The 105,000-nt window shown below is 46.8% G+C and overlaps 4 protein-coding genes across 7 annotated transcripts; 2 read left to right on the forward strand and 2 right to left on the reverse strand.

Annotated features, from left to right (window-relative positions):
* Positions 1–11,771: 11,771 nt before the first annotated feature.
* FOXE3 (forkhead box E3) lies at positions 11,772–12,947 on the reverse strand. Its single transcript, XM_074833211.1, has one exon. It carries the CDS (start codon positions 12,945–12,947, stop codon positions 11,772–11,774), a length of 1,176 nt encoding a protein of 391 aa, XP_074689312.1.
* Positions 12,948–47,380: 34,433 nt separating this feature from the next.
* On the reverse strand, positions 47,381–63,168 carry CMPK1 (cytidine/uridine monophosphate kinase 1). The gene is made up of 6 exons (XM_074832097.1): positions 62,926–63,168; positions 54,240–54,386; positions 53,225–53,377; positions 50,377–50,453; positions 50,200–50,296; positions 47,381–49,737 (listed from the first exon to the last, which is right to left on the reverse strand). Exons 1-6 carry the CDS (start codon positions 62,998–63,000, stop codon positions 49,696–49,698), a joined length of 591 nt encoding a protein of 196 aa, XP_074688198.1. The 5' UTR covers positions 63,001–63,168; the 3' UTR covers positions 47,381–49,695.
* An 8-nt stretch (positions 63,169–63,176) lies between these two features.
* Positions 63,177–84,333, forward strand: STIL (STIL centriolar assembly protein). Of its 3 annotated transcripts, XM_074832095.1 has the most exons (17): positions 63,177–64,238; positions 65,321–65,428; positions 67,089–67,204; positions 67,315–67,502; positions 68,493–68,740; positions 69,227–69,310; positions 69,435–69,521; positions 71,172–71,319; positions 72,519–72,628; positions 73,447–73,561; positions 74,378–75,436; positions 76,801–76,966; positions 77,742–77,967; positions 79,912–80,104; positions 80,707–80,960; positions 82,834–83,341; positions 84,004–84,333. In XM_074832095.1, the coding sequence occupies exons 1-17, from the start codon at positions 64,207–64,209 to the stop codon at positions 84,154–84,156; spliced, it is 3,795 nt and encodes a 1,264-aa protein (XP_074688196.1). In that variant the 5' UTR covers positions 63,177–64,206; the 3' UTR covers positions 84,157–84,333. The 3 variants fall into 3 exon arrangements, with proteins under 3 accessions (XP_074688196.1, XP_074688195.1, XP_074688197.1); XM_074832094.1 differs by having other exon boundaries at positions 63,180–64,238; positions 82,834–84,122; XM_074832096.1 differs by lacking the exon at positions 67,089–67,204 and having other exon boundaries at positions 63,181–64,238; positions 82,834–84,122.
* Positions 84,334–88,194: 3,861 nt separating this feature from the next.
* On the forward strand, positions 88,195–97,688 carry TAL1 (TAL bHLH transcription factor 1, erythroid differentiation factor). Of its 2 annotated transcripts, XM_074832099.1 has the most exons (5): positions 88,195–88,321; positions 89,699–89,848; positions 91,073–91,501; positions 92,258–92,349; positions 96,670–97,688. In XM_074832099.1, coding segments are annotated over exons 2-5 (942 nt in total). In that variant the 5' UTR covers positions 88,195–88,321; positions 89,699–89,846; the 3' UTR covers positions 97,089–97,688. The 2 variants fall into 2 exon arrangements, with proteins under 2 accessions (XP_074688200.1, XP_074688199.1); XM_074832098.1 differs by lacking the exon at positions 89,699–89,848 and having other exon boundaries at positions 88,202–88,321.
* The last annotated feature ends 7,312 nt before the right edge of the window (positions 97,689–105,000 follow it).

The raw sequence follows: 105,000 nt of genomic DNA on the forward strand, positions 1-105,000 counted from the left end.
TGGGGAGACTCTTCAAAAAATCTCAAAAATGGGGGAGCGAAGGCCATCAACCGATCAGGATTTTTTTTTTTTTTCTTCTTCAAACTGGCTTTCATTGTCTGTCCTGCCTGTCTTAACGAGGCGTTTGGTCCAGCCGTGCTGGGTCGGCGTTTCGACGCCCTGCAAACCGCTTGAGCAGGTGGATCCCCCCGGCCGAGGTTTCCCACCCCCCCGGGGCTCCCGGTGCCCCCCCCCGGGCAGCTCCGTGGGAGCGGGTCGGAGCCCCTGCAAGCCGCAAAACGGCAACAACGACCAGGCACAATTTTTTTCCACGGGGAAAAGCTCGCTCCCTGCCTGTCCGCCGGGACCGTTATTTGCCGGGGGGGTGTAGGCAGGGAGACCAGCCCTGGAGCAGCGCGGGGTGCGATCGCTGCTCCTGCCCTGGCACTGGCCGTGCCCCCGCCTGAGGGAGCCGGTCCTGGCCGGGCATCCCCGGGCGCTGGGGTTTACCGAGGGGCAGAGCCCGGGGAAGGGCAGCATCGGGCCCTGCAGCGTCCCCGTGAGCTGCCTTGGGCAGTGCGGGGGGTTTAGCTCCAGCCCAGCCGACGTTGCTCCCAGATCCTTCCAGATGATCTGTTGGTTTTGCGGTACATAGTCGTTCTTGTTTCCTCTGCCGAGCAGCATCTAAATTCGTTTATTCTGATGAGAACCGCATCTACAAGTCCCCCAAGGCTCAGTGATGGATTTTTCTGTATTACCTCGTTATCAAGCTTGGCTGACCTCTAACTTCTCTGAAAACATGAACAAGACAGACCTGCTGCTGCCTGGGCTGCCCCAGGGGGCTCTTTTTCCACTTATGTGATTTCCTTTGATATTATTTCTCTTCTTTCCATATCCAAGGCTCAGACCTTCAGTGCTCCCTGCAGTTCAACCTTTTTTCCAGCCCCGTACCACCAGCTCCCAGCTTGTAAAGATCAGTTTGCAGCCTGCACACCAAGAGCTCCCAGCACAGGGAGGTAAGTGGGAATGGTGGTGCCAGATAGTGCAAGATGCATGAAATTCCCAGTTTGGAAACCACTGGATTCAAGTGCCTATATCCATCCCTGCAGCGCTCAGATGTTGGACAGCTCGGTTTTGTTGACTTGCATTTTCAAATGCAGGTGTCTCAAAATCCACACCAAAAAAGGCCTGGATTTCAAGGGAAGCTTTTCTCAGGCACCCCATCTGCAGGGCTGAACCCCCTTGAACCTCTGGAGATCAAGTGTCCCTGTCTTCAGACGAGTGGGAAAATTCTCTCCTCCCATACACACACATTTGGGTGCTGTGCTCTGACTTTAGGACCTTGGTTTTGGACTTGCAGTTCAAAAACTTTGTCCGCTGCTCTCTATTCATAACTGATCCCATCCCACATGGATTTGAAGCACACCAGGCAAGCTCATACGCAGCTTAACACTCAACTGATTAACTCTGGCTTGGTATAAGCTTTTTTTTGGTACTGTTCTTCAGCGATCTGACATGAAAAGAGATGGATACACACACACACTTACATGACTCAGAGGAACGCAGTAATTTCAAGCCATAAACCACCAGGTGCACTTTTGAGACTCACCAAAGCCAGCTCTCCTGCTTGCCATAAAAAACACATTAGCCAAAGGCTGATGCATGTGGAAGGCAATTATGCTCTGGCACATGGCAACATGTATAGAACAGCCTGGTAACTGTGCCTACCACACAGGGAAAAATATCCCTGTGAAAACAAGCCTGGTAAATCACTTCATTCTTCCCTGAATCCCCTGAAAATAAGGGAGAGATTGCGGGGGGGGGGGGGGGGGGGGAGGCTGGGCTGGATTTGTGGGAGGGAATCAGATTTTCCAAAAGTGGGTGCACCACTGCAAGAACCTAAATAAAAGGCCAGATTCACAAGGATGTAGAAACTCGTGCTGAGGTTTCCAGGTCCAGGTTTTCCATGTTAGCATCTGATCATGCCAAATGTGCCCAGGAAATCCCTGCTGCCGAGTTCTCTGCATTCTGTGGTTCAGCAGCCCAAGTGCCCACCTCACCCACTGAGTTTGCAAAAGTCCACTTCTGCCAGAAACACCAGCTGAGGACCTTCAGCTCGGGGGCCAGAAGCAATACAGAGAGAGGGCCTTCAAAGGGGGAAATTACAGAGAAGTTGGAAAATTACTGGAATACAGCTTGATTGGGACAAAAAGTATTTGACTCCTTTTTGTCTTTTTCTGCATGTAGTAAATGGTTGGGGATAGGAGTCTTTGCATCTGGAAGAATCCAGCAATCTCCAGCTGGGGATCAGGTTGGGGTGAATCTGCTGTCTCCTTGTAAAAAATCAGCCCTGCATATACATGCTGATATCTACAGATGTGCCTTGCAAACAGGTTTGTAGATATATTTTGCCTCTTGACCTCAAATAAGACTATGCTTTAGTCACCTGGAGGCTGTGATGTTGCTACTGCTCAGGGATATAAGACAGGGCTCCTTTTTTTCTGGTCCCATCTTGGGAAGGAGCTGAATAAACAGAGGGAAAAGTTTGCAACCTAAAGTATGGGGAGGGAGGTGAAGTATGTCACCCATGCAGAGAAGCAGAGGCAGAGCCAAACCCCCTAACTGTGTTCCCTTATCTAGTGAAGGACAGCCAGGTAGAAAAAATACCAAACGAGGCATCACTGTAACAGTCTGGGGCTGAATCTGCACAGAAGGGTGAATCTCAGCTCCATTGCCCCACCAGCGTACAGCTGTAGATGCCAATTCCTCCACTGCATCTCCACCAGGTCACAGCTTCACCCTACAGCCCAGCTCTGGCACTTCCACAGCCCAGCAGCTCCTTCCTTCAGGTCCAGGACACAAAGCTAATCCCTGCTTTGTACACTGGGATACACAGCCCTGGCACATCCCAGACTGACTTTGTGGCAGTGTGGCTGCAAGAACAGTTCTCCATCTCTATAAAATATACTTTATACTGTGCTCTGCAGTGCACAGTAGGTAAAAGGGACACACAAGAAACCCATCCCCAGCATCTTCAGACTGGTGTGAACTCCTGCCCCTTTCTTCAAACTACCAGAAGAAATTGCTGTCCCGAGCTGCACAGAGGTAAGAGAGGGAAAGCCTGTCAACACACAGATTAAATTTAATCCAGGCACTCTGGGGGTGTTGAAACTTCACGTACGTCCCTGCTTCTTCCATTTTCTGCAGGTGAGCCTCTGATTACTCTTGCCTGAAAGAGGAAGCTGCATCCCTCAGGTGGGAGAAATGGCACTGAGGGCTGCTGAAGGAAAGGCTGATGTTTCACATCTGGCTTTACATTTCTTGGAAAGACCTGATTTCTGCAGGAGGGATCCTCAGCATCGCTCAGCTAACTGGGTGCCACCAACGCTCATTATGAAATGCCTTTTTCTTATTACCATTTTCCAGGCTTTTGCATAGTCTAGTTGTTGAGCGCTAGAATTGTGTTGTAACAGAGCGTGAGGCGTTGGCATAAGTTATCGGCTCCCTGAAAATACATCGCTGGGGTCCTGCGAGGGAAGCAGGCTGGTGGGGCTTCCCTCCCAGCGCAGAGATAAGCGTGCCATCTAGAGGAAATCCCCTTTATTGCCAGGACTGGCAGCTGAAAATTATCCAATAAAACATAATTAACCTCTGGCTTCAGAGAAAATCCTCCTTCCTTGCCCTGCTGCTCCGGGCTGCTGTACAGGCACGTCGCAGCAGGCTGGCAATGCACCGAGGCATCAGGGCAGCTCGGGAAGGTCCCGAGCACTTGAGGGCCAGCCCAGCCCATGCTGGCACATGCTGGCCTGTCCCTTCCCCATAGGTGATGTCAACTGCCCAGCCCCCCTGGTATGGGCGTTTGGGTGTAAAGGAGGAGAAGGTTTCCATAGCACATGATCTCTACCATGTCTGCCTCTGAGAAAGGTAAGGAGGCTGTACATATCGCAGGATAAGAAGGCTGTATATAATGCTCGCCAGCGGCTGCTAGCAAAGCCCTGGACCTATGGGTGCCAATGCCTAAGCTGTAGGTGAGGGCCAAGGTACACTAACGGAGGCGGTGGCAGGGTCACCTCCTCCACCAGCAGCTGCCACCCTGTGGAGCACAGCCCTGCAGAGCCCCTGGGGGGCTGATAGGGGTGACTGGGGTACAGCCCAGAAGTGGGGATGGGGCTCTGGCCTCCCATGGAGCAGATCCACATGTCCACTTATTTTTCCTAAGTAGAATCTCCTTCATGGCTAACTTCCCAGGCTGGACTGCTCTCATACACTGCTGCTGTCATGGGCACTCTCATCCAAACCTTCAAGCGTGGTTGTAGGTCTGGGACATGCAATGTGGGAGCATGTGGGACAGCAGGTAGCATAGGTCTCGGACCCTCCTGTGGTCAGAGTCAGCCCACCGAAGCCCACAGCATCTGTTTCCCACACCTTCCGCTTTTCTCTTTCTACCACCACCACTACCAGTGAATATCTGCAGTCACCAGCACAAGGCTGTTGTCCCACCAATAAAACCAAATCCTTCCAGCCATAAAGATAATTGAAAAACAGTGATCTAGGTCCAAGCAGAGGCACAAGTGCTACTGCCCAGCAGGTAGCTGTCTTGTAAAAACAGGAAGCCTTGCAAGAAAACCTCTTCAGAGATGGAGAAAGAGGAGGAAGGATCTCACATGAGAAAAACCTTATTCTGCAGAAAAAGCAGGTGCATACTTAAGTGATGAATATTTGGAGAGGAGCTGTCATTGCATTGATTTGCTTATATTCTGCAGGATTTTTAAAATATTTTCTTCACTTTTTTTCAACAAAGATTATTCCTGCTTTTCCCACCACCTCAGAAGCTCCCCAAGATGCTGCTCTGTGGTGCTCCCAAGCAATTCTGAACCCCAGCAACATCCGCAGCACCTTTTTGCTTTTAACAGAGATCCTGTTTCCCTTTTGCACCCTCCTCACCTTCTGCTCCCCCACACCTGTGGGCTCTCAGGCCCAACTCCTAACCCATGTCTTGGAGATGCGGCTCTCACCACTCGCACAGTGGTTGTTCTCCCGCTCCATGGCAGGGAGGGAAGGCGTGGATGTCCCCATGGCTCATCGCAGGCGCTTGCCACTCATGTGGAGCAAAGGGCTTCATGCCATCGCCCTAGGAGCTTGTGTGCTTTATAGGTCTCTTATTTCCTGTCATTACCGAGAAGAGCCTAGTTGTAATAAAAATCTGGGCTCCGATCCTACAAACACTTATGCCTAAGCTTAACTCTAAGCACGTGAGCCGTCAAAGGGGACTATTCATGTGCTTAAAATTTAAGCATGTGCTTAAGCGTCTGTAGGCCTGGAGTCTGTCAGTGTGGGGATTTGTGCCTTAAGCCCATATTCTGGGTCATTATCCTTTTCATGTCTTCTCTGGCATCTCAGAAGATGCTTCAAAGGGGAATTTTCAAGTTCTTCAATAAACTTTGCCTTCCCGAGCAGCCTGGATTCTTGCCTATTCTATGGGGCAATTCTCCTCTGTTGCCTCCCCTCCCCCTGTTAGCGATAATCCTGTGCTATTTCATGCTTGGCCAGACAATTAAGCCCTCTTGCTGCTTGGCTCTGTCTTTGTTATGTATAATTGTTCCAAATAATTAGCCACTATTGCACGCTATTCTGAAACTACTTTGTATTGCAATTATACTTAGAGGGTGAGCATCAGCTTGGAGAGAATCCAAGCAGCAGACAGTCTGGAAAGAAAGGGCTTCGAGCCGAGGGAAGATGGATACATGCTTAAACTGTGGAAAACCTAACAATAAGTAACCAGCAAGGAGTAAATGTTGCTTGGAGAGGGTCTGCGGCTGATGGGGTCTGGGCAGGCGAGCGGAGGGTGGGCTGCAGGGTCTCGGCCAGGCTGTCACCTGGCTGCCACCTCGTGGGTGCTGGCTACGGTGCAGGAGCAAAACCATACTCCACTTCCAGCACTTTCATGCTGACTTGAAGGGAGCACCATGGCCAAGTGGCCAGTTTTGCCATCTCTGTACAATGTAGGAAACATGTAGCTGTGCTGGGAAGTGTTTGGGGTCTGGCAGGAAAAAGTTCCCTAATTGTGTCTTTGGAATGGCAAAACTTGTGATTTCTTAAGGATAAAGACTGCAAATGATGAGATCAGTTCAGCAGCCTCCTGTTTTCCCACTGGCAAACACATCTCTGTTGTGGACGAGTGCTGGATGGGATACTTGGAGGAGTTACAGCTCCATGTGAAGCACCTTTTTGAAACTGAAAATAATGTGGTGCAGCAGAGTCCCCTTAGCATTACTCAGTCTCTTGTCTTTTGAGCAGGGAACATCTGAAAAGGATATAACCAAGACCTGGGTTGGTCTGACCTGCCCTGGTGAATTAATTCCTCTGCTGAAACCCATGGCCTGCTCTGAGCAAAGAGCCAGGATGGCCAGTGACAGTGCGCTTGACAATTCCATGCTTTTTGAGATCCATTTTCTCCAGCCAGGTTGGGCTGCTTGAAGCCTCCTGACAATGGGTCTACAGGCTGGGTTTGGTTTCCAACACCTGGTTAGCAGAAGGAGTATTAAAACTGAGTCGAGATGTCTGTGGTGCAGATGAAAAGCACCCAAAATGTCTGAGACAGTCAGACCCATTCTCTGCAGACATCATACGCTGCTTCCTTTGACTCAGCAGAGTCGATGCAAATGAAAAATGAACTTTTCCCAGGTATGTGCATAACTGGCTCAGGTGCATCCTTCCTCCATGCAGCACCCCAAGGTGCCACAAGTCAGGGCTGCTTATTGGCACTGGGGTGGCACAGTTGATTCAATATATGCATAAACCCAACTGTTGCAGTGTAACCACTTCAGCAGTCCCACTATAAAGACCATGAAATGAATGGATCTTGGATGCTCTCCCAAGAGCTCGGTATTAGGCTGCCAATGCTCAGCCTCTGCAGCTTTGTTTCTTGGGGGCTGTAAGAGTCAGGGCAGCCCCCAGCTCTGCCGTTCCCATACACCGTGTAGCACATTTCAAACACAAAGTCAGGCTCCAAGGAGGATGGCTGCTGCAGGCAAGTGCTCCTTCATCACTGCCCCCTCACCTTCGATCAAGGGCCCAGATTCTTGCTGCGCTTCCACTTGTTTCCCTGTTTTCACTCTAGGAAGAAGAGCCGCAGGGGGGCAGCCAGCACCATCCAGCCCTGTACCCTGTCCCCAGCAATGGCCTAGATCAGATGTTTAGGAAAAGGGTAAAAGAGGGTATAGCCAGAGGAATCCTTCCTCTCTGAAACCTTCCCAGAGTCAGTAACTGGTGCTTTAGGGATTTCCCAGCCTGGAGGTTGCATCCAGCCCACTGTGCTTAATAATGACCCTCCCCAAACGAGCCTCACCCCATTCTAATCCTGACCGTACCCCAGACCTCCACGATGTCCTGCCCTTCCCCACGCAGCCGTGAGCAGGACAGACCCCAAAGGCCGAGATGCTGCCGGGACATGCCGAGCCCCCCCCCCCGGGTCCCTGGGCCCACAGCGGGGGCCGGGAGCGGCTTCCCAGGGCTTTCCACTGGAGGTCAGTGTTGGCCTGAGCACGGCGGCCGGCACCCCCGGGCCACCTCCCCCCGGTCACCCCCCCACGCCGGGGCGTTACACCCGTGGGGTAAAGCGGCGGAGGGTGGAGGGTAGTGTTGCTCTGGTCCTGTTCAAACATACCGGCTGCAACACCCCTCCTGCCCGAATAAGAAGGACGCAAATATAAAGGACCTAAATATAACGTAGCAGAGGTGGTGACAGAGCCCCAGCACCCCCAGATGTAGCTCTGAGCTTGGGCAGTGCTGACTCCCAGACACTAATTTGTTAAAAATTCATTATCAGCTGGCAAAGCCGATCTCAGCCAGTGCCACTGTACCCACTGCCCATCTCCCCGTTCCCGGCTGACTTTACCAACTCAATCTTGACCTCAGAGAGACACCGTTGACTGTCTTCAAGCCGTGTATTTGCAAAGGGCAAACCATCACATAGAATAAAAGCTAGTTATGGCATAAAATTTCCAACACTGGGACTGCCAGTGGGCAGCTGGCAGCATCCAGACAAAATCTAACACTACCAGAGGGACAGATAAGTTCTTCAGGAAATGTGCTTCAACTAAAATTTCAGCTAATCCTGTGTTTGCTTGCAACCAGATGGAAAACTATTTATAGTTTGGGAATATCAGCTGTAAAAAGCATTTCTTATTGCTTGTTTTAACCTGTGAGGAAAGTGGTACAAGCACGAAACACGCAGAATGCTGTTGTACGCAGACAGAGGTAGCAGCTCGGTTGGTCCTCCCTGGGCAGCCAGTATTTCCCAGAGGAAAACAAGCATCTTTTTTCAAAGTGGCAGCTCATTTTGGTTATTTGTTTCTGAATGTGGAGCCCTAGAGATCTGAATTCAGCCTGACTTGCGAAGGGCCGTTCCCTGAATAGTCAAACTGTCTTGGCAATAGCCCAGATCGCCACCCAAATCTCTTTGGTGCTCAGGATCAACTTCAACCCCTTCTCTGTGTCTCACAGGCTCAAGATGGGGCTCTCCCCATCGTGGGATGTCCAGAAGACCTCTTGCCATCACCTTGAAGGATGATGTTCATTCCACAATCTCAGAGAGCAAAGAAAGTTTTGCCTCTGGCTTTTGTGTGAGCAAGATCAAGATAGTTATGACTGTCATTATTTAATATTCCCTAAACTCCCTAAATAAAGAGGGGAGGATTTCAAAGGAGACTTGGTTTCACAACTGAAATCTGGGTGATAATTACTCCTGTTTCATTCAAATCCCTCTTATTCACTAAACAGGGACATCGAAAAGACACTAAAACAGATGAAGGGCTCAGGTATAAACTTTACAAAGCTTAAAACTACTCTGTCCCAGCAAGGCTCATGCTTTACATGACACTTTAATCCTAGTCATTTGCTAGATTCACCCTAACTGTAAACAAAGCTTTGAAATGAAAGCTTAAAAGCCTGGTTGGGATACATTAAGTTAACCAAGAAGACACTCTTAAGGCATTAGTTTAATGACAATCACAATACAAGTTGCCAGAGGTTTGTGCGTGTTAGCATTAGTATCTACAGGAAAAAGAAGAAAAGGGGTCTGTTCTCCATGTTTTCCAGCTTGTTTGGCAGCATAAGGCCCATGGTGACGGTGGTTTATTGTCGCTTGCAGGGGTCTCTAGGCTAGGGTTATCTGGCAGACGGGGATATATGGGGCCCTGGGAAGATGTGCAACCCAAGGCTGCACACCAGGGTTTGTCCTGACACACCGCGATAGGGTGTCCGCTCTCTCCGAGCCAGGTTTTCACGGATCCAGTCCACTGCAGTGACTCTTGCTTCACACCAGAGCCCCCTTAGCTCAAGGGACTCCTCTTGCACAGGCACAAGGGTGGGATGGGTCTCCTGTAGACCTGTCTCAGATCTGGAGCTGGGTGCTGCTCTCCAGAGAGCCCTGTGGCAGGAGGGTGCAGGTGGCTGAGGGACAAGAGCAAGCCACAGCCCAGCCCTTCAGGCACCCTGAGCCCCTCCTGGCTCCACCAGCACTCGAGTTAACACCTAAAGATGCCAGGAACTTGGAAAACCCTTTCCAACACTGGCTCCCTGCTCCTGCAGGGCTCCAGGGTGACTGGGGAGGAGCAGGGCCAGCCCAGTCTGAGATGTCCCAGCTGGGTCACCTCTTCCCAGTGCATCCCACCCAGGCAGAGTCACAGCATCTCTTGTCCACTTCCTTCATTCAACACTGTTTTCCTTTCATGCCGGTACTTGGTTCTCCCCTACCTCAGCAACTCTCCTGCTCATGGTGCAAACCCAGCAGAGTACCAGCCCGGTGCCCAGCAATGCTGGAGGGAAGCCGGCAGACCCAGCGCTTCAGGCACGTGTCTGGCTCTGACCCCAGGGATACTTAGGCAAGGCTTCAAAAGTGCTTTTGTTTGCAAAGCATTGCAGGATCAGGCCCTGGGAATGAATGTGAGCTATGACAAGTGTCTTTTCTACTGACTGTCCTTGCAAGCAATTATTTCAGCATCCCCCAGTCTATCTATACAGACAGTATGTTAGGGCCAGGAATGACACTTTGCAAACTTTCATTAGATAGAAGATCTCTGTCTAAATATCTTCTGTAGAGAGCCAAAGTATTTTAAGGGATACGTTTTTTTCACAATGCCCTTTCTGAGCAGGGCTATCACTGGGGGAGAAGACCAGTGTGAAAGCTGAAAAGGTGAAGCTGGAGGGACCAGAGAGGAGATGTAGAGCCCAGCAGCTCAGTCAAAGGCAGCAGACCAGAGCTAGGCTACTTTTTAGAGACAGATGAAGCCCCAATTTTAGGGAGGCCAAGAGGAAAAAAGCGTTTTCTTCCCTCCCCTCTCCTACTAACCCCACCCTCAGTTTCTACAGAACACATGGGATAAAAGAATGAAAAGTCGCAAGCTCCCAAGCTGTGGGCAAAAGCTGACTCCTTGGGCACCCGCCTGTACACTCAGCTTTTGATCATGACCAGCAGCCAGGGAATGAGATGCTCAGTTTTGCACCAGAGCTCAAATGACATCCAAATCCTCCTTAAGCAAGAGGAAGATGCAATAGGGACTACGAGAAACTGCTCTGCTTCAGAGGACACCCTTGAAAAACAGGAGAGAAATCCTAGCTTGTCACTTTTATATGGAGGATGTTTAATTTAAAAAAAAAGCTAAATCCAGGGATGGGAAATTCTGCCTTCAAACCTGATGAGACGGTCTGGCTGGCAGTCCTGTAAATAAAGAGCAGCAGTCTGGCCAGTGAACAGTTTGAAATTTTAATTGATTTTGTTGCTAGGAAGGAAACCTACAATCTCCTAATTTGATGTGTTAAATCAGAATTTCACCTGCAAGGGATTCCTCGGAGGGAAGACATATTCCCTGCTCTGCAAATTAAAACCATCGAGTCCAGTAAGAGCTGCCTGGGCAAACCTTGCAGGTGACGGAGAGCTTCTTGCAGCCTTCATGTGGCTCGGCAGTGGTTAGTTTCCATTCGCTTTTTTAAAAATCATAATAAAATAGACATCTTTAGAAAGCGTCACTAAAAATGTAAGACATGGCAGTGTCACAACAGCAGCACAAATCTGTCTCCCACCGGTTACAAGACTGATAATTTCCTCTCGCCAAGGTCCGGCCGGAGCCAGAGGAACAGCAGCACTGGACATATTGGAAGGAAAAGCTTTATTTTAAAAAAGTCCTTTCTAACAATAAAAGTTATTTTTAAAAATAGTAAAAAGAAGTAGTCAGGGTGGTTTTTTTTTCCTACAGGGGAAGGAAATGATAAACATCTTAAATATTTAAAATCCAGTGAATTGGTTTAGTGGGGTTTGTTTTTATAACTTTCATTCCAGTTACACAGGAGGCACCCAGGGAAGAGAGGAGAAAGCCCATTTGTGAGACAGTTCCTGCACGGTTACACCACGCACCCACCTCCTGGGTGTGCTCCTCCTTGCCCTGGGGGTGCCCTGGGTGCCCCAGGGTGCCTTGTTGAAGACGGCATCCCCAGAGTCAGGCTGTGCAAAGGGATAACCCCTGGGCGTGGGGAGCCCTGCCTGGCAGATGTAGCCAGAGAGCACCTTTTCCAGGAGGGGATGGGGCAGAAAAATAGATCACCTTGCCTCTGGTTAAAAATAAGCTGAGAAAGAGAGGAGTTAGGTCGCCCCGCAGGTGTGTGTCCACACACAGCCCAGAGGCTGGGGACCCCCGACCCCACCCCAGCCGATCCCCACAGCGGGGAGAAGTCCACGTGTCCAGAGATGCTCGTGGGAGCCTGGGGATATCCAGCCAAGGCCCCCCTCGACCCCATCACATGTACCGCTCCAGGCCGGCGGGGAAATTGGGCTGCCTCATGTAGGCGTTGCTGGAGCCGAACTGGCCGAGGGGCGACGCGGAGAGCCCCAGGAGCTGCTCGCTGTGCTCGGCGCAGGCCGGGGGCCGCATGGCCGGCAGGGCCAGTCTGTTGGGAGCCCCGTAGAGCTGCGGGCTGCCGGGCGAGTAGCTGCCCTGTGCCACGGGCAGGTGGGGTGGCGAGGCGGCGTAGGGGTAAGCCAGGGTGTTAGGGCCGGCCCGGCCCAACAAGCCAGGGCTGACGGGTTGTGCCTGGAAGCAGGGCGGCTCGGAGCTGCTGGCAGAGCAGGAGGGAGCCAGCTCGGCCCCGGGCAAGCCCAGCGATGGGTGGCCCAGCTCGGCGGGTGGCGAGGGCTGCAGGGCCTGCTGCCCGCTGATGAGGCTGTCGATGCTGAACATCCTGGGATGCTGCGCCGGCGGTGCTGCCCCGGCTGCGTAGGGGTGGAAGACGGTGCTGGAGAGCTGGGGGCCGTAGCTGGGTGAGCAGAGGGTGTTGGGGTAGGGTGCTGTTGGTGCCACGGGGCGGCCGGCGGGCGGGGGTGTGAAGGCGCTGGAGTTTTGCATGTAGCCGGGGTAGGTGGTGATGTCGGTGCGCTTGAAGCGCTTCCTCCGGCGCAGGAAGCTCCCGTTGTCGAACATGTCCTCTGCGGCCGGGTCCAGCGTCCAGTAGTTGCCCTTGCCGGGATGGCCGGGCTCCCGGGGGATCTTGACGAAGCAGTCGTTGAGGGTGAGGTTGTGGCGGATGCTGTTCTGCCACTTCTTGGGGTTCTCCCGGTAGAAGGGGAAGCGCTCGGTGATGAACTTGTAGATGCCCCCCAAAGTGAGCTTCCTCTCGGCGGCGTTGGCGATGGCCATGGCGATGAGGGCGATGTAGGAGTAGGGGGGTTTGCCTCTCTGCACCGGCCGCTTCCTCCGGCGGCCCCCGGCGGGGGGCGGCGGTTCCTCGGGGGGAGGCGGCGGCGGCGGGGGAGGGCTGCCCCCACCGCCCCGCGGCTCCGGCTTCACCGGCGGCGCCTGGCCGGCGGGCGGGGACCCCCGGGGAGGCCCGGGGGAGCCGGGGCTGGCCGCGGCGGCGGGGCTGGGCGCCGGCAGCGTGCACATGCCTCGCAGGCAGGGGAAACCGGCCGCGTTCATATACGGCCCTCGCCTCCCTCCTCCTCCTCGGAGGATGGCGGGGGGGGCGCGGCGGGAGAAAGACCCCCCCCGAGGGGAGGGGAAGGGGGGAGAGGGAGGGGAAGGGGAGGGGGGGCAGGCGCCGCGGCAGCTCCCGGCGATGGGGAGGTCGATCCCGAGCCGCTTTGCAATATATAGGGCGGCCGCCCCCCACCCCCGGAGGGGCGTGCGGTGCCCGGCCCGCCCCGGCCCCTCTCCCCCGGCGGGAGGAGGAGGAGGCCCCTGGGGAGGGGTCCTGACTCCCTCGGCTGAATCCCGCAGCCTCTCTCCAGGGTTTTATTTCGCAGCCATGCCCCCGGGCGGTCCCTCCCACGGGGGTCCCGGTGCCAGCGCGGCGGCCGGCTCCGCTCCCGGGCCGTGCTCCGTGGCGCTGTGCTTTAACTGATGTTTCCTCCCAGGAGAAAAATTAAACTAAACGAGTGCAGGCGGCCAGACCAGGGCGAGTCTGGTGCCGCAACCAGCCCCCAGCAGCAGAGCAGGTAACCTCCCGCCGGGACCCCCCCACTGCTTGGATTTCGTTGGTTTTGGTTTTTTTTTTTTTTTTTTTTTTTTTCCCTGGGAAAAGCGCTCAGAGGCGGCCCCAGCCGCAGAGGCGGCAACAGCCAGGGATTTCTCCCCGAAACCAAGCCCCTCGGTTTAGTTACTCTGCAGCCCGGTGAGACCTCCTTGGTAAGGAAATCCCGGGAAAAGTTTTTTTCTTTTCCCCTGTGAGAAAGGAAAATGGTCCACAGATCTCGGGACTGCCCGCAGGTACCTCCTGCGGGGTGGACAAGGGACGCAGGACAGGGATGGCATTTCAGGAGCAGACGGGGGAAGTAGGGGGTCTCTCTATCACTGCAGAGGTGCTGAGCCCACGGCTGAAGCTGAAGGAAGACATGGACTCAGAAAGCCCTGCTGACTTTCAGGGAAAATCTCTTCAGATCTCACCCTGCACTCCAAAGCCAGTTGGGCAGAACCGCAGTCCCCCAGTCCACGGCATATGCCAATACCAAAGCTGGGGGGCTGCTGGCTGCTTGATCAACACCAAAAAAGCTGTGGGCTTTCACACCATCCTCATCCCTTGGTGCTGAGCATCACCTCTAAGCCAGATGTCTGCCCATGGAGAGTCCGGCCCGGAGCAGGTAAGGGAGCCGCTGCATAAGGGTGGGCTGGACAAGCTGGGGGCATTTTTATAGCCAGATCACAGCTTTATATGTAGCTACATGTCTGTGTCCTGAGAAGACGGGTGGAAATGTGTACACCATTAGCACAGTGGAAGATCGCTCCATATGTCCCGCACCGAGTAAAAATCACAGCCTTCAACTTTGTAACTTACTTGGAAGTATTTCCAATAGCAGAGCAGGACGAAAGTCTTTTTCCACGGAGGCAAGTAGGTGACCTTGACCAAGTTGTATCATCCTCCTCCCTTCCTTTTTAAGCTAAAAAGCCACCCAGTCTTTTGGAAAAGATTTTTCAGCCCTTTTCTTTAAGCATTTCCTAGTGGTTTTAAATTCACTGACCAGGTTATTTCCCACCATCACGCATTCACCTGCTTGTGTCTGCATGTGGTTTTATTCTTGCTTTATTTTTCCTGCAGATATTCGTAGCTCTTCTTCTGCTCTCCGGGGCACAGGCAGGGAATTGTGTGTCTAACAGAGATGTGTCGGGTCCGGTCCTGGTCTGCTGCAGACCAGCTGCTGTTAGAGTAAACTGCCTCAGTTTCCCATCTGCCAAATGAGGATAACAACAGAAATGTAGGTGCTGGGTAGAAGACAGACAGCAGGTGAGAAAGGGTGAAATGCAGCCTTAGAGAAAGCTGCCTTTCTCCACAGAAGGCACAGATCTTCAGGGAGGAAAGCAAATCAAGGGCATGGCCGGAACCATTTGTTCACCTTGGGAGAGATGAGAGAAAAAGGATGGAAGATTCATATTTCTCCTGGAGCATGTATTTAAATCAAGCAAGTATCTCAATGAGGCCAGTTCATTTCAGTCAGAGGATCTGACTTTTCCAGTCACTGGAGAGGGCGGCAGGACAGATGCCCAAGAAGGGAGATCACTCCAGGGTGCACAAAGAAAATTACCCCCGTGGGGGGAGATGGAAACCTTCAGCTCTGCAGACATTAGCAGGTGATATTTTCATGTTCATGCAAAGATTTTAGTATATTTTGATCTAGCAAGAATGGGTTTGGGAGGGAAAAGGGTTATGGGATGCAAAGGACGAACGGCTTTTCTCATGCAATCATATCAAACAGCCCTTGCTTATCACTTGCTTTCTCATTTTTTTAATGGTCTAAACATCAGAAAAGAAGTGGGAAATGAAAACCCAACAGCATGGCTGGGTCTGGAGCTGCCTGCACCTGAGATCACATCTAGCAAAGGAAGAGACATCTCATCTGGGCAACAGGGTATGAAGACCCAACTGTGTGAAGTGTTTATAGTCCAAGTCCCTGATCTCATGTCATTTTACACATGATGGGAGAAGACCTGGCCCCGTCTCAGGCTGTGGGCTGGCTGAGACTCCAGCTGGTGAGTAGTTACTTTAAAGCTGATGGGACTGTTCAAATTGCTCTCAACTTCGCCGGGTTAGGACCCAGACGTCAAACTAGTTTTGACAGACGGATAAAACAGCAGGACGGAGGTGGGCAAGAGCACACAGACAGGAAACAAACTGTGTTTTACCATCGAATAAGGAAAGCCAAAACAGACAGACTCTGATTCCCACATATGCTTTATCACTCAGGGTGCTCTTCTTGGCCCAGATCTTTCATAAATAGGTGGAAGACAATAATAAAGACGGCTACCAAACAAATGCAGTCTGGATCTCTCTTTAAAATGAGGTGATGAGGAGGAAATAAATCACATTTACTAAGTATGTGTAAGTTTTGCCAGCATCTGCTGCCTTCGGCATCAGTTCATCCTGAGTACACAGAGCAATTTCAACTGCTCTTTTACCTCCAGCCCCAAAACCATTTTGCACTGGAGCTGCAGCTTCCTTTAGAAATGTCACACACTTGAATTGCTTTACAGCATGAATGAACTTCATGGCAGAGGAACAGGGCTGGGCACCCTCAGAGAGCTGCCATTTCAAGCACCCCATGTGCCCATGCAGGTATTGCATCAGTGCTACCCTGGCCACATTTCCAAGCTGTTCTTTGCAACCATGTGCGTTAGAAAAACAGGCATTTCCTTGCCCCAAAAGAAAGCAATCTTCTGCTAAACCATGTGCAATATGGGAGGTAACTGGGTGCGATATTCACTTTCCTTAATGTGGTCATGCTGGGAGACCAGTGTTTTTGTCCTATCTTGAGTGAAATGGTGGCCTAGATATCTGCACCAGGCAGAGTTGTGTTTGGAGCATCCCTGTTTGCAAAGCCCTCGTCTTAGTCATGAAGCAGAGTTATCTGTTTCTCAGCCACCCCCAGGATGTGCAAGGAAGAAGAGGAGGTGGGGGCCCTGGGAGCAAGGACCTCTCTGGTTCCTCTCCGGGACTGTCACCATGAGCAGTCCAAAGCATCCTCCAGGCTCAGAGCCAGCACATCCCTGTCTGAATCCATCCATGCTCCAAACTCCCAGATAGAGACCCCCAGAAGAAGCCTGAGATACCCTACCACCACAGCTACTCTGTGTGATGGGAAGGCTTTGCCACCAGAAGGTGAATCATGTTCACACAACAGCTCAGTACATTAGAATGAAGCAACTGCAGCTGGGGGGGGGGGGGAATTCCTTTCCTCCTGGGAGATTTCCCTCATGGGATACCACCTTTCAGAAACGTGTGATGGAGAACAGCAACAAAAGCAAAACAGGAGACCTGGAGGGTTGATCCTGTGGTTTATAACCACAACTAGCACATGTGCAGGAGCCAGGGCACCAGGCTGCTCGGCTGCAGGATCAGCATTTGTGCAAAAACCAGCCCAGGACACCAGGCAATGACAGCCTGGGGTCAAAGGAGCCACAATTAAACACCCTTCCTGAGCTATTCCATTTCTTCAAGATGCAGGAAGCGGATAACCAAAGCAAATAAATTCTTCCTGAGAACTGACTCGAACTAACTCTTGGAGTCACTAATGTATTTGTAGGTAATTGTGCAGCAAGATCCAGGCAAAATCATTTCTTCACAAAAAGTATAGGTAAAGCCTTTACCAAACTGGGGAATATCAGGGGAAAATTCCTCAAGTAAGAAACTTGCAAACTATTCTTCACTATCGTAGTGGGGAAGTTGTTGGGGCTTTTTCCCCACTACAACCAGTCCAGATTTTCTCCCCCAACTTCATTTTGATATAAAAATTGTGAAGTTTTCTTTTATTCCTGTGGAAATGAAGGGGATGGGAGAAAAAAACACTTTCTTTTTTGTTGTCTGTTTACTAAAAATAATATTAACAGAAGCATCTACTTCTTTAAACTTGTAAGAAAACAAGAAAGATTCTAAGGGACTTAAGTTATTGAAAACCATGATTCAGGGGCAAAATTTGGTTTGAAGTTTTGAAAACTTGGCTTCTTGTTTGATGCTTTTTTTGTTCAAGACAAACCCCACTATTTGGTGTGAATAAACATGTAATTTTCTCTTTTCCTGGAAAGCAAACAGAACAAACCCCAAATTCCTGCCCTAGGTCTGTACCTCATGGCCAAAACCCAAGCCTAAGGAAAGGCCAAGCACAAGGGCCAGGCTGAGCTGGTCCCTCTCCCTGGTGGCTCAGCTGTCCTGCCTCGTGGCTTCAACACACTGAGAAGAGCAAAGCATGGGTCATGCATGGGGTTAGTAAGGAACATTGAGATATTTGTTTTTATAAAGCGTTATTAAATACTCTAGAAACCCAAAGGGGCTGTTACGATCATTGTAATACAACCACAGCACAGGTCCAAAAAATTCCTCTTGGGCAATCTGCTCTACCAACAAGCTGCTCCAAGCAGGGCACAGCCTTGACTGTCCTCTGACCATCCCTCTATCCTGGAATGATTCAGGTTATGCAGCACTCAGAGGCAGTGGAGGAAACCATTACACAAAATTGCTGAGGACAACCCCTGCAAGAGCAAATCTTCACAAGAAACCTCGGTCTGCTTTCCATCTACCTCCAGTCCTCCTTAAAAAATTGCCTCTTCCCTCCAAAAAAGCTGATGCACACTGAGCAGGTTTTCCAGGTTTTGTTCGGAGGACGGGAGGTAGGGTGGTTAAAGCTCATGGCCCTGCAGGGCTGTTCTAAAAGCTCATTCATGGCCTCTCCCCAGAAATTTTGATGCTTTCACCATATATATAGCCATGGGAGAACCTGACCCATTGGGCCTGCCAAAAGCCTCTGCAAATCTATCTGAGGATCACAAGAACGCGACAGGAACATGCAGGGAAACAGCCTGGACATGGGCACTGCAGCAGAAGAGTTTCGTGCACTCCCACACTATTTCCCTCTCCCTGACCCCACATATTAGCCCAAGCCCTCCCCACACTGGGAAGCCCTGCCTCTGCCCCCATGCTCGCTAGCTGCCACGTGAGAGGCATTTCTGCCGCACAGACCCTGTCTACACTACAGCTCCAGCTAGCCGCCCCCAGACCTGCCAAGGCTTGCATTTTTCAATGAAATCAAGGAACTGATGCCCAAGCACCCCAGATGCTACACACCAGGGCTCCCAGGTGAGGACTTCACTGCAAAATTTTCCCTTTTCCTTGTCCATTTGTTACTCTCTTACAACTACCAGACCAATTAGCCACAAGCTCAGGCAGATGGTTAAAATCCCATCTTGCTAGCTCACTATCCACTCTCTCTTTCCTCTGTTTAATGGTCCTGCCAGCAGTGATTTCATTCACTCCAACCATAATAGCCTTTTCCTTCCCCTTAGGCCAGGAACACACCTCTGTCATGGAAAATTTCCCTTGTCTTGTACCTTCAGCCTGATCTGCCTGCAGCCAGGCTGGCAGGTTGTTTGTTTCTCAGCGCTTGAAATGCTTTTGAAATAAAGGCTCTTTAATCCTCCCAGTTTAGTCAGGCACCTCTGGCAATTCCCTTCTGGTAGTGCAGGGGGAGCACGAACATCAGCAGGAGGTATGGGACACCCCATGAGGTGGTGGGACCAGGTGGATGGAGGCTGGGTAGGACATAATGTCTCCTGAGATGTTGGGGATAGAGCAGGGTTGGGAGCAGGGAGAGCGTTCCAGCCAGGGCGCAGTGGTGAAGCCACAAGATGGTGATGGTGATCTGCGGGGGGAGGGAAGAAGAGCAAAGATCCTCCCACCCAGCCCACATGCTCACTTACTAGCCTGGAGAGGGGTCCCCAAGGCCACAGCACTGATGTGGAGCCAGGCACAATGCCTCTGCTGGGCATCCTAAAGCCTGGTAAGAGAAGAGTTAAGGCCAGGAGCAAGACACCTACCTTCATGTTCCCCAGGCATAGAGGGGGTGGCCTGGCCACTGCCCAGCCCCTTCTGCCCCAAATGGGGACATCCTGCCACATGCCTGTGTTGGTGGAGAAACTGGCTGTCTGGAGGGGAGACACCTTGGCTAAGGTTGTGAAGACCTCATTTGCCTTTGAGACCACTCCACAAATGACCAATAACTAAAATTTCATGCAATGACTTCAAAGTGTATGTGTTACAGGAAAAGGGTCTCCAGCCATGACAGGCCAGTGTTCATCACATCATTTCCTCGTGATAAGGCAAGAGAGATGATTCAGACTCAAATCAGACTGGACAAGTATGAATCACAGTGTTTGTCTGACATTCCTCCTAGCCAAAACCATCCCTGCCTGGTGCTACTTGGGTCTGGGGTAATCAACCCAGACATTTCTTTAATTTGGGGGTTCCAGAGATACAGTTAATTGATTTCCATATGTCACTTCGGAAGTGCTGTGGGCACCAGGGTCCTCCAGCTGAGATGGGAATCTCCATTTCACAGCAGTGTTTGATGCAGGTAGGCAGCTGGCACCAGCATCCAGGTCCTGGGCAGTTTCTGTCAGAACTGAGTGCCTGGGGAGTGTCTGTGGTTCATCCATCACCACTTGTTCTGGAGGACCACACCACATCACTTCTATTTCTGCAGTGGTACCCCAGCTGCATCCTGGCCAGTCAAGATGTGGGCTTTGGTGAATTGTTTCTGTTTGGATGAGAAACAGTTGATGCCAGTCAGCAGCATACTTGGGCCAGCTCTTTGACCAAGGTAGGCTGGTTCCCCAAAAGCAGCACTCGTACCTCCCCAGCTCCTCGAAGCAATGTGAGCTATGGGCACCCTGGCCTCTCTGCTGGGGCTCCAAGCCCCTCTCACCCCTTGTTCTGCCAGCTTTTTGTCTTCAGGCCTGCAGCTCCCAGGGCTCTCCTGCAACTCACTTTCCCTGCTCACAGTCCTCACCCCCGACAATATGACACAGGTTTGCTCATCTTACAGTGGGAAACCCCACTGGTCCACACAGGGGTGGACTTGAGAGACATCCAAAGCACCCCCAACTCCTGGCCCTGCCTCTTCTCTGCTCATGTTGCGAGCTCAAAGCCACATTGTAGCCTGGAGCAGAAGGGTCAATACGATGCTTGAGAAGAACTGCAGCTTTTGATAACATAGCAGGCTGAAGAGGTCTCAGTGTTCATCTAGAAAGTTGGCGATAAGGCCATCTCCATCTGGTAGTGTCAGCTTGAGTATAAACAATGGGGGAGATGGATTTGGACCTGAAACCTGTCTTGGATCTGGTTACCCAACAGGATAAGTGCAAAACAAGACACTGACCTTCCTTACCAGCTGAGCATGGAGGAGACCTCAGCCTGTACTACATCTCAGCCTCAAGGAAGGCCCATGAGCATGGATCAGAGACCACAATATCAACCTCAAACACCCTTCTTTAAAAACCTCCAATACAGTATGTCCTCGGGGAAAGGTCAGAAATTATTTTGACCATTTCTAAATGGAGATAGCAAGTAGAGCATAAAGAACTGACACATCAGGAGTAAAGCAGCAAGCCAGTGGCATAATCCACTCTGGTCCAAATACTCTCTGATGGAACCAAAAGTCTTACTCATGTTGACTTTGCAGATGCATCTAATTGACATCCCTGGAAGCTTTTCCCACATACATTGTGTTGTTTGAGACACACTGCATACAACGCATGCATTTTGTTTGCATGAAATACATTTTTACCATGACTGTAGGATGGAGCTGATAGCTTAACCATACACAGGTTAAGTTTCCTCTGAACCTTCATAATTTAGCTTTTGAATAGGAATGGGTGAATAATGGACTCTGGTGGAGTTTCCTGAATGAAAAACCTGTGGTAAAAGAGCACAAGATCCTTCTTTTTCCACTGCAGCCAGAACTTCAGTATTTGTCTCACCTTTTCCTCTGCCTGCTCCATATGATGGGCTTGAGAGGAAAAGGGTCAGTGGCAAGGAGGCCGTCTGTGACGCATGGCAGGCCTGCTGAGACCCGAGATGCTGAGATGCCAAGATGCCAGGGAAAGGGAGGGGTTTTTGTCCCAGGGATGACTAAGAGGATGCTTTGTTCTTGCAGAAGAAATGTTGAATGAAATACTTCAACAGAGCTTTACAATGGGAGCCAGGCTGGGAGGGAGGTGATGTCCCTTAGTGCTATGGGAAGAAAACCTCTTCAAAATGGCATGAAATCATCAACTAGAAAGTGAGAGTTGAATGTCTCCAGGAAGTAACGGGGGCAGGCCTGATACAGATTTCTGCAGGTCCAGGGAGAAGCCAGGAGACAAAACTGAGGATCAACTGCTCCCTTTCCCTTTCTCAGTCAGTTTGCTGTACTACATACTCTTCTTTGGAAGATGCTCAGATGATTGAATATTATTCATTTTCTTTCCACTGAAGTTGGGGTGCACAAACTTTGCACAAACTTTCCTGCCTTGTGTCAGTAGGCATGGCATATCTTCAAAGACCTAAAAGATCAAAAAAGATCCCACCACACAGGGAAGGAAACTGAGGCAGAGGGAGGCACACAGGAAACTTGGAACAAGCCTGGGAGTGGGTCAAAAAACAAAAATAATCAGGATCTGATCATCATTTTTCTATCATAAAGAGTCTGGGAGAGGTTTGTAAGAGCAATTTAGGAGCCTGCCTCCCGCCCAAACCAATGAGAACGAAGCACCTGCATTGTGCCATAAAGTTTTTAAAGAAAAAAAAAATTCAATAGCAGCAAAAAGCAGTCCTAAGAGGCACAAACATGTTCAGGCAGAGTGGAAGCCAAAAGAACTGTCTCAAGTTCCAGATGAACAACACATCGACACTGAGATATTTGAGATACATACTTAACTGCAGGGCTGAAGGGGTTAAGAGGAGCCCTGGCGAGCAGCCAGCAGCATGCCAGCACCCACCAGAGAGTTCAGCAGCTTCCACCACAGAATTGGCTGGTTGCAAACAGGTCCTAATGGCTTTACCTTGTAGAGCCACAAAATCCAGAGGCTGGCAGCTGCCAGAGGCTGGCAGCTGCCATGGGCTTGTTCTTCCACTGCTTAGTCTCTCCCTAAGGAAAAGGGGACTAGATGTAACTTCCAGCAGTCAACAAAATCCCAGAGGATAAAAGATGAGCAAAGGAGGATGGAAGACCTTTTCAGCAGTCAAGTGTCTGTGCTGTAAGCATCCTGTGGTACCAAGGTTGGCCTCCTTCCCAGGGCTGCCAACCCTTGTGTTTTCATCACAGGTTTCTCAGAGTGGGAAGGATTTATTCCCATTTAATTATTTTTTTTTTCCTTACACAACAGCTGAGGAGTCCCAATTACAAACGACAAGGTGTAAACTGTGATCCTTCATTCACACCCCCAGAGGGCAAAGAAAGATCCAGTGTTGCAGATGGTGGTGAAAGCAGGCAGATGGGGAAAAATGCTCTTTTTCTTTTTAAACCAGTCTCAAGAATTTGGCTGGCCTAAAAGCACCGAGCCCAAGGTGCTTCAGGTCCCCCATCACCTGCTGCCAGGAACACATCCCAGTGCTGGGTTCCACCAACCACGGAGAGGTTGTCAGCACCATCTGGACATTGGTCCAAGGCCTCTGGAGATAGGAAGTCACTTCTCCACCAAAGCCAAGACCAACCGAGAACCACCCCAGGGAGCAAATCACAGCATGTGCTCTCTGTCAGCAGGAGCCATTGCCAACTGCTCTCATGGGACCACCAGCCAAGAGCTGGGCTTGGGATAACTGTATCAAAATTCATTAACCTAATTATTGCTTGTGTTCCCGGGTGGGTGGAGAGGCACTCAGCAAGCACAATAAACATGCCACAATAGCAGGCGGTACCTCCGCACGGCCAGTGCCAGGACTTGCAAGGAGGCTCTGCCTCTTTCTTCACTATTTCCCCTACATACGCTCAAATTACAAACTTGGCAACCCCATGCTCAGCCAGTGCCTCATTCTGCAAACAGAGACTCGATGCCTCAGAGGGACTTATGGGCCTTGTTCGGGTTGATGCTTGTGAAGAAACACCCCCACTCCTACCCATTCTGGGGAAAAACAGTAACAACAATGGCCTCAGGCTAAGTCTACCATAGGATGCTCTACGCAGGATCCAAATCAGAGTCCTGCACACACCATGTATGCCACGAGGGCAGGAGCAGAGCAGCCCCATGCAACTTGGTGTCCTTGGACACCTTCAGAGCATCACTGCACAAATGTCCCTGCAAAGGAGGAGCTGATGGCAATTCCCCCCAACTTGTGTCTGCCTTTGCTGGATGTCCCCACAGCAGACACTGTGGTCATCACAGCCAGGGTGATTCCCATGAGCTTGATGAGAGCAGACTACGTTCCACCTCTTACCTGATCCAGACCAAATGTCCTCCAGATCCTCCACAGAGCAACTAAAATCCTGAACAGAAAGACAGGACATGCTGGAAAGACCCTAAACAAGAGTTTACCTGTATCAGCAAGGGTGGAACAGGCTTGTTTCATCTTTCTGGTTGGGGTGGGAAGATTTCAGGTGAATTTAACAAGTCTCAGCAGCGCTTTGATCTGTTGCCTTGGACGGGACCAGAATTAGACCAGTGCTGAGCATGACCAACACCCTTCTTCCCAAGGTAAGACCCAATCAGGACACAAAGTCATCATTCCCCTTATGTATCTGGGGAGCTCCCTCACAGACCATTTGGGGAACAGGACAGAAAAGATTCTTGGGATGCAGGAAACCAATGGAGGGTAATTTCTCAGGTGGAAATCTTTGCTCAGCTACAGAGAAAAAAAGCTTTACCAGCCTTGGAAATGAGCTGATAGCTGCGGACCATTGCTCAACAGAGTTACTTGGAGATGAAGTGTCAGAAACACAAGAGGAAAAGTTGGTTTTACACCTGGCGCTCTGGTGGTGTGGAGCAATGTGCCTGCTCTCACCATCCTACTGCAATCTCCCCATATTGAAAACAGAGATAATGTTCACCACCTGCCTCAGAGGTGTGTTGCAGGGGTTAACTCATGAACCTGTGCATTCAAAATGGCACACGGAGCATAGCATGAAGAGTATCCGTGCCTGATGTCAGCACCACTTACTGAATCACACCAAACTCCTGGACCAGGACTCTGGGAATCAACAGAAAAAGCACAACAAGGTACCACTGCCAGCCTACACCCACAGTGGCAGACCAGAGAGCACCACTGGCCTGGGCTTCACGTGTCACTGATTGACTCAAGTTTTAATTATGCCCCAATATCTCCACGTCTCCCAAAACACAAAGCTTTCAGCCAGGCAGTTCCTGCCAGCTGAAATTTCATAAAGAGCAGCTAGTGACTAAGACAGCCCAACCTTCAAGTCAGATGCTAACAGCTTTGGACAAGTGTGGGATTTTTACACCCCTATCTGCAGGAAAATCTGATGTTTAGTGCCCTGACTGTGAGCAGGTCACTCTTAAACCCCTGAACATCCCAGGCAAAAAAAAAAAAAAAGGCAAAAAAAAGAAAAAAAAAAGCGCCGGAGGGGAATTGTACTGGCTCTAATCCCTTCTGCCATTCTGCATATTCATGGAACATTGTCATAACACATCAGCGGGACAAAAGGTCTGTCGGCACCTCCTCCTCATTCCTTTGATAAACCACGAGACAAATGCTGAGTAAACACTTGGAATCCATTCACTGCACTATTCTCATCGGGATGAGAAAGGACTCCTCTTTCTTGCAGGCCCAGAGCTGCTCAGCCTAATAAAGTACGGCCCACGGCCCGTGAAAAGAGAGGCCTATGGATGATGAAAACATGGATTATCTCATTTCACCCTCCTTGTATCAGACCCTGCTCACATTCTGAGTGCACTTGGTCTGACACGCAATTACACACACAAAAAAATAATAATAATAAAATTAAAAAAAAAAAAAAGCCAGGGGAAGAGGGTGTTTAGCAAATGGGAGGACTGTCCGTGAAATTTCACAGATGACCTTTCCCTAGTGGGAAAGTAATTTGCTTCTAACCCAGCCATTGCCAGAAGTTTTCTCATCGATATCAGCATTCTCCTGAATATTGCAGTTGGTGGGAGAAGAGATAACACTTAAAACAAAGTTTTACAGGTGACTTTAATGACCTGATTCAAGCTGGCACCAAGCCCCTGAGAAGTTGATGGGATGTTACTGAGCACCCCATAAACAGCTCCCCGGGTGCGTGGCTGCCTTGGCTTTCTGTTTTCTGCTTGGCAGTGGATGTAGGCAAAGCCCCAATCTCCTCGCACTCGTATGGCTGTAAATCAAGAGTTCTGAGGTCAGCCAAGTGTCTGGAGAAGGAGGAGTGCCTTCTGCACCTGCGGAGAGATGCAAGCACCTTGGTAGTTTGGGACCTCCAGGTGAAAAGCACAATGCGAGCCAAGCAGGCTGGGACATGAGATCTCCTGGTCAGTGAGCTCCAGTATGGAGATAAAACCATCCAGTCCCTTTGGTCAGGCTTGGAGCTCACCAGAACACAGGGCAGACTGGTGGGGCTGGGAGCAACACAGCTCCTTCAGCCTTTATTCACACCCCATAGACAGGCAGAGACCAGAGACATGTTGTCAGATAACTAATAACCCCCAAAAAATCAGCATAGAGGGCCTCCTTACCGTTAGGTGTTCAATGACTTGGCCAAGGTTGCACAGGACATCAAAGTCACCCCCAAGTGTTTTCCAAGACCTACAGTGGCCTCCTGTGTTGCCCAGCTTTCTGGAGGCTGAGCTAAAAACACCTGCAATAAAACAAAAAAAACTTTAATAACCCAAAACAGGTCAAGGAAGTGGTTCTTTTGAAAACAATCATCTGAAAGAAGTATTTTTCATTTAAATATGACCCTTTATTTGGAAGGATATGAGCAGTTTTCAAAGTGAAAATGAATTTCAGAGATAGTAGATGGGGAACGAGCACAGTTAATGCAACTGTGCCCACAACAGAAAACAAGACACAGTTATGAATTCCAGTCAAATGATTAAGAAACAATAGACAGACTGCTGATTAACTAGGGTCTCTTCTCTTTTAAATAAATGGCTCATAAACCTGTCCACTAACTGAGGGATGAGCGTATTGGTTGTAAACAGTGCTTTTGTCTCTGGAAAATCCTTAAGTTCATCCTTAAATTTCAAAGAACCGTCAAAAAACATGAGCAGTTGTTCTTTGGCCTGGCACCTTACTTGTGAACGTTGCTATTCAAATATTTGCATTTTACAAGGTGTTTGTTACAAAACCTCCCAGAGGACTCAGCACAGTCTCATAGCAGCTCCAGTCGCTTGCTAGGCTCGAGTAAAACCCGTGTGAGCCCGCAGCCAAGCAGGCGATGCTGGCTGTTTGGCTGTTTGTTTTCCCCGAGAGGGTGACTCCTCTCCCTAAGCAACCAAGATACAAAAGGAAGTGTGAAACTTGCAGGGCTTCCAAGAGACTGTTTAGTTTGCTGCCCAAAAGCAATTTTCAGGCTAAACTGCATTTGCACCTGTAATGGCCACATTTCCCTGCCCCAGGACAGGCGAAAAGCAGGGTGCTGCCACCCATCTACAAACACCTACACCCAACCCACACAGCAATACAGCACAGCACTTTGTTAAGATATTAGACCAATGCGGTTATTTCCTTCCTTAGATGGTGTTTTTATTTCCCAGTTGATGCATTATAAAAAAAAAAAATTAAAAAAAATCAGCAATGCTGTTAAGCCCAGATCCTCCGAGATTACTTAGGCACATAACTCCCATTCATGTCCAAATGATCTCAACCGTCTTTGGGATACAAGCCTCAGAGAGCTCATCGCTCGATATTTCTCGCAGACATAGTCTCCATGCGGTTTTGCTGCCTGCCCAGTAGTGGCTCCAATCTGCAGGGTTTTGGACCTCTGAATTCAACCCCACGGCATAAACACTGGTTTTGAGCATGCAAAGATGCAGAGCAATTTCCCTTCTCTCTTGCAGTCACCACCAGCAGTCACTGGTACCAGACAGCTTCAGCTTCCTTCTCCACCCTCTGGGACGCACCTGGGGACAGATCAGTTTTGAAGGGGAGCAGGAACAACCCTCAGCCTGTTCAGGGCACTTCTCCAGGGACTCTCCCATGCTTTGCACCAGGTCCCGTGGCTCCTGCACCATTCCCCACTGTTGGGATGCAGGCTGCTGCCCTGCAAACAAGTCACCTCTGGGCTTTAAACTCAACACAGGGCTGCTCCAAGGATGCTCCGTGTTTTGCAGGGTAGGCAGCTTCATACATCTCATTCCAATCCATTGCTCTCTGGAGCTGACTCTGATACTCTCAAGAGCTGCCAGGCCCTGGGAAAGGGTCAGAACTTGGCCCTGAAGATTGATGGGGAGTTTTTCCATTGACTCCTGCAGAAGCAGCTTTGGTACCTGTCGCGTCCTGTCAGCAGTGCTCAGGTTAGAGCATCCAGCCTTAAATCGACAACGTTCCTCACAAAACCCGATAAGTAATTGGGGGATCTGCTAATAGGGCTTGTCAAAATCAATTGGGGTTAAACACCTTTAGCTACAATAACAGTCATCTGACCCCAGGCTCCAGAAACCGCCAGGCACAGAGGAACCCTGGGGGGTTATTCCTGGCTTCCCATTGCTTTGAGACAGATAAAAGAGCAGACGATGCAGAGCTGGGTAATCCGTTCAGCCTGTCCCAGCCATGCACTGAAGTGACAGGTCCCAGAGTTTCTGCAGAGCTGGCTCCTCCTGGGAATTGTGTGCAGAGGGGCCAATTTGTTCAACAAAACCTGGGCAACCAGAGTTTTCTTAAATTCAATTGCCTGAAGGAGAAGGCAAATAGCATTTAAGCGGAGGAAAGTGCATTAAAACCACATCTTTGATACAATGGCCGATACACCCCACGCTGCCAACGCCTGAAATGATAATATTTTTTTTCTTAAATAAATAGCTCAGCAGCAGGATCCCAGCCTCCCCCAGCACAGGGAGGCTTCACGCTGCAGCAGCTCCATTTCCAGCCCTCCAGGCCAAACTGCTTCAACACTTCCCCTCTTTACTTGGCTCATTACTGAGGGTGGACCAGCTCAGGAGGGACCGACAGCAGGGCCCACGCTGTGCTGAGGATCCATGCATCCAGAGGGCACTTTCAGCTTATGTTTCCCACCAGGTCCCAGGAGGGTGGTGTAGGAACGTCAGTTAGCACAGGCATCCTTCCAGAGTTGGTACGAAGGGCTTTTCCTGCCCTTGGGAACATACTGCCTTTAGATACCTGCCAGACCTTGACACAGAGGAAGGCAAAGCAGGGTGGATCAGGAAGAGAAACCAATATTCAGGATTTGGGGCACTTGCATAACCCTATGGGCCTCTTGCTGTTTCTCCAGTTGTGGGATGCACCACCACCTCCTCCTCCTCCTCCCTGGGAGCTTTTCATCTGTGCCTTCCTCCCTCCTCCACCTGGGCAGTGTCTGTGAACATGGGGGCATCAGGGACCTCAGGAGAGGGTGTTTGGGTATCCCAGGCGTGCTCCTCAGGGACCTGAGACCCTTAGCTAGACAGAAGTGATGCAGGGGAAAAGGATACAGCTCTCATGCTGCGCCCGAGGCAGGATACTCAGTGACTGGCTGTTGGTTGTCCCTTTGCAGAGCAGCAGCTAACTTTATCCTTAAGTACAACATGTGATATTTGAATGAAGTCACACCTATAATAAGGGATTTCATATTGTACCATCTGGTCTCAAAATTTCTGTGAAAGAATCAGACAGTCAAAGAAAAGCATCCTTTGCCATGCCTCCACAAACTGCAGAGAAAGCTGCTTTCAGGCTTCCCTCCCTGGAGATTTCAGCTTCTCCTGCTTCTGTGAGGATCCCAACAAGGTTGTCTTTCCCACAGCGGTCAGGCATTTCAACTTCTCACCTTGGCTGGGACCCAAAAATCCAGTGCCAAGGTGAAAACAAGCAATACAGAGCACAAACAATTACCCCAACGTTTCCGAACAGGCACATGCGAGGGGAGAGGGAGGGCAGTGACAAAACCTGAGCAAAAAAGGAGATGAAGGAGGTGATACCAGGGAATACCAGCAGGGAAAATGGGAAGGAATTAACTAAATAAGATCTGTCCTTCAACACCAGGGAAGAGCTTCCATCTGTGAGGGGTGTCACACCGTGGACATCTGCATTGTCACCAAGAATCAGCTCCAGGTTTTCCTCAAGCCACCCTCTGTCTCTCTCCCATGAGCCCAGCCCCATCCAGCAGAGACCAGACACCCACATGTGGGATCCCAGCACATGAAACCTTCACTCCTGAAAAGCGACCATGGTCCCAGTGGAGGAAAAGAAGCTTTTCAGACAAATCTGAAAAGGGAGGGATTGGTAGGAATTCAACACAGAAAGCTGGTGAGGAAAACCTGGGGAAGACCAATAGTGAAGGTGCCTGCCTGACCCCGGGGAACAGCAGTACCTGGTCCTCCCCAGGGATTGGATGCAGCCAGGACCACCCATGTGGTCATGCACACATTGAGGGCTGTTAGTTATCCGCAAGCCCAAAGAAAGAATTAAAAATATAAAATCCCAAGGTCTCCCTGCATCCAGAATCATCTTCCCCAGTGCCCAGAGATTCTGTACCACCCGCCCAGAACATGTGCATGCTGGTGTAAACCAGAGGTTGCAGCCACCCACACAGCAGATGAAATTATTCTGCTGAGATCAGAGACATCAGTGATATCAGAGGGGATCAGGCTTCAGGCAGCATCCTTTGGATGCTCCCAGCTGTGTAGACAGGGACAGACAGGTCAAGAACCAGATGCTGGGTGCCCCTTTCTGCCCATCCTCAGGGGTGGGAGGAAGGCAACTCTGGGGCTGGGTCCTCTCATTCTGGGTCCACACAAGGGAAGGGGAAGAACTGCTGGTCCCCAGCCCTCTCCTAAGTGACTGCCACATGGGAAGCACATCCCCCTGCGTGGGAAGGAAGGGCTTGGTGGGTATTGGGGTAAGAGGACACCAGCCATACCACTGGGACAGATGTCAGCTCATGAGTGTCACATATTTTATAAAATAAAAGTGAATCCACCCGGTCCAACACACTTCTGGTGCCAGCAGCAAGACCCCTTTGCAAGGACACTAACCTGCACCTTCACCTGAGCAATTTTTTACCAAAACCCCAAAAATATTAAATGTGAAGGGAAATTCAAAGGGAGTTGAAGGACTCCGCACAGCTCCACTCAAAGGAGACTCCAATTTCTAAAGAAAGTCTGTCATCGGCCAAGGGGTGCATTGTCCCTCAGAGCAGTGGCTGGTGCCATATAGGAGGTATTCAGTCTAAATTAACTCTCCCCCTAATACCTGAGCAAACATTTTCAGCTTGAGACTTAATATCCCTGGACATGTCTGCTGTCTCCCAGGTGAATCCCCAGATAAACAAGGTCAGCTCAGCTCTAATGCGGCTGTAAAAAGCTGTCAGTCAGCCCAGGAGGTCTGGTTGCAAGGTCAAACCAGTTCTGAAGGTTGCTAGGGCCAAACCTGGCCTGTCACTCATTTTAAGTGCAGGAAGGTTTGTTTTCTCATTATGATGTCAGGTATCCCAAATTTAGGATTAGCTGTTGGCCGCCACAACATTGTTCTTTCAAAAAAAGAAAAAAAAAAAAAAAATCCCCACCATGTGCACACACACATCCCTGGTCTCAGATAAATCTGTGTGCCGTGCCTGCCTGCAGCTGGAAGGTGAAAAGAAACCTGCCCTTCAAGAAAAGAGAAAAGGGACATTCCCACACATCGTGTGACAGTTTCTGGCACAAAAGAACCCCCAATAGCACAGAGCAACATCCTTCAGTTGAAATACACACTTGAATTATATCTCCACCAGAATAATCCCCTGCTGAAAAGCCTTTTTGTCCAGCGGATGGGGAGAGAGGAAGGGCACCCTCCATCTCAAGGGGTACATGTGGAAGCTGTCCCAGGCCAGCTGTGAGCAAAACAGCTTTGCATGGGATGAATCCTTGGTGCTAGGTGTGAAATGAATGTATTGTCTTCCCCAAATCCCACCAGCTATTTAAGTGCAGGGACCAGTTTTCCTGTCTGCATCCTTTCTCCCAGTTACACATCATTTGTGACCAGATGATGCTCTGGGAACAGGGACTGAACCAAACAACCCACAAATATCCAGTCCAACCTTGGCTTGGTCCTCTCACCACCCTTGAGATACCAGCAGCTCATCACAGGCATAGCATTCATTGTCTGGGGGATGAAAGGGAACATACAGACATGGTCCTCAGAGAAAAGGCCTCCATGGTGCTCCTCTAACCACAACACTGTTTAAGGGAGGAGGGGGCGATCTCTCTGAGGTGGATACTGTGTCCACAGGAAGAGATATGTTACAGGGCCTCTTAGGGCAGCTCATCCCTTTCAGAAATGCATCAATCCTCATCATAAAACTCACTTCAGGTTTTGCCTTCCACCAGCTCCTACATTAACTGGCTTCACAACTTCACCTTCTGAGGCTAAGAGCAGCATAAATCGAACTGTGGCCAGTTTAACCCTTTTTGGGGGAACAGACATTGTTCCTTCTTTCCCTTGGTATTAAGCCTCAGCATTGCTTCTGCTGGTGCTTGGATGTGGTGTTTCTGTTGGTGCAAGGGGCAGGCTGGGCAGGGACCATCCAGGGTAGCCCAAGGCATGTGTCAGGGACCCCGTCTGCAGCTGAGGAGGAGGGGAATTTTTCAGCTTGTGTCTCAGGAGGTAAGGATGGGGAGCAGGTAGCTGCCCTGGCCCCTCAGAAAGAAAAAGAAAAGACAAATACACTCCTCAGAGGAGGAATTATCTGGCTGTGCACAAAGAGGCGGACCTGAAGAGACTTGTGCCAGGAATGCCTGGAGTGAGACAGGCTGATGACTGACAGCAGCACCCTCCCTCCACAGCAGGCTTTGCGGCGAGCTTGTGGCAAAGAGCAGGAGAGGTGCATTTATCTCAGCCTCTGGTGCCACCACACATCAGTGGAGTCTTGGTGTCCCAGTTCTCAGCTTGTGTTGTCATGCTCCAGCCATCTATGGAGACTAATGGACCAGGTGGACTTTGCTGTGATACCTCAAAGAGATATATCAACCTCCACCCTCCCTCCCCAGCAGATTGTGAGGTTTGAGGCACATCTACTCATAGAACCCTGTCAGTGTTCCCAGGGCAGTAGAGAGGGCAGGTAACCATTGCCTCTTTGGGGCACACATCTTTGCTCCCCAAGGTTGTCAAAAGACCCTCTTAACTTGCAGTACATCTCTAGGTTTTGCTAGTAAGCAGCTATTTCAGCACGTACATGACTGAGGAAAGCATCTCAGCCACTGGGACAATTTATGGGGAGAGATCATCTGAATGGCTGAATATTCATGTATAACCATATAAAGCCTTTGCTCCCAAGGCAAAACCAGATTAAGAAATTGCCATCCTTGATGCCTGCAGCTCCATGCTACAGTTCACTGCTGCACCTCCAAAAGGGACTAGTTTTTAAGTCAGACCGTTTGGTTATCCAGCTGACCACTCAGTCTTATAAAACAGTTACAACTGCACAGCACAGGGGATGGGGAACTGTGGCATGGCTGGAAGAGCAGGTGGGCCAGGAAAAGCTCATTTTCAGCCAAAGTGAGTGAATCATCTATGACTTAAAGAAATTGAGTTGATACCATCTACTGTCTCTTCTGGAGCAAACTTCCAAAATTATATCACAAGGTGAAAGAAACCTCCAGAAAGCTAACAGACAACAAAACCCTGAGAATGCTAAGGGTGACCATCCATCATCTTCAGGGCTACAGTGTTTCCCCAGAAAGCTTCTTCTCCATGCTGCCCATCACACAGCCAGTTAACAATGTCCAAAATCATTATTTTTTTGTTCTTTCAATTTTCAAGGCACATTAATAATTTCAAAACAAAGAAACAAGACACTGTCCTTAAGCATCCCCAATATTTCAAGTTCAACTTTGTTTCAAAATCTCCAGAACTGTGTTTCTTCAACAATTAAACCATTAATCTTTTTCAGATCCACTCAGGCCCTTATCTAGATACAACACTTATCTTCCTGATCTCAAAGCCAAGGAGAATATAGGCATTACTTTCTTATGCTCATACAAGACAATACTGTTGCAACATTTGCTGCCGCTTCCAACCCAGGCTATCAATGCAGACATTAGGCTTTCCTTGCATTGCAACTCAACCTAAAATATCTGATTCTCATTTTCATCCCATTACATCACACTCTCAACATCCTAAAAAAACCCAGCAAACCCAGCCACCTAACCAAAATCTACTTCTTGCTGCTAGAAACTCTGTCTCCCAGATGCCCCAGAGAGGTCTTGGTTGCTGCTGTCACCAGCTCCTTGCTCTGCTGAAGACCACTGCATCCGCTGAAGAAGGGGAATAATCCGCCCAGCCACCCACTCCTTAGCCTAACTCATCACCACTGACCATCACAGCCCTTATTCATTCTTGCAGCAGCTTACATGTAGGCACCACTCCATTTTCTTCTCTCCTCACCTCTCCACTCTTCATGAGTTTCAGTTGAATCAAGACCCACTCTCCAGCAAAGGCACTGGAGCTAGTCCTGACACACTGCACTGGTAGAGAAGCTTTGGCCAAACATCAGTTCTCTTCCCTTTCCCAAAAGATGTCATTCCCTGTTCTGGAGCGTAGCATGATAGATGTTTTCACCACTATCAACAAACACAACACATGATGCAACACAAATGCTCTCACAGTTTACAAAGCATGTTCCTCCCCTGTCCTCCTGCCTTGCCTGCTTCAATTCAGAGATGGCCAACAACTATTAAACACATCAATGTAAATGTTAGTAGATTGCTTCTAATAGAAAACAAAAATGTTTTGAGCAAAGCTAATTGCCGGGAAATAAGGTCGTTCCAATATTTCAGTGGGGGGTTATAAATGTCTTGGTTCCTGCCTCCTTCCAGTGTTAAGGTTTTACAGATGTTGCTGTCAGAAGGAGAATGATTTCAGATGCTTGTTTCCACTTCACATTAAAAAAAGGCATAAATGCATGCAACAAATTGCTGGGTGAGTTTTCTTTCCACAAGAAAAACACACAAATCTCAACAAACAAAATACAGAAAATCTGCATTGGGACTCCTAAAATATTATAATGGTACAAAATATGCAACACAGCAACAACTGGCAAATTTTAACACATAACTTGGCCACTTGCACTGACTGCCAAAATGCTTCTTCCAAGTTCTCTGCTTCTTTTTACTCTTCTCTGCCACCAAATGGTCACTACATATGGAAGGACCCTTTAACCCCACAGGGAGATCAGGAACTGGCCCAGTCCTTCCTGGGCTGGAAGAGGAAGAAGAGAAGGGGCAGAGCAGCCATGAAAAGCTAGACCTAGACCCAAGTCCAAATGTTAAGAGGGTGAGGAAAGGGAAGAAAGCCTCTTTAAGTATAAGAGGACAGTTAGGGAAGAGAATGAGACCTGATGGCTGGCTCTGAGCTGGCTGGACAGGGGAATTAACCACCTGCAAGGGAAATACCCATCAGCAAAGGGGCTGGCTCAGCTCCTTTCCCCTTACACAAAATGGCTGATGGGCTCTTGGGAGCCCTCAGACACCCCCAGGATTGGGGTGAAACTCCCCCCCCCCGACCCTTGCTGACAACCCACTGTACACGCTGTGCATGTACACAGTGTGCTCTCTTTGGAAACCATTCCTCAAGGAGCAAAATCTTATTAAGAAAAGTGAGACCAAGGCCTACCAAAATAAAGCACTCAGCTGCACAAACAATTCTCTCCCTGGGAAAACAGAGGAAGCACATAGAGGACCAAAGGCAGATCATTGCAAACCAAGGGTTAGTCCCTGCAGGAAGGTGCCCATTGAGTTTCTCATCATTGTATTAATTGGGATAATGTAGGCATTAAACAGGATGATTATGCTATGGTTCCTGCTTAGCAAAACCACAAGATCTCAGTCACTTCCCCAGCCGAGCTGGTGTCCATGCCCAATGTCCAAACCAGGCACCAGTCAAACAAGGACTTGAGTGGGTTTCAGATGCCCATGTCCAAAATTGCCACCACAGAAGCCAAGGTAGCTCAAATCGTGATGGGGACACGTACAAAAAAGCACACTGATTTGCTCAGCTTTAACTCAATGAGCTGATTTAACATTCACGGGTGTCACTGTCACACACTGCAGTGTGTTAATGTGACCCTTTTTCCCAGCAAAGCATAATCCATTCATTCTCCTTCAACTCCACTTACCTTTAACTCCTTGATGCCATCCAAAGGAGGAGAGGACTCTGCTCCCCTCCATGCCCATCACTCCCAGCACCTCCTTGGGGGTCAGTGACATCCCTCCCAAGGCACCAGGCTTGCTCCAAACATGCCTGATACAAGCCAAGGGGCCAGGACCTCTCACGAGAGGCATTTGGGCGGCTTTATTTTTCCAATCCAGCAGAAGCTGTGCCTCTCCTGCTGAGAAGCCTGGAGCCAGCTCTGAAGATGATGGGTCTGTTCCACATTTACACTATTTTTCCTTAAGCTCAGAGGCTGTCGCTGAGCTGTCTCTCATCCTGCTTTTGGCACCTTCTTGCATTTTAAACTGCAATCATACCCCCTCCAAAAAAAACCCCTATATCCAGGCAAGGGAGCATCCAGTTCAGCTTTTACATTCCCAGGACAGCAGTATGACTTCTCCAACTATGATGGGGTTAGATTTTGGACCAATTTCCACAAGACCCAAGTGGCACCCCTAAAAAATAAGCCAAGCCAAAAATAACTCACTGGGACAGAAGAGCTGAAGTCCAATGTCTCTCTTATTCAAGTAGAAGCACTCATGTCTCAGAAACCAGACAACCACCACGTATGAAGAATCAGGTACATGTCCATCTCAAATCTCCTGATACTCACATGTGGCCGGACTCCAGTAAGGAGGGGGCTGTACAGGGCCATATTCATGTAGCCCTTGTGGCTGTGCTTCTCTTGTCCCACCACATGGGCTACTCTGCAGGACCCACGAGTGGGGGTTATATTTAGGCCAGCTGGACCTGGGACCGATACCTGCATTTGGAGAAGATAAAGATGCTGGGATGGCCCATTTCAGGATCAGCCTGTTAAATCGCAGAGACCAGTGTGGCAACCCCAGGCATCCCTGTGTGGCAGGTCAGCATGTCCTGAGCTGTGGACTCAGGAAACCCCCCAGGAAGGACCAGCCCTGCCACCTCCACGCAGGGGATCGCATCAGCTCCTCACAGGAGGGGTGGCATGGCTGCCAGGTGTGCACCCCAGGGTGCCCTTTTTGGGAAGGCTCCTCCACCCCGGCTATAAATACCAGCCCCAACCACACGTTCCCCAGCAGCTCGCTGCATTCTTCCAGCAGATGTGCCAAGACAAGCCGACGTGAGGCTCCGTAATCGGCAGTTTGTTGGTCTCCCAGGACCAGTGAAAGCCCAGATTAGACTTTACAGCTGACTTGAACGCACAAGCAACCAAGCTCTGTTAGGGCCACAAGCAACTGTGGAATGATTTAGGAGATGGGCCCTTGAAGTTGCCAATTATTTATCTAGTTGATGACTCAGACAAGCAGTTTTACTGTCCAAACGTTGGGGGAAAACATATGGAATTAATCATGCTGCACTGAAAAAAAAAGATCAAATTAATATAAAATAAATTGAACGACGCACACAATACCAAACCTGATTTTTCCTTCCAAACAGGCACCGTATCTAAGCAAGATGCTTTTTGTTGCTTATTTATTATTCTTTTGCTTTTAAAGGGCAACGCATGGCAGCAGAAGTCATTTCTGCAAGCACAACAAAACATAATCTCTTCACAAAGGCAGGCAATGGCTGTTTATTCAGCAGGTCCCTTCTATTCATGACATTACCATCTGAAAATAAGAATGTCATTGAAAATAGTAATAAACCAATACACTTTTGTGATTACCCTAGAAATACACGAATTTCATTGTTAAACCAACCAATATGAACAAGGTTTTATGCTCATAGGTACCGTGAGTTTGTTGCTTGTTAAGGTAGACTAAAGAAGGAGATAAGATGTTTTGGTAGTTTGATGTTGGCTGGAAGATTTGGGGCCCTCTATCTTTTGTGCCCCAGAACCCTTGGGAAAGTCACTTCAGCTCAACTTATCAGGAGTTAGATGCCTAACTCCCACAGAGATATATATTTTGGGATCTTGTGGGATTTGGGACCACTTCACTGTACAGTGATGTCCGGAAAACTCACCCTCAGCCAGCCAGGATCCGTGCCGTGTTAATCTCTAGCTTCAAAGGTGCGCAAATGGGTAAAAACTGAAACTTTTCTTAAAAATTACAGATTTTCCTGAAATTTAATTCTTGCGAGGGAGACTCAAGTACCAACCACATGAAAACAATGTGCTTAGAAACAGGTCTGAAAACTATAGCACCCAGCATAAGAAAGGACACAGATAAAGCTGAGTCAGCTTAAACCAGACCCAGCCAAGCCAGCGCTCAGTCTCATGCCAGCTCTCCTCCGACTCCTCGCATCTCTCTTCTCACTGGTGAAGCACATCACCTCTCTGAGCAGGCACTACCCCTCCCTGGGACCCCAGGGCTTGACTCTGAGACAGAGGTTCCTGCTTGCCTGCCTGTTTCGCTGCCTCCTCCTCGACACACAGCCTCCCAGATAACATCAGGCCAAGGCAATTATGTCCTCCCAGGCCAGCAAACCAGATTTTCTGAATGACCTGCCCAGATCACCTCTCATCAGCCTCACACATCGGTTGGTGCCAGAGCTCTTCCTCTACACAAGTCACCAGATATTGTCCTGGAGCCAGACAGTTTCCCCCTCCTCACATTCACCAAAAGACTGACCATGTCATTGGTGGAGCCATTCATTTCACGCACGCTCCAGTGATTCGTGTCCCCACCCCTGCATCGGGTCACTCTGAAAGTTGCCCTTCCACTGTGCCCTTCCCGTTTGTCTTTCCTCCACTGCCCTTTGACTGACTTGCTTAAAGATGTCCCCATCAAGTAGGCTGTAGTCTGGGGCCAAAAGGGAAAAGATCACGGGTCAGCAGGGAAAGGTACCTGCTGTGAAAGCTTATTTCATCCCTAGCAGAGGGATTATGTCTCACCTGAGATATATGTCTCCCCATTGGATTAGCCTGATGCTCTCCCACCAGGGCTCAGCAACAAACATCCCACTGCTGGTCAATCCCCAACAGCTTCCTGGAAGCTGCTGGTGGGTTTGTGTTACTTATGATGGGTATTTCAAGTAGTTTCATGGTTGTGCTATCAGAGAGTAGTAAGAGCCCGATTTCTACCTGCCTCACCCTCACCTACCCCACAGCTGCTCTTATCCAGGAGGTGAGGGGAAACTTCAGGGGCTCCTCTCACCTGCAGAGCAAGGGGGACCTGCAGCCATCCTGGGTGCCTATCGTTCCTCCCCTCCCTACCAACAGGTTCCCAGTTTAAGAGACCACAGTGACCTCAACAACAGGTCTATTCACAGACCTGAGGGCCCTGCCAACTCCCCCACTTCCACTAAAACAAATCTTTCATCAGGAACACACAGGAGTCACAAGGCAGAGGAGACCAGGCAAATACTAAAGAGAGAGCAAGAGCACACCTTAAAACAGAGCAACGGCTTCATGCAGCATCCCAGAAACTTTTCCTTTTTATTAAAGGAGGCAACCGGCATTCAGGCCGACTTGATTGAGCAGCGTGATGACAGCTCCCATTTCAGGACAGAAAGGCAGAGGGAGAGGATTTGGATTCAGACTAAACCCTTGTGGCAGGTACGCATCAACATGCACCCCAACGTCACACGTAGGAGGCAGCTTCTTTAAAATAATAGGAAAACTTGGGGCTTTATTTACCTTCAGAAAGGTTTTTTTCACTCTGCCAGTGGTGGCTTCACCCCCAGGCACCTCATGGGATGCTGGTAGTATCATCCTTAGAGAAGCAGGTTTTGGGGACTGCCAGTGTCTGTATGTGCAGGGATGGGGTGTGCAGAGCCCAGACAGGGTTCCCAAGTCCCCATGGATGCCCACCTGATGAACCCATCCCCCAGACAGGCTCTCACCCCTACAACACACAGCCCAGTACTGCCACCCCACAGGTGTCTGTGTGTGTCGTGTGTCCCCCCCCCCCACCCCGTGTACATGCCCTACAGGGGGCCAGGCTGATGCAGTCCCTCTGCCCGTGGCTGCCAGCAGCAACACAACAGCCTCTTTCCACCTCCAGGTACCCACCAGTCACAGGCTCCTTTTGGTGGACACCTAATTTTAAGCACACAGCAGCCCATTTCCTCTGCTCACACCATCAGTGGCTTAAAAGCACAAAGAATCAAGCCTGAGATTATGAGTTTGCTGAGGAATGGAGGGTCTGTCCCCACAGCTGAGCACAGCAGCAGCAGAGTGGGAAGCCAGCAGGTTCACAGCAGCAGCTCAACACCATGGCAAAGAGTTCTCAGGCATTAAAAACACCTTTTTGAGGCAGAAAAGCCATAATGGCATCACCTGCACATGAGACAGAGAGCAGGGTTGGTGCTGCTGTGGGCAGGTGACAATATGGGGTTGTGGTCTTTGTGTCGCACCTCTGTCACCTGCAGAGGAGTGGTCAGGGTGTACTCGTGTATCTCACTTGCCCATAACTTAGAGCTTGCTCTGACTTAAAACTGAGCCAGAAAAAGACCAGACTCAACTCCTCAGCACCACATGTGCTGATCTGCAGGCAGGGCTGAGCCCTAGCAGGCAGAGCTTGCCACCAGTCTGATAAGCCAGGGCAAGTCTTCCAGCAAGCAAGGTTCACTGACTTGCTGCAGGTGTCTGGCAACACATTTAACCTTTAGCATTTCTCTTTCACCTCTCATCCTTTGCTCATTTTCTCAGTTTAAGTTTAAACTCTGCAGTACAGAGACAGCATGGGAAGTTTTCTCAGGTACTGCACAGTGAGTGGAGCTAGCAATGCTTCCTTAAGATTTTCAATACTGGAGTCAGAGGGAGTTGGGTAGGATTTTTTTTTTTTCATTTAAATAAAGCTTCAAGAGATGAAGCAGAAATCTGAGTCTGCTTTAAAAAGAAAAAACAACTTTCCTACTCCTTGTGGTTACTGGACAGAAACAAACAAAACAGAAGAAGGGAAATCAGAAAGCAAATAAAAAAAATACAAGCTTCAGATGATTTCTAACCAAATTTCATGCTCTCTGAGTGCCTGGCAGGCTTTCCAGTCACGCAGGCTTTGGGGCACCAAAGTCCCCTTGAGAGACATCAAACTCTTTAGCAATTTGAGAGCTTTGGGGCTTTTACTGGTGAGGAAAGGGACCAGCAGTGCAGGAAAGACCTGCACCCAATGGAAACCTCTGCCCAGGGGATCCCAAGGTTTTGTAGTCAGGTCCCTGCTCTGCTTCCAGTGACACCTGACAAAATGCAAGGAAGCTACTCAGCCACACATCCTTGGCACTGCTCAAAAACACCCCCAACACCTTCTCCTCACACAGCCCAGTCCAGTCCCTCTCAGACAGTCTAAAGAAGCCAGCAGCTTTGCCCTAGAGCAAACCAACACCGTAATAACTAAACCCAGAGCTCTCACCTCTGCTCACCCAAAGCAGGGACTGGGTGTGAGGTCTTGAGCTCCACTCAACAATTCTGCACTAACAACTTCTGGAAATCAGCAGGAGCCCAGTTAGTAAGTGCCTGTCCTCACCCATGTGGGCTAGGTTCCCTGCTGGAACCAATTAGACCAATTAGTAGCACATCAGGATTACTCTGCGTTTGTACCAAGGACTGTCACATGTGGGTGTTTGCCAAAGACCTTATCCATTTCTGTGCCATCAGCATCTCCTTGGCTGTTTGTGGGGGTTCTCATCTCCCCACTTTTATCCTTTTCCCCCAGGGCTCATATTTTTATGGGACTGTGCAGTTCAGAGAGGGGACATCAGGGTTCATAAAGCAGGAATTAATGAATTGCTCGTGATGGAAGAATAACAACCAAGCTAATTAAGACCCTTCATATGCCTCCTGTCTACTGTTGTCAGCTGCTGTGGTGACCCTGTGCCTACTCAGACAGCAGAAACCTACCTGCTCTCCCAAAGGGACTCAAAATCTCCCTTCTCCAGAGTAATCCCTATCTCAGTGTCAGTTAATGAATGAGTCATTTTTTCAGTAATTTTCAAAATTAAGGTTATCACTTTTTATTATTATTATTATTAAGGTCACTTGTGCCTTATCATTTTAATTAACTGATGTTCTTAACTTCTAAAAATACATGTTATCTGAAACATAATTACCTAGTCTTTTATTCTGCAGCAGAGATGGACATTAGCAGGTTGGATATGACTGCTGAGAGATGTCACGTCCTTCAAGGAGGACTGGACTTCCAAACTAGTTTTGGTTCTTAGACTCTGCCTGCAACTATGTTACCTTGTTCTTGAGGCACTTCTCTACCAACATGAGCAGGTGCCCTAAAAAAGAAGCACTGATGAATTTCCCTGAAAAAATACCTCCTCTCAATACTTTGTAGAAACAGCAGAACTTGTTTAACATCCTGACCTAAACACCTGGAATAACTTTGGGGGTTACTCATTGATGCAGTGAATTGTCCTAAATCACAGTAAGCCAGTCCTTCCTAAGGGACTTGTTCTGTTAACTACATGGAGTTAGGAGCTACTCTGGTCAAAACTGAGCAGCTGCTCATTGCAAACAAAGGCTGTTTCTCCTTTTGCCACTCATTTGGGCTGTGCTTCTGCTGAGTTTCAGAGTCCCTTTGTGCATTAATCTCCCCATCTGTAATACAGGTTGCTTAGAAAATGGGAACACATCTAAGCATAGAGGAACAGGAGATCAACTAAAAGGGGCTGCAAAGTCATGAGTGCTCTGTCTCCAGCAGTGCTGCTCTGCAGTCTGCCAGTGAAGTGACACAAGACCCAGATGTCACTGGAATTGTAGGAGATGATGAGCCTACATTGGGGACTGCTGCTGGTCCTGGTCCTGCTCGTGCCCCATGATCAGAATTACTGGCCATGCCCCAGCACAAGGCTTTGTCCATGCAACCCTGCTGGCATCTTCAGACTCCTCTGCCCTCCACCAGTCAAGATGCCAGTCCCATTCTACCTCTTCCCATTCCCCTACCCTGAGGTCCTTTTGGGAAGCATGGGGCTGTCACTGCTGAAGGATGCCCAGGTAGTATCTGCACACTGTGGCTGAAGGAGTAAACTAGTCCATGCTTTTCCATCAGAGTCCTGTGGAAGGAATAATAGGGCAGAAGGGCAACTAGGAGATTTTGACAAAAAACATCAATCAAGAGACAAAACACACTAGGTTTTTGACTTTGTATCTACAGTCGTTTCCCTCTAAAATTCCCCTGTGAAAGGGAATCAGGTGCTTACCACTCAGCTTTTTCCAGCAGTTTCACATTTAGTGCTTCCTCTGTCAGCCCAGGACAGATCTCACTTCTGAGGCACTCTGGGATGGAGAGACACCAGAAACACTTCTCTACTGTGGTACCAGGTAGGCGACTCCTTCACTAATAGAAATCTCTCACCCAAGTCAATCTCAGAAAGTTGCTTAGTTGCTTCAGGATGGGAATGACAAACTTATCATGAATGTAGTGGCACAGAACAACCACAATAATTAAGTTGGCTCCATCTAGTTGTTCTCATTAGATTCAATTAAATAATGACAAAAAAGCATGATGTCCACTGTTGCCAAGTTATCAATATAGCAGATCTCAGTGCAAAAAAAATATATCCAAAAATATCTGTTTCTTTATGGGGATTTTTTTAAAAGTTACACCATTAAAAAAAAAAAAAAAAAAAGGCAGGCTTTTTTATTACAAATCAGGTTTTTCCATATACTGGAAATACTGTACAGTCTATCAATGACACTTTCAAGCTGCATCCTCCTCTCTGCGAGCCTTGCACCCCCCCTTGTGGTAGATTGAAGCAATTGTCGTGTAAGCAAAATCCTCTCCGCTGGGCTTTGGCTTCCAAAAAGAGCGCAGCTAAAAGCCCGAGACAGGCTTTCAGCTCTGGCACCGAGCATCGTCTTCTCCAGGTTGTGAATGTCTCCGAGCTAGAGACAGAAACAACTTCTCCCTCTCACTAGAAGTTAACTACAAGCATGTGTTTCAAACATAATTAAACTGGAGGGTGTAGATATGTGTGACACATTGGAACAGTTACACTACCCAATCTTAATGTTTGTTTAAAGGTTACTTTTGGATGAAAGCTGGTTAGAGAATAAATAACAGATGCTGAAGGCATCCATTATGTATTTTTGCAATTAGCAGAAAATCTTGGTACTTTTCTTAAAGAACATACATAATTTTGTGGGATGTTTATTGCTGGAAGCAATCTGCTCTTGCTGGCAAGAACAGCATCCAAGAGCCCAGGGAAGCTTCACAAGAAGTCACACATGGTAAGCCAAATGCAATGCTTGCTTCAGGAACAGCACTTAAAATCCTGAGCTCTCTGTCGCAAGGAAGCGGTCAAATGCACTTTCTTTCCGCAGAAAATTTTAAATTAGAAAGAACATGGTAAAGTTATCCCTGTTTCTATTTTCCATGGACATTTTGATTACCCAGCAAAAATGTGGCTGCTGATTCTACTTTAATTTGAAAAATGCATCCAGGATGTTTCATGCCATTGTTGTGTTCTATGCCCAAGGGCTTCTCCCATGGTCCAGCTACCATTTCCCCTCTTGGGGTAGGGAGATACTACTATACCTTGGGAAATCTTGTCCATCCAGGATGCATGGCCTGGAAAGGAATATGGAAGTAAGAAAGCCACTACAGCTCCCAGAGAGCATCCCCCTCTCACGGAAGTTTGTCTGTGCAGAGTATGAGGTGGGGCAGCAGCTAAACTCTGGGTTGTGCCCGTCCACCTCCTGAAATAAAGGCACTGAAGATTTCCATCATATCCAAATGAAACCAGAGGAGGTATTCGGAGAAGGACAGAGGTATTTGGGTTAGAACGTAACATGGACCTCAGGATACTTGGTGACCACAACTGGGGACTTCCGCTGGTTCTGGTTTAAGAAGACAACAGTAGTAACACCCCAAAGAGCAACCTATAGAGATAGCTCTATGCTCAGTTGGGAAAGGGGACCACCACATATTACATCCTCCTAACACCTTGATAGATCCTGATAGTCCCTGAAGACCTCCACAATAAAGTTTCACTCCTAAGACTTGACCCAATTGAGAATCTATCCTAAAATCTCTTTTCACATCTCATGGCACTAAGTAAACGTGTGTGCTGAGCACAAAAGTTGTACGATACCATTTCCATGTACCCTGCACATATCGTTACACTTCAGTAGTCGCACAGCAATCTTCGCCATTTCTTACCACAAAGAAACTTGCATTGTGCTAAAAAGCCCTCCAGAATAAAGCAGATAATATCTTTTGGGATGGTGCCTTGTATTTTCCAACAGCTATTAGAAGAAACTAAACCAAACCCTCCTATTTGTAAATTAGGAAGAAAAAGCACAAATCAAACTGGTATTTGGTTTAGGACTGAATGGTTCGCACAGTGCTTAAGAAGCATTTTAGACAAAAGCAAGATTTCTGCCAAACATTTAGGGGGAAGAGAAAATTTCTGCTTTGCTGTCTGAATGCAGTTATAAACCAGACTGACAAAATAGCCTGGCATTGCTGCCCACAGTGAAATAAGCTGTGCATCTCGTTCTTCACAAGCACGGCTCAATTTGTCTTCACGCTGCCCAGTTTAGCTTCTATGGCTTTACCCTGAAGACAAATTCCTGTCTCCACAACCCCTGGAATTCAAGGTGGCAGAGTCGATGAGGGGAGACAGGCAATTTGTAGGCAGGGAGTGCTTTTGCATGAATTTCTATACAGCATAATCATGAAATAGCTAGACTAAATACAAGCATCGCTGCTGTGTGGAACAGATATGTATCTAAAGCTGAAGTCTGCCTAGTGAAGCAGAATTGACTGAGCTTCTTTAAGCGTCTTTCCTACCCTCCTCAATCATCTCACTTGCTTTCATTGAAGCATAACAGGTCATTGCTAGTTTGACATCTAGTGATTGAGGAGTTTTTTTTCATGCAACTGCTGCTAAGCACTGTGCTGAAGCAAGACAGACACATCTGATCTCACTCATATAGGAGAAAAGAGCAGAGGTACTAGACCAAGATTTTCTGTAGTTGAAAAAAAAAAAGGACAATGTGCTTTACCTCAGTTTTGTAACAGATTATGTACCAAACTCATCGGCAGAAACAAGTTCTGATTGCTCCAGCTGAAGGTATTTAAAGATTTTGTTTCTTTTGCAAGGCACACAGAGATTGGTAAGAGCATCCCCCTTCCCCATCCTAAAAAGCATCTGCAATTCAGAAAGGAAAAGACATTAAAAGGCAGAAAGTAGAGGATAGAGAATACATGAGTTGAGAGATTAGAAGACTCAACAAAGACGCCTATTGTTACCAACAGAAATACTCTACAGACCACAGGCTGAAAACCACCATCTTAAACCAACCAGTCCATGAAAAATAACAGAGAGCAGCAAGATTAAACTCATTTATGCCCCCTATCTCCACTGGAAGATTTATGAAGGTCTGCAGATCAAAAGAGTGTGAGAACTGTTGCTATATGAAACCAAAAGTCTTAATATTTTTTGTTACTGTCTCCTTTGTTACCTGATTAGCTGAATCCTCTTTGTATCATCTTGCAGTTTTCATTATTAGCTGTTAACCCCAGGATCCCTGAACTGTGGCAAGCACACAGCCCCAGGTGACCAGCCTCCAAGTCCTGCTGCACCACGTCTTGAAGAAATAACCTGATCGTGCCAAGGGGCGAAGTGCTGGCCCCCCCCCAAGCAGGCGCCAGCTGAGTAGTCACAGATCATAGTTTCCGAGACATCTGTATCACAACAGGGACCGAACTGGTATTGAACTTCAAACTAAGCAGAAAAGTAATCCCCTAAGCTGCAACTTTCCTAAATGCTGGCAGCTAGAAACTGCTAACCGGTAACGACAGTTGGCAGCTCCAGTATGAACTGAGGTTTTTTTTTTTTCATTTAACTCTCCCATTCTCCCCAGTTCAGCCTGGGCAGCAGCACACAGATGTCCCTGCTGTTGTAAGACACAGTGTTTTGCACTAGACCTTGGAACTCCCTCATGAACTCTCAATTGTTACTCAGGACAAATGTTGCTAGTGGGGAATACCTTACACTGAGGCAATCCTCTGCTGCGTGCTTATGGTCTTCTCTGTCTGCCCCCACTCCATCAAATTGGCACCTTTTGGGCAGGGATTTTCTGTTTGAGTCTCCCACTTGGGGGAGGGGGAAGTTTGCTGTGGGGCAAGCTACCAGAGCCTTGCCCCTGTCTGTCAGTCCCTGAGGAGACACTACAACCGCAGGATGAGGTTTCAGCAAAAGTTTGGTCTATGTAGTTTTACCAGCAGAGAGATACCTACCCCTGCCGGGAATTCCCCTGCTCTTCCCACCCCGTTCAGGCCAGCTCTGCCAATCTTTCCAGAGTAAGGTTTCAAGCTCAACATGTTGTTTACTGGAAACCTACATGCAAATAAACAACCCATTTTGTGATAAACCTTTACGCAAAATGTGAACTTATTTTAAAATAAGCCTGGCATCCTCTCAGTTTCTTTTATAAAGAATATTATGCTGTGTCAATCTCCTTTAAGAACACAGGCTTGAGTACAGCACGTAGGCATGTGCTGCAAAGCAGCAGAACAGCATTCAGGCAATCAGCTGGTGATTGAGCAAGGAACCATGAGAAATCAAGACAAAAAGCATCTCCAACAGCAGCTGCGCGATACATTTGTGTTTCCAAGTCCACTTCAAGTCCCCTTTCTTTCACAGATGTGCCAAATGAATTGTAACTGCACAACTACACAAACAGAGTAACTTGATAAACCTATATAATCAAGAAAATGTACTAATTCCACAGGCATTTGCCTGATCTTATCCTGTGCCTAACAGGGTCTTCAGAACTTCAGTTTTGATGGTGAAAACTGAACTTTTATATACATACCTGCATGTATGCAGCCACACATTAGGTGGTGCATACCTAGGCATTAGGTATCTAACGCTAATATACACTTTATATAAATATATATATGAAAAAGATCCCTTGTGACAGATAACTCTAAGCCAAGCACTCATATTAAGCCACAGAACAAAGTTTATTGGATCTCCTCAAATTCTTTGTACAGTTTCGCTGCTAAACGGACAAAACACATTGGCATATTGCCTTTAATCTTTATTTCAATTATAAGTCCAACTTGAAAGAATTGGTAACACATTTAATGGCATCTTCAATAAATAAAATGACAAAAAAAAAATCTAGTCTTTGCACAGACACGTTACAATCCACTCCAAATTCAATATTGCCAAAACATTGTTTTTTTTCTAAAAACTTGCTCCAGAGGGTTTTTTTGTTTCAGCACTTCAATACACAGAAAAGTATATGATGAGAGAAAACAGATACTCTATTCTGAACAGAACTTGTAAAAAACAGTAACTTAGAAACAAAAGATAATTAAATCTCTCTAATTAGATTAAAGAATCCTGTTTGAAGTCTTTTTGGAAAAACCCTGATTCTAACCTTCATATCAAAACATGCAGTTTCACTGGATCCTATCCTATGTCAGCATACTTATACAGTAAGAATTAAATTCCATGATTTCTATTTTTTTTAAGGGGAAATTCATAAAGCGAAAGCATTAGCCTCCCACACTCACAGAAGTAGTCATGGTCCATATATTGTGCAGTAGTAAACAGCTATTTGCGCTCAGTCCATTGTTTGAACTCCTACCATACTGGAAAAGATACTGTAGTTTATTCTTTGTCTCTGTACCCATCTCTTCCCCAGTCCGGCAGCCTCAAGAACCTCAGCGAGACGAGAATTCATGCAAATACAAATCTGTCTGCACAGATCAGATTGCAGGATGAGGACCAACACGTCTGATTCTAATTAGAAGCCAGGCTTAATTTAAAGCTTTTCCTAAATAAAGTCATCAGTAAAGAAAAGCTGAACCCCAAGAACTCCAAATTGCAATTCCCTGTAATTTGCAATACCTATTAGCACAGCACAAACCCATTACAGTGTCAGTTAATGTAGGAAGAACCACTCTATCACTAAAATTAGTTAAAACACTCATCTTCAAGCCTTCTGGAGCCTTCTTCACTGAAAGCTTAGGGCATGCAAGGAATGCATAGTTGGGCCCCCACAGACCTATGTATACTATGTAGGGGAAAGAAAGGGTTACTTTAAACAAAAGGCAGAATTACACCACATCTGTGCAAACATTTAAACCAGTTTGTTTCAACTAGTTATCTGCTTATCCCAACTATTGCCGCTGACTGTACTTGGCTAATTCAAGAGAACGTGATGAAGCAGGACCAAATTTGTTTAAGGGAATGGAACTTTTTTCTGAAGGTATCTTCCCCTCAGCTGACCACATCATAACAAAAGTGCAATAATTTACAATCTTTTCAAACAAACAGCTAGTAAAATGATACAATTTTAGGGAAACAAATTCACTAGTTTAACCATAAAAATATTTCCCCAGGTAACAAACCTTAAAGCATTCAGTAACACAGTATTTCAATAATAATAATACAGAAAATCCCTTCCACTTGTTACAAAAGACAGAACTGTTAGAAGATTTTGCTTATTGTACACTATTTAAGAGTTTTGCCATCTTGTGAAGACCATGCTGTAATTAAGAATATCATTTAAAATAATTGAGTATGGGAATACTGACCTGACTTTGAAATTATATTCTTAACCTTTTGCAAATGAAGACAAGGTAAAGCCCTGGGTCACGTCATCCAGGTACTCAAGAACTTACAAGACAGTTTACATCCAGAGTCATAAGAAAGCACCACTTCCCATAAAGTACTTTGTAAGTCTACCGCTGAACAATTTTATGAGAACTGGTAAAACAGATTCTCGTACTAACTGTAGCTTGACTTACAGAATTCAGGTTTGGGGATACCAGGGAACTTTGTGACAAAATTATACCCTGAAAAAATATCTGCTAAATTTGGTCCAAGCATCAAGAAAACAAACAAGGGCACATGGGTCCCTCATCGCTTAATGCTGCTGTTTAGTTGATCCTTAAAAAAATAAATAAATAGGTTTATGGCAATAAGGAATAAGAAGGGCTGCCCATGATAGGTACAGAACTGAGAGAATAAATAGTCTCTTCAGAGAGATGTTTTAACTGTGGTTTTGCCATGTGAGTAACTGAACTTGTACTAATAGAGAACCCTGAAATTTGTATACTATAGCCACAAGGAATTATTTCCTATTTAAAAAACAGATCCATTTGTAATTAACTGCTTTTCCAATCATCATTAGATATGTGAAAAACAATAAAAAAATACTTTAAAACAATTACAAAGAGTGGACTGCAGTAGCAGCTATTCAAGCAAGATTCAAGCACAAGTTTAAATGAACTTTCAAGCTGGGAATTAGCCTTCTTTGTCGAAAATGTGTACAACTTTTTCAAAAACCTAAAAAGAGAGAGAATATGAATTTTATGAAGTGTTAGTTACTTCAAATTAAACCAGCACACACAATAATTTACAGTATTTTAAAAAATGTATAATTTTTCTCAGAACATTCACAATAATTAATAGTGAAATTGGCATCAATTTTGGGGAACTGAGCAGTAGAGCAATACTACTTCAGAAAAGCAAAAGCTCATGAAAAAGACAAGACACTGTTAAACACAGAAACACTGAAAGTGTGTTTAGTCCAGCTCATGTTCAAGCAGAACTAATTGATTTCTTAGAGTTATTCACATCTTAATCAGGTCTTCAGGAGTCAAAACAGGGGTTCCACAACCTCCCTCAGTAACACACATCAGTGCTTAATTAGCACACTAACCACACATACACACATCTCACAGAAGAGTGCCAAAAATATGTACCCTGCCACTGTCATCCTCATGGTTTTTTGGCCTATATACTTACTTCATCAACAGATTTAGAGGCATCCACTTTTCTGACTTTTCCCATTCTCTCATACAAATCTATTATAGGCTTAGTAGACTGTAGATATGTATGAATTCTAGGAGAAAGCACAAGGGGAAAAAGCATTACACAGTAAAATATAAACAGCAGGGAACTGAAAAGTTTTGAAGACAGTACCTCTTTTCCAGACTCTCCCGATTATCATCACTCCTACCACTGCTCTTGCCTCTTTCAAGACAGCGGCCAATACATATCTACAAAAAACATTAAAAGGATGATCACAAACCAAGAACACAAGGTGCTATCTTGAAAGCAGGAACAAAACAAAAATCCTGAAAAATCTAAATAGGCCTGACACACAAAATGCCATCCAGATCTGGTGGATGTAACCAAAATTCACATGGGAAGTTAGATTCTTCCAGAGAAAAAGGATGATAGCTTTACACTTCATCCGTTTATTAAAATGGGGGCTCTTAACATGGGATTGGGGTCAGTGGAAGTAAAAGCAACATCAAGCTCTGTGGTTCAACTGGGTCTCCAACTTGAAACATTTAAAGAAGAAAACTACCTGATTTTCAAGGATGTGTTCAGACTTTCTGAATAGCAGCATGTCAAATTAGACTACTAATATATGCCTGCACTGAAATAAAGTCACTGTATGTTCTCCCAAGAATTCTGTAAGGCTACATACTAAGTTATTGTAAGTTAAAATGTTCTTACTTGACATTGCTATAATAAAGACTTAAAAATCAAAATCTGAGTAAAAACTGAAGAACTAACCATAGTTAAAAGCCGCCCAATGAAATAAGTTTTGAAACAAAGTTACGTAAGCAACACTGACACATGTGAACTTCATGAATACATTTATTCTACTCATGCAAGAGGACAATGGTTAAAAATTATTTTTTCCTATAAAGTACACCCATATTTTTAAAAAATGCAGAAGATAATGTAGGCACTGTTGTCTATTTTTAATCTAGTAAAAAAAATTAGAACCCCAATATTAACACCCCACCAAGTGAAAAAGTTAATTTAATCTTATTTAACTTTTTAAATAGAAAAAAATAACCCCTCACTTGTTGTCATGGTTTAACCCCAGCCAGCAACTAAGCACCGTGCAGCTGCTTGCTCACTTCTCCCCCTTCCCTGTGGGATGGGGAGGAGAATCGAAAAAAAGTAAAACTTGTGGGTTGAGAATACGAACAGTTTAGTAACTAAAATAAAACCTAATAATAACAATAATAAAATATAATAATAGTAGTAATGAAAAGGAATATAACAAAAAGAGAGAATAAAACCCAAGACAACTGATGCACAATGCACTTGCCCACCACCCGCTGGCTGATGTCCGAGCAGCGATCTGCCCCTCCCAGCCAACTCCCCCCAGTTTATACACTGAGCATGACGTTCTGTGGTATGGAATGGCTCATTCAGGTCTGCTGTCCTGGCCATGCTCCCTCTAAGCTTCTGGTGCACCTGCTCTCTGGCAGAGCATGGGAAACTGAAAAATCCTTAACTTAGGATAAGCACTACTTAGCAACAACTAAAGCACCAGAGTGTTATCAACATTATTCTCACACTAAATCCAAAACACAGCAGTGTACCAGCTACTAGGAAGAATATTAACTCTGTCCCAGCCAAAACGAAGTCACTTGTTCATCGAGATTAAAAAATAATTGCAATTAATTAAAAAAAAAAAGAAAGAAGTAACAAAATTTCCCAGGAAGTTGGGGAAAAGGGTAGAAAGTCAGCTTAAGGTGCTGAGATTCTCCTATCAGCTTTTATGCCTCAAGGGCACTGACATATTAAAAAGACAGCATATCATGGCACTTGTTATATGAATATAATATATCACTGTCAAAATGCCCCTGTAATCTAATGACTTCCTGAATAAAACGTTGATTACCGGCTGTCCTACAGCACAGCTCATAACTATGAAAATAAAGTCTGCTGCTGCCAGCTGTTTAGAATTAAAGCAGACATTGCTGTGAAGTTCATTTTGGACTAAACAACAGTTACTAAGAGTAAACAGAGCAATGTTTTCCAAAAATTAACCAAATAATCTTGTATAGTGTATTTAAAGTTTTTATAATTTTTCTTTAAGAATGCAATTGCCTGGAGTACTTCTTCAACACTGGGTGTTGGTTAAAGAAAAGCTCAACATGACCCTGCAATGTGCGCTCTCAGCCCAGAAAGCCAACTGTACCCTGGGCTGCATCAAGAGAAACACGACCAGCAGGTCGAGAGAGGTGATTCTCCCCCTCTGGTGCGCTCTCATGAGACCCTCCCTGCAGTGCTGTGTCCAGCTCTGGGACCCCCAAATAAGAAGGACATGGACCTGCTCCAGCAGGTCCAGAGGAGGCCACAAAGATGATCAGGGGGCTGGAACGTCTCCCCTGTGAGGACAGGCTGAGAGAGTTGGGGGTGTTCAGCCTAGAGAAGAGAAGGCTCCAGGGAGACCTTAGAGCAGCCTCACAGTACTTAAAGGGGCTACAGGAAAGATGGGGAGGGACTCTTGATCAGGGCATGTAGGGATAGGATGAGGGGTGACAGTTTTAAACTGAAAGAGGGTAGATTTAGATTTGATAGAAGGAAGAAATTCTTTACTCTGAGGGTGGTGAGACACTGGAACAGGCTGCCCAGAGAAGCTGTGGCTGCCCCCTCCCTGGAAGGGTTCAAGGCCAGGCTGGACGGGGCTTTGGGTAACCTGGTCTAGTAGAAGGGGGCAAGGGGGGTGGAACTGGGTGATCTTTAAGGTTCCTTCCAATCCAGACCGTTCTACAATTCTATGATTATAATTTATTCACACATGATTATACCAAGCGCAATTACCTGCCTCCTATTTCAAAAACATGCAGTTTTTCATCTGTAAAAAACAAGTTGCCAAAAAATCCTTGAAGCACAAACCGTTTTCCTTCTATTCTTACACTAGCCCATTCACTACCTGACAGAGTTTTATTGTTCTTCTTGAATGATTCTCACAATATAGCAAGAACAGAAGTTACAGAATAACACCCTCCATTACCTCATTGTCACAATCAAAAAAGAGAACAAAAGAAACATCCGCCTTTCCATCCATAGTTTTATTCCAGCCTTGAAGGTTATCTTCATTCCTGGGAAATCCATCAATCAAGAACTTGTTCTTCTGGGAATTGGCAGCCATTGTTTGATCCATAGCCTGATAAAAGAGAATTTAATTAATGATCTCTGCACATACAACCATTTATCTACTTATTAAATTACCCCCAAAATGTTGATATGGTAACTTGAGAAGCATTTGTTTTAGGATTATTGCAGATTTACAAAATGTACTTTTGTTTCATCTTCAATGCATGCTAATTAATTCACTGATGCACCATTACAACCTTCCTTCAAACTGAATCCACTATTTCATAAAGCTCAGTCTCATAACACACAATCCCAGCTTTAAAGATACTGGAAAAGTATAACACAAAGTGCTGTTACACTATAAGATGCCAAAACATCCCTGATCTAGAGTTAATTCTAATGGAAAAACTCCAGATTGAGTGCCATGAGCAACAGAAGTCTTCTGTCTTAAAAGAGATACTCTGGTTGTTTTCCTGGACATCTAAGTCTGGAACTTTTCATTCCACAGGAACATTAGCAGGTGTTCTTCTCCTTCACCTGGCTATCTATTTTGATAAAATTTACAGAAACTTAGTACCTTTAAGGCCTCTACCCTCCGGTGAAATATGACTGAGCTGACCAAGAGGTCCAAAAGCTAGTTAAGGGAAATAAGAAATACAGAGTTTCACTGATTTCCCTAGAGCTACTAATAAAATAAAAATAATCCATTTTCACAGATCCCCAGGTATCAGAGGCCACCACCTACTGCCCTCCAACCAGCCAGAAAGAAACATGAGTAATTGCTAAGAGAAGCCCAGTATGCGATGCACACCTACGTGTCTGCCATTTCACACTACTCACACCAGAGGAAAGGCAATTCTTCCAGAATACAGCCACTGCTTTGTTGCTTAGTCTGCAAGAGTGAACCAGCAAGGAAATAGCCCTTTCCTTACCCTCTTCAGCAAGCTGATTGTTATTTCAACTGGTACAATTTCCCCCTCCTTAATGTAGTTCTCAATGAGTTCTCCATACTGTGAGCCTGGCCTTTTTCGTTCATCTCGAAGGAGGTCACCAGCAGAAAGGTGCGTGTAGCCATATTTCTGAAATGTGCAAAACAAACAGGCATAGACTCCCTTGAATTAGTACACATGCAAAGTTAACATCAGTCAACAGCGTCAACGACATTTATCTTCGCATTACAACAGAAAAATACAGGGAATAGCATCTTGCTAGTGACAGGTGTCTTCCATCTTCAGTGTGTAATCTGACAATACAGCACACTCTGTATGCACAGAAAGCACAGCAGTAGAGAGATTCTTGGGCAAAATGCTCAACAGCGCTTTGGTCAGGCATTCGTGTACTGTTTTCAAAGGTAATTTTGTTATGTTTGGAAACCAGACAGTCTCAAGTCCCCGAGGTGCTTCCTGAAATGTTACACTGTGCAATGAGACATTTAACAGTCACCAAATTAGATACAAGCTATACCCCATCCTAACAGTTCAACTACTTAAAACCTGTAAGTGGTTATCAGTTACTGGGTCAAGTCTCGATTTACAAAGCGAAAAAGTTGAGGTAGTGCCTTTCCTTGCTATGTATATGCAACAGGTTTGTAATTTTATCTAATTACCTATTTAAAGAAAAGCACGTGAGGTGATTCCAAGTCCTCTGGAGCCGAAGGAATGTTTCAAGCACAGCACGAGTCAGAAATCCTTGTGGTTCTGGCACCAACTTCCTCCTCTACCTTGGTCAAATCACTTACAACTCTGCATCTAACACTGCAGCCTCACAAACAGTCCTGTACATGCACTCCTCCAAATCCAGCCCTGCATGCCTGCCCCGGCTACCTCCTTCCCTGGGACGAACAGGATAAACTCATGACAAACTCAGAGGGCAGCCTCTGGGGCAAACTAGTGCCTTCTCGTAAGGATGATGTGGCAGATGAAGGTAAACAACTACACTGGTGCCACCCTGTGTCACGCCATGTACAGTAAACAGAGCGCAGAGAGATCAGGTCCAAATCTACCAATTTGATACCAGTATGCAGGAAAACAGCAAACACCATTACTCTTTTCTTTCACCTCAAGCTACATTTAAAAAAAGTTGCTAATGCAAAATACCAATGAAAAGTATTTATCACACTTGAATTTCTCAAGCATTTACCATCATAAATAGACACCTAGTGCAAACATACAAATATACTCTTACCAAAGAGAAATGCATTGTTATAAAGGAAATTACAAGCACAAAATAATAATTTTCTCAGCTCATTTAACACAAGAAAACTAACCAAGTGTACTATGCTCCCTGACCAAATATAGTCCATAAAAACAGGCAATAAAGACATGTCCTTGGTGATTAACTAAGCTAGCTATACATCCAAACCAGAATACACCTATACATACTCAGCCTAAAGTTTTTACACAAAACAAAAGCAGCAGCAAAAAATTTCAGGGTTATCAGCTTGGCTGCAGCAACGTCCAAGGCAAATTTCAAAAAAGGTGTCTGAGCAGCATAATAATGTGACTACACACTTTTTAAGGCTGTGAACTTGAGATTTAAAAACTTGGCTACTGGACTAAGTACAACAGAAATATTACACAACCCACTAAGTGACTTTAAAAACATTTCAGTTGCTTTCCAATTTCACCCACAAAAGCGTGGAAAGTTAGTTCTGCCATAGTCATAATTTAAGAAGGGATATAATTACCTAAATCTCCAAAACTCTACACAGCTGTCAAAAAAAAAAGGAAGCAAGATTTTGCTCTAAATAACTGTGAAGAAAAATCTCCACAGACATCCTCTATAAGCTCACTGTACTCCTGCTTTAATGTGCATTGCATTTGGATATGCCTATTTAATTGCAAATCTAAATACTAACTATGAACTACAGAAGCCATAAACCAGAATAAATCTTTTCTTATAAGCAAGAAACCTTACTCTGCTGTACCCTAAATTAACATGTAGTTCTTCTTGCTAAAGTTAAAGAATTATGATATTTTTAACATCAGGTTTCTACAAAGGAGAAAACAGGAGGAAAATATAATCCCTTCGGTTTTAGAGGATTACCAAACCATTTAATTTTCCTTGGCATTTCCCTTTTCATGCATGAAAACAAAATTGAGTCAGACAATTTTTGGAATTCTCTGTCTTTTGCAACAGCAAGCTAAAATAGTTTTCAATGGCTGAACAGGAAAGTAAAAGATAGAAGTGTTTTAAAGTGCTGTTGTATAAACAGACTTGTTTTAAATAATAGTAAATTTTATTCTAGAGTAACCTTCAGAAAGGATTAACCAGGCAATAAGAAAAACAAACCTCTCCTTCAGGGGCAAAACATCTATTTGTTAACTGTACTGAGTCAAGAGCCAAAGAAAACATGTCGGTTTAAACAATGCAAACAAGCATGGAGAAAGGCTTGGCTGCTGCTCCATACACAGAGGGCTTCAGAGATGCGGTGCTCACGCTACTCTTGCCAGTTTTAATCAATGCATACAGGGCACAAAGTTTTCTTTCATCTTAGGCGAGATAAACCCTCAGCAAGCGTCCTGAATTGGAGAAAATCGTCACATCCCCAAAAGCTCACAAAAGAGACTGTGATGTAACGGCACAAAAACCGGGGCAAAACACTCTCGTGTCTTGCCAAGGTTTGCCTTGTGCCAGCATGACTCTCCAGCAGTGCCAAGTACATCTTGATGCAATCCCCAGAACATGACTTGCTGCAACTGCTGCCTACTTCTTCTCCCCCGAAATCAACAAGGGAACAGGACTGTGGCTGCCAAACAATGAAAAAGCAGTTTTTCCAGTTCTTGAAGAATGCATATATGCTAGATTCATAATGTCAAACTGAAAGGAAGACTTGACATAGAAACTAGGTAAAAAAAAATTTCCAAATACTTGGATGCCAAGGACCTAGAATCTGGACAGATTTTTAGATTACAGAGAAGGAAAAAAAAATATAGAATTAACTATTTTAAAACTTATTTCAGAGATAATGTTTTCTGCTATGCTAGTGGGCTGGCCTGCTGTTCTATAATAAGATAAAAAGATTAAATCAGTAAGTTGCTATTACACAAGTTCTCATTATTTTTAAAACTATTTTTATATTTAGAGCCATAATCCAAATCTCTTCCAAAAATTAACTGTGAATGAAAGACAAAAATCAGCTGTTTTCAGCACCTCTGTAGACATCTTTCTCCTTTGCTTTCAAAAAAAAAAAAAAGAAAAAAAAAAATCACAGTGACGTGGAAAGCAAGCTCAAGTTTCCATCAATCCCACCATAGAGGCGTTACTCTGAACAGCACTTAGCAGTACTGCATAGAGCAGAGCAGAACATTGCTTGCTTGTTTTTGTCTCACAGCGGCCTGGCAAATCAGTCCCCATTCAGCAGGACAAACCAGGACATGCAAGCTGTATGCTCCACATCTCCAAATTACAAGCCGAGCCTGCAGCTTCCGTGAGATGCCCTTCTCTCCCCTGTCCTATAGCCACTTCTAGCTTTCTTCTGTCAGCCAGGACTTGCAACTTCAACTCTGCAGACAGAACATGTTTTGTTTTCAGTAAATACAATAAAATAGATGAATACAACTGAAAATACATGAGCCATATCTGTGTCACACTTGAATAAGGCAGAGTCTGCCCTACCAATCTTCTCACGGCAGTGGAAAAGGATCAGCAGTGTGCAGCAGCTGCTGCTGGGATTCCTTACATGGCCAGCTTTCGGAGGGCACAAGGTTTATATCTGATTCAGCCCTGTGTGGTCCAGCAACGCATCTCTCCGCTAAACACACAGCTTGAGATTTCCTTAAGAGAGCAGAAGCCAAGAAAAAGCAAGAGAAACACAAACTACTACTTTGACCTTGACTGCTATCTTGGCTTATCATTGTTACTCTGAAAATGAAAGCCACGGGGCTTAAGATCTAAACAAATAAAATACAAACTTTTATTGCCCTAGTTCCGACCTGTCATCTCTTGGGCAACCTTAATAAACAATCAAAATTTGCCACGTACACCATTCAAGAACTAGTTAAAATTAAAATAGAATCGTGTAAAGCCTGCAGCCTATTTTTTTTTAACCTAAAAAGCTTTTGTCTGTCCTATTAGCAATTAGCACATGGAATTAGAACTTTGGGGTATAAACTATAGACCTTCTGTCTGCTTATGCCAATAAAAAAAAATTGAAGACATTTTCTTAGTTTGAAATACGTTCTTGCCTCTGGGGGAGGAAAAGCAAACAAAAAAACACATTAGCAAAACAAAATGCACAAAGGAGATCCCACTGACAGTGCTCCCAGGGAAGGGGGGGGCAAACAGAGCATCCCAGTGCTTCAGGAACACTGAGCTCAATAAAAGGCACCCAGTAGGTTTGAGAAAGTCCAAAATTCAATGCCCAGTGTTCTGCAAAATGGAAACATATAGGGACAAATCTTCAGGGGGTAGATTCAAACGATCACTCACCATGTTTTAAAAAAAGCTCCAAAGTTCAGAAATATAAACTTGCATTCCAAAAAATAACTATGACAACTTAAGGCTAAGTAGAATACTAATACTTGGCACTCTTGAAAGAGATTTCATAAGCTGAATTTAAAGCAAACAATTTTAAAAACGTTTTTATTTCAAGGAAGTTAACACTGTCTCTCAGTGGACTTTCAGAAGACAATTAACAGACGACAGCAAAACCTAAATTCACTGCTACTTTCAGGAGTGTTTCTGATACAATGAGTTCTTCTTTGCATTGTTTTCATCACCCTAGGAAATCTGCTTATCATATATCCCAAAGCAACTTAACAGCTTTTTCCATTTGGATATTAACTCATGGTCTTATAAAAGGGGAAGGCCCAGCATCTCACCTTGTGGAATTAATTTTACATTTAACCACAAACATACAGGATAGGGCTGCGGTGGAGGTGAATTATATTTTAGGGTCACAGAGAAGGATGTCTTGCATACCCCAAATCCCTGCAGAATCACCTCGCCAAAACAAACAAAAATACATCCCCAATCTTGCTTGGAATAAAGACAAATGATTTAGTTATTATTCTTCCCACCAACAAAAACGCTTTGCATTTCAGGTAAAGATTGTAAGGATTTAAAATTTAAGTACCTGAAAGCATATTCTATGCAGATTTGAAGAACGTATTTTTTTCCCTGACTTTACCATAGCCATTTTGTAAGCAAAGTTCAGAAGTCAGCAAAAAACCACATTCATTTTGTCCTACACACACATAATAATCTCACAGTCACGGAAGATACAAACACTGTGGGAACCATGAACGGTTATTTCAAGAACCTGCACTCAAATGACATCATTCAACTACCTGCTCAAATATTCTGCCTTGCACGACAGCTATGCAACAGTCCCAGATGATGGCCAGCTCCACCTAACAGAGCTGTGGAAGCTTTCAGGAGTTAATCTGCAGGGCTGGAAGCAAGAGGATAAGAATTTAAGAGGGAATTCTTCTTCATCCCTTCCTAAATAGGAAGAACCTGTCCAGAGCAGCAGTTCTGCTCCATGTGCATTTCGGTGACAATTCTGTGAGTTTGTGGATCATACACCAGTCTTCCCTCTGTATCAGAGAAAACCACCCTGGTTCAGCTGTTTCCTCCAACCTTATCTGCAAAGATAAAGAAACCTAATCGCTTACCTGCTGTTCCCTTTCATACACTGTGTCAATACCCATTTCCGCTTGTTATTGCGTCTTCTCTCTAAAAATTTCTTCATTTTGGTTCAAAATTGACATGAATACAGCCTTGACATGCCTTCTCCAGAATGAGGGACTCCAACACACACATATTGAGCAGTTACGATTTAGGCTAGTACTTAACAAATACCTATTTCGCCTACAACGTGTGACAGCCATCTCCCTTTTCTGGGAATGTAAAGCATAGTCAGCAAAATAATTACGACTCTTCTTTGAGGAATCGTTCCCAGGTAGTACATAATACCCCCTTCACTCTATAAAACACAGCTACCCTTGGTTTGTTAATAAAATCATTTAGTGCTAAAATCATACAAGATCTCACCTCAGCAAAGCAAGACTTCTTCCACATGTGATGTGCTCTGTCCCAAATCTCCGGTATGAATAGCAACGAAGAAGTATTTATAGCTCATACTGACTTTTTGTTCAGCACAAACTTCAGATTTACAGCAAGATACTGGATCAGATTAATTCCAAATGTAAACTAGTATTACTCAGTCCTTTTACAACAAGGATGAATAAGGTTTATTATTACTCAGCTACAGCCCCTTTTCTCTGTGGCAAGCTGCCAACAGGGTTTAAAATCCGAACAAAAATACACCTTCAACCTAAAGGCAGCATTGACAGCACACAGGCTATTCAACCACCTGCATCAGGGCCCCTCTGGGGAGCTGCCAGGGGCCAGGCCAAGGACGTGTGCTTAAGAAAGGTGCTGCTCTCCAGTACCTCTGCTGCATTTCATCCACATTTCCCTGTTCATGTCCCCTTTTTCTAAAGTTTTCCAGCAGGCTCGCATCAGTCCAACTCTCCCTTCAACAACCTCAGACCCTCTCTCCCTCAAAGTTTAGCCAGTGGCTCCTGTAGAGGTGTCCGAGCAAACAGGAAGGCTGTCCCCTGCAGTCAGTGGGTCCGAGTGCTTTCTGCTGTCAACCCACTGACTTCAATAAACTTCTTTCCATGCAGTGTACAGGATTAGCAGAATTAAAGCAAATTTACATTTATTAGTATTTGGACTTCCCTTTCCAGGCTTAGAAAAGAAAATAAATACAGTACAAGCAGTTAACTTTCTTCTTTCATTTTTAGCTGCAAATACAATTTGAGTAGCAATGACTCATTTGAACTCCTCATAATAAAGTGGTCTTTATCCAATTATATTAGCCTATCAAGACAAAGGCATTTATACTTCTAAACACAAGCCAGCAGCCACACAAGGTACTTCAGCCCTGAAGCTACGTTAATGGTTTGGAGAAAGCCATTAATGACAGACTACAAGATTCCCCTACAGTTTAAGCTCGTTTGTTTGCTACGTGCCAGGGGCAGAATTTGATCTCACCAAAATGGCTTTATGAGCACTGTGAACCTTTCATTCCACAATTTAATTTAATGAATGAGCCAGTTTGAATGAGAGTCTGTAATTTGAGGTTAAAATCCTTCAGAACTGAAGTCATAACGGCATTTTTCAGTCTGGACCAAATTCACATACACATAACTTAGTTATACAACACTGAGGACTGGGATATAATGGCAGCATGGATAAACTGTAACAGCACTGCCAGGGCATCACCAGAATAGAGGACACACAAAACATGCCTGTGCCAGGAGTTGCAGAGTGTTTTTCCACCAGTGGTTTCAGAAACATAGGCCTTGCTACAGTTCCTAGTCATTTCTTTCAGTGTGGGTATGGATAAACTTTGATCCTACATGGCTTTCAATATGAAAAATATATACAACTGCTCAAAGGAAAAAAAGCTGTTTCAAATCCAACATACAGTTTAGAAGCATTCAGCCTTAACTGCTTCTGTAATTATCCACCTGAATACAGTGCAATTATCCCTGCAGGTTTTGGTTTTTAAAAGGACAGTACTACACCATGTAGCATTCACTGTTCTTTCTTAAGATACTTGTTCTATCTCAAAGGGCTGTAAAAAACGTATTTAAAAAACTGAAAATGTGAAAAATACAGCAGAAAGTCTTCTCAACCTCTACTGTTGATTTTAAGCTCTTTGAAAAGTGAGAACAAGACTAATCACCTATGGGGTCAGGACATCGTTTGACCCCTATCATAGAACAAAATTTTAATACTATTTTTAACATTTTACTTTCACAACTTACAGAGGTGGCACCGGGTCAGAAAGTCAACACCCTGCAATGTCTACCGTACCACCTCTTACGTTTACGGGACAAGCTTCAGATGACATGGCCCTTGATCCCACATGTGTGAAGTCAATACATTCCCAACCACTGTAAACCACCTCCCCTCCACTCCCAGGCCACAAAACCAGCAGCCTGAGGCGAGGCATGTGGGTGGCAGCCCCACAGTCACCAACGTGGCCACGCAGAGGTGTTCGGAGCCACCCACACGGGCTGGGCTGCAAGACCGGCGTGACAAGCCACCATCGCCCAGGCAGTCGGGGACTTCTTGCGAGCCACTACCCTGTCCCTCCGCCAAGGCGCGGGGTGACCGGTGCTCCTGCCCAGGGTGGATGCCAACAGACCCCACCGGTGGAGTGAAATCCTGAGGGGGGTCAGGGAAGGAAAGTCAGGAGAAGGAAAAAGGCCAGCCCCTTGCTAGGCTGCCTGACAGGGGCTGGAAGGGGAATGGAGGGTCTGGAGTGGGGGCGGCCCCCCCCCGCTTCACCAGCTAACGGGGACTGTAGGTCAATTATTTTTATTTTATCGCCTTCAAGGGGCTGGGGGCGGATCTAGACTAGGCAAGAGCCCAGACCGCAAGGGAGATGCGGGGCCCGCCGCCAGGCGAAGAGGAACACCCTCTCCCAAGCGACACCCCCAGAGAAGAGGCACGGACCCCCCGGGGGGGGGGGGCCTACAACCCCCAGCGTGCCCCGCGCCCGCAGAGCCCCCCGCAGCCCGCCGGGACGCGTAGTCCCGCACCCCCCCACACCACCCCCCCCTCCCCCAGCTCCGGCGGCGGGTCCGCTGCCCTCACCTCCACGATGCGAGCGCACTGCGTCCCCTTGCCCGCCCCGGGCCCGCCGAGGACGAAGACGACGACGGGCTTCATGAGGAGAAGGAGGCGGCGGCGGAGCAGCAGCAGGACAGCGGCGGCGGGGCGGCGGCCAGGGGGCGGCCGTGGAGCGGGCGGGGAGCGGCGGGCACCGAGGCCAGGGCTGGGGCTGGGGCTGAGACAGAGCTGCCGCCGCGCACCCGCTGCTGAGCTGTCCCCGCCGAGGGAAAGTGCTTCCGGGTCCCCGGCGGCGCGCGCCGACCGGGAGGGGCGGGGCGGGCAGGGGCGCGCAGGGCCGGCAGCCGCGGCTCTCCCATCCGGTTCCCAGCGCGGCGGCCCGCCGGTCCGCTGCGCAGCCGGCACCGCGCTCTCCTCCCGGCCCGGCCTACAACGTGCAACGCACCGTCCTTCGGCGAACGCTCAGCCCCGAGCACCGCGCGACCGCCGGGGCGAAGCAGCCGGGTTGCCCCGCGGCCGCGGGGGGCTGCCCCGTGAGGGACCCGCCGTACCCCCGACCAGCCACCGAGCCCCGGCGGCTGTCACAAACAAACGTGTGCCCGGGTGCAGGGCCTAACTGGGGCGCGGTGGGTGGCTCACACCCCGGGACACCGGCTGGGAAAGGCCGAGGCCAGCGCGACGGTTGTGTCGGTTTAATTTGAAACCCACGTCCGCCGCCGCGGGCCGTTCCCCCGCGGCCCAGGCCCGGCGCAGCGGTGGCGGCACCCCGCGGTGCCATGGCAACCCTGCCGCGCCGCACTGCGCCTGCGCGCTCCCTGCTGACCGTTTATTAGCCCGCTGGCATTTTTAAATCCCCTGCGCGCGCGCTGGCGGTTGGTTCCCCGGGGTGCGCTTTGATTGGCCGAGCGTGTCGTTCCCCACCGCGCGCCGATTGGGTCGCGGCAGGCAGTGGGGGCGGGAGCTCGGCCGGTTGTGACTTCTGATTGGCCGGCGGCCTCTGGTGGCGGGGAACGAGGGGTCGGTTGTGGGCTGAGGAAGGCGCCGGAGCGGGGCGGGACGGGTCCTGCCGCGGCGGGAGGCCCGGCGGTCCCTGGTGCCTCCCTACAGCGAGTGCGGCGGTAGTTAGGCCTTGGGGAGGGGGTGTCACTGGCCGCTCGCCTCCTCCCTCAGGGGACGCTGGCAGGTCCCCTCTGGTGCCCGACTGAGGGAGGGGCCGCTGCGGGCAGGCCCCGCGCCTGGGCGCTGCCCCAGGCCGGCGCCCCGCGGCAGGGAGCGGAGGAGGGGGCAGAACTGCGGCCGCCCCGCATGGACCCCGTTGTGCCCGGCCCGGATCTGAGGTAACATCTCAGGGAAGGGTCCGCCGTACCCTTCTTGGTGAGGGGGGGAAGGTGGGGCATCGCCCGCGGCCGCGAGTACGGCTCCGGTTATAAAGAGCTGTGGGGATGCGTTTCTGGTCCGTGCTTGCCAAACACCAGTGAAAACAACGGGGCTTTAAAAAACTTTCTCCTTTTACAAACCCATGGGCATTTTCCAAACTCATTTTATAAGCCCAATGGGCATTTGGCTTTTAACGGGAATCAGCTGTCGCTGAAAACATGAGAGGTAGGTGAGTTGCTTAGAGGACCGCTTTAAAAATAAAGTTATTTCCTGGGGACTTAAGAAAATGCAAAGAAAGCACCTTGGTGAAGTTTGGCGCTTCAAATAACTACACAGGAAGTTCTTGTTTATTTGTTGAAAAGTGTTGAGATATTTGCCAAATTATGTGGACTGTTAAATGTTTTGTGTTTTATTTAATACACTTTGTTTAGGCAGCTCTTAAAAAAATGTAATCCTGCTTGTGTAAATAAATTTACATGATTATGTAATAATTTCTTCATACCTCTTTGAAGCCCTGTTGCAAATTTTTCGCTATACCGTTTGAGTTAAGCCAAAGCTTTATTTCAGAGGGCTTCAAAGCTTAAGTAAATTGAATGCTGACTTTAGAAAGTGACTAAAACAAGGCTTTTGGAAGCTGATCTAATGTTAAGTTTGCTAAATCGAATTTTTCTGTGTGCCATGGGAGTTTATAATGACTGATAACCTTTTCCTTTCCTACAATATATCCTGAGCAGCTTTTTCTTGATTTTTATCTGCAAACTTGTATTTTTGGCCTACATATCTTCCAAGATTACATGAAGGAACTGTCAAGTGGAAAATGAAAGTTTTGTATTGACTTTTTAATTCATATCCTTGACAACTTTATAGGACAAAGTTTCTGCTTCATTGGCCTGGACTTGAAACAAAAGAAGTACTAACAGTTTATGTATCCTATTTGTTGTTTTTCTTACAGTGTTACTCCTTTGTTCCTTCTTAGAAGTAATGTTTGAAAATATTAAGCTTAATTCATTTTCCTTTCTCATCTCTGTGGTCTTCTTCCCAGATTTGTTCCCGAAAGGATGGTCCCTTTCAGTTTCCCTCTGTCAAAGTATGCACTTTGGGACCCAGTCCCTATGGGTGGTGTCATTGGCTCGCATATTACCTATTACAGGTATGAATAATCTTTTTTAAGGCACTAAAGGTTAAAATAAGAATTATATGATTCAAAGCCTCATTTTATCTTTTGAGTCCAGTTTATGACAAGGCACAAAGGAAAAAGAATCAGCTGGTGTGTTTGTTGTAAGTATATAGGGATTTTCACTGGAAAGATTTGAGAGTTTCCCTTTCTGTGGTGTAACGCAGTCAAGTGAGTTGGAGGTGCCTCAGTCTAAAGTAACGTACAATTTCTTTCAGTTGCCTTCCCATATGGAAAGGTGTAAAAGTAACTGCGTATTTGTAGTTTTCTTTAACATGTTTTTCCTTGTCTCTAAATATTTACAGAGAAAAAATTATTTTTGACAAACTGGATACAGATAGCGTGCTTCAAGTAAAACTTAAAATGAAGCATTTTGCTTGCTTCAGGAATCTGGATTAAAATGCCAGAAGTTCTGATGTTTTTTTTTGTTCAGAGTGAGTCTGGAGGCAGATCTGAAGCACTTGTGTATTTCTAGGGCAGGATATTCCAAACCTGATTTGTAAAACAAATGGAGGGTAAAAATTGATCCTTATTACTTAAATGGGTAATTTTTATATAGAAGTTACAAAAATCTTACTGTAGTTTTTAGAGCAAGTATATGCATATATATGTGTGTATAAGGGCGGACAGCCCTTACATATAGGTCAGAGGGGCCTCCACTTGTACTTGCCACATAATGTCCTTTGAGTTAATATTAAAACGTCCAACTTTTAACAAAGTTCTAAAATAAATTACTTTTGTTTTTATGGAAGCATTTCACTTGGTTAGTCTTGAGCAGGTAGGATATGAGCCATCATCACAGTATTCACATAAAGCAGTAGCTTCACTTTCAACTTTGACCTCTTTTCAAGTCAAAATCAGATAAGCTAACTCAAGCTGAAATAATATTATTTACTGCCCAGATTCTAAACTTAGTACTTTTTTTTAATTAGGTAAGTATAAAATCATTGTTTAATCTTTCTCCACATTTGCATTCCTGTGTCACTGAGCTCAGCCTGCTGCTGTTTTAAGCATCCCCACTAAGTATTGTGCTAAAATGAGAGAACACGTCAAAATTAATTAAGCTTTTTGGCCTATTCTACTATTTGAACTTAGGAGACTTTTTAGAGGGTTTGTGTTTTGGTCTTAGTGTTTCTAACTTTTTCCACCTTCTATTAAAATAATTCACTTGTGTTCATCTCTAGTTCTTGTGACAATGTTGCCCTTCAGATGAAAAAGCTTTTCCCTCTCCTTGTTACTTGTTCTCCACAGAAAAATAGCTCTTCTCTCTTCTTGCTATCTGTTCTCCATAGGAAAAATTGTTTCCCCTCTGATGTTGGTTTGCTGGACTAGTTAAGCCAAAATATTGTTGTTGAGATGATCGTACAGAGCATTCTGTGGAGCTGCTCCAGTTAAAATACGGCTTTCTTGGATATGAATAGTTGAGATGATGCACAGAGTAGGAGTAAAATTCCATTGACATTTCATACAATGTTGTTAATTCTTACCTTTTAGTTGTTTAGGGCCTTGGGCTGTTTCTGTATATTTTTTTTCTGAAGGTCAAAAAAATGTGGAAGATATTGCAATATAATAAATACTTTTTTAAAAAGGATTAAAAATAATTTGGGTCTTAAACTTGCTTATCATCTCTTTTTAGAAACCCAAAGTTATCTATGATGGAGAAAACCTTGCGACTTGCTTATCGCCATGCTAAGCAGAATGAAAAGAAATTATTTTCTTGTTTTTTGCTTGGGACTCTTGCAGTAGATGAAGGTAACTTTAAACATCAGGTAGACAGACAATGTTGGTTGGTTGGTTAAGCCGTTATCAAGGAGCCTGAGTTGTTGCTCTTGGACTCTTAACGTTATTTCTTTATTTTAAAGATGGGGAAGGCATAACGCTAACAATAGACCGCTTTGATCCGGGTCGAGAAGTTGCTGGTGGATCGGGCAAAATGCCAACTGCGTCTCTTCCTGGAGACTTTGTGATTCCGTGTACAGTTAATGCCTGGGGACCTTCTTCAGATAATATTATAGTGCACAGTGCTGAAGATATCAGCTTGGCTTTCAAGGTAGGCAGCTCTTGGCAACTTTTGGGTCTCTTAAACAATAAACTGTCTTCTAGGCAGGAGACTGGACTATGCACAGGGCGTGATGTCCAACTGCCATCAATTTCAAACACAGCAAAGTTGTGGCGGAAGCAAGACTTTAGTTGACTATGCGAAATGAGCTGCTTGAGTGTCATCAAAGAGTGTATCGGAAACTATTAAAATCAGTTAGTTTTCACAGGTGTTTAAGGATCACACAGTCTTTAGTCTTGGACTAGAATCTTGCTGTCTGACCAAAGTTTTTCAGCTGTTCTGACCACCAAAACCAGCAAGACAACAGTGATTGCAGCTTACTTGAACAAGAGAAAAATCAGCTTTTTCTTTCAAATCTATCATGGATGAGTTGCAGTATTTGCGCAATTGTTCATAAACTATTGCTAGGCAAGTGGCTTGCAAGAAAGCATATAAAGTCTACGTAGGTTAGTAGTTATAGCTGAAATGTGTGCCTGTGGCTTCTGTGCTCTGCTGTAGACATATAATCTAGTAACGACACCTTCCATTCCTGTGAACATTTGCCTGTAGTTGTTGTGTGCATTTTATAATACAAATAATGCTTACTTCACATCTAAACTCTCTCATGACGATACATCCAGATGTTAAAATACAAATTTCTTGAATACAAGTAAGAAAACTGTGACAGAGCACCTTGAGCCTCCTAGTTGCCTGTTATTTTATTATTTTTTATACAATTTAAGTAACCCCAGGTTTTTTAATGCTTCATAAACCAATGCTAATATACGCATAGCTTCATTTCAAGTGTATTTTACATTATTCATTATATTCAATATAGCCATGAGCTTTGGAGACCTGGGTTAACAGCTTTTTATACAGTGCCTACTGCAATAGTAGTTATGATGAATGATTTGAGCTCCTAGTGTAATACAACTTGAATCATGGAAATCATATGAAGACAATTTAGTGTATTTAACTTTTTTCTCTTTTCCTTACTTCTAGGGTCTGCAGCACAGTCTGTGCAGCAAAGAATCACTGGATCTTTCTAAACTGCTCACTATTAGAGCTCACATTGTTTTCACAGAAAACCTGGATAATCTACATTTTAAGTTCCGCTGGGCTTCTATTACTGCAGCAAATATCTTGGAATACACCCCCTTGAAGTCTGTCCCAATCATTCCCACAGCCCTAGCAAGAAATTTGAACAGTCCTATAAATATTGCACAAGTTCAAGGAACTTACAAATGTGGGTGAGTAAAGGGTGATGTTAAAGCTATCAAAGTTGCCTGGCAGTTTGTTGCGTTTCCTAAGGCAGGTAGGTAGGTGCGATCTCAACCTGTGCATTGCTTTTTAGTAAAATATCTGGCATAAAAATAACTTCTTGGACTTGGAAAAATTTAAAATGTTATAAACAGGAAATGGGGTGGGGCAAAAATCTTAACTGGTTCAGTAGGAATTTTTCTTGCTTTTGACTTCAGTAGAAGGATCTTCCTACTGGGGCAGGGGGACACGCCTCTAGTTAACATAATAAATATGAACAGCATCCAGCTTTTTAAACAAGATCAGTGTTTGCACTAGAATGAAAATCAGATGAATGTGAATCAAAGCTTTTTCTGTTAATCATGCTTATAATGTTTTGCAGTATTTTCTAAACTTGTATTTGTCTCTTCAGGATTTTTTTCCTGAAAGACTGCCTTCCAAAATACTAAGAAAGCCCAACTTCTGCTTTCTTTCAGCTACCTTACTATGGACCAGACACGGAAACTGCTTTTGCTGCTTGAGTCTGATCCCAAGGCTTATGCTCTGCCATTAGTTGGAGTGTAAGTGTTTGGCTCTGTTTTTACAGGTTAATACACACGTTGATTTGAAACGTATTTGAGGAATTACATAGTAGAATCTTGGTAATGGAACTGTCTCTAATTGGGTATTTCTTCTTACTTCTAGTTGGCTGAGTGGAGTTACTCACATCTGTAGTCCTCAAGTCTGGGCCTGTTGCTTGCGATATTTGTTCAGTTCTTCAATTCAGGAAAGGCAAGTCACTTTTATAGACAAAACATAGCAGCTATTTGCTGCCTGAACATGTAGTCTACAGAAATGCATGGCAACATGGTCTCTGTTCAAAGATACTTGAGGAAATTCTATGATTTATGTGTCATATAGGAGGTAAGGCTGTCCACTTTAATTGTTCTTTCTGGTTTTGACTTCTGCCTCATAAATTTTCTGTGACTGAAGTGTTAGAAAGCCAGGCTGATAGCTCAAGGATGGAAGAGGGTAAATATTAATATCAAGGTCACTGCATTTTAGTTTGAATAAGAAGTAGCAAACAGGAAACATTAGTTTAAAAAGTGGTGGGGTTTTGGTTTTGAACTTTTCTTATAGGTGTTTTCTTTGACATAAGCTTTCTCCCTGGTTGTATCTGACCAACATATTAAAGCATATTGATTTGCAGCTAATACTGTCTTGTTATGACTTCCCGCTAAATATTCAGGTTTTAAGGTTTTTGCATTCTGATTTATTTTTTTTTTTCATTGTGATTTTAGTAGATAGTCGTTCCTCATTCTCTACATCTTTTCACTTGTAACATTTGCCAAATTCTATTTACATGAAAGCTGGGAGGGAGTTCAGGTGTTTATAGTTTGAAACTGCTCTTCAGGTAAATAAAACTTTAAAATAGGTGGTACACATAAGAATTTCTTCTGCTGGACCACACTTGCTTTTGAATTATGAAATAAAACCACATTTGGTGAACAGATGTGCCTGTAATTACAGAACAGACTTTTTTTTCCCTTAACAATTAAAATATGCCCAAATACAGATAAGAGCCCAATTAGATTATTAGATAGGCAAGTTAAATGCTTGACTCTCATTAACTTTCACCGATTCCATCTTGGAAGTGGATTAGGCAGATACAATGAACTATGCAAACAGAATTAACCTCTGCGGACTAACCACTTAATCTACATTTTTAACTCTTAAGTTTTAAGTATAATTTTAAAGTTGTGTGTGAATGCATTTGTCAAGCATCTTGTTCCTACTGCTTTCTCTGTCACATACATTATTTAAAGAAAAAAAAAAAAACAACCCACACACAAACAGGCATATTACAAATGCTATAAAAAGAAAAATTGTTCTAAAAGTAGTACTACCTTTTCCTGGAAGCACACGTTATTTTCATTATCTTTGATCTTTTGTGTTAAATGTTGATTGTTGTTACTCACTGATCTCAACGCATAGGAAAAACTTCAATATAATTTTTCTTCAAAAATACCTGTTCACTAATGAGCATTTTTGGAATGTTTAGGGATAACTGAAACACTAAGTGTCTTTACAATACATCTTCATTTGAATTATTAAAAAAAAAATCATAATGTCATTTTTACAGGTGTATTCTTCTATGCTATAATTGAAGTCTTCCAGGAATTAATTTAAAGTGCTAAGGGTTTCTAACAGCTTGAACTAGAAAGTAAATAGATTATTCCCATTTCTCTACTTTGCTTTGATTCTTGCATGTAGCATCAGGCATAAGTCCATCTGCTCTATCTATAGCCAAGTACCACTCACAGTGCAGTGATTCACCAGTTTGCTAAATCATGTCATAGTTTGCTCAGTATATTGAGAAACTAAGGGCCTTCTTCCTGTTTCTTAAGGCTTTTTTAAGATGTGGGGTTTTTTCTATTTTAGGATTTTTTCAGAGTCTGGGAGTTTTCTTATTGTGCTTTATTCATTGACACACAAGGAACCAGAGTTTTATGAGTGCATTCCATGCAGCGGACAGACTGAACTAGGGTTTCAGATCTTAACTTGCGATGAAACAGTACACCTCTTCAAAGTAAGTGGCTCGGTTTCCTACTACATTGTGGTACTTTAAAATTTGACTTTTAGTGTAAGTACTTAAAGGAGGAGTCACTATAATGTGACCCAAATGGGACTGCCGTGTTTGAAAATGATGTAGCTGTATAAAGCTACCTTTTTACAGTGATTACTGTTAATTCAGTTTGTCTCTCAAATTGAGAGATGACCTCCAAAGTCGGCAACTGCTCATTTTTCTAATAGCATTAAGAAACTGTCTTTTAAAATGTACTGTGCTGTGTTGGACTTGGTTAGTGCTCCTTCTTCCTAGTGACCTTTTGGCTTTATGAGCAGAGATTCTGATTTCCCATAGCATTTGTTAATCTGGTATGCTATGTGCACACTGGACACAGCTAACGACTGCTGTGGTGATGCACATCGGTGCTTTCTGGAGAGCAAAGCTGGGTACTTGTGCTTTGCTTGAAGTTGAATGCAAAAGGGAATTCAGTGGTTACTAATCTGCAGATCTCTTGCTGCGCTACAGTAACAAAGCAGGAACAACTTTATCTTTGTGCAAAGTAATTCTTTGAAAGAATTTGGTGATACAGTGTCTGGGAGATAACTAGTAAGGTTTAAGGAATTTCTAGGAAATCTTAGTTCCTTACATGTTTTCCTAGGCTCATACAGAACCTGAAGTTGAATTGTTAATCTGCTCGATAAATGCTCCTGTGCTCTGTCAGAGAAGCAGCTAGTGTAATGTGTGTCCTGTGCCATCTGCTCTGTTCTCTTTCCAATTAAAATTCCCTGTTCAGGGCTGCCTTCCACCTTTAGCCTAGGTACAGCTTAGCTTTCTGAAGGTGACAAGCCTCTTAACAGAGGCTCACTTCTGTTGTCTCCAGGACTTGCCCAGCTGTGGTGTGTGAAACAGTATAGGACCAGCTGCTGTTTCCTATAGTGGTGAAGGCTTGTGGAAGAATATCTAAGCAGTTACAGCAAGGAAGCATCTGCTCATGGCTATAATTAGGCCAACTACTTTAGAGTAGCAGGGGGAACAGTGTTAAACAGGAAGGGAAGTTGCCTGCCTCCTTGTAGTGGTGAAAGAACTGAGAATTGAAAGTAGAGGACAAGCAGCAAATAATCAGATATAAATGTCCTTAAAACTATTTCTTTGGGGGTAGTACCTCAGTGATTAAAAGTTGAAGGTTTCATGCTTCACAAATACAGACAATTTCATTCCAGAATGTTGAACCTTCAGACAAGAACCCTATCCAATTTGAGTTGAGTGCAGAAAACCAAAATGCAGAAACTGAGTTCTTCAGCAGAGTTTGCAAGAAACTTCCTATCAAAAGGTAAATCTTTTAGATGTCATTTATTGGATAAGTTTTTTTTTTTGACCTCTGCTGTGCCAGGTATCAGTTTAGCTGTATATACAGTGATCTTCTTGCATTAAAATCTGTGCATGTACTTTTGTTTATTCCTTGAGTTAATATTCTTCAAGTAAGATGGTCAAGCTGACTGTGTTCTGAGAGAAACTGCTTGTAGTTCTACTCTTGATACTGGTGGTTGTTATTTAAACAGTGAATGTTTCTAAAAAAGGCTTCCTTACTGATGGAGCTTAGTTCACTGTATTAAGCTTTCTGTGAGATCTGTCCTTTGAAGCAAATCTGTGATTGAAATCTACTTAAATTGGTAAAAAATCCTTTTTCCTTCTGACTTTTCAGAGCTGTAAGACCTGGATAGGTTCTTAAAAATCCCTAAGTTTCAACCTGACTTATCCATCAAACTTTTATCTGTGACTGTAAGATGGCCTTTATTTTCCTTTAAACAATGTTACAATCTTTACTGTAGCACTCCCTATCTTTCTAATGTGAATCAGTGCTTTGCTGTTAGAATGTCATTTAGAAGGTATGTATGTCTGAGGGTGTGGGAAGGGAGGGTTAGTGTCTTTTTGCTCAAAAGCAGCATTCATATTTTCACTGTTTGATCTTGAAACTGTTTGTTGTGTGAGCTCCCCAGCTAACCAGGGAGGAGATGTATAGCAACTGCTTCTTGAAAAAATTATGCTGATATTGCACTGTAGATGGCACAGTGAAAAACATGAAGATTCATGTTACTTCTGCCAAATCTGACAAGCAAACATTTTTAGTTTGATTTATGTTGGTTTTAGTCCTTCCCAAGGCTGTTCACCCAGCAAGTTGTCAGCAAGCGATCATGACTCTGGTGTAGAAGATGAGGATTTATCCCCCAGACCAATTCCGAGTCCTCACCCAGCTAGTCAACAGGTAACTAAGTAAATAATTGTTCTAGGCATCTCATATGTGACACTTAAAGCAGCAAAACTCATTGCAAGGAGTCTGGAGAATATAAAGCTTCTGTCTCAAAGTGCTAGCAGGGGAAAACAGAACCGAAGAAATGGTCCAAGAGTCCCAACTTCTGCTCTAGTTAACCTTCCATTTTTCCATGATTATAGACACTTTCATTCCTGTATGTGCTAGGATTTAGGAACAGAGATAGTAGGTTCTACTTTGGGATTCTTGCTACCATTAAATGGAAGAGCTGTGGTGTCTGAGGCAAAGATAGAGGAAGCAAACTCTTGGGTATTGCTGGGTAAATGAAATAAAGGTCTGCTGGTCTGTCCTTTTTTATTGAAGCGTATACAAATATAATGAAATAGTAGCCCTTGTACAGCATAGGTCTAGAAGGATGTGACAGCTGTGAATTATAAAATACATTCTGTTGCACCTGTCTACTGGGTCTAAGAATAGTAAGAGGGAACACGTAGCCCACTTCTTGAAGGGGAAAGATCAATACTCTGAAATGTGCTCCAGGATGATATGGAGCATTCGTTTGCTAGACATGGCTATATGCCATATGAAAGCAATTTTGTTTTCTAAGAATGATCCTAGAGATTTTGCTGCTTTTTCTGTATCTGGATTCTCCAGTCTTTAGAAAGTATTCAGTGTGTAGTTGGTTTGGAGCTGCTAATGGTCATGTTTTAATTTAAAATCAATACATTTTCTTTGAAATTCTGCATGTGAAGAGCTGAAAGACAATATTTTAAAATGATCTTAAACTTGCATGTGTAATTGTCCCTTCAGGTTACCAGGATCTTTCCTTCAGTTCCTGAACTGTCACTTGTTTTGGATGGGAGTTTCATAGAATCAGGACAATCGTCTAAGCCTACGGAGACTTCAAATGCTAAAAGTCTGCCCTCAATGCTACATCAGCCTATTAAAAAGAAATGGTGCTTGGGATCTACATATTATCCCAGCCAGCACTGTGAAGACAAGCAAAACTTTTCTGCTAATATGGGAGATCCCTCTCTGAGGCAATTACCAAACCATGTAAACCAGAAAATTTTGACTTCAAGGCCTTCCAGAGGAAAGCAAGTTCTACTACAACAACAGTTGCACTCTAAGAAAGCTTGCCCTCAATCAAGAAAAAGTTCCAGATCTTCTTCTCCTTCAACCCCTTGCAGTGGGCCTTCCCCAGATACGTCTGTGCACCACCCCAGGAAGCCATCAGAAAGACTTGTATTAAATCCCAATGGAGTTGCACAGCAGGGAGAGCCTCCAGTTAGAAGAACATCAATATCCAGTTCCAAGCACTTTCCTGCTGTTACACAGCCAGTCCTCTACACCTCCGCTTTTTCACCACAGAGCTGCAGAAGACCACCAGAAGTGCAGGTGCCAGTTCAAGTGCCACCTTGCTGTCCAGCCAGTGCATGCAACTGTCAAGTTCCTGTTTCCATCCAATATAATCCGATAAACTCATGGCAAGGAATTGGTAAAATGAGCCCCAAACATGGAGCAGAAATCCAGTCAGAGATGGCTCAACAGAATCCATGTGCAGTGCTCCATCAAAATATCATTTGCCCAAATATTTGCTGCAATCCAGGATATACCACAAGCAGCCCTATAAGTGTGGGATATCATGGGAAAATGGGGAACTGTTCTCTTGACCATAGCTTATCGCCTGGAATAAGACTGTCTTCAAGTGCAAGCCCCTCTAGTCCGCAGTTTTGTGCAGCCCACTCACCGTGCCTGCACATGCCTGCTTCTAAAGCAGGATCAGATAATGGAATGATGGGATTATCTCCAGATGCATACCGGGTTCTTACAGAACAAGATAGACAACTCAAATTACTTCAAGCTCAGGTTTGTGGAAATGGCAGCTTTCTCCTCTGCCCTCGTAGTGATTGTGCTTTGATAGTTCCCCTGCCAAAGGAATTAAATTAACTGTTGTCTATCCTTGTTGGAACAAGAGAGCCTGTCATACTAGCTGCAGCTTGGGGATGGAGGGGGGTCCTGATTAGCAATTCTAATTGGTGTCCCTTAAATGAAAACTATTTGACTCTTGCCTAATTAAACTTCGCATTTATTTTTATCATATTTCTGTAACATGAAGGTTTCCCTTTTAGCAGACTCTTCTATAATGCAAACCGGTCTGCCTTCTGTATTAAATGCTTTCCTATATATATGCTTGTCTATGTAAAAAAATTTACTGCATAGCCTATAGACTTTTGTCTTTGTAATTATTGTAAGCATACAGGTGAAGTACAACACTTCATGTGTTGCTTTGCCCACCTTCAAGCCTGCAGCTTCCTGAGCTGTTGAGGTTGTTGTTTTGAAAACTTCAGTTGTCTGTTTGCAGCAGACTGGCAGAATTCATCAGGTGTTTGTGCTGCACTGGAAAACTGGGCTTTGGTGGTCTCACTAGGTTCTGTCTTGATAGCAGGTTAAGTTGCTTCAAAATATCGGCCCCTTGAGTTACACTGCTGTCCCTGTATTTTGCAGGGTATGATTTCAGGCTGAGCCAGAGTTTAAATTTTGCTGCTGGTGATGAATTAGAGGAATAGGAAAGTTGCTCACAATACATATTTTTTTCTGCTTAAACTAGAAAACTACCATTGAAATATGCTTTAGATATAGTTCCTGTATGTAAAACGAAGCTGTCAAAGCATGGGTTGTGCATGAGAGGGGGAAACCTCTCGTTATTGCATAAATGCAGCCTTCACTGTTATGATATTTCTCCATGGAGCTTTGAGCTAATTGGTGAACGGGGTGGATGCAACTACTAGAGTGAAGATTGCTTGAGCAACCTTAATTTTATCATTTAAGTGTTCAGTTTTGCAATTAATACAAAGTCGGTTTAGCATAGTGTAGGGACAGTTGGCATATAAATGCTTGGCTGGTAAGTCAGTAATAGGCTTTGTATGTGAATGAAAGGGACAGAGAATACTTCCAACAAGTGTAGTGCAAATAGGCTTTACTCAAGTTGTCTTGGTGTGGTTCTGCCAGCGTGCTTAAAACATCTTCTTTGCTAGCTCTGCCAACATCAAAATTGATGTTTTGATTTATGCTGCACGCACTGCTGAGAACTGGAAGGTTATCAGTCTTCTGTGGCAATGCAGCCTGGATTTGAATCCAGATCTTAGAGGAGCCTAATTTAGTAATTCACTTTTGCCTATTATACTTTATTTTTTATTGTACAAATTATAACTTTCTGATAACTGTTACAGATCCAACGCTTATTGGAAGCACAGGCTCGTCAGGCTTGTTCCTCTGAACCAGCTGCAGCTGGCCATGCTCTGCAGCCTGAGGAGCCAGGGGACCTTGTTTCTATGGAAACACAGTCCTCGCCAGGTTCGCACATGAGGAAAAGTGTGAGCATTGCTGTGAGCACAGGTAACGCTTTATTCTTTAAAAATAGACTGGCATTGCTTTTTCTGGATGTTTCTGTGATTTGTTTGGGCATGGAGGGAATGATTTGCAGAAATGCTGAACGTACACAAACACGCACCTAGATACAAAAACCAGCGAAGTTCTCTAGGTGTTACTTGCAAGTTCAGGCTGGAGCTACTTTTGTCTTTGGACTGCAATGGCAGTGATTGCTATCACTGGAAGAATGATTTTTCTAGTAGCTTTAGCAAGGTCTTCTACTTTAAATTGTGCCTTATTGAAAGAAAAAATCCATATCCTTTTTCAAATTAATACACTGTTTTGAAAAGTAATAGCTTCTATCCCATCTGATGTTCTGTTAAATATATTATTGATGGTTTTTGTAAGTCATGCATTTACACACATGGAGAGGAGACTGTATTCACTTTAACTTTAGCAAGTTAGGCAGCTGTGTCTGTGAAGTTACATATTAATGTATTGGTTCCTGTTAAATCCATGGAAATATTGTGGTTAGTCTGGAGGAAATTTTCAAACTAGCTCAAGGTCAATGCATTAAACCGCTTTAATGCAACCATTTATTTTCATCAAGTGTGCTTTGGAAGAAACTAGGACTTGAACAATGTTTTGGCAACTCTTAACTGTTCTAAACCTTAAATCACTTTCAAAATGGTGAGAAAACCTGAATGTGAGGAAATGATTCCTATAGCTTTACAAAGCCCAAAGGGTCTCAGAAGATAGTAATGACTTTCCTTAAGTGGGTAAATCTCTAATTCTATTCTAGGTGCTAGCTTATTTTGGAATACAGCCTCAGAAAAACAAGATGACTCCATACCACGAGGAAAAAAAGAGGATGAGGAGATTTCTAAGGAAGACATAAGCATTTCAATTAATGCTGAACAAAATGCAAGTAATACAAGTATAGCTTCTTCCTTAAAGGTGGTTGACATGCCCAGCTTTGTAGACAGTATTCATCTTGTGGAAGAAAGAACTAATCAGAACACTCTCCAGTAAGTGACCAGAAATACCTTGTGTTCACATGATAAGCTGAACTGCCTTTCATGAGTTACTACTTTCATAATTCTTTTTTTCTGGAATTATAAATAGTCACCTGACTTCAGTTGTTGTGCTCTTTCCCTTCTTTGTTTTTTAATTATGCTTCGAATTGTACAGCTCACCGAAACACGGTTGCCTTTAGAGTCTGCATTTATCAGGCATGCATGTTTAGCTAGCCTACCTATCAGCAGCAGCTGATGGCAAAAGCCTTTAACTTGGAAAAGCATGTACAGTGCTGGCAGCATTCCCTTTCTTACCTTAAATCCTGAGGGGGAAAGGGGATGCTGCTCTAGTTGTTTTTTTTCCTACAATGGTTTTTCCATCTCAGCATTCAGAACCCTTTCAGTTCTGAGGGGCTGAGGACAAGGAGTTTATGATTATATGATGGTTCCCTGAATTTTACACCTAATTACTCTGTGTGTAGTGAGCAGGTACTGACTTCACTGCTGTTAATCTAATTATTTTTAAGCTCAGATTTTTTTTATAGTGCAATGACTGATCTCAGACTAATTTGGGAAGTGATTTTAAAAATATTTTTAATTATCTATATGGATGTTATTTTTACACAGGGAATAGCTCAACAATTTATCACTTTTAATGATCTAATATTCTATAAGTATAAAAAGCCAAAGGATGGGGAATACCCTTCCAGTTAAATTAGGTTTCTAAAATAATCATATTGGGAAAGAGGATGGTAATTAAGTTGTAACTTAAATATTCATAGTCCTTGATTAAAGTATTATCTGCAAGCATATACTGCTACCATAAATGTTACCGATTTAAATCAGTGTTTTGAACATTGTATTTTAGAGAGATGCCATCTTAAGATTCTCTTCAACTTAGATTCATAAACCTGTGAAATAGCTGTATAAGTATCTTATAGTAAGAATGTAGAGCATCACCCAGATTTCTCTGAGGAGGAGGGGAACGTTTTTGGGAATGATGAATAATTGCTAGTGTAACAGTAACTGATAACCTACATTGACTATCTAGTATGTCACGTGATTGAAATCTTATCGCTTTCAACACAGGCAATTGATCAGTTGAGTTCTGAAATTCCCTTATCTTACACTTGTCTCCTGAGGAGGAACAGGAAGGGGGAGGAGGGTCGCTTAAGGATCTCCTCGGGATGATAGTACTATTGATATGTCTGGTCTCAAAAGGTTTATGCGATGCACACACCAGCTAGCTGGAGGGGATGCAGAGTATTGCATTGTCACTCATTCTAGAATATTTACCCTTTCTGTCTGGAAACTTCAGGATAGATTATGGTTACTCTTTCACATTTACTATTAAGAAATATTTCAGCTAGGTGTTCGTTCTCAGTTCATGATACTCAGTGTGTATTGTGTATGTCTGTACTTGTAACAGTGTTTTTGAGAAGTATTTAAAGCATTTTTAAACTGCCCAGGAATATTGTTATCAGTTATCTTGGTAAAAATGTTTTTTTGACTAAGTCATGTTTCAGAACATATGGAAGATACTTACTCCTAAAAGCTTTTAAGTGTCCATAAAAATGCTGAAAACATAAGACAAACTCTAAACTGTTAATAACTTTAATTTTATCTGCTTTAAGGTTAAGTCGCAGACTGTCACTGATATTTTTTTTTTTACTAGTCCAGAGAAGCCATTGCCATTTTCAAATAATCTTTTGAAAAACTAGTCAGGCTGTCATAGTTTCACACTGTGAGGTGTATTTCCTCAGTCCTCAAATGACTTTTGAAAGAAAATGACTGCAGAAAGGAGCAAGACTCAAGCAGTAGACAAACCAAGAAACTGTTTCCAGTACTCGATTTTTCTCCTTTTCTGGTGTTCATGAAAAGATAAGTTACACGTAGTGATGCTTGTACTTTTTCTGTTTCAAGGAAATACCTGACTATCTCGGTGTTCTCTTTCAGAAATGGAAACGTTTCCCAAGCACTTGCTCGCAGCTCATCCTTGGAAGAAACTACTACCATGTCTTTACAGAAAGAACCAACAGAGGGAGCCGGCAACCGTGTGGTGGTAACAAGTGAGCAAAACCCAGAGCCACCCACCTCGCTGCTGCCTCGGCACTCATCAGAAGATCAGAAGCTTTACCAGGACTTACTGGTAATTCATGTAAATTTGATATTCTGCACTGAATACAACAGTCAAAACGGCACACTGCTGAAGTTTTGATGTGGTACTGGCATGAATGAAAATTTCCTGCGGTTTTCAAGTTCACATGTTGAGCTCTACAGAAAAGGTCCAAGTTTGTGGTTCTTCATTTTTAAGGTTTCAGTGGTTATGCATACATGGAGTACTGTCTGCTGCCTAATAAATAATAATTCTTTAGTTCAAAGATAATGTCAGTTGATAACTTCCTCAATTAGTGCCCTTTAAAATGACATGGCATTTTACCTTCAAGTCCCTTAAAGGGCAGATACTTTAATCTCGAAGAGTATCAGTATGTGATGTGTTTAAATTCAGAACAGACTCTTACAGAAAGCTTGAAATATAAGATATTACAGTGTTTGATTACACTGCTGTGAGTTTACATGATTGCATCGGAACCGAATCTGAATTTGGCTTCTTTGGCAGAATAAGCTGTTGACCCATCTAGTTGTATTTTAAGTTGCATAAGAATAAACCAGGGTTTTGTTTTTTGACAACTCCTGCATGTCATAATGTTTTTGTCCATGTGGTCTCTCCCCTGCTTCCTTTTTCTGTAGGGCCAAGTAAACCACCTCTTAAAGTCCTCGGAAGAGCAAGATCACTTGCCTGTAAAACCAGGTTTTGTTAATGATGATGGTCCTAAGTATCAGGATATTGATGATACAACAGAAATGGCTTCAGAGATTGACACGGGCATGGTGGATAAAGAGAGTGTCATTAGTGCTACACTCAAACAGCTGAAGAGTCTTGGAGTGACAATTGACTCGCCTGGCAAAATGAAGAAAAATACACACAAAGTGGAGAATGCCAGGTAAAATACCAGTTGTTTTCAATAGCAATTTGTAGATCCAACCAAAAATGAAGATTGGCTCAATGAGCAAAGAGAAAGGACCATGTTCACTGCCACTGGGGATTTGTTTGGGAACTTGATCCACATTTCCTGCAAAGATGAAACACTGGCTCATGCTATGGGTATTTCAGATAGGTTTAAGAGCTCTGCTAGCAAGACTCAGATTATTTAAATATAACACAAGTAGCTCTAGCTGTTAGAGCATCTGGTGATTCTTAAAGCACTGTGCATGCAGTAGCACACAATTCTCTAGAATAATAACAAAGCTGCTTGAGTAATTTCAATCCTTTGGACTATGTTAAAGTATTCCAGAGAAACACTGGACTCGGGAGGCTGAATGTTAAGCAGCTGTGTATTTTATCACTGCTTCTTAGTCCTTGTCTTGCACATCACCAGTATAAGTGAAATTGTTGTCATGGCTTTGATATAGAACCAAAACTGGTTCTGTCCTAATTGCTTGTTGTTGTGAGTGCTTTGACTTGAGACAGGGAGGCTGCAGTGGCTGGGGAGGGAAACAATCCTGATGAAACAGAAGGAGCAAAAGTCTTTTCTGAACAAGGTGTTTGAGGCACAGGAATTTACTTATGTAGGTGCTTAGGCATAGTCAAGCTGTACCAGGCAGTCAGCCTTTCATCTTTATTGTCATCTTGATACTAGTATATAACTGTTAGGTAAACAAAAAAACCCCTAAACATCTCCTAACTAATCTTCTCTTCAGCTGTGTATCAAAAACTGTTTCTAGTCACACAGTTTCTCTTTTCTCTCCTTTTTACTTGAATTTCATCAGACATTTTTCTGGAATTTCTGGGCTACCTTCCTGGCTGGAGAGTCTGTCAGTGTTCTTTTAATGTCAATAATATGCTAATAAGCGAACCCATAAAACAAAACTAATGCTTAGGTATTTTTCTTCCAACTTGGGGAGTGACTTCTGCCACTTTCATGACTGGTAAACAATTCTGAGAAAAACTCTACAGCTCAGTAGAGAAGGAAACAAGTGCAACTCCACAGCATAATTAGCGGTTGTTCATCTGAGCCAGGAGTTTACTCTCCCTAAGCAAACTTCAGAATCTGTGCTCAGTGAAATAGGAAGACTCTTAACTCTCAACACAAGGAGTCTGGGTTTATGAACTAGTATATAACACATGTACTAAATGCACTGGTTTATAACCACTACCAGTGTACCAGAGCTTGTCCTTTCAGTCTTTAAGCTAAACACCCGATGTATACAAGAAATTCGTGTACAAGTGCACAGAACAAATGAACATTTCATTTACTGAAGGATGCCTTCAAAAACTAGAACATTGTAGGCTTCTGGAAACAGATACTACGTCAGAGTTTCTGTAAAAATACTGGCATTGGTATGCATTGGGAAAGAAGAGATGTTCTTGGTTGCTGTCACTGGGCTTGTATCTTCTATCTAGAGATAAATTTTGGGTTGGATGGCAGCATCTAGAGTCTTAGGATCAGAGGCATATAATGTCACATTCACTGGTGACAGCAGACCAAGAGCTCAGACCTGCTTTAAAAGCAAAACCAGCTCTGAAACCTGCTAGAGACGGGCTCTTCATACCAGGGTTGTGGTTAGTATTGAATCAGAAGGGAATATCATCAGTTCTCTAACACAGTGTTTGGATACTCTCAGTGTGAGTAGCTGGAGAGTTGCTTTTTAATATGTGCAGAACATATGACCTCGGCACTGAGCAGCCTGATTGAACTGTGGTGTTCAGGGGGAAGGAGAAATCGCTACAGTGAGCAAACTGAAATTACCAGATCATATTGTGAAATGCATACTTTTCCTGTAATGCTAAACTATCTTTTTGATGCTTTATTTCAGTATCTTAGCGTGCATCAATCCTGAAGCAGTGGTTCCTGGACTAAATTATATGTCATTTGCCAACGTCAGCATGTGTGGCTTAACTCCTAATGTTGCTGATTTGAGCATGGAAGCAAACGCTATAGCACTCAAGTATCTCAGTGAAAATCAGTTATCTCGACTTTCTCTCAGTCGCTCAGGCCAAAATCCTCCTGCAGATTTCTCTTTCCAGGACATTTTGCATACAAATATGGACAAGAGCATGGTGGGTCTTAGCTTAATTTCACCAAGCAATATGTCTTTTGCAACCAAGAAGTACATGAGGCGCTATGGGCTGATACAGGGCAATGACAGTAGTGAAGATGAAGAGGAACTGCAGGTTCGAGATGGCAATTTGGGCGCTGTCAAAAGCGAAAGCGTGCTGGACAAAAACTGTACCCCTGTGTTGGATGGCTTCAACCACTGGACTGAATTATCCGAAAGAATTGATGGAAGACTTCCCATTCATCTAAAAAGTCACAGCAGAGAGGTGACTACTAATGCTTCTCCACCAGAATTAAACAGCCCTATATTAAGAAATATTACAAATGAAATTTTTCCTCCCAGAGCAGATCAAGCAGATGAAAACTCAGTTCAGGTTTTAAAGGATTTAAAATCAAAAACCAAATTGTTACCTGGGAGGGTTGAATTCACTGAACAACCTGGCAGGAAAGACACGGGAGATGTTCAGGTCTTCCCTGGAAATCTGCATACTCCAGCCCTTGAACCATTAAACCAGTCAAACAGCATGAATTCTGTTGGCACCATTCTTGATGTGAAACAACTCCGGCAGTTGCCAAAGTTGTTCTGAACATCCCCCGAGATGGCTGGCAACCACCCTTTCAAATGTGAGAGGGACCTCTCTGTAAAAGACTACAGGAAACTGAGGATTAAGCTGTCTTTGAAGAGGTCGCTCTGTTATAGCAATGTAAAACTTGCAGAACTGAGTTTTCAGCCCAGGTTGGGGATGGCCACTTCTAAATGCCTGGTTGAGTCAGTGCTGATCAGCACTGAAGTATGTGTGCACTTTTGTTTACAGTTAGGTGTGATTTTAAAGTATCTAAAAGGCGAATCAACTTGAGCCCAAGATGTACTTTGAATATACTTTTAACAATGAGGCTTATTTAAATGTTCTTCTGTTGACTTTTTTAGAACACTGACTTTTACATGTTTGTGCCAACTGTGAGCCACGGATACTGTGTGTGGCAGAGCAGAGGTAACAGAGCTAAAGCACTAATTTCTAGAAATTTGCTGAAATGGTTGGATTACTGGGGGGGGCGTTGTCGGGTGGGAAGGGAAGTATAACTGTGGCTTTACTTTACATAAAATTATTTTGAATTCAGCCAAAATGGCACATGTAACTCTTTGTATCATGAAACTGGAGAGAAACTAGCACTTTTAAAACTTTTGTGATTTTTTTTTTTTTCTTTTTTCTGAATGAATGTTTTTCTATTTATTTAAGAAATGCATATTGCTCATAAAGGTCAGAGGTTTCATTAAAAAAAAAATCTTCAGTTGTCTGATGTAGCCTTTATTTAAGACATATGCCACTTCCCAGTCATTGTTCAGATTGTGAGGATGCCACTTGCTGCTAAACTCTTCAGGAATTCTGATACTAGGTGGTGGGGTAAGCAAAAATAATTTATTTACTTTGTTCTGTGTTAACACAAAATATTCTGTCATCAAGGGCTACAGTCTACTAATGAAACAGCCCTTTTCCATAACCCTGTGATGATAATATTCCATAGGTTGAAGAATTCAGTTATTGTTTAATGATTCCATTTCTGTTAAGACTTTGACTTTTGATCAATGTTTTAGGTGTAGCAGGTGTCTTGTGTTGTCGGTTATGTAGCGACCCGCTGGCGCTGGAACCCCCCGGTGCCCGGTGCTGGTGCGTACGTCTGAGGACAGGGCTGGGCGAGTGCGGCTGGGCTCTGACGCACCTCGGTCCTGACCTCTTGGTCTTGGAAATGAGACACCGGCGCTGGAAGCGGCAATTCATTCCCCTTCCCACCGTTCCTGAGGGGAGGACAGTGCAGAATGAGGGGCAAGCCATCTGTTTTCGCACTGGCCCTAGTGCATTGACACGCTCTAACGGGAGTTTGTTCAAACTTTGATGATGGCATTGTCTCAGCAGAAGTTCAGCCTACGGTGCTGACCTTGTCTTTCCTGCTCCAGGAGTGTTAAACTAGAGATTAAAACACCCCACACTGAAGTCCCAGGCCTTTCCCCTTTACCTCCAAAGGACTGCACTGTTAGTTTGTGGTATTTTTGAGTGGGCACTAATTGCTAATTGATTTATTACAATGATGTGAGTCTTTTCCAGCATCTACCACCCTTGTGGGCCTTTGTGAATTAAGAATTGGGGGTGAAAGAAGCTATTTGCTATTTCAGAGCCACTACAAAGAGAAGGCGGCAGCAGCTCCCTTCAAGCTGTGTCAGAATTTCTCCTCTCACGCAGCCTCTTCCATCAACAGGAATATTTGCTTCCTTTCAGGAAAGGTGCTACTTTGCTGTGCTGAAAAATAAAACCTTTCTCAGTCCCTGGATGAGGCACAAGCTTATTATCTGGCAGCCCATTTTCTGCTGAATCAGTCAAAAAATAGTTAATGTTTTTGAACATTCCAGTGAGATGAATGAGGCAATTCATACCTCTGAGCTATTGTTGTAGGGTTTTGTTCTTTGTTTCCTATTGTAAAATGTCTGGAAACACAGGAAGATGACAGTTGTATTGGTTAATATTTTAAAGACTTTCTTCAAATGCTGGAGGGCTAGAACCAATTTGAAAACAAAAGCCAAACTACTTGCACACAGCTCAGGACAAGGGTGTGGTGTTATTAAATTACACAAATCATATAATCCTGGACAGCATCCTCTGAGTGAGCGAAACATTTACTTGACCAAAACAACAAAAAAACCACCCTTCCCTAAAGCAGTGTTCTCCTTTCATAGAGTAGTGCTGAGTAATTTCAAGATGCCTGGATTTTTTTCCTGAAGCATCTGCTGCAGCTTGAAGACAGAAATACATGGAAGGCCAGGTCTGGCTTTGTTAACTCTAAGCAATGGAGACCAAACTGAAGCGCTGGCTCAATCCTGGGACCAAACTCAAGCGCTGGCAATGACATGCATGGAGAGGCAGTTTTTTGTTTGTTTGTTTCTAGCTCTCTTTTATTATAATTGGAGGAAGATATTTATAGGGCTTGCTCAAAAGATCTTGGGCTTGCTCGGAGCATCCCTGACCTCTCCATTCTGTATAATTTCGGTGCTCCTTGTCCCAGGGCTTCCTACCTCTTTGCCCCGGGAAAGCGCGGAGAGGGGGCGAGGCGAGCCCTGGGTTGCTCGGTGTGACCGGGAAGCCCACCCGGGACCGCGCAGCGGCGGGGAAAGGGACCAATTACCGGCCACGCCAGGGTCCCGCTTAGGCTGGGGCAGCCGTGCGGGCGGAGGTGAGTTGCCCACGGCCACGGCTCCCACCCCACGGGGGCAGACGCGGGTGGGAGCGGCCCCGCAGCCGCTCTCGGTGCGCAGAAGATGCTCGGCTTCCTAATCTCCCCCGCCCAGCGCCGGCTGTTCTATCTTTAACGCTTCCTGTTGGTTAGAGGAGACGGCTTGAAAATGGTCGTGTTTCCTGGCGGGAGGCACGGCGGGCTCTCCACCGCGTCGTGACCGTCCCTGCCCCGCCGCCCCACGCACGACCGCCGGCATCGTGCGGACTCCTGCCTGCGGGGACCCGACCCCAGCCGCGCCCGGGGGGAGGAGGAGGAGGAGCGGGGGGAAGCGGGGAGGGTTTGTGGAAACCTCTCCCACGGCCGCGTCCAGAGCGGGAGGTTGAGGGGAAGGAGTGAAAGGAAGAATAACAGCTCCGGCATTTCCCCCTGCGGGGGGGCGTGCAGGTGGCGGGGAGACAATGGCGACCCCCGCACCCCCAGCCCCGCCGCCGCCCCCCGCCACACGGGCCGCCCGGGCAGGTGCGGCCGGTCCTCAGCGCCCCGGCGGGGCCGCCGCTTCTCCCCCTCGCCCCGTCCTTCGCGCACGGCCGGGGGCCGCAGCCTCGCCCCAGCCCCGCAGCAGGGACCGGGGGCGTCCCGGGAGGTGCTCAGCCCCGGCCCCCTCCTCTTCGCCCCGCTCCGGTAGAGATTTCGTTGATTTTCGGTCGCCCGGGCAGGCCGACCCCCCGAGCTATCGAAAACCTCTTCTTTAGGACGCTTTACCTGTGGGCGTCCGGAGGCACGGAGCCAGGACCCTCCAGCCATCCCCGCCTCTGCCCCCTCCATCTGCCGGGACCCTCTGGCAATTTGAGGAGGGTTTCAGACGCGTCCCGTCGCCTTGCAAGCGCCACGTAGGGCACCCGACCCCCGCGCCCGCCCGCCTCCCCGTTCCCCCGCTTACACGGCGGCTTTGGCGAAGGCCAGGGGTGTCCCTGTCCCCCCCCCCGGGCCCGGACCCCGCGGCCGCCGGGCCCAGCCCCAGCCCCGACGGGGCGCGCAGCCGGTCCCCGAGCCCCGCTGGCCGCCCCGCACTGCTCCAGGGGGGACAAGGGCCCTTTCTCCCCTTCCCCAGGCCGCTATCCTCCTGGCTCGGCCCTGGCACCGGCACCGAGCTCTCACCTCCGCTCACATCCCAAATTTCCCGAGGGCGAGGGGTGCCGGCTCGGTACCCGCTCCGCTCCCCCTCAGCATCCCCCAGGCCGGCGGGGACGCTCGGCCTCCCCCGGCCCCAGCACGGGCGAGAAGACGGGGAGCTCGCCCCAATTTAGCCCTTCAGCGAAAACACAGTGTGGGGGGAGAAAGGCTGGGGATGGGGCCACTTCTCTCCAAAACATCTCCTCTCGATGTGCTTATTTACCTCCTCTTGTCCCAAAGCAGCCCACACCCCTTCCCTCTCTCTCAGCATCTCCAACAATTTATTTTGGCTCATTAAATTTAATTAAGAACAGAGTAGGTGTTCCATATTTAATCAAAAAAAAAAAAAAACCCCAAACCAAAAAAACAACAAACCACCAAAACAGGGGCATAATAACCTCCAAGAGGACTAAAATAAAGAATTGCTATTCAGATGCGGGCAGCCACAGTGCAATTTTTTATTACTCTTTTTTTTTTTTTTCAGTGTCTTTTTAAGAGCATCTAAGCACACACACATAAAAAGCTAGAAGGCATGCATTCCGGAGTTATTCCTATGCATATCCCTGCAATAATTTTCCGCTTTCCTTCGATAAAATTGCCAAATAATAATGAATCATTTCATAAATAATGGGTTTAGAAGCTTATCAGGGCAGGCGGGCCACTGCTGGGGCTTTATCTCTCTCGGCCACATTGCAGTAGTGTTCCGCTCTCCATACTAAATAGGAAACTGGACGTGATGTGGAATTAGAGCCTACCCAGCTGAAGCCACCCAACACTTACTACAAATATAGCCGCGATGCGTAGGCCACAAAATGGCTCCACTCACTTTTCCCAATGAAAAGCAAATGGTGAGTAGAGAGGAATCGGGCCCTGCAGCGGGCTGGGGCGGTGGGTGTGGCGGGCTCGGGTTTTGGGGGGTTTCGGGGGGCAGCGAGGGGTGCTTGGGGGGCTTCTGCCCCAGGTAAGAGTCAGGCGGGGGGGGGGGGAGAAAAACCCCAGATCTTTTCCGCGGTTGGGTTTTAATCTTTTTTCTTTCTTTGATGCGGGGTGGGTGAGGAGGAGGAGACGCTTTCTCCTTTGAAACTGTGGGGTGCGCTGCCACCCCCCTAGCCCCCCGGGACCCCTGGGCTGCGGCAGCGAGGAGGCGGGTGGGTCCGGCCTGGGGGAGCCGGGGGCAAAGCGCCCACCGGGCCCCGCTTCCCCCAACCTCTCCCGCGGGGGGACGGACACCGGGACCCGGCCCGGCTGACGGCCGGGGCCTGTTCGCTTGTTCCCGGGGGGGCCTCACCCCATATACCGCTGCCTCCCGCCCCTCCGCTTTGGGGCAATTTCCCTACAAAAGGCCCGCGGGAGAGGTGAGTTTCTGCACTGGAAATTTCCTGCCTATCCGCTGCTGGAAAACAAAAGGATTTTGCGGAGCAGAAACCAACGGGCGGGAAATTAATGCCCCCCCACATTTTTCTAAACGAAATCACCCCCAAACGAAGGCAAAACACTGCGGGTATTTTTGCGGTTTTGTGTATTTCGTTTTTTAACGAAAGCGGGAGGAGACGCTATCGGGATTATTTCGTTTTTTACGGCGGGGAAAACCTTATTTTTCATAATTTCGTTGGCGGGGGGGGAACCGTCCTCGCCTTCCTGTTGATCCGCGGCGGGGAGCGGGCTCACCCCGCCGGCGGCCCGGCCCCGGCCGTCGCGGCACCTCGGGCGGGAGCGCTGCCGGTAGCCGGCCCCTTTAGGAATGAAATTCGCCCCTTTACGAATTAAATTTTCCAGCCGGGCGTGGGAGAAACGCCGCCGCTCTTTGCGAGCCCATCGGGAAAAAAACAACTCCGTCTCCGGCCCCGTCCGGGATTTCCTCCCGGGGAGACCGTGCTTGCAATGTGTCCAAAAACCCGCCCAATTCGCCCCAAATATAGGGCGCTCTTTTGGTCTGTTTTTTCTTTTTTTTTTTTTCTTCCCCTCCTGTTTTATCTATTTTTTTTTCCCACATCAGGCCGTGGCCGCCGCGTGTTGTGGACCCGTCTGCGAGGCGGCGGCTCCCGGCTGCGCGGCGGGGGGGGGGGACCCGGGGGTGGCCGGCTGTCCCCTATAACAGGGGCCGCCCCGGGGTGCCGTCCCCTCCTTCTCTCTCCTCTGCACCCCTTTCTCCACTGATCTCTGGCAATCCGGGCCCACGAGATCCACCCTCTCCTCTTCTTCTCCCCCCCTTCTCTTCCTCCCAGGATTTAGCAGTTTTATCCCGATGCGGGTGTCCTTCCTCTCTGTAAAGTCGTAAGTACCTTGAGGTGGGAGGAGTAAATTCAGCCTGACACTGAGAGCGCTTTTGTTGAAACAGGAGAGACTTGCGGTGTCCCTACTTAAATATGACACATGTGAGTAATCTCTTCCTATACAATATCGGAATAGGCAATTAGATTTTTCTTTCTAGAGGGCTGGCGCGGAGGGGACTGGAGGGAAGGCAGAGAGCTTGTGCTTTATGTTGGGTGGTTTTGTGTTGGTTTTTTTTTTTTTTTTTTTTCCAAGAGAGATGGCGTGATATGCCCCAAAAAAATGGGTTATCTCTCGCAATTCAGCCCAGCAGAAACGAAAAAAAAAAAAAATACCCAAGGCAAAGGAGAGAGAAGGATGGGGAGGAGACTCGGTGTGTGGCAGCTTGTTATTTAGCTCGAAGCCCGTTATTTATAGGAAAGAAAAAAGCCTGAAGGGGGGGGGGGGGGGGAGAAACGACATGGAAATAATCGCTGCCTGACCTCGGCGCAAGGTGCTCTGTCGCGACAGTGTTCTATGCGAGAAAGGGGACAATGATCGTGTGCGGCCGCGGATGGGGGGCTGCTACGCGCCGGGCCCTTCCTCCTTCCTGCGGCCGCGAAGGCGCCGGGGAATTGACTCCGTTATGGGCTGCTTTAACCCCCTCTCCCTCAAAAACTGGCTTCAGGGTATATTTCGCTGTTTTAAAAATAATAATAAAAAATAAAAACCGGGAGGAGAGGTGGTCGCCCGTGAGGTTGAGGCCGCTGCCGGCAGGCCGGGCCACGATGGGGCTGGCTCCGCGGGGCAGCAAACACCGCCGGGGTCCCCAAAACGGGGAGAAATTCCCCCAAACGGCGGGGGAGGGCTGAGCCTCCTGCCGAGCCCCTCTCGCTGCAGCCACCGCCCCGATGGTGTCAGCCCTCCGCGTGCAGCGGCGTAAATCACCGCGATGCGCCGGGCGCCGCTCGGGCCCCGCTGCGCGCCTGCGGAGTCGAGGGGGGGTGGGGGGTCCGGCCCGACCGTCCCCTGCGTCGTGCGGGGCCGGGGCTCTCCGCGACGTCACGGCGCCGCACCGTTCCGGGGGGCTCCGTGACGTCACGGCAGGGCCGGGGCGCTCCGTGACGTCACGGCACGGCTCGGCGGCGTGGCCCGCGGACTCCCCCCCGGCTCCTCTCGCAGCGGTGACGGGGCCCGTCCCGCCGACAAACTGATTTGGGGTGATTAGTGCCTCCGTTCCCCCCCCATTTCTCACCCCGAAGCGCCCCCCCCCGTCGGGGCGGTGCGCGAGGCGGGGTACACCCCCCCCCCCACCCGGGGCCGCCCCTCACCGCTGCCTCTCTCCGCAGGACGATGGACAGGCCGCCCGCCCCGCCGCCCCCCAGTGACCCCCGCGATGCCCGCCCCCCCCGGCGGCACGACTCGGAAGCGGAGACCACGAGCGAGCCGGAGAGCAGCCGCGGGGGCATGGAGGCGCCGGCGGACCCCCAGCTGCTGCTCAACGGGGCGGCCAAGGAGGCGGGCCGGCCCTCCCCCGGGCCCCCCGCCGCCCCCGTGCCCGTCATCGAGCTGGTGCGCCGGGGGGGCTCCCTGGACATAAAAAGCCGGGAGGCGGCGGGGGAGGCGATGCAGAGAGCGCCGGGCGCCGAGCCGTGCCGCGCCGCCGAGGCCGCCTGCGAGGCCCGCATGGTGCAGCTGAGCCCCCCCGCGCTCCCGCTGCAGCCCCCCGGCAGGGCCATGCTCTACAACCTGGGCCAGCCGCTGGCCACCATCAACAGGTCCGTGTCTATCCCCCCGCCCTCCACCCCACCGCCGGCGGGGCTCCCTCGGAGCGGCTCCCCGAGGGGTGCCCCGCTCGGCTGTAGGGCTCGGTGCCGGGCAGGGAGGGAGGGAGGGAGGGGGGCAGCAGCAGCATCCCTTCCGCTGCGCGGGGCTCGGCGCTTAGTCATCGCGGGTTTGCATGCAACTTTGCAAAGGAAGAAAGGGGGAAAACAAAAAATAACCCGAAACGAAAAACTGTTGTTCTTAGAGGACAAAAAAAAAAAAAAAAAATTCCCCGGGCAGAGCAAAGGGGTCCGTCAGTGAAGGCGGTACTTGCCGAGAGACGATTTAGACCCTCGGACTCTTTCTGTCCTCCGAGGAGTCCCGCAAATAAGCCCAAAGGACAGAAAGTGCTCCCGCGGGCGCGGAGCGGAGCCTCCGCGCCCCGCTGCCATCTCCTCCCTGGGGGCTCTGCGGCGCGGACCCGGCCCGGGTGGGCGTCCGTGCCCGCGGGGAGGGGGGCGGTTTGTTCCCGGCCCCCCCCCCCGACCGCGCAGGGCTGGAGTCCCTCCGTGCGTGTCCCGGGGCGGCCGCGTGTCGTGTGGCCGCACGACTCCGGGTCCGGCTTCGTGAGTCGTGAGCTCCCTCCCAGGTCACGCAGCCCCCGGCTTCCCACCGGCCCCGAGCCGTCCCCGGGCCCTCCTCCCCTCCGCCCCGTGGGGGCCGGGAGGATGCCGGAGTGTCCTCACGGCCTCTCTGCCTTTCGTTTGCAGCGGGTTTTTCGGCGAACCGGACTCCTTCTCCATGTACGGCAGCAACCGGGTGAAGAGGAGACCCTCTCCCTACGAGATGGAGATCACCGACGGTGAGAGCGTTTCGCCCCTGCACTGGCTCTTGGGGGGTTCCCCGGCTGCTGACGGGGGCAAATTGCTGTAGGGTGCCACACGCTGGGATTAAAAATCGCAAAAGGCGAACAGGATGCCCGTGGTGGCAGGGTCGCTCCCCCGGGTAAGGCTCTGTACAGCAGAGCCCAGATCTGTCCCCACTAACGACCAGCGTTGCTCCGTGGATTTGCTTTCACGCAGCAAAGCAGTTCAGCGTATGGTTAATTACATCCCCGTTCTGCAAATTGCTTAGAGATTAAATCCGAAGGAAGCCACTAAATTTAAGTCTTTGTTGAGGTGCAGAGGCTGGATCAGGGCCGCTGCAGTGACACGCTGTGCTTGCAGACATGCCGAACGCAGACCACAGCCTTGGGCAGAAAGATCCTACCCGCCTTTGAACTGCCTAGAAGCAAAGAGCTAAAACCTGTGCTAAGGTCTGCGGGGTCACGGTGGGATTGTGGCTGGTCCCTCTTGCCAGCTCAGCCTGTATCCACACCCCGCTGCAGTCCGCCAGGGAGAAATATCCCGGGGATAGCCTGGGAGCAGTCGGGGAGGGTGACTGTCTGCTGTCCGAGCAGAGATCCCGGGTGCGGGGCTCCCCGGCGGCCTGGCAGGGTAATTTCAAAGAAAGGAAGGCAGGGAGCAGGCAGGGCAGGGTAGGGTCCCGCCGCCTGCTCGCAGGCAGCCGGCGTGGGCTGCGGGCGGCTGCGGGCGGGCGGCAGCGCTGCCCATGCAAAGGGGTGTTCGCAAGAACAATCTGCACGTGGACGGCTGACAGGTTTATCTGCGGAGTTAACAGCCCATACAAATGCCGTCCGTTGAAACGTGTTTTCTCTTCAGCAATTGCAAACGCTGTTATTTCAATCGCCAATTAAATTTCCTTCTTTCTAGCTAGCTGTTCCTTTCCTGCTACCCGGCTAATCTAAAATCAGATCAAATCATAATCCACACCACTCTCAAATAACACAGCCCGAAATGAAGGGCTCAGGGCATTATCTGCGTTCATCAGTCCCTCTCCCCCCACTCTCTGCCCTCCTCCGTCTGCCTGGTCCTTTCAGACCGCAGCCCCGTGGGGCAGGACTCGTCTCAGCCCCCGCCACAAGAAGGGCTTTTTGTCTGGGTTTCGATTCAGAGGCTTAGCGGTTACGGTGAAAAGTCCGTCAAATCACGGTGTCTGACTAAAGCTTTTGCCTAGCTATTAAATTAGATATTAAGGATTACAGAGATATTTGGTTGTAAACGAGTTTTTGGATGTGTGCTTTAACGCAGGTGTCTAGATTGGGCCCAATCCTGCAGGTTCTGGCTCATGTGAATTTCCAAGACTGGGCTCAGAATTTTTTCTTGGGGAAAAAACAGGTACCAGATGATGCTGTCTGAACAGGAGCAATTTGTAGGGATGTGCATCCCATGCCGAGGCGTCATGCTGGGCTTTGCTCGTCGCTCTGAAGGTCACCTGCCGGGTGACATCCGTGACATGCCGGAGCATCGCTCCTGCGGGTCCTCAGCCCTCGGGAGGTGCAGAAGGGCAGGAGAGTCTCGCTGGGTTCTTGGTGTTTGGTTTCCTCTGTAAGGAAACAAGTGGCGGGGTTTTTGCAACTATTTCTTTATCCATTTTGGGGAAAGTTTGGTGCATTGAATTTCTTAAAAAATAGATATAAACGGAGATTACAATGCAAAAAAGGTGTCTGCAAGGATATTCTGGAACTTTGGAAGCTCGTCTTTTTATTAGTTTTCTTCAGATCTCTAATTACAATTTAAAAAGCATCAATCGGAACAAAATCCAGGCAAAATTTCTCAGCTGACTACTTAATTATGAGGCAAGTTTCTTTATGAGAAATAAATCTCTGTTATAACTCAGCTATGGGGCATTTTAAATTTCTCCATTGCTTGACATGTCTTGGACAAAGCCTGATCTCTTTCTAAAAGATATGTTTAATTCAGTTTATGCAGAAATCAAAAATTTGAGCAGTGTCAGAATTTGTGTTATACACTGGAGCTTGGTTTGGGTGAAAATGAGCAGGTCTTTTTTCGGATTTCTGACCTATTTATGAATAGATGCCTTTTAGTCGGTAACTTCAGTGAACAGAGAAGTATGATTGAAGCCTGGAAGTCTCTGAGATTTTTTTTTAAAAATAAAGAGTATCTAAAGCTTTTTTTCCCCCTCATACCCTTATGGGATTAAAAAGGTTTTAAACTACATCTCTTTCTGGATTCAAGGCTGGTTCCTTTGTTTTGTCTGGAAAGAGCATTAAATGTTGAAACTGCTGTGTTATTGCAGTAGGTTGTAGCACATTCTCCACTGCTTTATTAGCAGTGCCAGGCAGCCTGGTGTCGTTGAGGTCCCCTTGGTCCCCATCACCTTCCCCACGACCCCATGGCACAGTGGGCTGTGCACATCGGGCACAAGAAACCTCTTTCCATGAGCTCTTGTGCATTAATTCATATGAAGGACATTTAAGTGTTGTTTGGGAGTGGAAAATTACCTTTATTAAAGCATCAGACTGGGATCTTAGAGGTCAGAGGTGAGTTTTTCATTCTGACATCCTTCAGCCTACCCCAGGGGCTCTGTGATTTTGGGGGACTCCCTGCTCCTGAGCATGCTGTGAGGAGAAGTGAGTTGTATGGCTGCTTGCATGTGGGGAAGGTGATAGTTTTAATCTTGGGAGTGTGTCCTCACGCAAACCCTGTGGTGGGGGTATTTCATGGGATGTGCTGGACTGAAGGGGCTCAGTTTCCACTGAAGGAAGGAAAGTGTGATCATGTTTAATCAGCTGGAACGTGGGATTCCTCTTCTTGCATGATGCCATGGGATCTGTCAAGGTGCAGCCTGACTAGGATGCCTCCAAAATCACATCTGTTTGGCTGATCTGCCACAGTTAAAGCAGCCATGAGTTTTGCTATATAAGAATAATGATGTTTAAATGCCCCTCAGGATGCTGGTTTTGGTGAGTGATGGCACACACTGCTCACTGTGGCCAGGGACTTGCTCCCACTAGGAGGGACTAGTTAGGCAAGTGTCTCAGAGTGGGAGCTACAGGGGAGAGATGGTGCAGATGAGAATAACCGCAGTCTGTCCTTTGGGTACGACTCACTGATGTGGTATCTGCAAGTCTTTGCATCGTACTTTGTGAGGATTCTCACTCTATGTGGTGTTTCCCATCCTATGGGGGTTTCTGTCATGGTCATTCTCCCAGACTTTCATGAGATTGGTGTGTCCTTCCACTGTTGGTGTCTCCTGGAGGTATTGATAGAAAGGGTGTAATAATAAAAGCCTCTTAATAGTAGTGTCTCCTTACATGAACTGGTTTCCATGGACCCAAGGACCTGCAGTCCTGATTTACAGCATTGCTACTCCTGCACCACAGTACTTTCGGGTCTCTCCTAACACAGAGACAATGTCTTGTTCATGCCAACAGGAGTTATGCTGATGATCTGGAAGGAGAACTGCTGTGTTTTGTGCATCCATCCTGTGTAATATGCCCTGTCAGAACAGCTGTAAAATTACAGGGATTTAGCTGGATTTCACATGCCAGATGGACACCTCTAGCACTTTAGAGTCCCTTCTGCAATTACTATTAGATAGGGAGCCTTTGCCATGATGTGCAGAGAGAGCAGGTGATCCGTCAGGTCAGCTGTGAAACTGCTTCATCCTCCACCCATGATCACCCTTCTGGCAAGGACACTGCTTTCACTCTGTGGGTCACATTGCTACCTGTCCTCATTGCTACAGGGTGAATCCTGCCACCCTGTTGCATACAAACCACCCAGAGCACTGGAGGCAATCCTATGGTCTCTATCAGCTCTGGATCCTGCCTACATCAGGGGAGATCTCTGGATCTTAGAGCTGTCAAAGCCTCGGCTCAAGCTAATTTCTTCCTGTCCTGATGGTATGTCCTTAAGACAGTTTTGGGATAGAAAATAAAACCATATAGTGAGATAAACTTTGAATAGGACCTCTGCTGCTGAGATGGTCTTGTTGATGAACTGAAATACCCTAAAAATATAGCAGCCATCTGCACATGTGTTATGGCCTAAGACTTCCTCCTTGGAGAGGTAAATTTAGGTGCCTCAAGAGACATCTAAAAAGATGCAACTCCATTTTTCCCTTCCACAGGATCGAACAGAAGTTATGGCTACCTCAGCTCATCAGGTTAGCTTCCAGTTAGCTGGAAACTCCTATTTCACTGCCTTGATGATGTCACTAAAATAAGTTGGTTAATTTGGGAAACCGTGACCTATTCAGCAAAGTAATAAATGACTTGTTATGCCCTGCTCCTAATTCTGTGTGGTTGCAATTGCAGGTCCTCACACAAAAGTGGTTCGTCGCATTTTTACCAATAGTCGGGAGAGGTGGAGACAGCAGAATGTCAACGGAGCCTTTGCAGAGCTTCGCAAGCTCATCCCCACCCACCCACCTGACAAAAAACTGAGCAAGAATGAGATTTTGCGCCTGGCTATGAAATACATCAACTTCCTGGCCAAGCTGCTCAATGACCAGGAGGAAGAAGGAAACCAAAGGGGCAAAGTGAACAAAGACTCTGGGATAGTCCAGGAAGACCTCCTGCAGGACATGCTGTCTCCTAACTCTAGCTGTGGAAGTTCTTTAGACGGAGCAGCAAGCCCGGACAGCTTCACGGAAGAGCACGAAACACTAGATTCGAAGCACACGCGGAGCCTGCACCATGCCATTCTCCCTGTAGAAGGCAGCGCGCAGCGGTGATGACCTTCCGCATCGCTCCCGAAGCACCGAGGGGAAGGCGAGACCCGAGCGTGCGGATGCTGGAACTTGTGCCCGTGGGATTTGTGACTGTCTTTCCCCGGGGGCTCGGGCTCCCTGTCCTCCCCAGCCCGGGACAGAGCGGCCGGCGTGTTGGCTGAGGACAAGACCAAACCAGATGGACGCTCGGTATTTAGGTACGTGATCGTACAAAGAAGAAAAGCATTGAAGTCATCTTCATTGTACATACTGCTTGTGATGTGACTCTGTGGAGGGGAAGGAGATGTGGCCAGCACCTCTCCAGCATTTAGAGGGTTTTCAGACCATTTGATGACGATCGCTTTTTAAACAGTCGCCTGGTTGAGACATGAAACTCCTCTTTCACTGCTGGCAGAGGCCACAGACGCTTTCCAGCTCCACGTGGTGCTGGAGACTGCTGAAACCTGCCAGTGCTGCAGCATTTCTCCAGCCTGTGGCATATACAACCAGTCTGAGCAGGAGCTGGGGCCACATGTTCCTGTTGTCCGAGATCTTTTGACTGTATCTTTTTAAAGAGGTGAAAAAATACCCTCAGCAAAAGAACTATTAAAAGGATTAAGACTATTTCTTTTTCTCTCCTTTTTTTTTTTTTTTTTCTTCCTTTCTTCCTTTCTCTTATACCTAACTTTGGATTGTTTGGGGTTGTTGTATTTATGATGTGGGATTACTTCTGTTTAACGCTGTCATGCAGTATCCACTGAATGAAAAGGTACATAGGTGTTTTCTGCCACCCTCCCAGTCCCTGATTCTTCTGCTGGAATCACTCAGGAGGTGAGCTCCAAGCCTTTTGAGGTCTCCTAGAGTTTTCCCAGCAGTTTCTGTAGGGCCAGAGCTTCTCTCAAGGAAGGTGAATTTCAGAATTGGTAAGGGAAAAAAAATATTTGCTAGTGAAGCATCCCCTTGGACTGGGGGATTTTTAAATTCAGAAAGGCAAAAGGAGTTGATGATGCATCAACAGTGCGCATGTACATAGGGTATAAAAGGGTTTTAATGGTATGCTTTGAATTATTTGGTTTTATTGTGTGAAAATGATGGTGGTTCAGCTGTGCCAATGCCCTCAGGCTGGACTGCAGTGCTGGATTTATTCCAGCGTTAGGAGGATCCTTGCCTCCCCGAGGCTGGTAGGAGCCCACACCCTCTCTGAATCTTGGGGGGAAGCACTAGAAGCAGCAGTGGGATTAGCCTCCATTCCTGAGTGCTCGGATTGCTGCAAAATTGATGTCTGTGACTGAGCTGATCCTCTGATCCCTGCTGCCCTCCCCAGGAGGGTGTTTGGGAAACTGGACTGGGGAGCAGGAGGCTGCTGCTCTGGCGGCTGGGAGCTGAGGACCGCATCATGCCATCACCGTTCCATCAGGCCCATCTCTCACCCACCACCTGATGCCTGATGGAGCAATTGCCCCAAGCCCATCCTCACCCTCTGCAGAGATGTCAAGGCTCAGAAATATCTACCATGCTACAGTCAAAAAAAAAAACAACCCAAAACCACCCACATACATCCTTTGAAAGGGAAAAAGTCCTTTGATGGGGACACTTTCAACCACACTCATTTCTTTTAAGGGTGCCTGAGGCACAAGGAAGCACAGAGGATTTGGGTAAGTGTCTGCAAGCCCCTCCAGGTTTAATTCAGAGCCCCATCATTTCTGTCCCTGCTTGGTTTTAATGCCTCTTTGTAAATAATAGGTTGGGAGGCTGGTGCATGGGTTGGCACATTAGGTGGAATTAGTTGCCTGGGAAGGGGTCCTGGCCCAAGCAAGGGTTTCCAGCATAGACCCCAAATCCTCTGAAACCACCAACCTCCCCCATCTTAAATTGGGGAAAAGGAGGAAAACTCCTTCCTGGGTCCGGATCACCTGTGCATGGGTGTTTTTACTAAAGGGGGTTACCCACAGGGCTGGGCCAGGGGAGAGGTGCTAGCGGGTGATGGAGTGATGCTGAGGAAGAGGTTTGGGCTGCTCCTGGAGCCAGGGGTAGGAGAGGTGGGTGGTGGGGGCTGGCAGGCGGGGTCCTCCAGGAAGGAAGGGGGATACTGTCACGCAGGTAAAGCTGTTCTTGGTTTTCAACATTTGAAATAACCCTGGGGTGGGGTGGGTGGGGGTTTTACACCCTTTTGTTTAAAGTATTGAAAGAAAACACCAACACTCATAAATTCCTCATTCCCCACAAGTTGTTTGGGTTTTTTAAAATCTTTTTGGTAGCTGAACAGTTGGGAAAATGGTACAACCTTGGTGGCACCCCCCAACACCCCCACGCACACGTGCGCCTGCTCGTAGCCCTTAGCAGAGCGCGCTGTAGGTCTCCTGGAGTATGTACAGTTGTACTTTAATTGTGATTTGAATGGTACATTTCCTCTGCCTGCCTCTCCTCCTGCCTGCTTCACCTCTCGCTGTGTGGATCATCGCCCCTGTTTCTGTTGGAAACAGCACTTTGGGGCAATGTCATACTGTGTGAGTGAATTCCCACCTTACGATTTTTGTTTTTTTTTCAGCCCCCTCCTTTTCTCTGCCACCCTCCCCTTGGATTTCTGCATTTTTTCTGCAGAAACAAAGTAACCAGACCTGGTACCCTGAGTCTCAACCCACTGTGGATGTGCTATTTAGAAAACACATTTGTTGTAATGTGTGTGTATATATAAATATATATATATAATGAATATATCAAGAATATTTCTAAATAAAGTTTTACAAAGCAGTCTCCACTTGCTGTCTGCTTCTCTCCCACCTTGTTGCTTGGATCCATTGCTACTTTGGTATTTCATTCCTGGGTATTGCAGGGCGAGGATGCCAGGATGGCCCATCCTCAGCCATCAAATCTTATAAACAGACAGCAAAAACTTTCCAAAAGGATCTGGTATTTTTTTTCTTGCTTGGCTCACGCCATCCAGCCTGGGCTGGGCTTTTGCAGAGAGAGCAAGGGGGAGGAAGAGTGCACGGGGCCAGCAGGAAGGAAGACGGGCGGTGAAGCAATCCCCCTGCCGCAGGCGAGCGTTACCAGATGCCACCGTGTTACCCCCAGCACATTATTTGCACGTCCCCCAAAAGATCTGATGGTTTTTTCCCCTGTTTTGGGGAGGGAGATGGTGCAGGGAGGGAGCTGCTGGGGGCAATGCTCCTTCCCCTTCGCAGCCTGGCAGTATTTGGTCATGAATTAATAGGCAGTGACAGTAATTCCTCTTTCTTTTTTAAAAAAAGAAGTTGTTACAAGAGCCATGTGCACAAAGACTTTAAAAAACGATTGAGCTAGTAAATTAGGGAGAGTTTACAGGCTAAGCGGTTTACTGAACGTGTGTGTGTATATATATAGGGATATGGTGCAGTTGGGAACTGTCAGTGCTAGGTTAACGGTTGGACTAGATGATATTCAAGGTCCTTTCCAACCCAGATGATTCTGTGAAATTCTGTGAAATATATATACATATAACTACAGCACTGTGCTGTTGATGGTGGCCAACACCATAACCATAGCATGGAGCAGGTGAAGAAGAATGGTGCCATGGGTGTTTTCTTGTCTTTAATTTCTATGATTTTCAGTCATTACCTACTTATACAGGGTCTTTCAGAGTGTTCCTCACTTTTTAAAGCATGCTCCCAAAAGCCTAGCTACTAACCCACCACAGACAGCAGCCCGGCAGCCAATGCTTGCTTTTAAACTTTCTGGGTGACATTTCCCTCTGGGTGAAAGAGGGGTCCCTTCTCAGGCTCAACCCGGGGGTGCGGGGAGCCCTGTCCAGGCACAGCCTCACACTACGGCCATGGGGGCACCCCACAGCCAGGCTGAGGAAAGTCCCCACAGTTGGGGCCAGGCTTGATTCCATCCCGGGTGCTGGGACAAGGCGTGAGGCGGGTGTGGGGCAGTGTGGGGTTGCTGGGTGTTTATCTGGGGTCAGGCGATCGTGGCTGCACAGCTGGCTTAGCTCCCGTCCCCTGTCCTGCTGCCAGCCCGGTGAGAGCTGATAGCTCACCCACTGTTTATCTCTCCCTCCCACCTCCTGGCCCTCTCCCTCCCTCCTTCCACTGCCAGGACAATTCTCCTTCCACCTCCCCCTTCTGCTTTTTTATTTTTTTCAGTTAAGACATCCTTCATGGCCACGCAGCCTTTACCACCAGCAAAGGGAAGAACATCCTCAAGGTGAATGTTTCAAACCACTCCCTGCACATATATATTTAATATCTAGCTCTATAGTCTATCAAAAGGCTGTGAGGGTGCTGATGCCACCCTCTTCCACTGTGGTGGAACGGCCAATGTGCATCACTCCTGAGGGACCCCGGTGGTGGAGAGACCCTGGGAGCTGCCATGTCCCCAGCTGGGTGGCTGGTGGCCCCATGTTGGCTGAGCTGGAAGGAGCATCCTCCTTCCAGCACCTTCCTCTCTGGAGCATCCGAACCTTGCTGCTTGGTCACCAGGATGCAAATGTCACAGAAGGTAGCAGATATCACCTGCCTTTTTAAAAAAAAATTTTAAGTCATTTTTGAAAGCCCTTCCCATTCCTGTCTTCCCATGGAAAATTTCATTCATTTCCCATCAAATGGTAATTATTTTTACAATCATGTTGCATTGCAAGTGGTGATGAGCACTGATCCGTGGATTCAAATATATGGGGGAAAAAACCCCAACCTGCTTTTTTCTCTGTTTATGCAAAACAGAGGAGAAAGTTGGGAAAAGCACCTTAGGGCCCTTGTCTCCACTGCACAGTCCTCAGCTGGGACAGGGCTGGGGTTTATCTCTAACTAGTGGCATCACAAGGTGATGGGGGTTCTGGTCTTTCTCCTACTGCAGAAAATTTTCTGGCAAATAGCAGTTTCTTCATAAATTTGAAGCAGGTGCATTTAAAGTTATTTTGTTCACCCACGTTTTTAACATGTCGCAGGAACCTGGTGACATTCAGACTCCCAGTGGCAGAAAATTCCCCTTACGATTGCAGGGATGACACTGGGGAATGAGAACAGAGGAGAAGTGGCATCGAGATAAAACTGAATTTAAAAAAAAAAAAGAGAAGGTGGAAGGGACACACATGTCTGAGACAATGAAACAAGAAACATAAAAACCAAAAATCACCCCAAATTTGGGCAGCTTTCATTTTCAAGCATCATTATCTGGCTTTAATTACAGCCTTTCTGGCAAAACCATGTTGAGGGCAGCCTGCACTGGCACCCCTGCCTGGGAACACCACTGAAGCCAAGAGCAAGGACCTGCTTCATTAAGGGCATTCCCACATTATTGAATTAAATATGCTCACAGAAACGACAGGACCCAAACATTCCCACCCTGGCAGATGATAAGAAAGCTTCGCCTTTTTGCTATTACAGGCCAGTGACAACAGGAGGGAATAATTTATGGCTCTCTGGGACTGCTCGATATGCTCTTCGTCCTGGGGCTCATCCCTGACATTCCCACCGCCGCACAAAAGCTGCAGCCGGCCAGTGGTGCCCAGGGGACACCACACTGTCACACGCGGCGAGGAGATGAGCAGCGAGCGGGATCTCCTTTCTCCTCCCAGTTCTGTTCTTCCTCTCCGGTCCTCCTGCCTCTTCTTTTGCCTTATTTCTTGCTCCCCATTTTTTTTTTGCAGTGTCCATCCAAAAATTGGTGCTGGGGGAGCTGGGAGAGCTCCGTGGCTCAGTGGGGCTGGGGGTGGATGGGAGATGATAAGGATGCTCTGAGACGCTGGGGGCTCATGAGGGGGGACCCAGACTGCTGATGGGGGTGCAGGAAACCTCCCATGGGGGTCCAGCAGGCACTTTCAAACTTGTCCCCCTGGTAGACGTTCCTTTTCCCCTGCTCTTGGAGCTATTCTCAGCCGCCCTGGTGACCTTTCCGGGGAACAATTTACTATTGTGTTTTGGTGAAGCCCAGCCTCTATTTTTACACTCTGTTTTGCTGATGCGGGTGCAGGGAGTGAGACGGGAATCCAGCAGGAAATGGGAGGGAGCGTCTGGAGCGGTTAAAACTGCCCCGGTGCTTTGATGTGCCGGGCTGGGCCCGACTGGCAGCACGTGGTGGGGCTGGGGGCTTCACTCCCTGCCCAGCCCTCCGGTAAATCCCGCATGGCACCAGCTTAACCCGGCCATGCTAAGGTGGGAATGGGTGCTGCACCAAAGGGCTTTTGGCAAAACCACGGTGGTACCGTGCTCCTCGGTGCATGCACGGTGCAAAATGAAAGGCAGCTTTCTGCTGGCATTGTGTTGCTTGAGGGATGTTGGAAACAAGGGGAGGAGGTGACTTGCTGACTGGGCTGGGGAACGTTTGGGGACTTGCCCAAGGGCGTCTGGGAAAGCGGTGGCAGAGCATCCTGTTGCACGGTGCGAAAGGAGCAGGTTGACAGCAGTGGAGGCAGCAGGTCTCCGTGTGAGGTGCCGTCGAGCCGTGTTCCTCCCTGATGCAGGACACTGAGCTGGGCTTGGGGTAATGAGCGGCTCCAAAAATGCCAAGCACCACAGCCTGGGGTGGCTGCGAGAGTGTGGCTGCCTGTGTGCCCTGTTCACCCTGTGTCTGTGGCAGGAAACACCAGACCATCCAATCCCGGAGGTATAGCTGGGGAAGTGGCCAAGCCTCGGGGAAGGGAGCAGGGCCAGCCCTGTCCCACAGCTGTCCTGCTTCCACTGCTGTCACCACCCACAGCACAGCTCCCAGGGCAGGAATAGCACCCTGCTGCCCCAGGGCTTGCTCAGAGCCCACCAAAACCAGAGGCAAGGTCCTCCTGTGTCTCTGAAGGGTCCAGCCGCGGTCTCACCCACTGCCTATCCAAGGCCGGCTGGGAGGGCACGTGAACAAGGGGACGCTTTACAGCACCTGTCCCATCTCCAGAGCACTTCACTTGCACCCCACCAGCCATACAACCCTTCACACACTGCTGGAGCTGAAATAAAACACATCAACACTCTCTCAGTTGCGTGTCTTACAATCATCCAGCAACGCAGCATTGCTCCTCTGAGAGGTCTGCCCCATCCCTGGGAATGGTGTTGAAATGGGAGCTGGAGGTCTTCGGGGGTGTCCTGGGGGGCAACTGAGCTGGTGAGCAGCGTGCCACTGTGGGAAGCTGCCGCTCGGGGTCGGGGGGGCTGTGTTTGTGCTTTGTGGGTGTGCGGTTGGTGAAGTGGTGCCCTGTGGATGCTGGGCCAGGCAGCTGGTGAGGAACAAGTCTGGCTGAGGGTCCAGTGTGGGGCATCATGGGGGGGGGGGGGTGTGGTAGCCATCACACATCAGCACAGACGCATGTGCAAGGAGTCGCAAACATACTCACAGACCACAAATACCTGTCCGTGCACAGGACAGGCAAGTGTGCACACTGACTTGCTCACAAATGCACGGCCCGTGTGCTCGTACACGCGTGATGGTGCACAAACACGTTCACAGACTCATTTCTGCATGTCCCACACACGTGGACACATCCATGGGTGCACCTCTGAGGACATAGTCCTAAATCCGCATATTTGGATGGATGTGAACACATGTCTTCAAGCCACCCAAGCCCTCATGCTCTCACATGTGTGTCCACTGCCCCTTGCATGCTGCTCTGCTGGTTGTCCTCACCCTATAAAACACCAGGATGGTTTTGCTTTTGGTTGCATCAGCACAAATCACTCCAAGCTGCTCCCTGCCTCATTCTAGCGAACAGTGAACTCCTTTTTCCCTTCTTCTAGATCAGGTGGCACCAAACTGCCCCAAGCAGGTATCGGATGCTTTTCCCAGGGTGTTTTTTGTGGTGGCGAGAACGGCTGAGCTTGCCCAGCGTGCCAGAGGGTGACAGCCGTTGCTCCTATCTCAGCTGGGGCTGGGCGGGAGGGCTGCCTGCCCGGTCCCCGGGGGTCACCCCCCGCCAGCTGGCTCTGTCCCCGCTCCGAGCTGCCCCTCTCTATCTCGCTGTGTGCAGACATGG

Source organism: Strix aluco, chromosome 8, assembly GCF_031877795.1.
Source record: "Strix aluco isolate bStrAlu1 chromosome 8, bStrAlu1.hap1, whole genome shotgun sequence".
In the NCBI taxonomy this organism is placed as follows: domain Eukaryota; kingdom Metazoa; phylum Chordata; class Aves; order Strigiformes; family Strigidae; genus Strix; species Strix aluco.

Bases quoted from the DNA above. Each gene is read 5' to 3' on its own strand.
- FOXE3 (XM_074833211.1), bottom strand. From the start codon at position 12,947: ATGAACGCGGCCGGTTTCCCCTGCCTGCGAGGCATGTGCACGCTGCCG.
- CMPK1 (XM_074832097.1), bottom strand. From the start codon at position 63,000: ATGAAGCCCGTCGTCGTCTTCGTCCTCGGCGGGCCCGGGGCGGGCAAG. The intron at 50,454-53,224 runs GTAATGGAGGGT...TGTTTTTTGTAG, and splicing joins TTTTTGATTGTGACAATGAG to ATATGTATTGGCCGCTGTCT. The intron at 49,738-50,199 runs GTAAGTATATAG...CTCTCTTTTTAG, and splicing joins CCTCTAAATCTGTTGATGAA to GTTTTTGAAAAAGTTGTACA.
- STIL (XM_074832094.1), top strand. From the start codon at position 64,207: ATGGACCCCGTTGTGCCCGGCCCGGATCTGAG. The intron at 72,629-73,446 runs GTAAATCTTTTA...TGTTGGTTTTAG, and splicing joins AAGAAACTTCCTATCAAAAG to TCCTTCCCAAGGCTGTTCAC. The intron at 75,437-76,800 runs GTTTGTGGAAAT...TAACTGTTACAG, and splicing joins TCAAATTACTTCAAGCTCAG to ATCCAACGCTTATTGGAAGC.
- TAL1 (XM_074832098.1), top strand. The intron at 91,502-92,257 runs GTCCGTGTCTAT...TTTCGTTTGCAG, and splicing joins CCGCTGGCCACCATCAACAG to CGGGTTTTTCGGCGAACCGG. The intron at 92,350-96,669 runs GTGAGAGCGTTT...TTGCAATTGCAG, and splicing joins CGAGATGGAGATCACCGACG to GTCCTCACACAAAAGTGGTT.